Source organism: Hyla sarda, chromosome 6 (assembly GCF_029499605.1).
Source record: "Hyla sarda isolate aHylSar1 chromosome 6, aHylSar1.hap1, whole genome shotgun sequence".
Lineage (NCBI taxonomy): Eukaryota > Metazoa > Chordata > Amphibia > Anura > Hylidae > Hyla > Hyla sarda.
The window spans coordinates 11,510,772-11,654,950 of NC_079194.1; the positions used below are offsets into that span (position 1 = coordinate 11,510,772).

At 44.5% G+C, this 144,179-nt stretch overlaps 2 protein-coding genes across 5 annotated transcripts in view; one reads left to right on the forward strand and one right to left on the reverse strand.

Annotated features, from left to right (window-relative positions):
• Positions 1 to 25,605: 25,605 nt before the first annotated feature.
• Positions 25,606 to 97,951, reverse strand: LRRC8C (leucine rich repeat containing 8 VRAC subunit C). Of its 4 annotated transcripts, XM_056523198.1 has the most exons (4): positions 81,856 to 81,912; positions 42,784 to 43,143; positions 39,385 to 39,526; positions 25,606 to 28,487 (listed from the first exon to the last, which is right to left on the reverse strand). In XM_056523198.1, the coding sequence occupies exons 3-4, from the start codon at positions 39,520 to 39,522 to the stop codon at positions 26,217 to 26,219; spliced, it is 2,409 nt and encodes an 802-aa protein (XP_056379173.1). In that variant the 5' UTR covers positions 39,523 to 39,526; positions 42,784 to 43,143; positions 81,856 to 81,912; the 3' UTR covers positions 25,606 to 26,216. The 4 variants fall into 4 exon arrangements, with proteins under 4 accessions (XP_056379173.1, XP_056379174.1, XP_056379175.1 ...); XM_056523199.1 differs by lacking the exons at positions 42,784 to 43,143; positions 81,856 to 81,912 and adding an exon at positions 97,861 to 97,951; XM_056523200.1 differs by lacking the exons at positions 42,784 to 43,143; positions 81,856 to 81,912 and adding an exon at positions 97,852 to 97,948.
• Positions 97,952 to 122,978: 25,027 nt separating this feature from the next.
• LOC130275337 (protein PBMUCL2-like) overlaps positions 122,979 to 144,179 on the forward strand; it is a 58,752-nt gene continuing 37,551 nt past the window's right edge. Inside the window, exons 1-2 of the mRNA XM_056523205.1 lie at positions 122,979 to 123,267; positions 123,373 to 123,492. The gene's annotated coding sequence lies outside the window, so the exon portion shown is untranslated. The remainder of the gene's footprint in view (positions 123,268 to 123,372; positions 123,493 to 144,179) is intronic.

Sequence of the window (144,179 nt, forward strand, 5' to 3'; positions counted from 1 at the left end):
TACAGCCCATCCTCTTGTTATATAGGGGGGCTGTGCAAGGAGCCCATAGGTCACTTGGGGGGGGGGGGTCACCTGGTCACTGGAGCCCTCTGGGTAACAATCATGTCGTACCAACAAGCAACAGTACATGAATTAGGCAAACCTATATACATAATGGGGGTAATGCTGCAGGGGAGCCCTGGGGACATGCAGGGACTCTGCCTGACAGGACAGGAGTACAGTATGGGGCCACATCATCCCATACTGGGACATCACATATGTGTATGGAGAAGTGATGTAACATTGAATCTTCACAGTAATAGGATCTGTATTTACATGGGTCACTATGACAACATGAGAGATTGGGGGAAGTGCTTCTGTTTATGCGAGACACCCCTCAATTAACCAATCTGTGAACATTTATGTTCCTATATACAGTGGTCCCTCAACATACGATGGTAATCTGTCCCAAATGGACCATCGTTTGTTGAAACCATCGTATGTTGAGGGATCCGTGCAATGTAAAGTATAGGACAGTGGTCTACAACCTGCGGACCTCCAGATGTTGCAAAACTACAACACCCAGCATGCCCGGACAGCCATCGGCTGTCCGGGCATGCTGGGAGTTGTAGTTTTGCAACATCTGGAGGTCCGCAGGTTGAAGACCACTGGTATTGGAGGTTGTACTCACATGTCCCCGCCGCTCCGGACCATCACCGCTGCCCTGGATGTCGCCTTCCATCGCTGTCGCCGCGTCCCCGGGGTGTCCCCGACGCTCCGGCAAGGCCTCTTCTTCCCCGGCATCCTCGCTCTTCGTCGCCGCCATCACATCGCTACGCACGCCGCTCCTATTGGATGACGGGACGGCGTGCGCAGCGACATGATGACGACAATGGAGAGCGCCAACGATGCAGGGGATCCCGAAGAGGACGCTCCGGAGCCCCGAGGACAGGTAAGTGATCGTCAGCGGACCACACGGGGCACCGTAAACGGCTATCCGGTGTCAGCTGAAGCAGTCTGCGCTGGAGGATAGCCGTTTATGCGATGGACCCGACATACAAAAGCATCGTATGTCGGGGCCATCGTAGGTCGGGGGGTCACTGTATATGCACATTGTCACTTTGTATACTATAAAGTCCCATCCCTTCAAGATCCTGAGTCTCCGGAGTTTGGCGCTGGGATTTGCTATTCCCACTGTATGTATTTCCGGATGATTCCGGGCTGTGAAGTCCAGCGCTGTCTCTTCATCTTTTCTTTATTTATTTCTATATGTATCTATTTCCGTATATCCATTTCTATATATATCTATTTATATGTATCTTTTTCCATATATATCTATTTCTATATATTTATCTCTATATATCTATTTGTGTGTGTATATATATATATATTCTTCTAAATATAATAGAAGATAATTGAGGGGACTCCTGCGGGTGACTGGGCCGACTCCATCTCCAGCGCCGCCAATGAACTTTATCTCACATCCTCCGCCCTTTCGCAGACAGGAAACCTGCGTCTTTGTGCCATCGGCCTTCACATTATCTTCAGGTCTCCTGGGGGGGATCCTAAAGGAAGGGTGGTGAAGTGCTCTGTCTGCCTCCAGACAAAAGAAACGAGGGCGCAGGGTAGCGATATGTTCACTTTAGAATTATTTTATCCTGAATTTAGAAAGTCATCCAGAAGTCACTGATAATAGCGCCACCTAGGGTGTAATTTCTTAGAACTTTACATTGTGTTCCTCCTCTTGGATATGTATCAGTAAGTCGCCGCCTAAGAATTACCTTTCCCCCATCATAGCCTTCCCCGTACAGTAACATCAGGATACCAGCTGTTGCGAAACTACAACTCCCAGCATGCCTAGACGACCTTTGGTTGTCCGGTGATGCTGGGAGTTGCAGTTTTGCAACAGCTGGAACCGGTTGGGAAACACTGGTCTACAGGGAAATATAACCAACATTTTAAGAAGTGTATCTAGGGCCGGCGCAGGTTCTATGGTCAGACCTGGTGCAAGGATGTTTGCCAACCATTGACCCCGCCCATTGGCTCCGCCCTTTGACACCCCCTCCTCATGTAATCTCCTTACTACTGGGGTTACACACTGTAACAAACCCCCTCCTCATGTAATCTCCTTACTACTGGGGTGACACACTGTAACAAACCTCCTCCTCATGTAATCTCCTTACTACTGGGTTGACACACTGTAACAAACCCCCTTCTCATGTAATCCCCTTACTACTGGGGTGACACACTGTAACAAACCTCCTCCTCATGTATTCATCGTACTACTGGGGTGACACACTGTAACAAACCTCCTCCTCATGTAATCTCCTTACTACTGGGGTGACACACTGTAACAAATCTCCTCCTCATGTAATCATCGTACTACTGGGGTGACACACTGTAACAAACCTCCTCCTCATGTAATATCCTTACTACTGGGTCGACACACTGTAACAAACCTCCTCATGTAATATCCTTACTACTGGGTTGACACACTGTAACAAACCCCCTCCTCATGTAATCCCCTTACTACTGGGGTGACACACTGGAACAAACCTCCTCATCATGTAATCTCCTTACTACTGGGGTGACACACTGTAACAAATCTCCTCCTCATGTAATCATCGTACTACTGGGGTGACACACTGTAACAAACCTCCTCCTCATGTAATCTCATTACTACTGTGGTGACACACTGTAACAAACCCCCTCCTCATGTAATCTCCTTACTACTGGGGTGACACACTGTAACAAACCTCCTCCTCATGTAATCTCCTTACTACTGGGGCGACACACTGTAACAAACCTCCTCCTCATGTAATCTCCTTACTACTGGGGTGACACACTGTAAAAAACCTCCTCCTCATGTAATCTCCTTAGTACTGTGGTGACACATTGTAACAAACCTCCTCCTCGTGTAATCTCCTTACTACTGGGGTGACACACTGTAACAAACCTCCTCCTCATGTAATCTCCTTACTACTGGGGTGACACACTGTAACAAACCTCCTCCTCATGTAATCTCCTTACTACTGGGGTGACACACTGTAACAAACCTCCTCCTCATGTAATCCCCTCACTACTGGGGTGACACACTGTAAAAAACCTCCTCCTCATGTAATCTCCTTACTACTGGGGTGACACACTGTAACAAACCTCCTCCTCATGTAATCTCCTTACTACTTGGGTGACACACTGTAACAAACCTCCTCCTCATGTAATAACAAACCTCCTCCTCATGTGATCTCCTTACTATTGGGGTGACACACTGTAACAAACCTCCTCCTCATGTAATCACCTTACTACTGGGGCGACACACTGTAACAAACCTCCTCCTCATGTAATCTCCTTACTACTGGGGTGACACACTGTAACAAACCTCCTCCTCATGTAATCTCCTTACTATTGGGGTGACACACTGTAACAAACCTCCTCCTCATGTAATCACCTTACTACTGGGGCGACACACTGTAACAGACCTCCTCCTCATGTAATCTCCTTACTACTGGGGTGACACACTGTAACAAACCTCCTCCTCATGTAATCTCCTTACTACTTGGGTGACACACTGTAACAAACCTCCTCCTCATGTAATAACAAACCTCCTCCTCATGTAATCTCCTTACTATTGGGGTGACACATTGTAACAAACCTCCTGCTCATGTAATCACCTTACTACTGGGGCGACACACTGGAACAAACCTCCTCCTCATGTAATCTCCTTACTACTGGGGTGACACACTGTAACAAACCTCCTCCTCATGTAATCTCCTTACTATTGGGGTGACACACTGTAACAAACCTCCTCCTCATGTAATCACCTTACTACTGGGGCGACACACTGTAACAGACCTCCTCCTCATGTAATCTCCTTACTACTGGGGTGACACACTGTTACAAACCTCCTCCTCATGTAATCACCTTACTACTGGGGTGACACACTGTAACAAACCTCCTCCTCATGTAATCACCTTACTACTGGGGCGACACACTGTAACAAACCTCTTCCTCATGTAATCATCTTACTACTGGAGTGACACACTGTAACAAACCTCCTCCTCATGTAATCTTACTAATGGGGTGACACACTGTAACAAACCTCCTCCTCAAGTAATCTCCTTACTACTGGGGTGACACACTGTAATAAACCTTAATACTGGGGTGACACACTGTAACAAACCTCCTCCTTAAGTAATCACCTTACTGCTGGGGTGACACACTGTAACAAACCACCTCATTATGTAATCCCCTTACTACTGGGGTGACACACTGTAACAAACCTCCTCCTTATGTAATTTCCTTACTACTGGGGTGACACACTGTAACAAACCCCCTGGGGGGGGGGGGTTATTTGATTCCGCTCAAATTCCATTCTGCAAAGCTGGCTGCGTAACTTTTGCAGTTTTGCAGAATCTAAGCAAAATTTGTGTACAAAACACATAGTTCTGTCGAAATTCCAAGCCCCAAGCAGTGTATTGCTTTTTGATAGGTTCTTTAGTATGGCAAAACAGAGGGGGCAGTCACCTGCTGTCTTACCATCTAGATGCCGTGGTCCCTATTGGCCTTGGCATCTAGGAGGCTAAAGGGGTTATCCACCATATGTTTATTTTAGTATGTACCTGACAGACAGTAATGGACATGTGGGATGACTGGTTCTGCCAGAACCCGTAAGGTTAACTCTTTCTAGCCCTGTTTTTTATTCTGTTGCTGAGACTCTGTGCTCTGGGTGTGGTCCAGCTTGCTGAGCCAATTAGAATCCTCCTGCTAGCAGCACAGGGATATATAAGGAAGTCTTTCTCAGTCATGCCTTGCCTGTGAAAGTTCATGTGACTGAAACTAGCAACCTCTGAATTATTATTGTCTATCTTTTCAGCTTGGCTTTTGACTACTCTTTGGTTCTGGTTATTGTTCTCCGTTCCCTCCTGGTTTTGACTTGGCTCGTTGACTTCAAATTCAGTGTGTTTGTTTAGGTTTTTTCCTGTTAGTTTTGTGTGCCTCCAGCTGTTCCCGACCTTTGTCAGTTTTTGTAGTTTATTGTTTTGGCCTGTGATTGTCCATCACTTATCTAGGAAGGGACCGGCACTGTGGCTGTGGAACTGCTTCTTAGGGCGGGTACGCAAGTAGGCAGGGACAGAGGGAGTGGGCAAGATCAGGGCTGCACTTTATCCCTGCTCGACCTGACATTTTCACAGGCCCAACTACTGCATCTGTTTTGCTGTTAGTCATGGACCCCATGACAGCTCTGGTTGGTCAGATGCAGAACCTAACTCAGTTGGTCCAAGATTTAGCTGAGAAGGTTCAGCAGTAAGAGTCGTCTCAATCTCAGTCTAGAATAAACTAGGACTTGATGGAGAGGCTTGAGCATCAGAAGCAGGTGATTCAGAGATTGTTATCCAGGAGCTAGAATAATCACGCGCTACTGTTCCTACTTCTCCTCTTGCAGATCCTTTGGAACCTCAGGTTCATCTTCCTGAGCGTTCCTCGGGGAACCAGAAAGCATTTAAAACCTTTTGTGAACGTTGTAAGCAATATTTTCGGTTAATATCCCATTCGTCTGGTGCTGAGGCCCAAAGAGTTGGTATTATTATGTCCCTTTTGCATGAGGGTCCCCAGGAGTGGGTATTATCTCTTGATCCTGATGCCCCTGAGTTGTCTTCTGTGGACTTTTTGTTTGCTGACTTAGGTCTTTTGAATGCAGAACCTGACCAAGACCTGTCAAGGAATATTGTGCAGACTTTAGGAAGTGGTGTGTGGCTTCCAAATGGAACACTCCAGCTTTGATTTGCTAATTCAGACTGGGGTTATCTAACATCCCAAAGGACATGCTGGTGACCTACCTCTCTTCTATCACCTTAGACCAAGCTATGACTTTAACGGTACGTTTGGATAGACATCTGCGTGAATGTAGACAAGAATGTTGTTCCTCCTCTGTCTCTCCGTTTTTGCCTGTCTCCTCTTCTGTTTCCAATCATCAACCGGTGTCTCAGGAGGAACCCATGCAACTTGGCTTCATATCTACTCCAGAGAAGCGTAAAAAGTTCAGGTATCTCAACGGCCTGTGTTTCTATTGTGGAGAGGATAACCATTTCATCAGGACCTGTGTCAAGCGTCCGTGTCCAAGTGGTCATCATGGCCACTTGGGCGCACAGGCATTTTCTGATAACCAAAAATGTAAACCTGCTAATTTGTCTCTGGGGGGAATTGATATGCCTGTTACTTCTTCTAATGTTTTATCTGGGAGTTCTAAGAAGCCAGCTAAAAGTGTTCATGAATGTGTGATATTGAGGATGAGGACATGATAGAGGAGATTGATGGTCAGTCTGGGGTTAAGTCTGTCTTTCGACCCTTTAAGACTTGTAAGGGTCCTGTGGCCCCTCATAAAAGGGGGGGTACTGTAATGACTGGCTCTGCCAGAACCTGTAGGGTTAATTGTTTCTAGCTCTGTTGTTTATTCTGTTGCTGGGACTACGCCTCTGTGCTCCTGGGTAGGGTTCAGCTTGCTGATCCAATTAGAATCCTCCTGCTAGCAGCACAGGGCTATATAAGGAAGTCTTTCTCAGTCATGCCTTGCCTGGGAAAGTTCTTGTGACTGAAACCAGCTACCTCTGAATTATTATTGTCTATCTGGTGCTATTACTTTTCGGATTGGCTTTTGACTACTCTTTGGCTCTCTGTTATTGTACTCTGTTCCCTCCTGGCTTTGACTCGGCTCGTTAACTTCAAATTCAGTGTGTGTGTGTGTGTGTGTGGGTTTAGGTTTTTTCCTGTTAGTTTTGTCAGTTTTTGTAGTTTATTGTTTTGACTTGTGACTGCCCATCACTTATCTAGGAAGGGGCCGGCATCGCGGTTGTGAACTCGCTGCTTAGGGCAGGTATGCAAGTAGGCAGGGACAGAGGGAGTGGGCAAGATCAGGGCTGCACTCTATCCCTGCCCGACGTGACAACATGCTTAGGAAGGATCTGCGCTTGTCTTGGGGCTAAATGGCTATGTTGTGAGATTACCATAACACTGTGGCTATCTTTTTGTGAACTGGCTATTTCCTGTTGGAGTTCGTTCCCTTAAACTAAAAGTCCCATGATTCCTTGTTTGTAAGTGTTAGGTCCCTTTCCTGCCTCCCACACATCAGTCACCCCACTCATTCAAACACACCTGTGATCCTTTTAATGCAATAGACCAGTCTTTTCTGACCAGGGTGCCTTCAACTGTTGGAAAAATACAATTAGTTGCAGAATGCTCTCCTTCCCACCCAGAGGTCGCTCATTCCATTGAAGTAGACATGCTCCCTGTCATCACCTGACTAGTGATGTAATGTATCAGCTGTACTGCAACACTTATTGTGTATGCTGTTAAAAATAAAAATTGGGGCATGAATCATATAAAAAGAAACAAAGGTACAGACACTTTATTATGAACTACACTAACATTACAGCCCCTGTAGTGTAGTCAAATAACAACAAAAAAATCCCGAAATACTCTTTAACCCCTTAAGGACCCGGGGTTTTTCCATTTTGTTTTTTCCTCCTTACTTTAAAAAAATCATAATTCTTTCAGTTTTTCACCTAAAAATCTATATGATGGCTTATTTTTTGCGCAACCAATTGTGCTTTGTAATGACATCGGTCAAAAAAAATCATTGTGCAACAAAATTGAAGAAAAAATGCCATTTTGTAATTTTGGGTGCTTCCATTTCTACGCAGTACATTTTTTGGTAAACATGACACCTTATCATTATTCTGTAGGTCCATACGGTTAAATGATCCCCTACTTATATAGGTTTGATTTTGTCGCACTTCTGGAAAAAATCATAACTACATGCAGGAAAATGTATACGTTTAAAATTGTCATCTTCTGACCCCTATAACTTTTTTATTTTTCCACGTATGGGGCGGTCGGAGGGCTCATTTTTTGCACCGTGATCTGAAGTTTTTAGCGGTACAATTTTTGTATTGGTCGGACTTTTTGTTCATTTTTTCATGATACAAAAAGTGACCAGAAATACGCTATTTTGGACTTTGGAATTTTTTTTGCACGTACACCATTGACCGTGTGGTTTAATTAACAATATATTTTTATAATTCAGACATTTCCTCACGTGCTGCACACACTGATCTTTTACATTGATCATTGTTATCCCATAGGATAACATTGATCAATGATTTTGCCGCTTGACTGCTCATGCCTGGATCTCAGGCACGGAGCAGTTATTCGGCGATCGGACACACAGAAGGAAGGTAAGGACATGAAGGCTTTTAAATACAGATACACAGGTATCGTACGTTACATGAACGTATATACAGTGGTGCTTAAAAGTTTGCGAACCCTTTAGGATTTTCTATAAACCTCCAAGCAATTTTCAGACAAATCCTATCATAGATAAAGAGAACCTATCTACTTTTTAGGGCAGCAGCCAAGAAGAAGTGCAGATGAAAATAGAGGCGCTGCAACCCACGTCTAGGTCACTGTGACTGGAGTACTTCCTGCAGACCTTACATACTCCTTGGGCTCATGAAGTTAAAGGGGTACTCCACTGGCCAGCCCAGTTGGCCACGCCCCTTGTGACTTCTTGACCACGCCCCCTCAATGTAAGTCGATGGAAGGGGCATGACGGCCGCCACGCCCCTTCCTATAGACTTGCATTGAGGGGGTGTGGCCGTGATGTCTCAAGGTGCGTGGGCAACCCCTGCAGCATGAAAACAGGCTCATAACATTTAGTTCCAAAAGCTGGCCAGTGGATTTCCCCTTTAGGAGGGAGTTGCAGTGATGGTGGTAGTTGTCCCTCAGGGTTGATGGTGATAAGAGGGTCTTGGGACCCAGTGCAAAATTTGTACCTGGGTTTCCATCTACAATGTGCAATATATTATGCTTGTGTCTTCTTATGTGGCAGTGGATCCTTTGGGGGCCCTTAGGCTTCAGGTCCCAGGTGCAACGACCACCTCTGCACCACCTATAGGTACTCCCTGATCATAATGTTCAATAAGGGCAGAGACACAAGGAATGACTCACAGTTCTCTTTACTGTAGGCTCAGATATCACTGGGATGGATTTGCTTGGAACAAAGTATTCCCAGTTTCCCAGTATGAATTGCTTCTGGTGCAACAATTCCCAGCTGCGGGGTGTTGGTCTTCCACAGTATATATCAGATACAGGAGGCTCCTTGCTTCTCACACTGTATAGCTTAGAGGCTGTTATTCTCCTTCTTCTTGTCTAAAAGTGTAGCAGTAACAGCAAATGGCTGAGGAGCAAACTGGTTTTACTTTGGGCCACTCCAAAGGGTGTTGTCCAAGCAGACATCTGGTTTTTAACCTTCACTCTGGGGGTCTTGACTTCACTGCAGGGTGACCTCTGGGAATCATCGCTGTGTAGGTGGCAGATAGCCCAATGGACTGAGAGAAATCAGTGCAAAGCAGCAAGGAGACACATAGAGGTAAATCCAAGTAAAGGCCAAGGTTATGGACAAGAAGCATTCAGGGATGGTCATAGATGGAACTTGTCATGTCTGGGCAGGGAAGGAGTGGACACTATTCTTGCCCACTCCCCCTATCACTGCCTACTTACGTATCCGCCCTAGGTAGCGGGACCGTAACCATACAATAAGTGAGGGCAGTCCAGTCAAAATAATAAACTATAATGCAGATGGAGGTCTGGACACAGAATGGAATCACTCAGACTAACAGAAAAACAACTAAATATACACACAATAAGTCGCTGTCCACAGTCAGAGTTGATAATAAGAGGTTACAGATAAGCCAATTCGCAAAGCCAGGAGAAGAGTCAGAGAGCAGAGCCAAAGGGTAAAAATGCCAGACCCGCCCTAGGTAGCGGGTCCATAACCACGGTGACGGTCCCTACGTACAATAAGTGAGGGCAGTCCAGTCAAAATAATAAACTATAATGCAGACGGAGGTCGGGACACAGAATGGAATCACTCAGACTAACAGAAAAACAACTAAACATACACACAATAAGTCGTTGTCCATAGTTCGAGTCGATACCAAGAGGTTAAAGATAAGCCAATTGCAAAGCTAGGAGAAGAGTCAGAGAGCGGAGCCAAAGGGTAAAAATGCCAGATATTACAGATACAATATAAATTCTAGCTAGGAGTACACATAGATCTATAGCAGGCAAGAATTGGGAGTAGACTGCCAGCTTATATAGGCCCAGACCAGGTACTCACAACAAGGTCAGCTGACCAGCCCGGACATCTGGGAATAGCCCAAAACAAAACAGAGAGAGCTGTCAGAACCGTTTAACCGTTAAAAAAGAAGCAAAAAAAAAAAAGAAGCAAAAAAAAAGGATCTCCCCCCGGTGCTCGGCGTCCGGAAACTTAAAGAAGTCTATGATCAATCAATCCTTAGTGTGAAGAAGCATGGACTCGGAGACTCAGGTATAACTGATCCATGTTCAATATTCTTAATTGTAAAGGCATCTACAGGAAGATACGTACAGGTATGGAAATAGAGCGGGGAGAGATAGGGGAGGTTATGGATCAATGGTATCTGACAGCCGTTTCGTGCCCATAATGCACTTCTTCGGTCCAATTCCAAAGAAATGCATTATGGGCACGAAATGGCTGTCAGATACCATTGCTCCCTAACCTCCCCTATCTGAGTCACTGAGTCCTTGCTTCTTTACACTGAGGAATGGTCATAGATGGGCCAACTGTTCAGGACAGGCAGCACAGGTACAGGTATAGGCTGGGGACAGATTTGGGCTCTTTAAGAAATAGAGATGGAGTGCATGTGTACCCAGGAGCAGGTAGGGGCACAGAAGTAGACACAACATCAATCAGGTGGCAGAGAGGAGCATGGGCACAGAAGGTAACAAATGCCAGTAGGTAACAGGGATGGTTCTGCTTCCTCACCAGATACTGTACCAGGCCTGACTAAAGATCTACTTGGGTCTTAGCTTGGGGCTATGAGGTCCTTGTGCATCTTATCCTCGCAGACAATATTGTGCTGGCCTGAACTGCACTATTCCTTGCTTCATGTCTCTCTAGAGTAGTGTTTCCTAACCATGGTGCCTCCAGCTGTTGCGAAACTACCACTCCCAGCAAAACTACAGCTGGGAGTTGGAAGTTGTAGTTTTAAAACAGCTGGAGGCACATTGGTTGGGAAACAGTGCTCTAGAGAGTCTGGACTAGGATGAGCTTTACCTCCCTTCTGCTGAAGTGCCTCGTCCTTACACACTTTTTGGTCTTCGGATGATTCATTTTTGGGTTTGACCAGTTTTAGGAGAATGTTTTCAGCACGGATATTTATAGTCCCAGCTGTAAAGTCTGGTGGAGAAACAACACTTTTCAGCAAAGAATGACATTTTTGAGAATTCTGGACTTAAAGTTTCAGGACAACATTTTGGGCACAGCTGTCACAGTATGACTATTCTGCCACTCGAAAGCACAAAAGAAGTTGGTTGGGCAAATGTGGCATTGAAGAACTTGGCTGGCCTAAACACAATCGACGATGAACCAAACATATTTGTAATGCCAAACATTATTGTCCAACATCAGTACTCGATCGCACATATGTATATGGGCTTTAATACAGCGTTCATACAGCACACATATTGTACCACACATACAATATGCAACCATACATAGGAGAGGTGACCACACTGTGCTCTCTACTGAAGTATATGGAAATTATGTAGAGAGACAGCAACACCATTAGAGCAGTGGTTTCCAATCTAGTCCTCAAGGTCCACCAATCAAGGCCAACCAACCAAGGCTCACCAAGGCCCACCAACCAACCAAGGCCCACCAACCAACCAAGGCCCACCAACTAAGGCCCACCAACTAAGGCCAACCAACTAAGGCTCACCAACCAACCAAGGCTTACCAACCAAGGCCCACCAACCAAGGCCCACCAACCAAGGCTCCCCAACCAAGGCTCACCAACCAAGGCTCCCCAACCAAGGCCCACCAACCAAGGCTCAGCAACCAAGGCTCACCAACCAAGGCCCACCAACCAAGGCCCACCAACCAAGGCTCACCAACCAAGGCCCACCAACCAAAGCCCAAAGCTCACCAACCAACGCTCACCAACCAAGGCTCACCAACCAAGGCCCACCAACCAAGGCCCACAAACCAAGGCTCACCAACCAAGGCCCACCAACTTCATTCCATTGGGACAGAACAGGGAAACATTTAAATCCTGGACTGTTGGTGCAGCCTTGAGCCCTGGGTTGGGGGCCTCTGCTTTAGACTTCAAAAGAAAATATAACACCCTTGCATGACCACCTCTTCAGGACGGACAGTATCACCAAACTGCTCTCAGGGAGGGTGAGTTGTAGTGGAGGCCTTTATTTAGGCTAATAATTGTTGTCACGATGCCGGCTGGCAGGAGGTGGATCCTCTGTGCCAGAGAGGGATGGCGAGGACCGTGCTAGTGGACCGGTTCTAAGACACTACTGGTTTTCACCAGAGCCCGCCGCAAAGCGGGATGGTCTTGCTGCGGCGGTAGTGACCAGGTCGTATCCACTAGCAACGGCACCTCTCTGGCTGCTGAAGATAGGCGAGGTACAAGGGAGTAGGCAGAAGCAAAGTCGGACGTAGCAGAAGGTCGGGGGCAGGCGGCAAGGTTCGTAGTCAGGGGAGATAGCAATAGTACTGGTACACAGGGTATAACACACAAAGAACGCTTTCACTGGCACTAAGGCAACAAGATCCGGCAAGGGAGTGCAAGGGAGGAGACTAGATATAAGCAGGGAACAGGTGGGAACCAATTAAGCTAATTGGGCCAGGCACCAATCATTGGTGCACTGGCCCTTTAAGTCTCAGGGAGCTGGCGCGCGCGCGCCCTAGAGAGCGGAGCCGCGCGCGCCAGCACATGACCGCAGGAGACGGGAACGGGTAAGTGACCTGGGATGCGACTCGCAAGCGGGCGCGTCCCGCTGTGCGAATCGCATCCCCAACGGCCATGGCAGAGCAGCGCTCCCGGTCAGCGCTGACCGGGGAGCTGCAGGGAGAAGGACGCCGTGAGCGCTCCGGGGAGGAGCGGGGACCCGGAGCGCTAGGCGTAACAGTACCCCCCCCCTTAGGTCTCCCCTTCTCTTTATCGGGTAACTGCCTCCCCTGGGATGAGGACACCGGGAAAGGATGGAGGGATTCTTCAACGGCAGGCAGAACCGCAGGAGTAGGAATGGGGAGAGCGGGCAGAGGGCGGGACCTGGCACGGGGCAGTGTGACACCAGGACGAGGGCCATGAGGGGACACAGAAGCTTGCCTGGGAGGGGGGGAGGGGCATTTCCTGTGGCAGGCAGAGTCCTTAATGACCTTAGGGGGACCAGATACAGGAGGAACCACAGAGTTACGGCAAGGGTTACTGGGAACCGGTTTTAGACAGTTCTTGGAACAAGAGGACCCCCAACTCTTGATCTCCCCAGTGGACCAATCCAGGGTTGGGGAATGAAGTTGAAGCCAGGGAAGTCCAAGGAGAATTTCCGAGGTGCAATTGGGGAGGACCAAAAGTTCAATCCTCTCGTGGTGAGATCCGATGCTCATAAGAAGGGGCTCCGTGCGGAAACGTATGGTACAGTCCACCCTGGCTCCGTTGACCGCGGAAATGTGGAGTGGCTTGATAAGACGGGTCACCGGAATCCGGAATTTATTCACAAAGGAGTCCCGAATAAAATTCCCAGAAGCTCCAGAGTCCAGGCAGGCCACGGCTGAGAGGGGAGAGCTGGCTGAAGTGGAAATCCGAACAGGTACCGTGAGACGTGGAGAAGCCGACTTGGCATCAAGAGACGCCACACCCACGAGAGCTGAGTGCGAGCGTGCGTTTCCCAGACGTGGAGGACGGATTGGGCAATCCACCAGAAAATGTTCAGTACTGGCACAGTACAAACAAAGATTCTCTTCCTTACGGCGATTCCTCTCTTCCAGGGTCAGGCGAGACCGATCCACTTGCATGGCCTCCTCGGCGGGAGGCCTAGGCGCAGATTGCAGTGGAGACTGTGGGAGAGGTGTCCAGAGATCTAAGTCCTTTTCCTGGCGGAGCTCTTGATGCCTCTCAGAAAAACGCATGTCAATGCGAGTGGCTAGATGAATGAGTTCATGCAGGTTAGCAGGAGTCTCTCGTGCGGCCAGAACATCCTTAATGTTGCTGGATAGGCCTTTTTTAAAGGTCGCGCAGAGAGCCTCATTATTCCAGGATAGTTCAGAAGCAAGAGTACGGAATTGTATGGCGTACTCGCCAACGGAGGAATTACCCTGGACCAGGTTCAGCAGGGCAGTCTCAGCAGAAGAGGCTCGGGCAGGTTCCTCAAAGACACTTCGAATTTCCGAGAAGAAGGAGTGTACAGAGGCAGTGACAGGGTCATCGCGGTCCCAGAGCGGTGTGGCCCATGACAGGGCTTTTCCTGACAGAAGGCTGACTACGAAAGCCACCTTAGACCTTTCAGTAGGAAACTGATCCGACATCATCTCCAGATGCAGAGAACATTGGGAAAGGAAGCCACGGCAAAACTTAGAGTCCCCATTAAATTTGTCCGGCAAAGACAGGCGGAGGCTAGGAGTGGCCACTCGCTGCGGAAGAGGTGCAGGAGCTGGCGGAGGAGATGGTTGCTGCTGCTGTAGCTGAGACTGAATCTGCTGTAACTGCGACTGGAGTTGCTGAGTCATGGTGGTCAAGTACGACAGCTGGTGATCTTGTTGGGCAATCTGTCGGGCTTGCTGGGCGACCAGTGTGGGGAGGTCGGCAATAACAGGCAGAGGAACTTCAGCGGGATCCATGGCCGGATCTACTGTCACGATGCCGGCTGGCAGGAGGTGGATCCTCTGTGCCAGAGAGGGATGGCGAGGACCGTGCTAGTGGACCGGTTCTAAGACACTACTGGTTTTCACCAGAGCCCGCCGCAAAGCGGGATGGTCTTGCTGCGGCGGTAGTGACCAGGTCGTATCCACTAGCAACGGCACCTCTCTGGCTGCTGAAGATAGGCGAGGTACAAGGGAGTAGGCAGAAGCAAAGTCGGACGTAGCAGAAGGTCGGGGGCAGGCGGCAAGGTTCGTAGTCAGGGGAGATAGCAATAGTACTGGTACACAGGGTATAACACACAAAGAACGCTTTCACTGGCACTAAGGCAACAAGATCCGGCAAGGGAGTGCAAGGGAGGAGACTAGATATAAGCAGGGAACAGGTGGGAACCAATTAAGCTAATTGGGCCAGGCACCAATCATTGGTGCACTGGCCCTTTAAGTCTCAGGGAGCTGGCGCGCGCGCGCCCTAGAGAGCGGAGCCGCGCGCGCCAGCACATGACCGCAGGAGACGGGAACGGGTAAGTGACCTGGGATGCGACTCGCAAGCGGGCGCGTCCCGCTGTGCGAATCGCATCCCCAACGGCCATGGCAGAGCAGCGCTCCCGGTCAGCGCTGACCGGGGAGCTGCAGGGAGAAGGACGCCGTGAGCGCTCCGGGGAGGAGCGGGGACCCGGAGCGCTAGGCGTAACAATTGTGTTCTCCCTATAGTACAGACCTGGCACAGTATTCAATGTCATTCCTGGTTGGTTTTGTGATAATAAATGAATTTAACTAAAATATGTACATTTTCTATGTACATGCTTCACAGTGTATATATATATATATATATATATATGTATAGAGTGGGGAAAAAATACTTAGTCAGCCACCAATTGTGCAAGTTCTCCAACTTAAAAAGATGAGGGAAGCCTGTAATTTTCATCATAGGTATACCTCAACTATGAGAGAGGCTCCTCTGTCCTCCACTCGTTACCTATATTAATGGCTCCTGTTTGAACTTGTTATCAGTATAAAAGACACCTGTCCACAACCTCAAACAGTCACACTCCAAACTCCACTATAGCCAAGACCAATGAGCTGTCGAAGGACACCAGAAACAAAATTGTAGACCTGCACCAGGCTGGGAAGACTGAATCTGCAATAGGCAAGCAGCTTGGTGTGAAGAAATCAACTGTGGGAGCGATTATTAGAAAATGGAAGACATACAAGACCACTGATAATATCCCTCGATCTGGGGCTCCACGTAAGATCTCAACCCGTGGTGTCAAAATGATCACAAGAACGGCGAACAAAAATCCCAGAACCACATGGGGGGACCTAGTGAATGACCTGCAGAGAGCTGGGACCAAAGTAACAAAAGCTACCATCAGTAACACACTACGCCACCAGGGACTCAAATCATGCAGTGCCAGACGTGTCCCCTGCTTAAGCCAGTACATGTCTGGGCCCGTCTGAAGTTTTCTAGAGAGCATTTGGATTCTGAGTGAAAACCTCCTTCCATCAGTAAGGGCATTGAAGATGAAACGTGGCTGGATCTTTTAGCATGACAATGATCCCAAACACACCGCCCGGGCAACGAAGGAGTGGCTTCGTAAGATGCATTTCAAGGTCCTGGAGTGGCCTAGCCAGTCTCCAGATCTCAACCGAGGGAGTTGAAAGTCTGTGTTGCCCAGCGACAGCCCCAAAACATCACTGCTCTAGAGGAGATCTGCATGGAGGAATGGGCCAAAATACCAGCTGCAGTGTGTGAAAACCTTGTGAAGACAGAAAACGTTTGAGATGAACTTTTGTTATTGACCAAATACTTATTTTCAATCATAATTTGCAAATAAAGTCTTTACAAATCAGACAATGTGATTTTATGGATTTTTTTCTCATTCCGTCTCTCATAGTTGAGGTTATAACCTATGATGAAAATTACAGCCTCTCATCTTTATACGGGGGAGAACGTGCACAATTGGTGACTAAATACTTTTTTGCCCCAATGTATATATGTGCCACAGTGTATGTTTGTCACAGTGTATATATGGGTGTGTGTCACAGTGTGTATTATAAAATATACGTCACAATGTGTGTATATGTGTGTGTCCCAGAGTGCATATGGATGCATGTTTTTTCTATGTACAAATGCATGTACTATGAAAGTCTATACATGTTCACCCCCCCCCCCCCCCCCCCTTAAAACAAAAACCCTATTGTATTCCTGGCTTCACAGTAACAAGAAGTTCCGATCCCTAATCTGCCTTTCCCTATCCGGCAGCCGATGGCTCCTCCGTCGCCTTCATTCCCTGACTCTGTGATAATTTTACCGCCATCTGCTGCTGTAATTGTGGCCAATGTTCCGATGCTCCGAGGCCTAATGAGAAAAGAGATGAATTTTATTGTTACGAATACTAAAAATAAACCAGTTCTCGTGTCCCAGTACAAAAGAAAAAATATTATTATTAGGTCCATTTAGCCGGTAACAGACCGCGCACTGCCAACAGACCGCGCACTGCCGTCTCACCAATCCTAAGTGTGTAGTTAGGGTTGTTGCCATAGGACGACATAACAAACACATTTACACTATCAGTGCGAAGTCGTGGTCGTCTGTTGCCAGTGCGACTCTCAGGATTACACCGAGGATTAACGGGGATCTCTCTGTGATCATTTCAGCTCATAGAAAGAGGGGTATATGATTTGGTGGCGGCACCAAAATCCAAAAATGTTCTGTCCAAATAAAACTAGCCCCGGGGACCACGAAAAACACTTATATAATCTATATATTCCTTTCAGCACATGCACCTAAGTGTATGAATTAGTTTACATTTCTAATCTGGAATTAAAGGGGCACTCCACTGCCCCAGCGTTCAGAACATTTAGTTCCAAACGCTGGGTGCAGGCTTGGGGGGTTGCCACACATCCCGTCATGTCACGCCACACCCCCTCAATGCAAGTCCATGGGAGGGGGGCGTGGCGGCAGCCACGCCCCCTCCCATAGACTTGCATTGAGGGGGGGTGGCGTGACATCACATGGGGCGTGGCGACCCCCGAAGCCCGCACCCAGCGTTCGGAACTAAATGTTCCTAACAATAGGGTTGTGGAGTGCCCCTTTAAAAATCAATGCTCTATATGGTTTGTTAGATTAATTTACCTGCAGGTTGTACATTCCATTATTTTCAGTAAGGGCTGACTAGGATGCATGACTGCAGTATTATTAAAGGGGTTATCCAACATAAGGTGACTTTAGTAATCAGGTGTCATACAGTAAGGATCTGTGCTTGTGTTAGTGGTAAATGGCCATGTCCTGTGTCCTCCATCATGCTGCTTACTTGTTTTTAAGAACTGGCTACTTCCTGTGGCCTCCCTCAGACTACAATCCCCAGGATCCTTTGTTTCAAGGTAGAAGGTGACTTGTTTCCCTGTCACACATCGATCCCCCCCACCCATTGCAGCACAGCCACGCTCCCTTTGATCACATGACTTGCCCGACATCACCTGACACACAAGCTGTGGATCTGTGTGATGATGACTGCACATATCAGTCATCAGGGGGCTAGATTCACATCAGGGGGCCGGCTTCACACACAACAGATGGCGCAGCCAAGCACCCTTTGAGCACCTGACTTGTGATGTATTGTCTCAGGCCGTACGTCTTCTTGCGTTCCAAGTGTGGCTGTGGCACTCTTGGAAGCCATTTATGGTGCCCCGAGGCACTGAAGTGCACAGTTTGGAAAACTCTTGGCTATGGCATGTGTACGGGCACCTTATGAGTACTGTATTGCATTCAAGGATTAACAAGTGTAACAAGAATCTTACACCTTTTTAGACTTTGTTTTTTCAAATAAAGATTTATTGTATAGTTTGTATATATGTATACACCACAGTTACCTTGTAGCATGTTTAATACTCAGATATGCTGTATGCTTTGATGTACGTTACAGGCACCACTGGTTAAGAATTGTAATAAAAAAAATCAAGTAAATGTAACAAACTTAAAACGGCTTAAAAGGCCCAACTCTGCTTCAAATAAGGCATGTACTATAATACCTATCGGTACAGTATTGGAGACGCTCATAGTGCACATAGGTAACAAAATGAATACAACATGAATGATCCTACACGACTTACCATAATAAATACGGAGTGCGGAAGTTATATTACTTATCCTTCAAGTGTTTTGTTTGTTCTTTTTTTGTGCAGTATTACAAAATGTAACAGGAAATGTAACATTACACCAAAATAGAAAAAACAGATTGCGGATCGGCACTGGTACATCGAACTGCCCTGGCTTGCTGGGTGGGGATTAATAGGATGTGCTGATTTAGGAACTGGGATCTCGGAAGGTGCTCACGCGGAACAAAGCGACTCCAGTGAATATCGAAACATAAAGATAAATAACGGAGCACTCACCCGGTCAAACGTCCCAGGCTGGCAGGCTGTCACCGGCGTGTAGTCATATCTTGGCAGGGAGGCAGTGGATGGTCCGGGGGGAGCTCAGACGCCGGCCACGGACCGTATCACGCCACTTGGCGCACCCGGGTGTGGCCTGACGAAGCGCCGAGTGGCGTGATACGGTCCGTGGCCGGCGTCTGAGCTCCCCCCGGACAATCAACCGCCTCCCTGCCAAGACATGACTACACGTCGGTGACAGCCTGGGACATTTGACCGTGAGAGTTCTCCGTTATTTATCTTTATGTTTTGATATTCACTAGGAAATGTAACATTTTTGCCAATTAAAATAGTAATCCCCATAGATAATGCTTTTCACAATATCATTTCATCTGTATAAAAAAGTAACTTTGCTAATCTGTAACAAAATCCATCATCTATGTGACGTCACGTCTTCATCTCTTCCCCTTATTATCCCCTTGTGTCTTTATAACCTATTCTAACAAGCTGTAATTGTAGGACATTGCAGAACTTACTTTGTAGAGTGACCTTTAGGAATCTCTTCTAATAACAATGTTGGTTTGGTAATCTTTATGGGTAGACTCGACGTCTATAATGTAAAAAAGAAGCAGTGCAAAAGCTTCTTATATTACATTATGATAAGCTTATTTTAGCTAATTATATTACGGATTAGAGCCAGATACGGAAACAAGTTCTTTATTTTCTAGCGTTTATATTTTTGGTACATTATTATGGGGGCAGCCATCTTGCCTGAGCATTTTTTTTTACAGCACCTAGAGAGATGCTTTACGGCAAGCCCCATGGACATTGGCAACAATAGACAGGAGCTGTCCCGTTTACATGAATGGGAAAACTTACTGAGTTCATTCCACAGGGAGGGGGAGGCTGAGTTGTGAGCATTCATTGTCTTCTCTATCTACAGGGAGGAAGAGGCTGAGCTCCTATTGTCTTGTTTATCTACAGGGAGAGGAAGGCTAAGCTCCTATTATCTTCTCTACAAGGAGGGGGAGGCAGAGCACCAATTGTCTTCTTAATCTACAGGGAGGCTGAACTCCTATCATCTTCCCTTTCTAAAGGGGGAGGAGTCTGAGCTCCTATTGTATTCTCTATTTACAGGAAGGGGAAAGCTGAGCTCCTATTGTCTTCTCTATCTACATGGTGTCACCTCTCACTGTAATCCTGTACAGATCACTTCCCAGCAGCCTCCTCCTTATCATCACAGTCACAACAGGAAATCTTGCCTTAGTTTTTGACCTAGTGGCAAGACCGAAAATCGCAAGATTTAAGTATTCTTTTAAAAAATATACTGTAATCCTATCTGTGATGATAAAAAGGAGACTGTTAGGAAGTGATCCCTTCAGAATGGGAAATCTCAGCTCAGTTTTAGGCCTAGTGGTCAGAATGGGAACTGCAAGATTTCAGATTTTTACATATATTATTTTTAAAGGGGTTCTCCGGTGCTTAAACATCTTATCCCCTATCCAAAGAATAGGGGATAAGATGCCTGATCGCGAGAGTCCCGCCGCTGGGGACCCCCGGGATCATGCACGCGGCACCCCGTTTGTAATCAGTCCCCGGAGCGTGTTCGCTCCGGGACTGATTACCGGCGACTACAGGGCAGGCGGCGTGTGACGTCACGCTGCACCCCGCAATGCAAGCCCCGCAATGCACGCCGCCCGCCCTCTAGCCGCCGGTAATCAGTCCCGGAGCAAACACGCTCCGGGGACTGATTACAAACGGGGTGCCGCGTGCATGATCCCGGGGGTCCCCAGCGATCAGGCATATTATCCCCTATCCTTTGGATAGGGGATAAGATGTTTAAGCACCGGAGAACCCCTTTAATAATTTAGATAGTAAAATGAAAAATGCGAAAAAAAAACATCACCAATAATTCTTAAAAAATATATGTTCATTAGTCATTTTTTTATGAAACATTCCATATAAAGGAAAAACCTGATACATTGTGTTATGCCGAATGCAAGGTTGTTAGATTGAGTGTGTAAGGCACTGCCCTTTAAGCTTTGCACGCCCATGTTCTATGAGTGCGCTGAAAAATATCACATAGCGCTCTCGTCTTATTTCAGATGCTGGGGCTGGGAAGAATTAGAAACCCATACTTACCTAGTCCTGGTTTCCTGCAGCTCCCGTTTAGCTCAGTACGTTCCCCCATCTTCTCTCTTCTTACAAATCAAGTGCTGGGTGCAGGACTTGCCAGCTTAGCCAATCACTGTTCTGGGTAGGACACCACTGTGGCCAATGACTAGCCAAACCGGCAGGTCTTGCACCCAGCACTCGTCTTGGAAGCAGTAAGAAGACAAGATTGGCCGGTGCCGAATGGCAGCTGTGGGGGATCAGGGCTGGGTAAGTATGTTTTTTTTTTTTTTTTTATACGTTCTTGCCTGCAGAAAGGCTGTCCGGGCATGCTGAGAGTTGGAGTTGGAGTTTTTGCAACATCTGGAAGGCCAATGTTTGCCACTGGCCTATAGTACAGATGGGTTATTAAATCCCTTTTTAAATAATGCAACATAGCGATAACAATTCTATATATTTACGCCAAACTGTAAAATAAATAGACAGAATTAGAAAAACCAAGTCCCTCTTATTCATCTATTACCTTCGAGACCAGTATAATATAGCAGCATTGGCTTAGCATTTGGCACACAAAAAAAAAAATATATATATATATAAAAATTTGGACCGGCTGCAGGTCCCCCAGAATAAAGCAGAACATGGGGTAACTTGCTGAAAAGAGCCCTCACTATCAGCTGTGGGGGAATCGCTATGTAAATGTTTTTCTTTTTCCTGCAAAACGAAAAACATTAAAGGAGAAATGCGGCGCAAAACTTTTTACTTTCCCTGTGCCCGGGCTGCAAAAACAAAAAAATAAAATAAAATAAAAAAGTTTAACTCACCTTCCTACGTTCCCCTGTTGCGCCGATACCGGCGCAACAGGGGAGCGTAGGAAGGTGAGTTAAAGGGGTACTCCAGTGAAAAACTTTTTTTTTTTTTTTATGAACTGATGTCAGAAAGATAAACAGATTTGTAAATGACTTCTATTAAAAATTCTTTACCCTTCCAGTACATTTTAGCAGCTGTATGCTACAGAGGAAATTCTTTTCTTTTTGAATTTCTTTTTTGTCTTGTCCACAGTGCTCTCTGCTGACACCTCTGTCCGTGTCAGGAACTGTCCAGAGCAGCATAGGTTTGCTATGGAGATTTTCTCCCATTCTGGACAGTTCCTGATACGGGCAGAGGTGTCAGCAGAGAGCACTGCGGACAACACAAAAAAGAATTTCCTCTATAGCATACAGCTGCTAAAAAATACTGGAAGGGTAAAGATTTTTTAATAGAAGTAATTTACAAATCTGTTTAACTTTCTTGCACCAGTTCATTTAAAAAATAAATAAATATATATATATATATATATATATGTTTTCCACTGGAGTACCCCTTTAAAGTTTGTTTTTTTTAAAGTTTTTGCAGCCTGGGCACAGGGAAAGTTAAAAGTTTTGCGCCGCATTTCTCCTTTAACAAAAGTATAGTAAAAATTATTATTTTTTTAAACCTGGATGTAACACGTAACTGGAAGGGCCTGTGCAACATTCAGACATATCCCCCAAAGTGCTCCAAACCTGTTAGAAATATGAAAAAAATATAAAACTCTGCAATATAGTTAGGGCTCATTCACACTAGTGGGCACTAGGACTGCTTGGAGATGTGAAATTCCATAGTGTGAATCTGCCCTTAGTCTTAGGAGGCCACAGTGATTTCTTGATCATAGAGACATAATGTCCCGAATCAGGTTTGGGGCATTTTAGGGAAATTTTGAATGTTAGAAAAAAAAAAAATTCTTTACACTATATTCATTTCTGTTTATTTTTTTTTTAAAGTTTATTCAGTGTTTTCTTTAAAAAAATAAAATAAATAAAATAAAAAGAAAATCATATTATGGTGCTGGAGCAGGGGGAAATATAGAAGAAAAAAAAGCATACTTACCTATCCCTGATACCCGGCTCGTCTGTCTGATCCCCAGATCCTCTTCCTACTTCTGAAACAAGCACCTGTTGCAGGACCTGCTGGCTCAGCCAATTACTGATCAATGGGACATCATTGAGGCCAGTGATTGGCTGAGCTAGCGGATGCTTCTGCTAGAGCTCGTCTCAGAAGCAGGAAGAAGGAGATTGATGGTCCAGACAGAGTGCAACGGGGGCTTTGGAGGACTGGGGATAGGTAAATATGATTTATTTTTGTTTTCTGCCACCCCTTTTTTAGAGAGAATACTGGAAAACCCCTTAAATGGTGACAATATAAGAAATGACGTCAGTTCTGAAATTTCTGATATTATTGTTAATTCCTCCAATAAGGTTAATTACCCCCCAAAGGAATTTTTAGAGCAAAACCAACAGATTTCTCATCTAACCCTACATCAGGTTTTAGGGTTTTTAGAACTCACAAAAAAGAAAAAGTTGGTCTTAAAGGGATATTCCAGGCCAAAACTTTTTTTTATATATCAACTGGCTCTGGAAAGTTAAACAGATTTGTAAATTACTTCTATTAAAAAATCTTAATCCTTCCAATAGTTATTAGCTTCTGAAGTTGAGTTGTTGTTTTCTGTCTAACTGCTCTCTGATGACTCACTTCCCGGGAGCTGTGCGGTTCCTATGGGGATATTCTCCCATCATGCACAGCTCCCGGGACGTGACATCATCATTGAGCAGTTAGACAGAAAACTTTAGAAGCTAATAACTATTGGAAGGATTAAGATTTTAAAAAAAAAGTAGATTACAAATCTGTTTAACTTTCCGGAGCCAGTTGATATATATATATATATATATATATAAAGGTTTTGCCTGGAATACCCCTTTAAAGGGATAGTGTGACAATCACTTTACATGTTGCTCTCTGGTCAGGTAAGAGTTACGGGCCCAGGCCAATCAGCAGCAGAGGAGGGGTATTTCAATCCTCCTCAGCTTTCCAGCTCTGACCTTCAGGTTTTGTATCACTCTTGCTTGTGTCTGTGTTCACACCTGTTTCTGTGTTATACTTTACCTGTATTTTGATCTTCTTGTATTTTTAATTCCTCTATGGTTCGGTCTGTTTCTTAGTCGCTTTGTCCCCAACCAGGAGTCAGTTTAGTTCTTGTGTCTACTATGAATTCGTTTCTAGTCAATCCTGATCTATATAGTGTTCTGACTGCAGTTTACCTGTCCATCCCCTTCATCCCTGGTTAATCTTGCTGTTATATATTTCCTGTTATCCTGTTTCATTTATATTCTTATTTTTAACATTATCTTTCTTTGGTTCTTAAAGGGGTACTCTGCCCAAAGGATAGGGGATAAGATGTCCGATTGTGGGGGTCCCACCGCTGGGGACCCCCAAGATCTCCCTGCTGCACCCGGCATTTTTTTAGAATGTCCGATGCAGCGCCGGAGGCTTGTGACATCATGGCCGCACCCTGCTCGTGACGCCATAGCCACGCCCCTCAATACAAATCTATGGGAGAGGCGTGACGGCCGTGAAGCCCCCTTCCATGGACTTGCATTGAGGGGGCATGCCCATGACGTCACAAGCGGGGAGCGGCCGTGATGTCATGAGTCTCCGCCCCACATTGCCAGTGATCCAGGATGGAGCAAATGTCTGGGGTGCCGCAGCAGAGATCGCGGGGGTACCCAGTGGCAGGACCCCCACGATCAGACATGTTATCCCCTATTCTTTGGGTAGGGGATAAAATGTCTAGGGGTGGAGTACCTCTTTAAGCTGTTGGTATGCTGTATACCGGTCACTATCTTTCCTTGATATCTGTTTTCTACTTAGAATCCTATTTCCCTGTCTTTGTTAGCTTGTTAACCTTTTATATCCTGACTTGTGTTCCTGACCTCGTACAGTTCTGTTTTTTTGTTTTGATGTTTTTTGTTTTTATGTCGCCCCTGCACTGTAATCCAGCAGAGGGACTGGCTCGAAGTTGCAGAGCCGCTACTTAGGGCGCTTACACAATTAAGCAAAGGCCTCAAGGGGTTCTGGGTAAGCTCAGGGCGCACTCTTCTATGCCCAACTCTACGTGACTTTGACAGTAGGATTTTGTAGGGACATTGTATGGGACATGTTTTTAACATTTTTTATTGATTTATTCCTGTTATGGCAATTTTTCCTTTTTTTGACAGTGCTTATGTTTTTTTGGTAGTCTACTTTTTGAACATTTTGCTTTCTCTGGTGTGAACATGCTGACCTTCTGAATTTATCCTTTTAACAATATTTCAACCTCATCTTAGCAATTTATCTTCCGTACTGTCATTATTAATGCAAAACTTTCTTTGCATTCCAAGGCTCTTTATGGCTGAGGGAATCACGTCTCCATCCTCCCTCACAAGCCGAGTCTCTGTTGGGAGTATGAAGTTCAGATTATGAAGAGTCGCACTGCGCCAAAATTGAATGTGCTACAATTACCAGTGAAATGCCCCCCCCCCCCCCCCCAAAAAAAAACAAACTGATGCTATTAATAAATTCAAAAAATTCTACCCAACGAGCCTGCAAAATTAAAAGTGTTACATTAATTTCCAAATAACTTTCATAGTGCATGACATTCTAGAGTTAAAAAAAAGACCAAACTTTTTTTTCTTCAATATTTGATAAAATAAGGCACAAACTAACATTCATGAGACACTTTAGGCATTTAAGTTATACAGATAAACTTGATAAACTAATGTATGACAGCTTGGTCCCTGTAACAAAATAACCCAAAACTGTAACATGGAACTTTTTTGTTTGTTTGTTTTCTAACAAAATATAAATGTTTCTCAGATCTACAGACAGTACCTGAGTATTTGAAAACCCAAAGGGGAAGTCTACAAAGGCCCCACATGAAGTTATATATTGCCCTGCAATAGTTTTATAATGCCATATTGTTTACGGTAAAATTCGATCTGAGTCAACACCATAGTGCCGAAAAACATCAACCAACAACATGTACAATGAAATAATGCCCAGTATAAGTGGGCCGTGGTGAGACAAAAAACAAGAAGGTCCAGTAATAGAGAAACAGTCCTCTGTTTTTGATTTCCCTTCCAGTCCCATCGTAGATTCCGACCATTTTGCCCTATTCGGATTTCAACTGGTCTCTAATATCGGACGGAAGGGTCTCGAATAAAGTGTCTTCTACAACAAGTCCAACTTTCTTCAAGGCCCTGCAGTCTCCAAGTTCTGGTGGCAAAGTTTCAAAATGATTACCCTTAATATCCAGGTAAGATAAAAAAAACAAGTTCCCGATTTTCGGTGAGAGAGTGCTCAAGTTATTCTTCCCGATTTTTAAGGTCTTCAGCTTCTTGCAGAAGTACAGTTCGTCCGGCACGCTTTCCACTTTGTTGCAAGAAATTGAGAAATATTGTAAACTTTGGAGAACTCCGATCTCGGGAGGAATGAAGCGAATGTCATTGTAAGACAAATCCAAGTATCGTAGTTTGTTGCACAAGAAGAGGTGAGAAGGAAGCACCTCGATCTTGTTGTGGCTGAAATAAAGTCGTTCCAGACAGGAAAGTTTTTTTATGTGTTCTGGAATATAGGTGATGCTGTTATACCACAGCTTTAAGATTGTGAGTTTACGCAAATGCTGGAAACTAAGTATTTCTTCAATGGATTTAAGGTTGTTTTCTTTCAGGTCCAGCTCTTGAAGAGCTGCAAGACTGAAAATGGCATGAGGTATGCGCTCTAAGTCACAGTGTATGAGGTCCAGCTCCGTCAAGTTGACCATTTTCTTTAGATTGTTTAGCATTACCAGTTTACTTCCATCGTTGTGGATAGATAACTTCTGGAGATGACCCGAAACATCAACCGCTCCTTGAGGGATTTTGGATAAATTACTCTTGATAAATAGTATCTTAAGACTCTTCAGTTCCCGGAATGACTCAAGGTTTATATTTTTAGATATGTCGTGGCTTAAAGAGCCGATCAAGTAAAGTTCCTCCAAGTTTCTCAAACTATACATCCATGGTGGAAGCTCTCGAACGTCATCGAACTTCACTCTCAGGATCTTTAGATTTTCTTTTAAGAAAGCCAGGGCTGCTGTGTGAATTTTTACCGAGCACTGATACAAGGACAATTCCTGAAGGTTATCGAGCTGAGCAATGGTGGCTGGGATCATGACGTTATTGATTATCTCCAGCTTCAAAGACTGCAGCTCGGTTATCTCGAAGACCGTATCGGGAAGACCGGAGAGCATAAATAATTGTATCTCCAGGCGGTTGTACGCATTTGTCATTAACCTTTGCCTTAGCTTGTCCGCTGTCCATTCATTGTTTAGGTTTAATTGTTTCAGCTTATTTTCACTTACTTCTGACAGGAAAACGGCAAATCTTTTGGAGTACAGCGGGTCGTATTGGTCTATCATATGAAACATAAAGGCAAAGTCATTTTTCACATCTGGGATGTCATCGATGCCGGTTTCTTGACGGACGTATTCAAAAGAATACTCCTTTAGGGATCGGTAGAACAACCAGTAAAGAGTATAAAGGCACACGAGTCCATAGACGCCAACGAAACACAAGTAACAAAAGGACAGCTTGGAAAACAAGTGCGCCATTGTGTGGTTACAGGAAAAGTTTTTGTATCCCGTCATATCTTGTATGTCGACATTACAGTCCACGGTAAACTGTACTTTGGAGACAAGTGCACTATTGTAGCAGATAATAATGAGAAACTTAAGGACTTTCAGTATGGTTTGACGCACGTACATGGCATACAGAAGATCTCCTTCTTCGACATGGAGACGAAATTTTTTTACTTTCTCAAATAAGGCTTTAGCTTGTTCTCCTTCCTTCTTATCCAGGGCTCCTGCTGTCGTTTTATCCACCACAAACTTCTCAGGGATGGATTTAAGAGACTGGGTTTTCACGAGTGGACTCTCCACAGCGGAGGGGGTGGCAATGATTTTGCTCTGAGCATTTTTCCGGTTGTCCTTCTCCTCAGGCTCTTCCCCTGATACCTCAGACAAGGCTCTGGTTGTCCAGGGAGAGTCAAAACACTTCCCCAGTATGGATATAAAATGCTCGATTTTGGAGCTCGATCCAGGAAATTTGAACCAAAAGTTGCTACACACCATGAAAATTAACGTGTGGATAAGAACCAGGTATGGGAAGTACTTGGCGTACCAATGGAGCGCACGCTCATAGCACATCTGGTTAATAAAGCTGTATTGTTGGAGATCCAAGTCCGTCTTTAACCCCCTCATTTCCACAGTCCCAGAAGGAGCTGTAGTTTTGGGAACCGGAAGAGGAATATTTGTGACCACGGCCCCAGATGCGTTGTAGATGGAGGAGTTCGGAGCTGGGTGGTATACTTTCTTCGGCAGGCAGATAATCTTGTCTTGCATGACCTGAGAGAAAAGAATAAGAAATAAGTCAAAATAATCATGTGACAATTATAGTAATCTATTTTGGATTGTTGACCCCAAGAATTAATGTGAGTTCTACTTATGATTTTAAGGCAGGTTATTTTCAGGGTAAAAAAAATAAAATAAAAAAAAAAGTTTATTCAGTCCTATAAAGTTTCTGGCCTGTCCCCATCTGACTCCCGCAGCTCTTTGAAGGGACCGCGGCACTCTGCTTCTATTTTTCTTGCTTTCCAAAACACTTGCTTTTTTTTAGTCTTCAAACTTCATTTCCTGTAATTCATCACTTCCTGCCACTCTTAATTTAGACAGCATTCCTCCTCTGCTTCGACTTGCTGCAAGAAACCCTACCGCTGTAGGATGTGTAAAAAGGTTAACTAACTCGTGGTGATTGCCCATATCATGCTCACTCACCATCACTAGTCCTACAGTGTTATCTGTTTCATTCCAGCACAGCTGTATTGCTGCATCCAAGTGTATCATTACTGTCATGGGTTATGTGATCACCTGTTTGACCCACAGAAAATCTGTGTTTAGCTGACTTCCTATGTACTACAGAATGACATTCATCACCTATTAGATCCCTCCCCTCCCAGCTCTATCTGTATGTTGATGCTGCTATCTCTATGGCATCAGGATATATCGTAGTTATATCCACCCCTCCTCCCCAGTTATATAGTAGTTATCCTCCAGCTCTATATGTATACTGCTGCTTCTACCTGTAAGGGATTAGGATATATAGTCGTTATACACCTCTCCTCCAGTTCTATCTGTATAGCGCTGCTGCTATCTCTATGGGATTACTACATATAGTAGTTAGACACTCCCTCCCAGTCCTATCTGTATACTGCTTCTGCTATCTCTATGGGATCAGGATATATAGTACTTATACACCTCTCCTCATCCAGCTCTTTGTTTATACTGCTGCTCAAGCATTATCCATATACTGCTGCTGCTGCTATCTCTATGAGATCAGCATATATAGTAGTTTCTACACCTCCCCTCCAGCTCTATCTATATACTGCCGCTGCTATCTCTGTGGTATCAATATATATCAGTTATACATATCCCCCTCCAGCTCTATCTGTATACTGCTGCTGCTATCGCTATGGGATTTATATATATAGTAGTTAAGCACCTGTGATATTGGAAAACTATAGCTAAAACAGCCAAAAGGAGTAAAAAAGTATGAAAAATGCAGTAAAACTTAAGTTCAAAGTGCAAACACAGCCTGAAACATGGCAATGTTTCTCTAAAAAATAAATTGAATAGAAACATGCATCAAAACTAAGGCTAATGTGAACTGACCCCAACCCTCTTATGAGTCTCAGCAGTTTAGGATTCTGGTTGCTGGAGTCTAGCCAGATTTCATGAGGTGAATTGGAGTATTAAGACTTCACCTCCCCTCTCTGCAAAGCCAAAGGAATCATGGCAAATGTAGGCAGCATAAAAAAATTATTTTAGTGATGGAATAGCAATCAGTATGGCTGAAAACCCCATTCCCGCCACATCAGCTAAAATTGGTAAGCACAAGGCATACACAAGAACCTCTCCATTAGCCTATGTTGCACTATAAGTAAGAAAAGTGCTTATTTAAAGGAGACCTGCAGCCTAATACAACTTATAAAAGCAGGATAGCGAATAAGTGTCTGATCGCGGGGGCTCCGAATCTCCAGTCTCCTGCATGGGGACTCGGCTCTGCTACGGCTCTCTCATGCAGGAGGCGTGTCAGCTGCAGCATGACGCCATGGCCAACACGCCCCCTCCATATATCTCTATGGGAGAGGCGGAAATGCAGCTTTCGTGCCTCCTCCATAGAAAGAGGTTGACGACACACGCATTAGCCGCGCAGAGCCGCGGCAATGCCAGGTCCCTGTATGGGAGATCGCGTGGGGGTGGCCGCGGATAGGGGATAAGTGTCTAAGACTACAGTACTCCTTCAAAAGGGTACTCCATTGCCACAGCGTTCGGAACATTTGGTTCCGAAAGCTGGGTGCGGGGGTTGTGAAGTCACGGCCACGCCCCTCAATGCAAGTCTATGGGAGGGGGCGTGGCGACTGCCACGCTCCCTCCCATAGACTTGCATTGAGGGGTGTGCGGTGTCACATCACAACCCCCGTAGCCCGCACCAAGCGCTTGGTACCAAAAAATACCAATGCTGGGGCAATGGACTACCCCTTTAAAGGGGTACTCCAGTGGAAATATTTTTTTTTTTTAAATCAACTGATGCCAGAAAGTTCAACAGATTTGTAAATTACGTCTATTAAAAAATCTTAATCCTTCCAGTACTTATCAGCTGCTGTATACTACAGAGGAAATTCTTTTCTTTTGGGATTTCTTTTCTGTCACGACCACAGTGCTCTCTGCTGACACCTCTGTCCATGTCAGGAACTGGGCAGAGCAGGAGAAAATCTACATGGAAAGCATATGCTGCTCTGGACAGTTCCTAAAAGGGACAGAGGTGTCAGCAGAGAGCACTGTGGTCAGACAGAAAGAAATTCCAAAAGAAAATAATTTCCTTTGTAGTATACAGCCACTAATAAGTACTGGAAGGATTAAGAATTTTTTATAGAAGTGATTTACAAATCTGTTTAACTTTCTGGCACCAGTTGATTTAAAAAAAAAGAAAAAGTTTTCCATCGGAGTACCCCTTTAAGGCTATGTACACACAGTGTAAAAATACAGGGTGGAAAGGGCCTAAAATCTGCACAAAAAAATTTGCAATGAAATTTGCATGTATTGCAGATAGGGAATGCTGTGCAGCCCGGAATCTACAGACTTTGAGGGAATAGGGTTGTTATACAGTAGGGATCAAAAGTTTGGGCACCCCAGGTAAAAATTTGTATTAATGTGCATAAAGAAGCCAAGGAAAGATGGAAAAATCTCCAAAAGGCATCAAATTACAGATTAGACATTCTTATAATATGTCACCAAAAGTTAGATTTTATTTCCATCATTTACACTTTCAAAATAACAGAAAACAAAAAATGGCGCCTAAAAAAGTTTGGGCACCCTGCAGAGTTAATATCTTGTACTGCCCCCTTTGGCAAGTATCACAGCTTGTAAACACTTTTTGTAGCAGCCAAGAGTCTTTCAATTCTTGTTTGAGGTATCTTTGCCCGTTCTTCCTTACAAAAGTCTTCCAGTTCTTTGAGATTTCTGGGCTGTCTGTCACGCACTGCTCTTTTAAGGTCTATCCATAGATTTTCAATTATGTTGAGGTCAGGAGATTGTGAAGGCCATGGCAAAACCTTCAGTTTACGCCTTTTGATGTAATCCCCGGTGGATTTCGAGGTGTGTTTAGGATCATTATCCATTTGTAGAAGCCATCCTCTCTTTAACTTCAGCTTTTTCACAGATGGCATCAAGTTAGCATCCAAAATTTGCTGAAATTTTATTGAATCCATTTTTCCTTCTACTCGTGAGATGTTCCCTGTGCCACTGGCTGCAATACAACCCCAAAGCATGATTGATCCACCCCCCATGCTTAACAGTTGAACAGAGGTTCTTTTAATTAAATTCTGTTCCCCTTCTTCTCCAAACGTGCCTTTGCTCATTCCGGCCAAAAAGTTCAATTTTAACCTCATCGATCCACAGAACTTGTTTCCAAAATGCATCAGGCTTGTCTATATGTTCATTTGCAAAGTTCAAACGCTGATTTTTGTGGTGAGGACATAGAAGAGGTTTTCTTCTGATGACTCTTCCATGAAGACCATATTTGTACAAGTATCTCTTTATAGTGGAATAGTGTACCACAACTCCAGTGTCTGCCAGATCTTTCTGGAGGGATTGTGCAGTCAAACGTTGGTTTTGAATTGTTTTTCTCACAATCCTGCGAGCTGTTCTGTCTGATATTTTTCTTGGTCTTACAGATCTTGCTTTAACTTCCACTGTTCCTGATGACTGCCATTTCTTAATTACATTCCGAACAGAGGATATTGACATCTGAAAACGTTCTGCTATCTTCTTATATCCTTCTCCAGCTTTGTGAGCGTCAACTATTTTCAGTTTCAGATTTCTAGACAACTGCTTAGAAGAACCCATGGTGCTGATTGTTGGGGCAAGGTCAGATGAGTCTGGGCATTTAAAACCTTTGAGATTGACATCACCTGGTCTTCCCAGATGATGATGGAGAACAATCCATGACACTGGCAGGTACCCGCTTTGCAAAGGGGGCATTGCATGCTATAAATTCTGCAGGGTGCCCAAACTTTTGCAGACGCCATTTTTTTTGTTTTCTGTTATTTTGAAAGTGTAAATGATGGAAATAAAATGTAACTTTTGGTGACATATTATAAGAATGTCTAATCTGTAATTTGATGTCTTTTGGAGATTTTTCCATCTTTCCTTGGCTTCTTCATGCACATTAATACAAATTTTTACCTGGGGTGCCCAAACTTTTGATCCCCACTGTACTTTTGTATCATTTTTGTATCATACGATCTGTAAATCCGACGAAACATATTGAACATTTGTCTCCAGCGCAAAAGATCACACAAACATCCGGATCCAGATAGGTCACAGATATCATCTCAGAGGAAATGCCTCGTAATACAATTATCTTCCCGATTGTTTGTTCTGGTACAAACAAAACGAATATAAAGGAAACAACCAGGTGAACGATCTCCAAGGCGACCGAGGAAAAGGCCTCGAGGAACAAACAAACTCATTACCATCTCAGATGTGCGGCCGCAATGGAATTTCCTTAAATTACCCGCTCGCCGAACGCAACTTTAATGGAACGATAATTCAATTCAGATGGAAACTGAGGTTTAATTAAAGCGGCGATCGGAGATTTTTACAGATATTTCTTCAAGGAACACGGGGACGATTTTTGTTCTGTTATGTTGCACGATATATCGCAATACGATTTTTGCGAATTGTGATATGTAAATATCCCCCCCCCCCCCCCCCCCCCCCCCCCCCCCCCCCCCGAAAAATTTAGGATTACATACAGCGGCGGCCCAGCACCATATTATGCAGCTGGGCCACCACCGTAATATAAATCTTAAGTCAGTGTTTCCCAACCAGGGTGCCTCCAGCTGTTGCAAAACTACAACTCCCAACATAGCATGCTGGAAGTTGTAGTTTTGCAACTTCCAGGTTGGGTAGGGCGGAGAGATGTGACATGGGGGGGATATGTGACCCGGGAGGGGGGGGGATATGTGACATGGGGGGGATATGTGACATGGGGGGGATGTGTGACATGGGGGGGGGGGAATGTGACACGGGGGGGATATGTGACATGGGGGGGATATGTGACACTGGGGGATATGTGACATTGGGGGATATGTGACACGGGGGGATATGTGACATGTTGGGGGGATATGTGACATGGGGGGGATATGTGACACGGGGGGATATGTGACATGTTGGGGGGGATATGTGACATGGGGGGGATATGTGACACGGGGGGATATGTGACACGGGGGGATATGTGACATGGGGGGATATGTGACATGGGGGGGATATGTGACACGGGGGGATATGTGACATGTTGGGGGGGATATGTGACATGGGGGGGATATGTGACACGGGGGGATATGTGACATGGGGGGGATATGTGACACGGGGGGATATGTGACATGGGGGGATGTGTGACATGGGGGGGATATGTGACACGGGGGGATATGTGACATGTTGGGGGGATATGTGACATGGGGGGATATGTGACATGTTGGGGGGATATGTGACACGGGGGGGATATGTGACATTGGGGGATATGTGACATGTTGGGGGGATATGTGACACGGGGGGGATATGTGACACGGGGGGGATATGTGACATGTTGGGGGGATATGTGACATGTTGGGGGGATATGTGACATGGGGGGGGATATGTGACATGGGGGGGATATGTGACACGGGGGGATATGTGACATGGGGGGATGTGTGACATGGGGGGGATATGTGACACGGGGGGATATGTGACATGTTGGGGGGATATGTGACATGGGGGGATATGTGACATGTTGGGGGGATATGTGACACGGGGGGGATATGTGACATTGGGGGATATGTGACACGGGGGGGATATGTGACACGGGGGGGATATGTGACATGTTGGGGGGATATGTGACATGTTGGGGGGATATGTGACATGGGGGGGATATGTGATATGTTGGGGGATATGTGACATGGGGGGGGGATATGTGATATGTTGGGGGATATGTGATATGTTGGGGGATATGTGACATGGGGGGGTATGTGACACGGGGGATATGTGACATGGGGGTGGGATATGTGATATGTTGGGGGATATGTGACATGGGGGGGTATGTGACACAGGGGGATATGTGACATGTTGGGGGGATATGTGACATGTTGGGGGGGATATGTGACACGGGGGGATATGTGACATGGGGGTTAACTTGTCCACAGTGCTCTCTGCTGACACCTCTGTCCATGTCAGGAACTGTCCAGAGCAGCATATGGGGATTTTCTCCTGCTCTGGACAGTTCCTGATACAGGCATTAGGTGTCAGCAGAGAGCACTGTGGACAAGACAAAAAAAGAAATTAAAAAAGAAAATTATTTCTTCTGTAGCATACAGCTGCTAAAAAGTACTGGAAGGGTAAAGATTTTATAATAGAAGTAATTTACAAATCTGTTTAATTTTCTGGCACCAGTTCCTTTAAAAAAAAAAAAAAAAAAAAATGCTTTCCACCAGAGTACCCCTTTAAGGCTGGGTTCACACTACAGAATTATTCTGTGCACAGTAGTCAGACATGCACCAACTCCATTGACCTCTGCTTTCAAACCAGTCTCCAGCTGTTGCAAAACTATAACTCCCAGCATGCCCGGACAGCCGAAGGCTGTCCGGGCATGTTGGGAGTTGTAGTTCTGCAACAGTATGAGGCACCCTGGTTAGGAAACACTGCTATAGACAGAAATACTGGGGTTACATAAAGAATCATATGCTATGTGGGTGTACAAGCAGTAACAGCCTCCATATGAATAGGCCCCTGTATTGTATACAGGAAGAAATATTTATCTGCACTCCGTGTCCCTATATTGCAGAACAAAGCTCCTATTATAACAACCAAATCTCAGATGAAATCTTCACTGCAACAATTACATCTCTATAGTAGTGTTTTTTTAATTCTATAGTGCAACATAGGCCATTATTAAAGAATAATGTAGAGGTTTTGGTGCATGCTTTGTGCTTACCTATTTTGCTGTTGTGGCAGGCACGGTTTTTTTTTTTTAGCCATGATGATTGCAATTCAATCATTAAAATGATAATGTTGCTTACATTTCACATGAATCCTCTGGCTTTGCAGCGAGAGGTGGTGAAGTCTCATCCCCGCAATTCACCTAAGGAAACCAACCTGATCATCTGCTAGACTCCAGCAACCAGAAGCCTAAACTGCTGAGACTCCTACGTGGGTTGGTGTCAGTTTATACTACAGAGAGAAATATTGAGGGGTTTTAAGAACATTTTAAGTCTTTAGGCTGTGTTCACATTTTGCATTCATAGGTCACATTTTTACCTATGTTTTTGCAGTGATTTTTATTTTAAATCTCTTTAAAAATAACCCAATCGATTAATTCAGTAAATAGCACACGTTTTGAAGGATTTGGGGAAAATTACGGTAAAAAAAAATAAAAACAAAAAAAAATTTGTAAAAATGCAAAGTGTGAGCACAGCCTCAGGGGGGTGTATAACTACTATATATCCTGATCCCATAGTGATAGCAGCAGCAGTATACAGATAGAGCTGGAGGGGAGGTATATAACTACTATATATCCTGATCCTATAGTGATAGCAGCAGCAGTATATAGATAGAGCTGGAGGGGAGGTAAATAACTACTATATATCCTGATCCTATAGTGATAGCAGCAGCAGTATATAGATAGAGCTGGAGGGGAGGTATATAACTACTATATATACTGATTCCATATAGATAGCAGCAGTATACAGATAGAGCTGGAGGGGAGGTGTATAACTACTATTTATCCTGATTCCATAGAGATAGCAGCAATATACAGATAGAGCTGGAGGGGAGGAGTCTGGGAGCAAGCAGGAGAGATCTGATAGATGATGTCATCATGTAGTTCACAAGAAGTCAGCTGACCCAGGACCGACCACTTCCCATAACACACTATAAACTGATTTTTTGTGGGTCAGACCGGTGACCACATGACCCACTTACAGTAATGAAATGCATAGATTCAGCTGTGCTAGAATAAAGCAGGTGGCGTAGTAGGACAAGTGCTGGTGAGTGTTTGTGATATGGGCAAAAAAGCAACAACCCTAGAGTGTTCTTTAAAGGGGAACTCCGATGCTTTTGCACTATGGGAGAGCCAGAGATACATGAGTGTTGGACTAGTGTATCTCCAGCTGTCCCAAAGAGATGCATTAAGGGGCCGTGTTAACCATAGGAGGAGAGCCGGGGCGTCGGGCAGGAGATCCCCTGGGGATTGCTTGGACCCCCGCGATCATACATCTTATCCCCTATCCTTTGTCCAGGGGTGGAGTATCCCTTTAAGTACCGGAGTTCCCCCTTAATCTTCTCCAGAGCTGCCCATAACTTCACTAAGCTGTATTACATTGATATCACTAGTGATGCTGTAAATCGTGACATAAAGCGCTCCGCTGACAGTGTTTCTGTAATTTAATAGCGGCGAACCATAAACAAGTTGTTAAATTTATGGCGCAGTTTGTTATGTTCTCACTCGCTGCAGTCTACGTCCGGAGTTCCATCACTTTTGAAGGTAAGAATGGCGCAGCACGTAATGCTATTATTGCTGTCAAAACAATGGAGCGCCGTATGATGGAACCACAACATAATTCTGCCGTAGATTACACGTTTCTTAAGCTAATTTATATTGATGACATGTTTATAAACCAGAGGATTAACTTGGATATTCCACCTATGCGGGTGTGCAGACTATTCTCCCTATGCGGGTGTGCAGACTATTCTCCCTATGTGGGTGTGCAGACTATTCTCCCTATGCGGGTGTGCAGACTATTCTCCCTATGTGGGTGTGCAGACTATTCTCCCTATGATGGTGTGCAGACTATCCTCCCTATGCGGGTGTGCAGACTATTCTCCCTATGCGGGTGTGCAGACTATTCTCCCTATGCGGGTGTGCAGACTATTCTCCCTATGCGGGTGTGCAGGCTTATCTCCCTATGCGGGTGTGCAGACTATTCTCCCTATGCGGGTGTGCAGACTATTCTCCCTATGTGGGTGTGCAGACTATTCTCCCTATGTGGGTATGCAGACTATTCTCCCTATGCGGGTGTGCAGACTATTCTCCCTATGTGGGTATGCAGACTATTCTCCCTATGCGGGTGTGCAGGCTATTCTCTCTATGTGGGTATGCAGACTATTCTCCCTATGTGGGTGTGCAGACTATTCTTCCTATGTGGGTGTGCAGACTATTCTCCCTATGTGGGTGTGCAGACTATTCTCCCTATGTGGGTGTGCAGACTATTCTCCCTATGCGGGTGTGCAGACTATTCTCCCTATGCGGGTGTGCAGACTATTCTCCCTATGCGGGTGTGCAGACGATTCTCCCTATGTGGGTGTGCAGACTATTCTCCCTATGCGGGTGTGCAGAATATTCTCCCAATGTGGGTGCGCAGACTATTCTCCCTATGCGGGTGTGCAGACTATTCTCCCTATGCGGGTGTGCAGACTATTCTCCCTATGCTGGTGTGCAGACTATTCTCCCTATGTGGGTGTGCAGACTATTCTCCCTATGTGGGTGTGCAGACTCTTCTCCCAATGTGGGTGCGCAGGCTATTCTCCCTATGCAGGTGTGCAGACTATTCTCCCAATGTGGGTGCGCAGGCTATTCTCCCTATGCGGGTGTGCAGACTATTCTCCCTATGCTGGTGTGCAGACTATTCTCCCTATGCAGGTGTGCAGACTATTCTCCCTATGCTGGTGTGCAGACGATTCTCCCTATGTGGGTGTGCAGACTATTCTCCCTATGCGGGTGTGCAGACTATTCTCCCTATGCAGGTGTGCAGACTATTCTCCCTATGCAGGTGTGCAGACTATTCTCCCTATGCTGGTGTGCAGACTATTCTCCCATAGCAGATGTTGGGGTAATGGGGTAAGAGGGATTTGGCTGCGGGGAATCCATATGCCCAATCCACCATCACAACCTCTGAATGTGTTTCGGGCACATGAAGAATGAAAACGTTTTAACAAAGCCCTGGATAAGTGTCTGATCGAGGAGGGGGGGGGGGGATTGGGGTTGGGTCATAGCGGTCAGACCCAAACCCCTTGCAACCCTCAGATTGGCGTCCAGTTCTCTCCCCTGAAGGACCCGGCCCCCACCTTCACAGTATACATTTTTAATAAATGGTTGACCCCTATAACTGGTCTTACATTACCTTGTATTTCATAGAGTAATGGTTGATTTGGTCACATGTAGCCTCCTAGCCAATAGCTGCAGGAGCAAGACCCAAGCCCACATGCACATCCAATATCACTGCTATCTCCAACAGTCCCGTAAAGAATGAATGGAGCGGCCGTACATCCATACTTGTCTGCTGCTTCATGTACACGGGGACCCACACAACTTTAAATGGGGGTCCCAGGGGTCGGACCCCCATTGATAACATACATATAACTTATCCTGTGATTAGATATCAGTTTTAATCTCAGGATAACCCCTTTAAGGGATCTTTTGCTTATGTCTTGGTGTAGACACCACAGGTCACCTTCCCTAATAATGTAAGATCCCAGACGTGGACTAGGTTCTGGTTCCATTAAACTTACACGCTGGTCTCCTGCCACATTATTAATAATAATAATAATATTACTTTTTATTGATTTGGGCCATCATCTTCCATGGATAAGTATAGCAGACAATGTCGTGTCCACACAGTAGGAGCACAGACCCAGAGAACACAATAATTACCTGCAATGTACATCCAAACACCCCGATCATCAGCATGGCCACCGACAGATAATCCGTAAACACGTCCCACCATGGTTTGAGGACGCGGAATGCCGGCTGCTGCTCCGAGAACTGACGGAACTCAGTGACTGGAATCATTGTCCTATAAGACACAAATAATACTGCGATGAGTTATGTGTCATAACAAAGGGCACGAAATACAAAAGGTGCAGCGAATCCTCCACAACATCACAGAACCCGTTATAGAGGATGCGTATAGTCCTCCATGATGGATCATTCACCAGGGACTTATCCTTATGAAACCGTCCCATCGACCTCTATCACCCAACAAGAAATCTCCACAGTTATATTAAGTATTCACCCCCATCATTCCCAATGTCCAGGATTATTGCACATTTATGATATATTCAACCACTAAAATCCACAACCCCCCCCCCCCCCCGCTCTTTACAGGGGTTAAAGGTGAAGAGTCCAGGTAGTAATGGTTTCCTACCTGTTCTCTGTGCTTTCAAGGCCTTTAGACACTGACTGTCATCTTTACACATACTTCATTTCATTGGTTTCTTATGAAATTTGTACTACTACTACTATAATTGTTTTAGGCTACAAGAATTGTTCTAGGCTACTATCATTTTTCTAGTCTACTTGATACTGTGTCATAGTCCACTATATTTTGTTCTACAATTATAGTAGCCTAGAACAATTATAGTGGACTAGAACAATTATAGTAGACTAGAACAATTATAGTGGACTGGAACAATTATAGTGGACTAGAACAATTATAGTAGACTAGAACAATTATAGTGGACTGGAACAATTACAGTAGACTAGAACAATTATAGTTGACTAGAACAATTACAGTAGACTAGAACAATTATAGTGGACTAGAACAATTATAGTAGACTAGAACAATTATAGTGGACTAGAACAATTATAGTGGACTAGAACAATTATAGTAGACTAGAACAATTATAGTAGGCTAGAACAATTATAGTGGACTGGAACAATTATAGTGGACTAGAACAATTATAGTAGACTAGAACAATTATAGTGGACTAGAACAATTATAGTGGACTGGAACAATTATAGTGGACTAGAACAATTATAGTAGACTAGAACAATTATAGTAGGCTAGAACAATTATAGTGGACTGGAACAATTATAGTAGACTGGAACAATTATAGTGGACTAGAACAATTATAGTAGGCTAGAACAATTATAGTAGGCTAGAACAATTATAGTGGACTAGAACAAATATAGTAGGCTAGAACAATTATAGTAGACTAGAACAATTATAGTTGACTAGAACAATTATAGTGGACTAGAACAATTATAGTAACCTAGAACAATTATAGTAGGCTAGAACAATTATAGTAGACTAGAACAATTATAGTTGACTAGAACAATTATAGTAACCTAGAACAATTATAGTAACCTAGAACAATTATAGTGGACTAGAACAATTATAGTAGACTAGAACAATTATAGTTGACTAGAACAATTATAGTGGACTAGAACAATTATAGTAGGCTAGAACAATTATAGTGGACTAGTACAATTATAGTAGGCTAGAACAATTATAGTGGACTAGAACAATTATAGTGGACTAGAACAATGATAGTGTACTAGAACAATTATAGAGGACTAGAACAATTATAGTAGGCTAGAACAATTATAGTAACCTAGAACAATTATAGTGGACTAGAACAATTATAGTAGACTAGAACAATTATAGTGGACTGGAACAATTATAGTAGACTAGAACAATTATAGTGGACTAGAACAATTATAGTAGACTAAAACAATTATAGTAGGCTAGAACAATTATAGTAGGCTAGAACAATTATAGTAGCCTAGAACAATTATAGTGGACTAGAACAAATATAGTAGGCTAGAACAATTATAGTAGACTAGAACAATTATAGTTGACTAGAACAATTATAGTGGACTAGAACAATTATAGTAGGCTAGAACAATTATAGTGGACTAGTACAATTATAGTAGGCTAGAACAATTATAGTGGACTAGAACAATTATAGTGGACTAGAACAATTATAGTGTACTAGAACAATTATAGAGGACTAGAACAATTATAGTAGGCTAGAACAATTATAGTAACCTAGAACAATTATAGTGGACTAGAACAATTATAGTAGGCTAGAACAATTATAGTAACCTAGAACAATTATAGTGGACTAGAACAATTATAGTAGACTAGAACAATCATAGTGGACTGGAACAATTATAGTAGACTAGAACAATTATAGTGGACTAGAACAATTATAGTAGACTAGAACAATTATAGTGGACTAGAACAATTATAGTAACCTAGAACAATTATAGTGGACTGGAACAATTATAGTGGACTAGAACAATTATAGTGGACTGGAACAATTATAGTAGACTAGAACAATTATAGTGGACTAGAACAATTATAGTGGACTGGAACAATTATAGTGGACTAGAACAATTATAGTGGACTGGAACAATTATAGTAGACTAGAACAATTATAGTAGGCTAGAACAATTGTAGTGGACTAGAACAATTATAGTAGACTAGAACAATTATAGTGGACTAGAACAATTATAGTAGGCTAGAACAATTGTAGTGGACTAGAACAATTATAGTAGACTAGAACAATTATAGTGGACTAGAACAATTATAGTGGACTAGAACAATTATAGTAGGCTAGAACAATTGTAGTGGACTAGAACAATTATAGTTGACTAGAACAATTATAGTGGACTAGAACAATTATAGTGGACTAGAACAATTATAGTAGGCTAGAACAATTGTAGTGGACTAGTACAATTATAGTAGGCTAGAACAATTATAGTGGACTAGAACAATTATAGTGGACTAGAACAATTATAGTGGACTAGAACAATTATAGTGGACTAGAACAATTATAGTGGACTGGAACAATTATAGTAGGCTAGAACAATTATAGTAGACTAGAACAATTATAGTGGACTAGAACAATTATAGTAGACTAGTATACACTATAATGGTTATACTCTACTTGAGACTTTATTCTAGTCCTCTATAATTGTTCTAGGTTACTATAATTGTTTTAGTCTATTATAAATTGTTCTAGTCCACTATAATTGTTCCAGGTTACTATAATTGTTCTAGGCTACTATAATTGTTTTAGTCTATTATAAATTGTTCTAGTCCACTATAATTGTTCCAGTCCACTATAATTGTTCTAGGTTACTATAATTGTTCTAGGCTACTATAATTGTTTTAGTCTATTATAAATTGTTCTAGTCTACTATAATTGTTCCAGTCCACTATAATTGTTCTAGGCTACTATAATTGTGTGTACATGCATGTACAACGCTCCTGAATATGTTGGTGCTCTATAAACAATAGACAATCAATTAGATATCTTGTACCTTTAAATAACATTCCCATGCACTATATCACAATGTTCCTCTGCTGGTCTGGACATTTTTTCGGGATCCTGCTAAATTTGGTTTGACTGACAGAGATATCTTACAGAGGGAGCGGAGAGTTTCCGGATATTGTTTTGCCAGTAACCGCAAGATACAATGAGCCGGGAGGACAATGCGTTCCATGAGCCGCTGACAGCGATGTATAAATAGATGGTTACATTCCCGTCATGTCGTAACATTGGAATAATAAACCACAGCAATGAGGCCGCCCGGCCATCCACAAGTCATTTCCTCTTATTACCGCCATCTGCGCTATTGTAACAGACGTGTGCACATGCTTTATGTCAGGCGGCTCCGATCCTGAAATACAATGGACGCTACAAACCATTACGTGCGGCCAGTTCAGCTACAACCACTAACAGGTCCATAGATGTTACATAGTTATTATGGTCGGAAAAAAATACATATGTCCATCACGTTCAACCAAGGAAGGGAAGGGATTATATTTCTGCATAAGCATTAATGTTATTTTGTTCTAGGAATGTATCTAATCCTGTTTTAAAGGGGTACTCCGGTGGAAACCTTTTTTTTTATTTTATTTTATTTTTTTTAAATAAACTGGTGCCAGAAAGTTAAACAGATTTGTAAATTACTTCTATAAAAAAAAAAAAAAAATCTTAATCCTTCCAGTACTTATTAGCTGCTGAATACTACAGAGGAAATTCCTTTCTTTTTGGAACACAGAGCTCTCTGCTGACATCATGAGCACAGTGCTCTCTGCTGACATCTCTGTCCATTTTAGGAACTGTCCAGAGTAGGAGAAAATCCCCATAGAAAACATATGCTGCTCTGGACAGTTCCTAAAAAGGACTGAGATGTCAGCAGAGAGCTCTGTGCTTGTGATGTCAGCAGAGAGCTCTGTGTTCCAAAAAGAAAATTATTTCCTCTGTAGTATTCAGCAGCTAATAAGTACTGGAAGGATTAAGATTTTTTAACAGAAGTAAATTACAAATCTGTTTAACTTAATGGCACCAGTTGATTTAAAAAAAAAAAAAAAAAGGTTTTCACAGGAGTACCCCTTTAAAGCTTTCAGCTGTTCCTGCTGTGACCAGTTCCTGAGGTAGACTGCTCCATAAATTCACAGTTCTTATGAGACCAAACTTTTTCTTCTCCAGACAGAGGGAGCACCTCCTTGTCCTTTGAGGGGGTTTTACCTGGAACAATATTTCCGCATATTTTTTGTATGGGCCATTTATATACTTATATACGTTGATCATATCCCTCCTTAAAGGGGTACTCCGCTGCTCAGCATTTGGAATAAACTGTTCCGAACGCTGGAGCCGGGAGCTCGTGACATCATAGTCCCGCCCCCTCATTACATCATGCCTCGCCCCATCAATGCATTACCAGTTATTGCATCCGTTTTTTTTTTTTTCATCCGTTATTGTAAAATAACAGCAGTAAAAATGCAGAATGATGCCTGTAGTGTGAAAGGGGCCTTATAGGGGTTATCCAGGAAAAAACTTTATTATTTTTTTTTTTTTTATATCAACTGGCTCCAGAAAGTTAAACAGATTTGTAAATTACTTCTATTTAAAAATCTTAATCCTTCCAATAATTATCAGCTGCTTAAGTTGAGTTGTTCTTTTCTGTCTGGCAACAGTGCTCTCTGCTGACATCTCTGCTTGTCTCGGGAACTGCACAGAGTAGAAGAGGTTTTGCTATGGGGATTTGCTTCTACTCTGGACAGTTCCCGAGACACGTGTCATCAGAGAGCACTTAGACAGAAAAGAACAACTCAACTTCAGCAGCTCATAAGTACTGAAAGGATTAAGATTTATTAATTGAAGTAATTTACAAATCTGTTTAACTTTCTGGAGCCAGTTGATATATTAAAAACAAGTTTTTTTTCTGGATAATCCCTTTAAGAAGTGACGTGACAAATCGGATATCAATAAGGAAACTACTCATGTCTCATCTCCAGTGTTCCCAAAGTGCCTGAGAGTGCCGCTAAAGCATAGCCCCATATTAGTTTAGCCGCGCGTCTCTGCACCTTCTTGGCGTCATGTACGTCGTGGTGGTTCAGTGCAGCGCTGCCATGCGAGGCCATTGTTCCAAAAAGTCAATGGGGAGATTTATCAACACCCGTCCAGAGGAGAAGTTGCCGCTTTCATTTTGCAGAGGCCTTTCCAAAAATGAAAGAAGCGATCTGATTGGTTGCTATGGGCAACTTTTCCTCTGGACAGGTTTTGATAAATCTCCCCCAATATGTCTGCCGAGTTAGTAAGGCCGGGTTCACACCACGTTTTGGCAATACAGTTCCCGTATCAGCTGACGGATTCCTCAAAACCGGACTAAACTGTATCAAAACGTGTGTACATATTTAAATCCGTATACGGTTTGAAAAATGATGTCCGGTTGCATCAGTTTCTTAAGAAAAAAATGTATAAGTTTTTAATTTTTCACTCCATTTTGAATAAAGTTTCACTTGTTTGATTGAAATTCCAAGAAAAAAACTGTGCAAAGTCACAAACCGTATGATGCAAACCGGATGGAACCGTACGCACATACAGGTCTGTAAGGTTCCCATTGACTCCCATGGTAAGAAAAAAAAACGTATACGTTTTGATACGGTATTTCACCCGGACCAAAAACCGTGGTAGGCTGCGGTTTTGGGTACGGGGGAAAAAACTGACAAAACCGTACAGGATGCAATTCGGACACAATCTGATGCATCTTTTGGCATACGGTTTTCAATACGGTCCCGTACGGTTTTCAATACGGTCCCGTACGGTTTTCAAATTGAAAACGTATACGGGAACTGTATTGCAAAAAACGTGGTGTGAACCCAGCCTAAAACGGTCTTCAAACTGTGGCCTCCATGATGTTCCAAAACTACAACTCCCAGCATGCCCGGACAGCCGTTGGCTGTCCGGGCATGCTGGGAGTTGTAGTTTCTGAACAGCTGGAGGGCTGCAGTTCGGAGACCACTGATCCAGGAGTGAAAAATGTATGGGGGAAAAAAAAATGATTTAAAATCAACTGGTGCCAGAAAGTTAAACAGATTTGTAAATTACTTCTATTAAAATATCTTAATTCTTCCAGTACTTATCAGCTACTGTACGTTCCAGAGGAAGTTGTGTAGTTCTTTCCAGCCTGACCACAATGCTCTCTGCTGACACCTCTGTCCATGTCAGGAACTGTCCAGAGTAGGAGCAAATCCCCATAACAAACCTCTCCTGCTCTGGACAGTTCCTGACACGGACAGAGGTGTCAGCAGAGAGAATTGGGTCAGACTGGAAAGAACTACACAACTTCCTCTATAGCATACAGCAGCTGATAAGTACTGGAAGGGTTATTATTCTTTTTAATAGAAGTAATTTAAAAATCTGTTTAACTTTCTGGCACCAGTTGATTTGAAAAAAAAAATATTTCCACTGGAGTACCCCTTTAATGCTAAACCTTAACTCTACACCAACACTAACCGCAACCCTAACCCATTAACCTTGTGTATTTCAGTGAAAAAAAATTTTTCATATCAACTGGCTCCCGAAAGTTAAACAGATTTGTAAATTACTTTTATTAAAAAAATCTTAATCCTTCCAGTACTTATCAGCTGCTGAAGTTGAGTTGTTTTTTTTTCTGTCTGACTACAGTGCTCTCTGCTGACACCTCTGTCTGTTTCAGGAACTGTCCAGAGTAGGAGAAAATCCCCATAGCAAACATATACTGCTCTGAACAGTTCCTGAGACAGACAGAAGTGTCAGCAGAGAGCACTGTGGTCAGACAGAAAATAATTCAACTTCAGCAGCTGATAAGTAATGGAAGGATTAAGATTTTTTTAATAGAAGTAATTTACAAATCTGTTTAACTTTCTGGAACCAGTTGATATGAAGAAAAAATACTTTTTTCATGGAATACCCCTTTAAGTGTAATGCACTAACCCCAACCCTAACCCTTAACAAACTAACCTTAATTCTAAACCTAACCCACTAACCCTAATCTTAACCAGTAACCCTAATCCTAACTAGTAACCCTAACCCACTAACCAGTAACCCTAACCCACTAACCAGTAACCCTAACCCACCAACCCTAATCCTAACCAGTAACCGTAACCCACTAACCCTAATCCTAACCAGTAACCCTAACCCACCAACCCTAATCCTAACCAGTAACCCTAATCCACTAACCCTAATCCTAACCAGTAAGACTAACCCACCAATCCTAATCCTAACCAGTAACCCTAACTCACTAACCCTAATCCTAACCAGTAACCCTAATTTACTAACCCTAATCCTAACCAGTAACCCTAACCCACCAACCCTAATCCTAACCAGTAACCCTAACCCACCAACCCTAATCCTAACCAGTAACCCTAACCCACTTACCCTAATCCTAACCAGTAACCCTAACTCACAAACCAGTAACCCTAACCCACTAACCCTAACCAGTAACCCTAACCCACTTACCCTAATCCTAACCATTAACCCTAACCCACTAACCCTAATCCTAACCAGTAACCCTAACCCACTAACCCTAATCTTAACCAGTAACCCTAATCTTAACCAGTAACCCTAACCCACTAACCCTAATCCTAACCAGTAACCCTAACCCACTAACCCTAATCCTAACCAGTAACCGTAACCCACTAACCCTACTCTTAACCAGTAACCCTAACTCACTAACCCTAATCCTAACCAGTAACCCTAACCCACTAACCCTAATCCTAACCAGTAACCCTAATCCACTAACCCTAACCCACTAACCCTAAACCTAACCAGTAACCCTAACCCACTAACCAGTAACCCTAACCCACTAACCCTAATCCTAACCAGTAACCCTAATCCACCAACCCTAATCCTAACCAGTAACCCTAACCCACTAATCCTAACCAGTAACCCTAACCCACTAACCAGTAACCCTAACCCACTAACCCTAATCCTAACTAGTAACCCTAACCCACCAACCCTAATCCTAACTAGTAACCCTAACCCACCAACCCTAACCCTAATCAGTAACCCTAACCCACTAACCCTAATCCTAACCAGTAACACTAACCCTAATCCTAAGCAGTAACCCTAACCCACTAACCCTAATCCTAACCAGTAACCCTAACCCACTAACCCTAATCCTAACCAGTAACCCTAATCCACCAACCCTAATCCTAACCAGTAACCCAAACCCTCTAACCAGTAACCCTAACCCACTAACTCTAATCCTAACCAGTAACACTAACCCTAATCAGTAACACTAACCCTTAACCCTTTAACTCCAACTCACTAACTCTAAACCTAACCCTTAACCCAAACCCCCAGCCCTATGACTATGACCTAAACACAGGCAGTGACAACCTCCTGTCCCAGCTATAACAGTAGGAAAAGCATAAACTGCGGCTCCATCTGCAGAGATAGTGTGCAAAAAATATATATATACCAAGAGCCTGAGCGTGAGTACAGAGGAAACACCCACATAACCCATGCGGGCCGCCCCTCACCCTGCATTATTATTATTATGTCTCCTAATGTATTTCTTACCCCTATTGACTTCAAAAGTGTAAAAATAAAAGACCAGACACAACTAACACATCAAAAAGAGAAAAAACGTCATCAATACTGCGTCCTAAATTCCTGGAGCACATGAGGGCTCACACTGTGCTGGAAACACGTTATACACACACAAGCGTAGGCTCTGTTCACACTTACAAAATATTTTGTATTCATAATAGAAGCCATGATACCCGATGGATGCATATTTCAACTAATTTGAACAGTGACAATAAAAGATCCCAAAGACCCCATTGTGCCGCAGACTGGGCTATGCTTCTTGTCAACAATACCGGCCCGGCCGATGGACAACACAATGAGGAAACGCGGCAGAATTTCCGCACGTATTTCCGCTTTGAAATCCACATGGAAATTCTGCATGTGTGTTGAGCCTATTGAGTTCAATGGGATTCTGCAGTCTCATTCACGCTGCAGAATTTCTGCTGCAGACGTTCCGCAGCTAAAATTCCCCATACCGCATTCCACAAAAATACAAGTCATGTCTTATATTTTTTACGGAATTGAGCTGCGGAAGTTCATTGAAGACAATGGGAATTTCTTTTCTCCGCTAAATGCGCATTTCATGTGAATTTTGTGTGGAATTTGGCGAATTCTGCACAAAATGTTTACTTTTTCAGTGAATCAAGGCCCTTCTTAAACGTGCACTGTGGATTCATGATGCGGCCGTGGAATTCTGCATCTATGCGGAAATTCTACTGTCTGAATATAGACTTAGGGTCCTTTTACATGGCAGATAGTGACCGATACAAACATCGATTTACAGCGAGAAGCCATCCAGTCCGCACGGGCCCATATTCCTCAGGAACAATTTCATCACTTAGTAGAATGTATTGTGTGATGGACAGCTGAGGTTCTAAAGCCCAATATCCCCCCCCCCCCCCAGCATTAGATGGGGGGGCACTGGGGGGATATTCAGTGTATGTACATAACAAGTTACAATTGTATAATAATTAAAACAAATAAAAATAAAAATATATTTACATATACCGGTACATATATATATATATTATAATTTTTTTACATATATATAAATATATATATTACATATATATATATATATATATATATATATATACATGTATGTAAATATAGATAGATAGAGGCATATAGAGGACGGAAAGGAGAACTACATTTCCTGCTATTTACTGTATCCTTCACATAATAATAAAACTACATAATGAGGTTAATTATTATTTAACTCCTAATGTAGTGTTTTCCAAACAGCATGCCTTCAGCTTTTGCAAAACTACAACTCCCAGCATGCCCGGACAGCCTTCGGCTGTCCGGGCATGCTGGGAGTTGTAGTTTTGCAACAGCTGGGGGCACCCTGGTTGAGAAACACTGCATTAGACCGTGTCAAAGGCTGTGCGGGCATGCTGGGAGTTGTAGTTTTGCAACAGCTGGAGGCACCCTGGTTGGGAAACACTGCATTAGACCGTGTCAAAGGCTGTGCAGGCATGCTGGGAGTTGTAGTCTTGCAACAGCTGGAGGCACCCTGGTTGGGAAACACTGCATTAGACCGTGTCAAAGGCTGTGCAGGCATGCTGGGAGTTGTAGTCTTGCAACAGCTATAGGCACACTGGTTAGGAAACACTGCATTAGACCATGTCAAAGGCTGTCCGGGCATGCTGGGAGTTGTAGTTTTGCAACAGCTGGGGGCACCCTGGTTGGGAAAGACTGCATTAGACCGTGTCACAGGCTGTCTGGGCATGCTGGTAGTTGTAGTTTTGCAACAGCTGGAGGCACCCTGGTTGGGAAACACTGCATTAGACATTGTCAAAGGCTGTCTGGGCATGTTAAGAGTTGTAGTTTTGCAACAGCTGGAGGCACCCTGGTTGGGAAACACTGCATTAGACCATGTCAAAGGCTGTCTGGGCATGCTGGGAGTTGTAGTCTTGCAACAGCTGGAGGCACCCTGGTTGGGAAACACTGCATTAGACATTGTCAAAGGCTGTCTGGGCATGTTAAGAGATGTAGTTTTGCAACAGCTGGAGGCACCCTGGTTGGGAAACACTGCATTAGACCATGTCAAAGGCTGTCTGGGCATGCTGGGAGTTGTAGTCTTGCAACAGCTGGGGGCTCGCTGTTTGGAAAACACTGTCCTAACGCAACAAGGAGCAAGAAAACTCTCTACAGATCCTGTGCACCTCCTGTTTCAGCCAGCAGGTGGCGCTGGATTTACTGGAATCATTGTAATAAACAATAAGCCTACACAGTGTAGATTGTAGATGCAGCAGATACGAACACAATATCAGTATATAGCGCAGTTTATTGGGGGGGGGGCATCTTACCTTATATTACGTTATTCTTCCTATATCTACTATGGATAAGTAAAGCTTTTGCCAATTGCCTTTATATTTGTTGGCCAAGCACCTAAACTTATACTGGAAGGGTTAAAATGTTTTACATAGAAGTAATTTACAAATCTGTTTAACTTTCGGGCACCAGTTAATTTAAAAAATCTTTTTTTTTTTCCTCCGGAGAACCCCTTTAACAAATCTGCCACATGCGCACAGAAATATAAGCAGACATTTCTCACTGAGTCTTAAAGGGGTACTCCGGTGAAAAACTTTTTTTATTTTTTATTCAACTGGTGCAAGAAAGTTAAACAGATAAATTACTTCTATTAAAAAATCTTAATCCTTCCAGTACTTATTAGCTGCTGAATAATACAGAAGAAATTATTTTCTTTTTGGAACACAGAGCTCTCTGCTGACATCACGAGCACAGTGCTCTCTTCTGACATCTATGTCCATTTTAAGAACTGTCCAGAGTAGGAGAAAATCCCCATAGAAAACATATGCTGCTCTGGACAGTTCCTAAAATGGACAGAGATGTCAGCAGAGAGCACTGTGCTCATGATGTCAGCAGAAAGCACTGTGGTCATGATGTCAGCAGAGAGCACTGTGGTCATGATGTCAGCAGAGAGCACTGTGTTCCAAAAAAGAAACAAATTTCCTCTGTTGTATTCAGCAGCTAATTAGTACTGGAAGGATTAAGATTTTTTAATAGATGTAATTTACAAATATGTTTAATTTTCTGGCACCAGTTAAAAAAAATAATAATTCCACTGCATACCCCTTTAAGAGTTCAGGGTTCCTGAACGCTGTGTGCGGGCTTCCGTGTTCATGCCCACCCCCTAGTGACGTTACACCCCGTCATGTGACATCACATCCTGCCCCCTCAATGGAATTCTATGGGAGGGGGCGTGACGGCTCTGTACTTGCAGTCACGCCCCTTCCCATAGACATGAATGAAGGGGGCGTGACGGGTTCAGAACGCCTCTGCGCCGACCTGGAGGTCACGATCAGACATCCTTTCCACTATCCTTTGTACTGGGGATAAGATGTTAAGGGTCGGAATACCCCTTTAAGGACAAGAAAAATATTGTAACATGAAGACTACAAAAGCGCAATTTCCTCTTTACACATCCTGATAAGTGGAAATATGAAATCCATACTAAAAGCGTAATAGTAATTCAATTATCCTATAGACGCAGGATATACGAGACCGTCATATATTATTAACCATTTACGTCACCAGAAATAGATGTTTCCTTCATTACAAGAAAATAACAAAAGAAAACAGCAAGAGCACATAAAAGGTGCACACCAATATTATCTCCTCAATACTTCATTGTAATACATCACATAAATAGCCTCACAGTTAAAAACACTTAAAGGGGTACTCCGGTGAAAACCTTTTTTCTTTTAAATCAACTGGTGGCAGAAAGTTAAACATATTTGTAAATTACTTCTATTAAAATATCTTAATCCTTCCTGTACTTATTAGCTGCTTAATACTACAGAGGAAATTATTTTCTTTTTGGAATGCTCTCTGATGACATCACGAACACAGTTCTCTCTGCTGACGTTATTATAATAATAACACTTTATTTATTGTTGTCCTTAGTGGGATTTGAACCCAAGTCCCCAGCACTGCAAGGCAGCAGTGCTATCCACTGAGCCACCATGCTGCCCTTAGCATACATCTGCTATACATCTGCTATACATCTGCTATACATCTACTATGCACGGTTGCTAAAATGGACAGAGATGTCAGCAGAGAGCACTGTGCTCGTGATGTCATCAGTGTTCCAAAAAGAAAGGAATTTCCTCTGTAGCATTCAGCAGCTAAAAAATACTGGAAGGATTAAAAAAATTTTAATAGGAGTAAATTAAAAATATGTTTAACTTTCTGCCACCAGTTGATTTAAAGGAAAAAAGGTTTTCACCGGAGTACCCCTTTAAAACAAGGGGGCCAGATGATTCACAGTCTCCCCAGACTCCTGGGAACTCCCCCCAAGGGACACCCGCCTGATCTCAATAAACCCCTATGCATGATAATACAAAAACAATATAACATAGTAAATAGCAGCTGTATAGAAGTATACCAATTCAGTATAATGCACGGTCAAGAGAGAGGGTAAATATACCCCCTCCCATAGACTTGCATTGAGGGGGCGTGGCTGTGACATCACGAGCGGGGCGCGACCGTGAGCTTTCTGGCGCTGAACCCAACGCTGTAAACGAACACCAGGTGCCGCAGGGAGATATGGGATAAGATGTCTAGGGGCGAAGTACCTCTTTAAATTGTTCCAAACGCTGGAGCCGGCGCCGGGAGCTTGTGACGTCATAGCCCCGCCCCTCAATGCAAGCCTATAGGAGGGGGCATGATGGCTGTCACGCCCCTCCCACAGACTTACATTGAGGGGGCGGGGCTATGACGTCATGATCCCCTGGCGTCGGCTCCAGCATTCAGAACAGTTTGTTCCAAACGCAGAGCAGCGGAGTGCCCCTTTAAGGTCAATTCTACCAAAAAGGGGGAATATAAGACACAGCAAATTTCAGAAGATAAAGCTGCCTGCTTACTTACTGAGTAAATAATCCTTCGCCAGCGGATAAACATTTATATTACTCATAAATAGTAAAGGAAGCCAAAACGACACGGGGACAAGTGACTCAGACGGATTTCCTGCGACGTCCATTTGTCCCGTTTCTCCTCCGGGGGTTCGGAGACTATATTTGAAGTTCTGTCACCGATCCCGACTTGTGTGGTTTAGTAAGTTCTTGTATTGGCCACAAAATGACTTAGAGAATCTTTTCTCAGAACTTTGCATTGTGCAGTTCCTCTTTTGCTCCTCCTGAAAATGCCTGAATAACAATCCATTCAGAAAGTTTTCATACCCTTTCACTTTTTTCACATTTTGTTATGTGGCGCCTCGTGGTTCCCCTTCATGCTGCACTTAACACCCCATAAAAAAAGTGAATTTAGAAATTTTATTAAAAAATGTAAAAATAAAATGTGGCATAATTGTTCAGAACCTTTGTTGTGATACTTAAATTAGCTCTGGCTCCTCCCATTTCTCCTGACCATCTCTGAGAGGTTTCTCCACCTTGATTGGAGTCACTTGTGGTAAATTCTGCTGATTGGACAGGATTTGGGAAGACACCACCCTGTCTATATAAGGTCTCACAGCTGACGATGTATATCAGAGCAAACACCAAGCCATGAGGTAGGAAGAACTGCCTGTACAGCTCAGAGTAAGGATTGTGTGGAGCCATAGATCTGGAAAAGGGGACAAAACATTTCTGCTGAATTGAAGGCTTCAAAAAGCTCAGTGGCCTCCATAATTCTTACATGGAAGAAGAAATGAACAACTAAAACTCTTCCTAGAGCTGACGCTCCAGCAAACTTAGTGATCGGGGGAGAAGGGTAAGAGAGGAGACCAAGAACCCAATCAATAGTCACTGCTGAGCTCCAAAGATCCTGTGTGCAGATGGGAGAAACTTCCAGAAGGTCCAGAACCATCACTGCAGCCTCCACAATCACCTGCCCAATACCATCCCTACAGTGATCATGGTGGGGGCAGCATCATGCTGTGGGGGAAACCAGGCACTGCCCATCACCTGCCCAATACCATCCCTACAGTGATCATGGTGGGGGCAGCATCATGCTGTGGGGGAAACCAGGCACTGCCCATCACCTGCCCAATACCATCCCTACAGTGATCATGGTGGGGGAAGCATCATGTCTGGAGGAAACCAGGTACTGTCCATCACCTGCCCAATACCATCCCTACAGTGATCATGGTGGGGGCAGCATCATGTCTGGAGGAAACCAGGCACTGCCCATCACCTGCCCAATACCATCCCTACAGTGATCATGGTGGGGGCAGCATCATGTCTAGAGGAAACCAGGTACTGCCCATCACCTGCCCAATACCATCCCTACAGTGATCATGGTGGGGGCAGCATCATGTATGGAGGAAACCAGGCACTGCCCATCACCTGCCCAATACCATCCCTACAGTGATCATGGTGGGGGCAGCATCATGTCTGGGGGAAACCAGGCACTTCCCATCCCCTGCCCAATACCATCCCTACAGTGATCATGGTGGGGGCAGCATCATGTATGGAGGAAACCAGGCACTGCCCATCACCTTTCCAATACCATCCCTACAGTGATCATGGTGGGGGCAGCATCATGTCTGGGAGAAACCAGGCACTGGCCATCACCTGCCCAATACCATCCCTACAGTGATCATGGTGGGGGCAGCATCATGTCTGGAGGAAAGCAGGCACTGCCCATCACCTGCCCAATACCATCCCTACAGTGATCATGGTGGGGACAGCATCATGTTTGGGAGAAACCAGGCACTGCCAATCACCTGCCCAATACCATCCCTACAGTGATCATGGTGGGGGCAGCATCATGTTTGGGAGAAACCAGGCACTGCCCATCACCTGCCCAATACCATCCCTACAGTGATCATGGTGGGGGCAGCATCATGTTTGGGAGAAACCAGGCACTGCCCATCACCTGCCCAATACCATCCCTACAGTGATCATGGTGGGGGCAGCATCATGTCTGGGGGAAACCAGGCACTGCCCATCACCTGCCCAATACCATCCCTACAGTGATCATGGTGGGGGCAGCATCATGTCTGGAGGAAACCAGGCACTGCCCATCACCTGCCCAATACCATCCCTACAGTGATCATGGTGGGGGCAGCATCATGTCTGGGGGAAACCAGGAACTGCCCATAACCATCCCTACAGTAATCATGGTGGGGGGCAGCATCATGTCTGGGGGAAACCAGGCACTGCCCATCAGCTGCCCAATACCATCCCTACAGTGATCATGGTGGGGGCAGCATCATGTCTGGAGGAAACCAGGTACTGCCCATCACCTGCCCAATACCATCCCTACAGTGATTATGGTGGGGGCAGCATCATGTCTGGGGAAAACCAGGTACTGCCTATCACCTGCCCAATACCATCTCTACAGTGATCATGGTGGGGGCAGCATCATGTCTGGAGGAAACCAGGCACTGCCCATCACCTGCCCAATACCATCCCTACAGTGATCATGGGGGAGGCAGCATCATGTCTGCAGGAAACCAGGCACTGCCAATCACCTGCCCAATACCATCCCTACAGTGATCATGGTGGGGGTAGCCTCATGTCTGGAGGAAACCAGGCACTGCCCATCACCTGCCCAATACCATCCCTACAGTGATCATGGTGGGGGCAGCATCATGTCTGGAGGAAACCAGGCATTGCCCATCACCCGCCCAATACCATCCCTACAGTGATCATGGTGGGGGCAGCATCATGTCTGGGGGAAACTAGGCACTGCCCATCACCTGCCCAATACCATCCCTACAGTGATCATGGTGGGGGCAGCATCATGTCTGGAGGAGACCAGGCACTGCCCATCACCTGCCCAATACCATCTCTACAGTGATCATGGTGGGGGCAGCATCATGTCTGGGGGAAACCAGGTACTGCCCATCACCTGCCCAATACCATCTCTACAGTGATCATGGTGGGGGCAGCATCATGTCTGGAGGAAACCAGGCACTGCCCATCACCTGCCCAATACCATCCCTATAGTGATCATGGTGGGGGCAGCATCATGTCTGGAGGAAACCAGGCACTGCCCATCACCTGCCCAATACCATCCCTACAGTGATCATGGTGGGGGCAGCATCATGTCTGGGGGAAACCAGGTACTGCCCATCACCTGCCCAATACCATCCCTACAGTGATCATGGTGGGGGCAGCATCATGTGTGGAGGAAACCAGGCACTGCCCATCACCTGCCCAATACCATCCCTACAGTGATCATGGTGGGGGCAGCATCATGTCTGGGGGAAACCAGGTACTGCCCATCACCTGCCCAATACCATCCCTACAGTGATCATGGTGGGGGCAGCTTCATGTGTGGAGGAAACCAGGTACTGCCCATCACCTGCCCAATACCATCCCTACAGTGATCATGGTGGGGGCAGCATCATGTCTGGAGGAAACCAGGCACTGCCCATCACCTGCCCAATACCATCCCTACAGTGATCATGGTGGGGGCAGCATCATGTCTGGAGGAAACCAGGCACTGCCCATCACCTGCACAATACCATCTCTACAGTGATCATGGTGGGGGCAGCATCATGTCTGGAGGAAACCAGGCACTGCCCATCACCTGCCCAATACCATCCCTACAGTGATCATGGTGGGGGCAGCATCATGTGTGGAGGAAACCAGGTACTGCCCATCACCTGCCCAATACCTTCCCTACAGTGATCATGGTGGGGGCAGCATTATGTCTGGGGGAAACCAGGTACTGCCCATCACCTGCCCAATACCATCCCTACAGTGATCATGGTGGGGGCAGCATCATGTGTGGAGGAAACCAGGCACTGCCCATCAGCTGCCCAATACCATCCCTACAGTGATCATGGTGGGGGCAGCATCATGTCTGGGGGAAACCAGGCACTGCCCATCACCTGCCCAATACCATCCCTACAGTGATCATGGTGGGGGCAGCATCATGTGTGGAGGAAACCAGGCACTGCCCATCACCTGCCCAATACCATCCCTACAGTGATCATGGTGGGGGCAGCATCATGTCTGGGGGAAACCAGGTACTGCCCATCACCTGCCCAATACCATCCCTACAGTGATCATGGTGGGGGCAGCATCATGTGTGGAGGAAACCAGGCACTGCCCATCACCTGCCCAATACCATCCCTACAGTGATCATGGTGGGGGCAGCATCATGTCTGGGGGAAACCAGGTACTGCCCATCACCTGCCCAATACCATCCCTACAGTGATCATGGTGGGGGCAGCTTCATGTGTGGAGGAAACCAGGTACTGCCCATCACCTGCCCAATACCATCCCTACAGTGATCATGGTGGGGGCAGCATCATGTCTGGAGGAAACCAGGCACTGCCCATCACCTGCCCAATACCATCCCTACAGTGATCATGGTGGGGGCAGCATCATGTCTGGAGGAGACCAGGCACTGCACATCACCTGCCCCATACCATCCCTACAGTGATCATGGTGGGGGCAGCATCATGTCTGGGGGAAACCAGGCACTGCCCATCACCTGCCCCAATACCATCCCTACAGTGATCATGGTGGGGGCAGCATCATGTCTGGGGGAAACCAGGCACTGCCCATCACCTGCCCAATACCATCCCTACAGTGATCATGGTGGGGGCAGCATCATGTCTGGAGGAAACCAGGCACTGCCCATCACCTGCACAATACCATCTCTACAGTGATCATGGTGGGGGCAGCATCATGTCTGGAGGAAACCAGGCACTGCCCATCACCTGCACAATACCATCTCTACAGTGATCATGGTGGGGGCAGCATCATGTCTGGAGGAAACCAGGCACTGCCCATCACCTGCCCAATACCATCCCTACAGTGATCATGGTGGGGGCAGCATCATGTGTGGAGGAAACCAGGTACTGCCCATCACCTGCCCAATACCTTCCCTACAGTGATCATGGTGGGGGCAGCATTATGTCTGGGGGAAACCAGGTACTGCCCATCACCTGCCCAATACCATCCCTACAGTGATCATGGTGGGGGCAGCATCATGTGTGGAGGAAACCAGGCACTGCCCATCAGCTGCCCAATACCATCCCTACAGTGATCATGGTGGGGGCAGCATCATGTCTGGGGGAAACCAGGCACTGCCCATCACCTGCCCAATACCATCCCTACAGTGATCATGGTGGGGGCAGCATCATGTCTGGGGGAAACCAGGCACTGCCCATCACCTGCCCAATACCATCCCTACAGTGATCATGGTGGGGGCAGCATCATGTGTGGAGGAAACCAGGCACTGCCCATCACCTGCCCAATACCATCCCTACAGTGATCATGGTGGGGGCAGCATCATGTCTGGGGGAAACCAGGTACTGCCCATCACCTGCCCAATACCATCCCTACAGTGATCATGGTGGGGGCAGCATCATGTGTGGAGGAAACCAGGCACTGCCCATCACCTGCCCAATACCATCCCTACAGTGATCATGGTGGGGGCAGCATCATGTCTGGGGGAAACCAGGTACTGCCCATCACCTGCCCAATACCATCCCTACAGTGATCATGGTGGGGGCAGCTTCATGTGTGGAGGAAACCAGGTACTGCCCATCACCTGCCCAATACCATCCCTACAGTGATCATGGTGGGGGCAGCATCATGTCTGGAGGAAACCAGGCACTGCCCATCACCTGCCCAATACCATCCCTACAGTGATCATGGTGGGGGCAGCATCATGTCTGGAGGAGACCAGGCACTGCACATCACCTGCCCCATACCATCCCTACAGTGATCATGGTGGGGGCAGCATCATGTCTGGGGGAAACCAGGCACTGCCCATCACCTGCCCCAATACCATCCCTACAGTGATCATGGTGGGGGCAGCATCATGTCTGGGGGAAACCAGGCACTGCCCATCACCTGCCCAATACCATCCCTACAGTGATCATGGTGGGGGCAGCATCATGTCTGGAGGAAACCAGGCACTGCCCATCACCTGCACAATACCATCTCTACAGTGATCATGGTGGGGGCAGCATCATGTCTGGAGGAAACCAGGCACTGCCCATCACCTGCACAATACCATCTCTACAGTGATCATGGTGGGGGCAGCATCATGTCTGGAGGAAACCAGGCACTGCCCATCACCTGCCCAATACCATCCCTACAGTGATCATGGTGGGGGCAGCATCATGTGTGGAGGAAACCAGGTACTGCCCATCACCTGCCCAATACCTTCCCTACAGTGATCATGGTGGGGGCAGCATTATGTCTGGGGGAAACCAGGTACTGCCCATCACCTGCCCAATACCATCCCTACAGTGATCATGGTGGGGGCAGCATCATGTGTGGAGGAAACCAGGCACTGCCCATCAGCTGCCCAATACCATCCCTACAGTGATCATGGTGGGGGCAGCATCATGTCTGGGGGAAACCAGGCACTGCCCATCACCTGCCCAATACCATCCCTACAGTGATCATGGTGGGGGCAGCATCATGTGTGGAGGAAACCAGGCACTGCCCATCACCTGCCCAATACCATCCCTACAGTGATCATGGTGGGGGGCAGCATCATGTCTGGAGGAAACCAGGCACTGCCCATCACCTGCCCAATACCATCCCTACAGTGATCATGGTGGGGGCAGCATCATGTCTGGAGGACAGGTCAGGGTTGAGGGAAAGCTGAATAGACAAATTACAGTGATATTCTGAACCTCAGGCTGTCTGGGCATGCTGGGAGTTGTAGTTTTGCAACAGCTGGAGGCATACTGGATGGGAAACACTGCTGTACACCAATCAATGCAAATAGTTTCACACTGCAGGGTAACAATTTAGGACAACACATAAGTGTGCGCAGGAGCTGTGTACACAAATCAGTTTGCTTTTTTCCAAGACTGTGTTAAGAGTGAAAAATATCCCATTCCTGTGGAATCGTCCAGGACAGAAGCCTCCAGTGATACATCCCGGGGTTTACGCTGTCAATATTTAGTGTACTGGCTTCTATGTCCCTAAAAGAAAAAAATATTAAGGAAACTTTCAAGTAGCCAAAAAAAGTCTGAATGTGCGAAACCTCCAGAAATCCTTCGAGTTAGAATAAACGACTCATTTAGCCCGGCCAGATTTCCGTTTACCAGGTAAACATGGCCGCCCGCCCGCACACTGCCCCGATTCTTCTGCCGCGGACGTGAATAGACGCTTTCTTCTGCCTCCGACTTATTCCGGGACACTTTGAGAATTCGCTTATATCCGCACGTCAAGCTCTTGTTTACCGAAATGATAAGGTAGGAGATCTATTTCTGGGGCGGCCGCAGACATCACGTCAGGTTTCCTGGGCTTAAGATTTCTAGACTGCGGGATTAAAAATAGTGAAAGAGATCGAGAGGACGTCAGGCGGGTGTCAGGTACGATCAGCAGAAATTCGCACTTATAGGGGGAGATTTATCAACACCCGTCCAGAGGAGAAGTTGCTGAGTTGCCCATAGCAACCAATCAGATCGCTGCTTTCATTCTGCAGAGAGGTCTTCTCAAAAGTGAAAGTAGCGATCTGATTGGTTGCTATGGGCAACTCAGCAACTTTTCCTCTGGACAGGTTTTTAATAAATTTCCCCCGTTGACCCTGATTTACTAAGAGTGTTGTGTAGGTTTCTTTGTGGGTTTTAATTCCCTACAATTTATTTTCCACGGTATTTACTAGGGATCGACCGATTATTGGTATGGCCGATATTATCGGCCGATAATCACGATTTTGGGCATTATCGGTATCGGCAATTACCTTGCCGATAAGCCGATAATGCTCCACCCCCCGCACCGCACCACGTCGCACCCCGACCGCCCCCCGACCCACCGCACCGCATCGCACCCCCCACCGTAGTGCTGGGCGGTATACCGGTATGGATTTTTGCCCATACCGCTATACCGGTCGGCCCCTCCCCCATCCTCCGAGTCAATAAAAAATTTTTTTAAAGGAGTACTCTAGTGCAGAGTATTCCTGCTCCGTTCTGCCCGGGCTGCAAAATAAATGAAAATGAACCCTCACTCACCTCCCTGGGTTCCCGAGGAGCGTCACTACAGCTGATCGGTCCTCCGGTCCATCCCCTTCATACTTCCGGGTGTAACGAAGCGTCACATTGCGCTCAGCCTATCGCCAGCCGAGGCTGAACATCGCGGCGGCCGGCGATAGGCTGAGCGCCATGTGACGCTTCGTTACACCCGTAAGTAAGAAGGAGATGCACCGGAGGACCGAACAGCTGTAGTGGCGCTCCGCGGGAACCCAGGGAGGTGAGTGAGGGTTCATTTTCATTTATTTTGCAGCCCGGGCAGAATGGAGCAGGAATACTCTGCACTAGAGTACTCCTTTAACTTACCCGTAATGGGGGTGGTCCGGGCCATCCATCCTTCCTGTAGTGTCCGGTGGCATTCCGGGTGGAGGGTGAACCGGTCCGGGCTGTCCTTCTCCGGGGGTCCTCTTCTCCACTCGGGGCAGGCTCCGGCCTAGTACGCTGCATAGACGCCGCTACGCCGTGACGTCAGGTGCGTCGCTGCGCAGCGGCGTCTATGCAGCGTTACTAGGCCAAAGCCTGCCCTGAGTGGAGAAGAGGACAACGGAGAAGAAGGACAGCCCGGACCGGTTCACCCTCCACCGGGAATGCCGCCGGACACTACAGGAAGGATGGATGACCCAGACCACCCTCCCCGGACGGTCCCTGCATCAACTGGGAAGGTGAGTCAGGGTTCTGGGATGGACAGGGGTCTGTGTAATATACTATACCTACAGTAGGCCCTCCAGCTGTTGCAAAACTACAACTCCCAGCATGCCCGGACAGCCAACGGCTGTCCGGGCATGCTGGGAGTAGTAGTTTTGCAACAGCTGGAGGCACCCCTAGGCGCAGTGCGGCGCGGCGGGGGGAGCGGTGGCGGTGATAGGTCTCAGGACCCTCGGACAGGCAGGGGGAGAGAAGCAGGAGGCGGCAGCGGCCTATGGCACCGCAAAAGCCACTGCAGTGCATTGATTTAAAGTGCCTGCTTTAAATCAATGATCTGCAGCGGTGTCGCGGGGGGATAAATAGCCGATAACTTATACCGGAATATCGGTATAAGTTATCGGCTATCGGCCCTAACCTCCACTGATTATTGGTATCGGCCCTAAAAAACCAATATCGGTCGATCCCTAGTATTTACTAAGGTTTCCCTACATTTTCCTTTCTTACACCTGTTCTGATCTGTGGGGTTTTCCTCAGCTCAAATCCACCACATTTTCTGTGGAAACCTTAGTAAATATGTTGGCCCTCATGTACCAAAGCAAATCCCGACATGTTTTGTCGGCTTGTGCGCCAGATTCTGCACCAGATTGAAAAAACCCCGACTAACTCTCCATTTTGCTATGAAAACCCGAAAAAGGGGCGTGCCCACCGGGGAAAGGGGGCGTGGTCGCCGAAAAGGGCCGTGTTCCCGACATTTTCACAAAAAAACAACATACAGTGGTCCCTCAACATACGATGGTAATCCGTCCTAAATGAACCATCGTTTGTTGAAACCATCGTATGTTGAGGGATCCGTGCAATGTAATGTATAGGACATTGTACTCGCCTGTCCCCGCCGTCACCGCTGCCCTGGATGTCGCCGTCAGTTGCTGTCACCGCGTCCCCGGGGTGTCCCCGCCGCTCCGGAACGTCTCTGTTGCCTGGGATCGTCGTTCCTCATCGCCGCCATTACGTCACTACGCACGCCGCTCCTATTGGATGACGGGACGGCGTGCGCGGCGACGTGATGACGACGATGGAGAGCGACGGCGATGCAGGGAATCCCGAAGAGGACGCGCCGGAGCCCCGAGGACAGGTAAGTAACCAGCACCGTAAACGGCTATCCGGCGGCAGCTGAAGCAGTCTGCGCTGCCGGATAGCTGTTTATGCGATGGCCCCGACATACAAAAGCATCGTATGTTGATGCTGCCTTCAACATGTGATGGCCTCTGAGAGTGATCGTATGTTGAAATGATCGTATGTCGGGGCCATCGTAGGTCGGGGGGGGTCACTGTATTTACTAAGGTTTCCTGTATTTACTGGTGGATTTAACCCCTTTCCTCCTCGCCTTCTAAAAATCATAACTCTTTTATAATTTCATCCACAGACTAGTATAAGGGCTTGTTTTTTGCGCGACCAGTTGTCCTTTGTAATGACATCACTCATTATATCATAAAATGTATGGCGCAACCAAAAAACACTATTTTTGTGGGGAAATTAAAAAGAAAAACGCAATTTTGCTAATTTTGGAACGTTTCGTTTTCACGCCGTACAATTTACGGTAAAAATGACGTGTGTTCTTTATTCTGAGGGTCAATACGATTAAAATGATACAGATTATTACACACTTTTCTATTATTGTTGTGCTTAAAAAAAATCACAAACTTTTTAACCAAATTAGTACGTTTATAATCCCTTTATTTTGATGACCTATAACTTTTTTATTTTTCCGTATAAGCGGCGGTATGAGGGCTCATTTTTTGCGCCATGATCTGTACTTTTTTTTATACCACATTTGCATATAAAAAACTTTTAATAAATGTTTCATAATTTTTTTTTAATAAAATGTATGAAAAAAGTAGCAATTTTGGCCTTTTTTTTTTTTACGTTCACGCCGTTCACCGTATGGGATCATTAACATTTTATTTTAATAGTTCGGACATTTACGCACGCGGCGATACCAAATATGTCTATTAAATTAATTTTTTACGCTTTTTGGGGGTAAAATAGGAAAAAACGGACGTTTTACTTTTTTATTGGGGGAGGGGATTTTTTACTTTTTTTTTACTTTTACTTTTACATTTTTTTTTACACTTGAATAGTCCCTATAGGGGACTATTCATAGCAATACCATGATTGCTAACACTGATCTGTTCTATGTATAGGACATAGAACAGATCAGTATTATCGGTCATCTCCTGCTCTGGTCTGCTCGATCACAGACCAGAGCAGGAGATGCCGGGAGCCGCACGGAGGAAGGAGAGGGGACCTCCGTGCGGCATTCTGAATGATCGGATCCCCGCAGCAGCGCTGCGGGCGATCCGATCATTCATTGAAATCGCGTACTGCCGCAGATGCCGGGATCTGTATTGATCCCAGCACCTGAGGGGTTAATGGCGGACGCCCGCGAGATCGCGGGCGTCGGCCATTGCCGGCGGGTCCCTGGCTGTGATCAGCAGCCGGGATCAGCCGCGCATGACACGGGCATCGCTCCGATGCCCGCGGTTATGCACAGGACGTAAATGTACGTCCTGGTGCGTTAAGTACCACCTCACCAGGACGTACATTTACGTCCTGCGTCCTTAAGGGGTTAAAGGGGTATTCCAGTCAAAAACTTTTTTTTATATATCAACTGGCTCCAGAAAGTTAAACAGATTTGTAAATTACTTCTATTAAAAAATCTTAATCCTTCCAATAGTTATTAGCTTCTGAAGTTGAGTTGCTTTTTTATGTCTAACTGCTTTCTGATGACTCACATCCCGGGAGCTGTGCAGTTCCTATGGGGATATTCTCCCATCATGCACAGCTCCCGGGATGTGACATCATCATTGAGCAGTTAGACAGAAGCTAATAACTATTGGAAGGATTAAGATTTTTTAATAGAAGTAATTTACAAATCTGTTTAACTTTACGGAGCTAGTTGATATTTATATATATATATATAAATTAAAAAAAAGTTTTTGCCTGGAATACCCCTTTAAGCTGAGGAAAACCTTAGAGATCAGAACAGGTGTAAAAAAAGAAAAGTGTAGGGAAAGTGGAAAATGTAGGGAAACCTTAGTAAATACCGTGGAAAATAAATTGTAGGGAATTAAAACCCACAAAGAAACCTGCACAACACTCTTAGTAATTAAGGGCCGATGTTTTTTAATAAAAATGTCGGGAACACGCCCCTTTCTGTGACCACGCCCCCTTTTCCTGACTGCTACGCCCTCTTTTTTCAGGTTTTCTAAGTAAAATGGAGAGTTAGTCGGGATTTTTCAATTCTGGCGCAAATTCGGGAATCTGGCGCACAACCTGACAAAACATGTAGGGTTTGCAATAGTAAATGAGGGCCATTGTGTCTTGAAATTTTCTTTAAAAAGACAAAATTCAACAGTCTTTAAAAAATTAAAACTTCGCTATTTCCAGGATTCCTGATGAGACTTTGTGGCGTCTTCAAGACATACACCGGCTGGTCTCCCATCATCCCCCACTGCGCAACATAAAACCAGGTTCACACGCAACGAGCCTTCGCCATGGCCTATTAGAATAAATCAGAATTTAGGACAGTGCTTTTTCAACCAGGATGCCTCCAGCTGTTGCAAAACTACAACTCCCAGCATGCCCGGACAGCCTTCGGCTGTCCGGGCATGCTGGGAGTTGTAGTTTTGCAACAGCTGGAGGCACACTGGTTGGGAAACACTGCCATTCAGCATTTTTTTTTATCAACTGGTGCTAGAAAGTTAAACAGATATGTAAATTACTTTTATTTAAAAATCTTAATCCTTCCAGTACTTATCAGCTGCTGTATACTACAGGAAGTTGTGTAGTTCTTTCCAGTCTGACCACAGTGCTCTCTGCTGACACCTCTGTCCAATTAAGGAACTGTCCAGAGCAGGAGAGGATTGCTATGAGGATTTGCTCCTACTCTGGACAGTCTCTGATATGGTGTCAGCAGAGAGCACTGTGGTCAGACTGGAAAGAATTACACAACATCCTGTGAAGCATACAGCAGCTGATAAGTACTGGAAGGATTAAGATTTTTAAATAGAAGTAATTTACAAATCTATATAACGTTCTGGCACCAGTTGATTTTAAAGAAAATGTTTTCCACCAGAGTACCCCTTTAAATAGTAAAATCAATGGGGCCTGGGTTTGCCGAAGGCTCTCCAGGCATGCTGGGAGTTGTAGTTTTGCATTTTTTCTTTTTTTATCAACTGGTGCTAGAAAGTTAAACAGATTTGTAAATTACTTTTATTTAAAAATCTTAATCCTTCCAGTACTTATCAGCTGCTGTATGCTCCACAGGAAGTTGTGCAGTTCTTTCCAGTCTGACCACAGTGCTCTCTGCTGACACCTCTGTCCATTTAAGGAACTGTCCAGAGCAGGAGAGGTTTGCTATGGGGATTTGCTCCTACTCTGGACAGTCCCTGACATGGTGTCTTAAGAGAGCACTGTGGTCAGACTGGAAAGAACTACACAACATTCTGTGAAGCATACAGCAGCTAATAAGTACTGGAAGGATTACGATTTTTAAATAGAAGTAATTTACAAATCTATATAACGTTCTGGCACCAGTTGATTTTAAAGAAAACATTTCCACCAGAGTACCCCTTTAAATAGTAAAAATCAATGGGGCCTGAGTTTGCCAAAGGCTGTCCGGGCATGCTGGGAGATGTAGTATTGCAACAGCTGGAGGCACACCACTGGTGATGACATACCGCACTGTCCCCAGTGTGTATACAGTAATATGTCACATGACATGACGGTTTCCCTTATGTGGCGATATTCTGGGATCTCCTCCCCGCAGGAGGCCTGTGTACTATTCCCCTGCCAGCGCCGGAAGAATCGCCACATTGCGGCCAATAATCTGTCAATGTCGTCCGCTGATTTATAACGTCCCGTGTCTGCGGAGATATTCATAGGGAAAGGCGGAGGAATCCATGACTGTAACGTCCCTGGACAGACAGGGGAGATGGTTCCTCAGATTTTAAAGGGGGTTTCCAAGTGAGGCCGGGTTCACACCACGTTTTTTGCAGTACAGTTCCCGAAAACGTTATCAATTTGAAAACCGTACGGGACCGTATTGAAAACCGTATGCAGTGACTCTCCATTGAAAACCATATGCCAAACAATGCATCAGGTTGTGTCCGTTTTGCATCCTGTAAGGTTTTGTCAGTTTTTTTTCCCGCACCCTGTTTTTGGTCCGGGTGAAAAACCGTATTGAAACGTATACGTTTTTTTTTTTTTTTTTAACATGGGAGTCAATGGGACCCATACAGAACCGTATGTGCGTACAGTTCCATACGGTTTTCACCATACCGTTTTTGACTTTGCCAGTTTTTTTTCTTGGAATTTCAATCAAACAAGTGAAACTTTATTCATAATGGAGTGAAAAGTTAAAAATGGATAAGTTTTTTTCTTAAAAAACGGATGTAACCGGACATCACTTTTCAAACCATATACGAGTTAAAATTTGTACACGCGTTTTGTTGCAGTTTAGTCCGGTTTTGAGGAATCCATTTTTTATCAAAAAGCTTCTTTCATTTTTAACAAGGCCTCTGCAAAATGAAAGAAGCGATCTGATTGGTTGCGATGGGCAACTCAGCAACTTCTCCTCTGGACGGGTGTTGATAAATCTCCCCATTGACTTTTTGGCCTCGCATGGCAGCGCTGCACTGAACCACCACGACGTACATGACGCCAAGAAGGTGCAGAGAGGCGCGACTAAACTAATATGGGGCTGATACGGAAACTGTATTGAAAGGATAGGGGATAAGTCATATATCACGGAGGGTCCGACTGCTGGGGGTCCGACCCCGTGATTTCCTATACGGGGATGCGGCGGTCCGCAGGAAGGGCCGTGCCAACCCCAGCAGGAAGTCGCAGCAGACACACCCCCACCCCTCCATGTATTTCAATGGGATACATGGAGGGGACGGCGTGTCGGCCACTATGTCATGCGGGGGACGGAACGCCCCCTTCCTGCGGACTGCCGCGACACCCTTCAGGAGACCCTTCGGATTGAGGATAAGTTTTATATTCCCCTACAGTATTCCTTTAAAGGGGTACTCCACTAGAAAACATTTTTTTTTTTTTAAATCAGAAAGTTAAACAGATTTGTAAATTACTTTTATTAAAAAATCTTAATCCTTCCAGTACTTTCCAGCTGCAGTTATGATCCACAGGAAGTTATTTTCTTTTTGAATTTCCTTTCTGTCTGACCACAGTGCTCTCTGCTGACACCTCTGTCCATTTTAGGAACTGTCCAGAGTAGACGCAAATCCCCATAACAAACCTCTCCTGCTCTGGACAGTCTCCAAAACGGACAGAGGTGTCAGCAGAGAGCACTGTGGTCAGACAGAAAAGGAAATTCAAAAAGAAAAGAACTTCCTGTGGAGCATACAGCAGCTGATAAGTACTGGAAGGATTAAGATTTTTTTAATAGAAGTCATTTACAAATCTGTTTTATTTTTATTTTTTTTAATCAACTGGTGCCAGAAATGTAATGTTTTCCAGGGGAGCACCCCTTTAATGTTGGTAAGTTCTAGAAGTTGATGTTGGAAGCGGAATAATGGGTGGTTCAATGTTTCTGCGGACGCCGGAATCAGGATTTTGCGTGGCAGAAACACCTGCTGCGGAAATTCTGCCAAGTGTGAAGTGCAGCAGAATCCCACTGAAATCGATGGGACTCTTCAGCAGCGGAATTTCTGAGCGGAATATTCCTGCGGAACTCTGCTCAGAAATTCCGACGAGGGAACAGGATCACCTGCCGAGTGCTGACGTCTTATTGCTGACGTTTTTATCGTTTTTAATGTTACGGCTGATCAGTCTGTATGTGTATATATATATATATATATATATATATATATATATATATATATTTATATATATACAGTGACCCCCCCCCGACCTACGATGGCCCCAACATACGACCATTTCAGCATACGATCACTCTCAGAGGCCATCGCATGTTGAAGGCAGCATCAACATACGATGCTTTTGTATGTCGGGGCCATCGCATAAACGGCTATCCCTCAGCGCAGACTGCTTCAGCTGCCACCGGGTAGCCATTTACGGTGCCCCGTGTGGTCCACTGACGATCACTTACCTGTCCTCGGGGCTTCGGCGCGTCCTCTTCGGGATCCCCTGCATCGTCGGTGCTCTCCATCATCGTCATCACGTCGCTGCGCACGCCGTCCCGTCATCCAATAGGAGCGACGTGCGTAGCGACGTGATGGCGGCGACGGAGAGCGAGGATGCCGGGGAAGAAGAGGCCTTGCCGGAGCGTCGGGGACAACCCGGGGACGCGGCGACAGCGATGGACGGCGACATCCAGGGCAGCGGTGACGAGCGGTGACGGTCCGGAGCGGCGGGGACAGGTGAGTAAAACCTCCAATACCAGTGGTCTTCAATCTGCGGACCTCCAGATGTTGCAAAACTACAACTCCCAGCATGCCCGGACAGCCAACGGCTGTCCGGGCATGCTGGGAGTTGTAGTTTTGCAACATCTGGAGGTCCGTAGGTTGGAGACCACTGTCCTATACTTTACATTGCACGGATCCCGCAACATACGATGGTTTCAACAAACGATGGTCCATTTGGAACGGATTACCATCGTATATTGAGGGACCACTGTATATATATAATATATATACCTTTTGTGTATATATATATATATATATATATATATATATATACACACATACACACAAAAGGTTGTAGTAAATATTTGCTATTATTACAACTACTATGCTGAAAACGATTTAGTGTGACCCCTGCTCCTCGCGTCTTTAGGGTAATAGGATGAAGTCCCCGGCGCGGTCTGTTCTGCTACATGAAGTAACAAGAGACGTGGAGGCCAAGTACACGGCAGCCGTCCACACGTCATCTCATTCATGTCACAATTTGTCTATACACACGAGCTGCCACCGGCCGGGGTCTGGAGCGCTCACGGCCCGGAACATTAACCCCTTCTGGGAAATGACACAACTTTACTTCACCCTGCACAGATGGAAATCTGCAACGCAATAGGGATTTATATGCAGTTTTTAAAGTGACAGAGCCAACGGCTGTCCGGGCATGCTGGAAGTTGTAGTCGTTTTGCAACAGCTGGAGGTACACAGTTTGGAGACCACTGAGACTATCAGTATACGACAGTGATCTTTAACCTGTGCACCTCCAGATGTTGCAAAACTACAACTCCCAGCATGCCCGGACAGCCAACGGCTGTCCGGGCATGCTGGGAGTTGTAGTTTTGCAACATCTGGAGGTCCGCAGGTTGAAGTCCACTGTTATACAGCATGTAGCAGCCCTGAAGGATCATCCTTCACCAAATATGGTTGGTCTGTAGGACCCCATTCACATTTCGCTTTCTGTCCAATGTCCAAAGTTACTTGTGTAGAACAGCAGTACCTTAGGGGAAATGTCCACACTACATGAATACAAGGTACATTATACACCGAGATTTTGTAGCATATTACCGTACCATTAAAGGGGTATTCCAGGAAAAAAATTATATATATATATATATATATATATATATATATATCAACTGGCTCCAGAAAGTTAAACAGATTTGTAAATTACTTCTATTAAAAAAAAAATCTTAATCCTTCCAATAATTATCAGCTGCTGAAGTTGAGTTGTTCTTTTCTGTCTGACAACAGTGCTCTCTGCTGACATCTCTGCTTGTCTCTGGAACTTCACAGAGTAGAAGAGGTTTGCTATGGGGATTTGCTTCTACTCTGGACAGTTCCCGAGACAGGTGTCATCATAGAGCACTTAGACAGAAAATAACAACTCAACTTCAACAGCTCATAAGTACTAAAAGGATTAAGATTTTAGGAACTGTCCAGAGCAGCATATGTTTTCCATGGGGATTTTCTCCTACTCTGGACAGTTCCTAAAATGGACAGAGATGTCAGCAGAGAGCACTGTGGTCATGATGTCAGCAGAGAGCTCTGTGTTCCAAAAAGAAAATAATTTCCTCTGTAGTATTCAGCAGCTAATAAGTACTGGAAGGATTAAGATTTTTTTTTTTTTTTATAAAAAGTAATTTACAAATCTGTTTAACTTTCTGGAGCCAGTTGAGATATATATATATATATATATATATATATATATATATATATATATATATAAAAAAAACAAAGGAGCAACAGCACTCAAAAAGTCCAAACGATATATAGGAATAGGTGCAGGCAACCTGTAAAAGGATCAAGTCCAACGATCCATCCAAATGTAGAAAAAGAGAGATCAGGGCAGCACTCCAATAGTGTGAAAAAAAGTTAAAATTTATTCCATCAAAGCAATGTGCAAAACAGCAGCGACGTTTCGATCCTCTCCAGCTTGAAAAAGATCCTGGAGAGGATCGAAACGTCGCTGCTGTTTTGCACATTGCTTTGATGGAATAAATTTTAACTTTTTTTCACACTATTGGAGTGCTGCCCTGATCTCTCTTTTTCTATATATATATATATATATATATATATATATATATATATATATATATAAGTTTTTTCCTGGATAACCCCTTTAAGCTGGATTAGGTTTTTAGTGCATGCTGGGAGTTGTAGTTATGCAACAGCTGAAGTTCCACAGTTTGGAGACCACTGCTCTCGGGACTCTTTTTGTAGGGCCTCTCTTCGAAGAAACAGCTGTAAAATGTTTTTTGGTAAAACACAAGCTCACAATTTCCAGATGACTGTTTACAATACTGAGGACCTGCTGATGTTGGCCTCGCGACAAGACCGTGCAAGAAAACGGAGATTTCTTCAAAAACCAGACCAGAAGTTTTTATCCCTCAAGACAGAAACCATCAGCATCAAAGGGAAGTGACTAGTGAAGGAACACGTGGAAGGAATTAGGATTCTGCTCCCAATCTGCTCCCATGGTGCTTCAGACCCTTCTCAGCAGAAACTCCGGGTCAGTGCAGGTAAAAGGGGGCTCGGAGCGACGGCCGCTCAGGACCTTATAGTGACGCCCACCCAAGAGGGGAGAGGAGCTGTGCAGGGCAAGGTTTGTGGGCCGCGGCCTAAATCTGAAATATCCAAATATCTGAACCAAGAAAATGGCACCAAGGGTCATGACTCATTTTGGAAATCAACACTGCACTTTTTTAAAAGTACATTTTAATGCACATTTAAATGGGGTTATCCAGGGGGGAAAAAACTTTATATATATATATATATATATATATATATATATATATATATCTCAACTGGCTCCAGAAAGTTAAACAGATTTGTAATTTACTTCTATAAAAAAAAATCTTAATCCTTTCAGTACTTATGAGCTGCTGAAGTTGAGTTGTTCTTTTCTGTCTGAGTGCTCTCTGATGACACCTGTCTCGGGAACCGCCCAGTTTAGAAGCAAATCCCCAGAGCAAACCTCTTCTACTCTGTGCAGTTCCCGAGACAAGCAGAGATGTCAGCAGAGAGCACTGTTGCCAGACAGAAAACAACAACTCAACTTCAGCAGCTGATAATTATTGAAAGGATTAAGATTTTTTTAATAGAAGTAATTTACAAATCTGTTTAACTTTCTGGAGCCAGTTGATATATAAACATTTTTTTTTTCCAGGAATACCCCTTTAAGTGCAGTTTTTGGTACATTTTGATGCCCCTTGGGGGAGATTTATCAAAACCTGTGCAGAGGTTGATAGTAGTGCAGTTGCCCATGGCAACCAATCAGATTGCTTCTTTCATTTTTAAAGGGGTACTCCAGCCCTAAGACATCTTACCCCCTGTCCAAAGGATAGGGGATAAGATGTCTGATCGCTGGGGACCCCCACAACCTAGCATGCAGCACCCACCTGTGAGCACTGCAGGAAGCGCTGGAAGCTCCAAGTCTTATGCCTCCCAATCACGGGGATGGAGTATCGTGATGTCACGACTCCGCCCCGTGTGACGTCACACCCCGCCCCCTCAATGCAAGTCTAGGGGAGGGGGGCGTGACGGCCGTCACGCCCCCCTCCCATAGACTTGCATTGAGGGGGTGGGGCATGACGACACACAGGGCGGAGTCGTGACATCACGAGACGCCGTCTCCCGTAGTTAGACATCTTATCCCCTATGCTTTGGATAGGGGATAAGATGTCTTAGGGCCGGAGTACCCCTTTAAAGAAACCTTCCAAAAATGAAAGGAGCAATCTGATTGGTTGCCATGGGCAACTGCACCACTCTTCCTCTACACAAGTTTTGATAAATCTCCCCCCTTGTGATGCAGTCTTATGCACTTTTTGGGGTGGGATTTATCAAAACCAGTGCGAAGAAAAAGTTGTCCAGTTGCCCATAGCAACCAATCAGATTTCTTCTTTCATTTTGCAGAGGCCCTGTTAAAAATGAAAGAAGCGATGTGATTGGTTGCTATGGACAACTGGACAACTTTTTCTTTGCACAGCTTTTGATAAATCTCCCTTTAGGGTGCGTTCCCACTTGGCGTATACGCAGCGTATTTCACGCTGCGCCAAATTTTATGGCAGCAGCGGGAAATACGCTGCGCATTCCTTTCTGGCGGCAGCCCTATTTGTGCAGTGAGTTTTGGAGGCGGAGCCGCGCACCGGCACACAGCCCCGCCTCCAAAACTCACTATACACATAAGGCTGCCGCCGGAAAGCCCTGTGTGTATAGTGAGCAAGGAATACGCGTAAAATACTTTAATGCAGTTTTTGATGTACCGTACTTATTTGGTGCTACAAATATAAAGAAAGGACTTTTTTGGGGGGAGATTTATCAAAACCTGTGCAGGGAAAAGTGGTGCAGTTGCCCATAGCAACCAATCAGATCGCTTCTTTCATTTTTAAAGAGGCCTGAAAAATTTAAAAGAAGCGAGCTGATTGGTTGCTATGGGCAACTGCACCAATCTTGCTCTACACAAGTTTTGATAAATCTCCCCCTATACGTCTTCTTCTTGCCCGATCCACTTGACCTGGGATTTTTATTTTTTATGTATTTAATTTATTATTTACTTTTATATATATATATATATATATATATATATATATATATATATATATATTATTTATAATGTAATATATTTATATATTTAAATATATATTATCTATTTATTTATATTGACCAAGACATTTCATGCATTTTTTTTTTTACAAGAGGTTTTTTGGGCTTGCATTTATTACATTTTTTATATATATATTTTTTAAATATTTTTAACAACGGGTAAAAAACGGGCAGCACACAACTGAGAAAAACATCGCCGGATGAACAATGGCTACAGGTTGAGGTGGTCACTGAAGTCCTACGCGCTGCAGCCACATGACAGACAAATGCAGGACTTGTAAAAGAAATAAAATTCCTTGCTTCAAAAAAAAAACAATTAAAAAAAATAAAAAATTTTAAATAAATAAATAAATGCCTAAAAAAAAATACATATATCTTGAATATATATATTCAGATAAATGATGCCGTACAGTGCTGAGATAGAGTCAGGTAAACAGTGCTAAACTGTGCCCCAAAAGAAGGCCATATAATCCAATATGGCAATGTTTCCCAACCAGAGTCCCTCCAGCTGTTGCAAAACTAAACTCCCAGCATGCCCGGACAGCCTTCGGCTGTCCGGGCATGCTGGGAGTTGTAGTTTTGCAACAGCTGGAGGCACACTGGTTGGGAAACACTGACATACAGCATTTTTATTTATTTATTTATTTATTTTTAAATCAACTGGTGCTAGAAAGTTAAACAGATTTGTAAATTACTTTTATTTAAAAATCTTAATCCTTCCAGTACCTATCAGCTGCTGTATACTACAGAGGAAGTTGTGTAGTTCTTTCCAGTCTGACCACAGTGCTCTCTGCTGACACCTCTGTCCATATCAGGAACTGTCCAGAGCAGGAGAGGTTTGCTATGGGGATTTGCTCCTGCTCTGGACAGTTCCTGACATGGACAGAGGTGTCAGCAGAGAGCACTGTGGTCAGACTGGAAAAAAACTACACAACTTCCTGTGGAGCAAACAGCAGCTGATAAGTACTGGAAGGATTAAAGGGGTATTCCAGAAAGTCAACTGGCTCCAGAAAGTTAAACAGATTTGTAAATTACTTCTATTAAAAAAAAAATCTTAATCCTTTCAGTACTTATGAGCTTCTGAAGTTAAGGTTGTTCTTTTCTGATGACACGTGTCTCGGGAACCGCCCAGTTTAGAAGCAAATCCCCATAGCAAACCTCTTCTAAACTGGGCGGTTCCCGAGACGTTTGTCATCAGAGAGCACTTAGACAGAAAAGAACAACCTTAACGTCAGAAGCTCATAAGTACTGAAAGGATTAAGATTTTTTAATAGAAGTAATGAAAAAATCTGTATAACTTTCTGGCACCAGCTGATTTAAAAATAATAGTTTTCTACCAGAATACCCCTTTAAATAGTAAAATCAATAGGGCCTGGGTTTGCCCGCTGCTGACGTCTGCCCCGTTCCGATGCCAATGCAAAGATCAATTACATTCACCACATAAATCTTGCACTTCCTTGTCTCGTACTCGTAATTTGCAGATTCGTTTACAGTCTACACGAGGGAAGTTTTTTTGGCAGGAGACTCCAAGTATCGGAAATCCATAGAGCATAATGCATATACGCTGCAGATGTAACACATGAGACTGCAGTAAAGTAATAGCCGCTCCCTGGGGGGGTATATACAGTATATATATCCGCTCTTCAGGAGATTACTGCGGACACCATGATATATAAGTAAACTGGACGCATTGTTTACCCCAACGAAAACTTCTGAAGGAAGCGACACAAAGGATCTTATGTTCCTCATTAGGAGACGACGCTTCATCCGGGTCCTAGATCCAAATTAAACGTCTGTCTCAGGCATAAACCGGTCATGGCCGCCTCGTCCCCGGGGGAACACAGAATCTTAGGGCAAGCGGCCATCTTATTCAGAAATTCGACTACTGAATGAGAAGAAAGAGATGTCCAGCGCAAAATGATGCAGAACGGAGCAATTTTATTCTAAAATGTCACCTCGGTACAAGGACATGGTGGACAATTGTGACGCATTTCGGCCCTACAACTGGGCCTTAGTCATACTATGACTAAAGCCCAGTTGTGGGGCCGAAACGCGTCACAATTGTCCACCATGTCCTTGTACCGAGGTGACATTTTGCAATAAAATTGCTCCGTTCTGCATCATTTTGCGCTGGACATCTCTTTCTTCTACTGTCTACAAGCATTAGGCACAGCCGACGCCAGTCCGAGCGCTCCGGGCTCCCAGGGAGAGAGCTGAGAATCTGCGTTTGCTTACTACATTACTGAATGAGTAGTATATGAAATGTAGGGAACCTAAAAATGATTGCAGATCTCAGGAGGCTTCACGCTGGCCTAGTCTAGTCACGCTGGCCTAGTCTAGTCACGCTGGCCTAGTCTAGTCACACTGGCATAGTCAAATCACACTGGCATAGTCTAGTCACGCTGGCCTAGTCTAGTCACGCTGGCAAGGTCTAGTCACGCTGGCCTAGTCTAGTCACACTGGCCTAGTCTAGTCACGCTGGCCTAGTCTAGTCACGCTGGCCTAGTCTAGTCACGCTGGCCTAGTCTAGTCACACTGGCATAGTCTAGTCACGCTGGCCTAGTCTAGTCACACTGGCCTAGTCTAGTCACGCTGGCCTAGTCTAGTCACACTGGCCTAGTCTAGTCACGCTGGCCTAGTCTAGTCACACTGGCCTAGTCTAGTCACACTGGCCTAGTCTAGTCACGCTGGCCTAGTCTAGTCACGCTGGCCTAGTCTAGTCACGCTGGCATAGTCTAGTCACGCTGGCATAGTCTAGTCATGCTAGCCTAGTCTAGTCACGCTGGGCTAGTCTAGTCACACTGGCATAGTCTAGTCACGCTGGCCTAGTCTAGTCATGCTGGCCTAGTCTAGTCACGCTGGCCTAGTCTAGTCACGGTCTAGTCACGCTTGCCTAGTCTAGTCACACTGGCCTAGTCTAGTCACACTGGCCTAGTCTAGTCACACTGGCCTAGTCTAGTCACGCTGGCCTAGTCTAGTCACGCTGGTCTAGTCTAGTAACGCTGGCCAAGTCTAGTCACGCTGGCCTAGTATAGTCATGCTGGCCTAGTCTAGTAACGCTGGCCTAGTCACTGGTCTGTAAGAGGGGGCACCATGGCGATTATGACCTCGGGAGTTTAATCGCTGGTTTTTCAGGGCCACTGCCCCATGCTGACTGGTTGAAGACTGTTTGTCATGTTCACTTTAGGGTCTCTTGGGGAACACCATGACCATAAAGGATGCTGTGACACTGGGTGGAGTAAGGTAAGTCCATAAAGGACTTGTCTTTTCATCATCCCAGGGCAGAAGTGTAGGATGCACGGAGTGCAAAAAGGAATTGAGCATGCCCTGGAAACAAGTTAAGAGTCCGACTAAAGGGTTAGACCTCGATGGTGGTCAATGGACAGTTCCAGCGCCATACTGAGGTGGGAGAGATCGATGAACCAAGTAGCTCTTGCACCACCCAAGTGGATGCTGGAACCAGTCAGGGTCAGGAAACTGGGAAGCATACCAAGGACTTTACAAACTAATGTGAGAGTCCACGGGGAGTGGCCATCTTGATCCCGAGCCCTAGTTAGGCTTGAGTCAATGAATGAACATGACTAAGAGCGTTGCACTACAATAGAAACATGTTGGGAGAAGTAAGGACTGAGTCTATACTTTTCAATATACCAAAATAAAAAGAACACAAGTTTACTTTAAATCAGAGCTGGATTATTTTCTTCTTGAGTTAATCCATCCCTGAACCTTAAAGATGGAAGTTTGTTCAGACAAAGGAGCCGGAGCATAGTAGAGGCCACAATTTGGTTTTGAGGGTCAGGCCATGTATTGCTCTCTCTGCAAGAATCGGTTACATCCAGAACTGTAGACTGTGACCTAGAACTGAGCTAATGAATGGACACTAGACGGAATCCGGTCGGACTCTATCAAAGTCAATGAGATCTGCTAAAACTCTTTGGTGTCTGTTGTGCAATGGACCATCGGGCACAGTTCTTGCTGTCATAAATGGAGTCTCTGATGCAGATGTGAACCTTGCCTAAGCCAAACCCGCTGATCTTGGTAGTAAAGGAAGACAGTAGTGTAGGATTCACTACAAATGAAGTAGAAAGGAAATGAGCATAACCTGGCATGCAAGTAAAGAGTCCGGATGAAGGGTTCGGACTAGGTGGTGGCCAATGGACAATGCCAGTGCTATAGTGGGGTGGGAGTGATGGATGAACCAAGTAGCTCATGCCCCACCCAAGTGGATACTGGAGCCAGTCAGGGACTAGAAACTGGGTAACATACAGAGAGATCTCAGTAAGGACTTTACAAACTAATGAAGAGAGTCCACAGGGAGTGACCATCGTGATCATGAGCACTGGTTAGGCTTGAGTCAATCCATCCCTAAACCTCAATGAGCGAAGTTCTCTCTGACCTAAGAATACTGTATTTGTTCTGACGCCATGAACATGGTAGGACCCACGATTTTGTCTAGAGCAGTGGTTCTCAACCTGGGGTACAAGTACCCCCAAGGGTACTTAGCAGTTCTCCAGGGGGTACTAGAAAAACAATCAGTAATGGCAGCCACAGCCACTGGTTACTGGTCTGGACCACTTTGTAAGAAATGGTAGGATGACAACACTGCACCGAAGAGCGGAGCAGAAGGACAGCAAAGGGGAAGCGCGGGCACTGGGCGGCTGTGGGCAGTAACTATCATCAGCTTTGTTGCTCCACTGCCCCTGCAGACCGGGGACCTACTACTATGAGCCATAACAATAGGTCCCCAGACCAGAGGAGCAGTGGAGAACCAAAGCAGGACAGTATGGTGGCCTACATCTATATATATGGGGAGCAGTTTGGGGGCCTACAGCTATATTTGGGGGCATATAGGGGGCCTAACAACTTTATGGTGGCGCAAAGCGGGTACTATTACTGTGTGTGACAATAAACATGGGGAGTTTGTAAATAGGTGGGAGATAGGGAGAGGAACAGGGGGCCGGTTATAGAGGTAAGTAAAGCATACGAATTATACTATAATCATTAAAAAAGGTCTCTAATATGGGGTTACAATTTTTTGGGAATGGGCTGTCAAGGGGTACTCAGGCAAAAAAGGTGGAGAACCACTGGTCTAGAGGGTCAGGCGATGTGTTAATCTGTTAGCTCCAGAACTGTAGATTGTGACCTAGAACTGGACTCCAGACTCAATCCAGAAGGACCCCATTAAAGTTCTGGGGTCTATCAGGACCCTTTGGTGTCTGTTGTGCAATGGACCAATCTTTATTTGTATACATGTTCTGAGACAACATCTCCAAGGAAAGACACAGCCCCCTCCACACGTCCTTCAGGTAATAAGGGACTAATATGAACGGCCGGGAAGCCTCAGATGGTGTCTGCCGCCATGTCTCCCTCACACGTGCTCCTCAGTACTCGTCTCGCAGTTCTCACCCCATTATCACCTCATCACTGACTCCTCTGACTCCAATAAGATCCCGACGGCTCGTTGACGATATCCCCTCCTATCTGGAATGTTTTGTTCACCTCTAACAAGGAGGCAGCAGACATCTGTATCCTGAGGAAGGCCGGGGAACAAACGCTATTGTGTGGCGCACATATATACCTCAACAATGGCCGAACTACTGTAGGTGCATTAGATTAGATGACAGAACCATCAATTTGTTTTCTCTTTTTTTCCTTTTTTTTTTTTTTTGTACAAATCTGGAATTTACTAATATAGGCCAATTTATCTAATTAAATACTATGTTTACATTTTCTGTATACATAAGGCAGTGTTTCCCAACCAGGGTGCCTTCAGCTGTTGCAAGATTTATGTGGTGAATGTAATTGATCATTGCCTTGGCATCAGAACGGGGCAGACATCAGCAGCGGGCAAACCCAGGCCCCATTGATTTTACCATTTATAAGGGGTACTCTGGTGGAAATCAGCTGGTGCCAGAAAGTTATATAAATTTGTAAATTACTTCTATTTAAAAATCTTAATCCTTCCAGTACTTATCAGCTGCTGTATGCTCCACAGGAAGTTGTTTCATTTTCTTTTCCGGTCTGACCACAGTGCTCTCTGCTGACACCTCTGTCCATGTCAGGAACTGTCCAGAACAGGAGCAAATCCCCATAGCAAAGCTCTCCTGCTCTGGACAGTTCCTGACATGGACAGAGGTGGCAGCAGAGAGCACTGTGGTCAGACTGGAAAGAACTACACAACTTCCTGTGGAGCATACAGCAGCTGATAAGTACTGGAAGGATTAAAGGGGTTATCCAGGAAAAAAAAATAATTTATAGATCAACTGGCTCCAGAAAGTTAAACAGATTTGTAAATTACTTCTATTAAAAAATCTTAATCCTTTCAGTACTTATGAGCTGATGAAGTTAAGGTTGTTCTTTTCTGTCTAAGTGCTCTCTGATGACACGTGTCTCGGGAACCGCCCAGTTTAGAAGAGGTTTGCTATGGGGATTTGCTTCTAAACTGGGCGGTTCCCGAGACACGTGTCATCAGAGAGCACTTAGACAGAAAAGAACAACCTTAACTTCATCAGCTCATAAGTACTGAAAGGATTAAGATTTTTTAATAGAAGTCATTTACAAATCTGTTTAACTTTCTGGAGCCAGTTGATATATAAAAAAAAGTTTTTTTTCCTGGAATACCCCTTTAAGATTTTTGAATAAAAGTAATTTACAAATCTGTTTAACTTTCTAGCACCAGAGTTGGAGTTATAGTTTTGCAATATCTTGATTTCCACAGTTTACAGACCACAAAAAATACCGATCAAAATACGGCTGAAATTCTGCTTTTCCGCTTAATTTCCGTGCAGAAAAGCAGAATGGGAGATTTTCAGCAGATTTGCATGAAATTCGAGCAGAATTTCTCAGTTTTTCCGAAAACATAATCCCTTTAACTTCAATGGGCCTCTGAGCAGAATTACACAGAATGATAAAACCTGTCTTAAAATTTTGCCGAATCCGGAATGTCAAAATTCCACAATGGGATTCACACAGCGGAATCCCATTGCGCAAAATTTGCAATTCATTTTGTGGAATTTACAAGCGGAATATTTCAGAATTTAACTTGTTTGGGATTTTTGGGTGGATTTTTTTTTAATTTTTTTTACCTGAAAAAAAGAAAAACCATCACAAATAACTGCCCCGTCTATTTGCGCTCCCAAGGTTGTGCCGTTTTTTTTTCAGTCTGACCACAGTGCTCTCTGCTGACACCTCTGTCCATGTCAGGAACTGTCCAGAGCAGGAGAAAATCCCCATAGCAAACCTCTCCTGCTCTGGACAGTTCCTGACATGGACGGAGGTGGCAGCAGAGAGCACTGTGGTCAGACTGGAAAGAACCACACAACTTCCTCTGTAGTATACAGCAGCTTTTAAGTACTGGAAGGATTAAGATTTGTAAATAGAAGTAATTTACAAATCCGTTTAAATTTCTAGCACCAGTTGATTTAAAAAATAAAAATAAAAATGCTGTAGGGCAGTGTTCCCCAACCAGTGTGCCTCCAGCTGTTGCAAAACTACAACTCCCAGCATGCTCGGACAGCCGAAGGCTGTCCGGGCATGGTGGGAGTTGTAGTTTTGCAACAGCTGGAAGCACCATGGTTGGGAAACACTGGGTAGGCCGAAAAAAAGTTTCTGAAGTAGAAAAAGATATATCAGGAGATCCCTATCCCAATATTTGACAAATCCCAGGCACCAGGTCACCATGGCAACTGAGGATTTTATGGTGGCACCCAGATTTTTGTCAGCCCTTACCAATAGGGGAAGATTTAAAAAAACCTGTGCAGCGTTGACTTGTTGCCCATAGCAACCAATCAGCTTGCTACTTTCATTTTTAAAATGGCCTCTGTTAAAATGAAAGAAGGGATTTGATTGGTTGCTAAGAGCAACCGGTCAACTTTTCCTCCACACAGGTTTTGATAAATCTCCCCCAAAGTGTTTTACTTACCTCCGCCTCCCTTCCTGCGCTGATCCCCGTTCTGCCTGTGGTAGGCGTAGATGTCAGGTGACTGCTGCAGCCAATCAGCAGCCTAGGCAGTAAGACTGCTGATTGGTTGTAGCTGTCACGTGACACCAGAGCACCTAACAAAGATATAGCTGCTGGATGCCAGGGGCAGAATGGGGGGATCAGTGTGGGAATGGAGGAGGAGTAAGTAAAATTGTTTGTTTTCTTATAAATATAAGGGGGGCCTTAATGACTATAATACAGGAAGGAATGAGGGGACACTAATGACCATGACACAGGGGGAGAGGAGGGGACAGTAATAACTGTGACACACGGGGGAGATGAGAGGACAGTAATAACTGACACATGGGGGAGATGAGGGGACATCAATAAATGACACACAAGGGGGAGAGATAGGGGCATAGTAATGATTGACACACACGGGGGAGGAATGGGGGGACATTAATAACTGACACACAGGGGGTAGAGATAAGGGCACAGTAATGACTGACACACACGGGGGAGATGAGGGGACATTAATAAATGACACACAGGGGAGAGATAGGGGCACAGTAATGATTGACACACACGGAGGGAGATGAGGGGACGTTAATAGATGACACACAGGGGGAGAGATAGGGGCATAGTAATGATTGACATACACGGGGGGAATGGGGGGACATTAATTACTGACACACAGGAGATAAGGGCACAGTAATGACTCACACACATAGGGGAAAAGAGGGGACATTAATAACTGACACACACGGGGGAGATAAGGGGACATTAATAACTGACACAAGAGAGAGATAGGGGCACAGTAATGACTGACACACACGGGTGAAGATGAGAGGACATTAATAAATGATACAGGAGGAGAGATAGGGGAACAGTAATGATTGACACACACGGGGGGAGATGAGAGGACATTAATAAATGACACACAGGGGGAGAGATAGGGGCACAGTAATGACTGACACACACGGGTGAAGATGAGAGGACATTAATAAATGATACAGGAGGAGAGATAGGGGAACAGTAATGATTGACACACACGGGGGGAGATGAGAGGACATTAATAAATGACACACAGGGGGAGAGATAGGGTCACAGTAATGACTGACACACATGTGGATGAGGGGACATTAATAATTGTAAAACACAAGTGGGAGATGAGGGAATAGTAATACCTGTTACACAGGGGGGAGATGAGGGGACAGTAATAACTGACACACAGGGGGAGAGATGAGGGAATAGTAATATCTGTTACACAGGGGGAGATGAGGGGACAGTAATAACTGACACACCGGGGGGGAGGGCACAGTAATGACTGATCATGTGATGCTTTGATTGATAACACATTTGTTGAGCCCCATCTTATCCTCTAGACAGAAAATACTATTATTACAAGTAGAAGTAATGTGCGCAGAACCGATGCAAAAACGTCCTACTAGAAATATCTTTCCAAAAAATCCCCAATTAGACCGGTCATATGCGATTAACAGAAGGATTTGCAGACATGCATCAATGAGCGTCTTTGCCCAAATTCTTTTGTTTTTAAGCAAATCAATTTGCGCACATTAAGCCACACCCCCTTCCAGGTACAAAAAATACAAACATGAAGAAGCAAGCGCACATAAAATTGCGCATAGACAACCCTAAATAAGACACAAAGCTTCCCGAGCTGGAAAACCACTCAGGACATCTGAAGACATTTTGGCAGATGGCCATCTAAGTTTAGACACAGGACGGCCGCCATGTTGCTGACGTGATCCCAACAGGTTTTCCCTTCCCCCACAGCATGCATCTAAAATTGGATCGCCGCCTGCCAAACCGTTTTTCACATTATACGGGTGTTTCCTTACTTTTTTTTGGGACACCCTGTATTATTCAGCGAGTAACTTCATACGTTAAAGGGGTACTCCACTGGAAAACGTTTTCTTTTAAATTAACTGTTGCCAGAAAGTTAAACAGATTTGTAAATTGCCGTACTTCTAGTAAAAAAAAATCTTAATCCTTCCAGTACTTATCAGCTGCTGTATACTACAGAGGAAGTTCTTTTCTTTTTGAATTTTCTTTCTGTCTGACCACATCGCTCTCTGCTGACACCTCTGTCCATGTCAGGAACTGTCCAGAGCAGGAGAGGTTTGCTATGGGGATTTGCTTCTTCTCTGGACAGTTCCTAAAATAGACAGAGGTGTCAGCAGAGAGCAAGCAGAAAGGAAATACAAAAAAAAAAAAAGAACTTTCTGTGAAGCATGTAGCAGCTGATAAGTACTGGATGGATTAAGATTTTTTTTTTTTAGAAGTAATTTACAAATCTGTTTGACTTTCTGGCACCAGTTGATTTAAAAGAAAATGTTTTCCAGTGGAGTACCCCTTTAATGATCTGTGACTCCGCCCTCTCCCCCGACTCAGTCATGTATTGTCCGTCATATAATTGAGAGGCTGCGCGCGAGCCGGCCGTTTTAATGTGATGTATATATCGTATTAACAGATGACACAGCAGTGTTTCCCAACAAGAGGACAGCCTGATGATGCAAAACTACAACTCCCAGCATGCCCGGACAGCCAAAGGCTGTCCGGGCATGCTTGGAATTGTAGTTTTGCAACAGCTGGAGCCACACTGGCTGGGAAACACTGCCATACAGCATTTTTTTTTTTCAGATTTGTAAATTACTTTTATTTTAAAAACTTAATCCTTCCAGTACTTATCAGCTGCTGTATACTATAGAGGAAGTTGTTGCATGCTGAAAGTTGTAGTTTTGCAATATCTTGATTTCCACAGTTTACAGACCACAAAAAATTGCGATCAAAATATGGTTGAAACTCTGCTTTTCCGCTCAATTTCCGCACAGAAAAGCAGAATGGGAGATTTTCAGCAAATTCAGTTTTTCCGCTCAATTTCCGCCCAAAAAAAGCAGAATGGGAGATTTTCAGCAGATTTGCGTGAAATTCAAGCAGAATTTCTCAGTTTTTCCGAAAACAGAATCCCTTTAACGTTAATGGGCCTCTGAGCAGAATTACACAGAATGATAAAACCTGTCTTAAAATTTTGCGGAATCCGGAAAGTCAAAATTCCACAATGGGATTCACACAGCAGAATCCCATTGCGCAAAATTTTCAATTCATTTTGTGGAATTTACAAGCGGAATATTTCAGAATTTAACTTGTTTGGGATTTTTGGGTGGATTTTTTATTTCTTTTTTACCTGAAAAAAAAGAAAAATCATCACAAATAACTGCCCCGTCTTTTTGCGCTCCCAAGGTTGTGTCGTTTTTTTTCAGTCTGACCACAGTGCTCTCTGCTGACACCTCTGTCCATGTCAGGAACTGTCCAGAGCAGGAGAAAATCCCCATAGCAAACTTATCCTGCTCTGGACAGTTCCTGACATGGACGGAGGTGGCAGCAGAGAGCACTGTGGTCAGACTGGAAAGAACTACACAACTTCCTCTGTAGCATACAGCAGCTTTTAAGTACTGCAAGGATTAAGATTTGTAAATAAAAGTAATTTACAAATCTGTTTAACTTTATAGCACCAGTTGATTTAAAAAATAAAAATAAAAATGCTGTAGGACAGTGTTTCCCAACCAGTGTGCCTCCAGCTGTTGCAAAACTACAACTCCCAGCATGCCCGTACAGCCTTCGGCTGTCCGGGCATGCTGGGAGTTGTAGTTTTGCAATAGCTGGAAGCACCATGGTTGGGAAACACTGCAGAATCCGGAATGTCAAAATTCCACAATGAAATCCCATTGCGCAAAATTTGCAAAGAATTTACAAGTGGAATATTTCAGAATTCCACTTGTTTGGGATTTTTGGGGGGGTTTTTTTTATTTTTTTTTTTACCTGAAAAAAAGAAAAACCATCACAAATAACTGCCCCTGCAAGATGCAGATATTGTGGCGTTTATTTTTATTTATTTTTTTAGTTTTAGTGGAATTTAGTCAAGGCGGTTAATTTTTTCTTTAGTGTTTTTTTTCTCATGACAAGTCAGGTGATTATTTCATCAAATGACTAAAAGACTCAAAGATTTCTTGAGAAAAATTAGGAGGGGTGGGGGGGAGCGTTTGTTGATGGTGTTTTTTTTTGCCTCCGGTAGAGTTCTATAAGAGACAAACGCCCCAAAAATTGCTACTGAGCCCCAAAAATGCCCAGGGAGAATGAAAAAAACAGGGTTTGGCATTTGTAATTTACTACTTACTTTCAGCTAACACCTGACCACAGTGTTTTTGATGCAAAAAAAAAGGCTGTGCGGCGAATGTGGTGTTTTTTTGTTGGAAGGAGGGGAAGGGGGGTTGCCGGAGGGGAAAAAAAAAAGCCTAATAGTAAGTGGCGTTCACCGCTTTCCAGGATAACCACATGCTGGATCAAAATACAAGGGCATAACAAACAGACTGGGGGAGGGGGGGGTCCTTGGGACTCAGGTTTTGGTGGGAAAATTTTAGACAAAAACAATCATATTGTTCCTGCCTGTTTTTGTGCAGCGTACAGTGACCGATGTAATACGGTTGCACAGTAGCTGTCGGCCCAATAAGGTCTTGTTCACACTCTCCAGGTTCTATGCCTAAATCCATATCAGAACCAGGTTTTGATGGCAAAATTCCAGACAAAAAAATATATACTTTCTCCTGCCTAAATTTGTACAGCGTACAGTGACCGATGTTGCACAGTAGGTATCTGCCCAGTAAGGTCTTGTTCACACTCTCCAGGTTCCCAAGGGGAACTTTGCACAGACTCTATGCCTAAATCCATATCAGAACCAGATTTTGGTGGCAAAATTCAAGACAAAAAAATATATAATATTTTTTTCCTGCCTAAATTTGTACAGCGTACAGTGACCGATGTTGCACAGTAGGTATCTGCCCAGTAAGGTCTTGTTCACACTCTCCAGGTTTCCAGGGGAACTTTGCACAGACTCTATGCCTAAGTCCATATCAGAACCAGGTTTTGGTGGCCAAATTCCAGACAAAAAAAATTTTTTTTTTCCTGCAAAAATGTGGACAGTGTACAGTGACCGATGTTGCACAGTAGGTATCTGCCCAGTAAGGTCTTGTTCACACTCTCCAAGTTCCCATGGGAACTTTGCACAGACTCTATGCCTAAATCCATATCAGAACCAGATTTTGGTGGCAAAATTCAAGACAAAAAAATATGCAATATTTTTTCCTGCCTAAATTTGTACAGCGTACAGTGACCGATGTTGCACAGTAGATATCTGCCCAGTAAGGTCTTGTTCACACTCCCCAGGTTCCCAAGGGGAACTTTGCACAGACTCTATGCCTAAATCCATATCAGAACCAGATTTTGGTGGCAAAATTCAAGACAAAAAAATATATAATATTTTTTTCCTGCCTAAATTTGTACAGCGTACAGTGACCGATGTTGCACAGTAGGTATCTGCCCAGTAAGGTCTTGTTCACACTCTCCAGGTTTCCAGGGGAACTTTGCACAGACTCTATGCCTAAGTCCATATCAGAACCAGGTTTTGGTGGCCAAATTCCAGACAAAAAAAATTTTTTTTTTCCTGCAAAAATGTGGACAGTGTACAGTGACCGATGTTGCACAGTAGGTATCTGCCCAGTAAGGTCTTGTTCACACTCTCCAAGTTCCCATGGGAACTTTGCACAGACTCTATGCCTAAATCCATATCAGAACCAGATTTTGGTGGCAAAATTCAAGACAAAAAAATATGCAATATTTTTTCCTGCCTAAATTTGTACAGCGTACAGTGACCGATGTTGCACAGTAGATATCTGCCCAGTAAGGTCTTGTTCACACTCCCCAGGTTCCCAGGGAAACTTTGCACAGACTCTATGCCTATATCCATATCAGAACCAGGTTTTGGTTGCCAAATTCCAGACAAAAAAAAAAAAAAATTTTTCCTGCCTAAATTTGGACAGTGTACAGTGACCGATGTTGCACAGTAGGTATCTGCCCAATAAGGTCTTGTCGGTCGCACTGTAGGTATCTGCCCAGTAAGGTCTTGTTCACACTTTCCAGGTTCCCGGTGGATTTTTGCACAGACTCTATGTCTAAATCCATACCCGGACCAGGTTTTGGTGTGAAAATTTCAGACAAAAAACAATGATACATTTTCCTGCCTAAATTTGTACAGCGTACAGTGACCGATGTTACAAAGTAGGTATCTGCCCAGTAAGGTCTTGTTCACACTCTCCAGGTTCCCTGTGGATTTTTGCACAGAATCTATGCCTAAATCCATATCAGAACCAGGTTTTGGTTGCCAAATTCCAGACAAAAAAAAAATATTTTTTTTTCCTGCCTAAATTTGTACAGCGTACAGTGACCGATGTTACAAAGTAGGTATCTGCCCAGTAAGGTCTTGTTCACACTCCCCAGGTTCCCTGTGGATCTTTGAACAGACCTCTATGCCTAAATCCGTATCAGGAACAGGTTTTGTGAAAAATTCCATACAAAAAACAATCATGTATTTTTCTGCCTAAATTTGTTTTGTGTACAGTGACCGATGTTACACAGTAACATCGGTCACTGTACACGAAACAAATTTAGTGTCAGGTCTTGTTCACACTCTCCAGATTTTTTGCACATAAATCTATACCAGAATCAAAGACGCTCTAATCTCCATGGATGTGAATGGTGTTTCTATGACCTTGTTCACATGCTACGGAAGATCCCTCCGAGCATGCTTGGAGTTGCGGTTTTGCAACATCATGGAGTCCACAGCTCGGAGATCAATATTGTAGAGTATAGGTGTTGCAAAACTACAACTCCCAGCATGCCCAGACAGCCAACGGCTGTCTGGGCATGCTGGGAGTTGTAGTTTTGCAACAGCTGGAGGTCCACCATTTGGAGACCACTACTTTACATGGTTGGCCGCCCCTGAAGGAAAAGGCAGGTTATGCCAACATACATCCGACTGAGAGCGAGTAGCGGAGCTGAGGATTCCCAGAAATATAAGTAATAAATAAATAAGATAAACAGACAAATAAAATAGATAAATGAATGAATGAATGAATAAATAAATTAATAAAATAAGCATTTGAATAAGTGAAATAAATAAATACATAAATTAAATAAATTCATAAATAAATTAATAAAATAAACATATCAATAAAAAAAATAAAAATATGACAAACAAATAAAGTTAGCAAATAAATAAGATAAACAAAGAAAATACATTTAAAAAAAATCCAAAATATGAATGAGTGATTAAATAAAATAAATACATTAATAATTTGATGAATTAATAAAAATAAAAAACATAAGCAAAATAAATAAGATGAATAAATGAAATAAATACATAAATTAATTAATTTATAAGAAAAATAAATAAGATCAACAAATAAATAAATAAGATAAACAAACAAATAAAGTAGATAAATGAACAAATCAATGAATGAAATAAGCATTTCAATAAATTAAATAAAATAAATACATAAATAAAAAAAATAAACATATCAATAAAAAAAGGAATATAACAAAGTTAACAAATAAATAAGATAAAGAAAGAAATAAAATAAATAAAAAATAGGAATGAATGAATAAGTAAAATAAATATATAATAAATAAAATAAATAATTTTATAAATTAATAAAATAAATTAATAAATAAATAAGCAAAATAAAATGAATAAATAAATAAAATAAATAAATACATAAATAAATACATTAATTAATTAATTAAGAAAAAGAAATAAGATCAACAAATAAATAAAATAAATACTTAAATAAGATAAACAAGTAAAGGAGCGTACCCCCCCCCCTCTATCCCACCCTGGGGGTCATCTCCATCACACATATTGGACTCTGTATACCGCACCCTCACTGCCGCGGATGGCGACATTCCTACTATAACGTATAATCCACCTCAAGGATAAACATCTAAGAGCAGAAGATGAGATTAAACGTCTTCTGGCGCGCGGCACAAAATGATAAAGTAATTTACTTAATACGCGCGACAGCCGGAGGAAGAGCCCACAGCCCCCCCATCTACCGCCAAACAATACACCATCTAATTACATAACACAAGGAGAGATGGGACCTGAGATGTCTCTGCTGGATTGTCTACAGCAGTGGTCTCCAAACTGTGCACCTCCAGCTGTTGCAAAACTACAACTCCCAGTATGCCCGGACAGCCGGTGGCTGTCCGGGCATGCTGGGAGTTGTAGTTTTGCAACAGCTGGAGGTGCACAGTTTGGGGACCATTGGTCTACTAGAAATTGTGTTTGTTGCTCAGTTCAGCTGCAGTCCTATGCAAAACAGATAAGGACAGTATCATCATGGACAAACTCAGCTCTGCTGCACCGCACTGTGTGACATCCAAAAGGCACCAAAACTCTACAACAATAAATGACATCACAACAATCAGAGATGTAAGAACCATTCTAATCATATATTATGGGATGCCGGTCAGTTGTGGTCCATATATTATGGGATGTTGGTCAGTTGTGGTCCATATATTATGGGATGCCGGTCAGTTGTGGTCCATATATTATGGGATGCCGGTCAGTTGTGGTCCATATATTATGGGATGCCGGTCAGTTGTGGTCCATATATTATGGGATGCCGGTCAGTTGTGGTCCATATATTATGGGATGCCGGTCAGTTGTGGTCCATATATTATGGGATGCCGGTCAGTTGTGGTCCATATATTATGGGATGCCGGTCAGTTGTGGTCCATATATTATGGGATATTGGTCAGTTGTGGTCCATATATTATGGGATGTTGTTCAGTTGTGGACCATATATAATGGGATGTTGGTCAGTTGTGGTCCATATATTATGGGATGCCGGTCAGTTGTGGTCCATATATTATGGGATGCCGGTCAGTTGTGGTCCATATATTATGGGATGCCGGTCAGTTGTGGTGCATATAGTCCATATATTATGGGATGCCGGTCAGTTGTGGTCCATATATTATGGGATGTTGGTCAGTTGTGGTCCATATATTATGGGATGCCGGTCAGTTGTGGTCCATATATTATGGGATGCCGGTCAGTTGTGGTCCATATAGTCCATATATTATGGGATGCCGGTCAGTTGTGGTCCATATATTATGGGATGCCGGTCAGTTGTGGTCCATATATTATGGGATGCCGGTCAGTTGTGGTCCATATATTATGGGATGCCGGTCAGTTGTGGTCCATATATTATGGGATGCCGGTCAGTTGTGGTCCATATATTATGGGATGCCGGTCAGTTGTGGTCCATATATTATGGGATATTGGTCAGTTGTGGTCCATATATTATGGGATGTTGGTCAGTTGTGGACCATATATAATGGGATGTTGGTCAGTTGTGGTCCATATATTATGGGATGCCGGTCAGTTGTGGTCCATATATTATGGGATGCCGGTCAGTTGTGGTCCATATATTATGGGATGCCGGTCAGTTGTGGTGCATATAGTCCATATATTATGGGATGCCGGTCAGTTGTGGTCCATATATTATGGGATGTTGGTCAGTTGTGGTCCATATATTATGGGATGCCGGTCAGTTGTGGTCCATATATTATGGGATGCCGGTCAGTTGTGGTCCATATAGTCCATATATTATGGGATGCCGGTCAGTTGTGGTCCATATATTATGGGATATTGGTCAGTTGTGGTCCATATATTATGGGATGCCGGTCAGTTGTGGTCCATATATTATGGGATATTGGTCAGTTGTGGTCCATATATTATGGGATGTTGGTCAGTTGTGGACCATATATAATGGGATGTTGGTCAGTTGTGGTCCATATATTATGGGATGCCAGTCAGTTGTGGTCCATATATTATGGGATGCCGGTCAGTTGTGGTCCATATATTATGGGATGCCGGTCAGTTGTGGTGCATATAGTCCATATATTATGGGATGCCGGTCAGTTGTGGTCCATATATTATGGGATGTTGGTCAGTTGTGGTCCATATATTATGGGATGCCGGTCAGTTGTGGTCCATATATTATGGGATGCCGGTCAGTTGTGGTGCATATAGTCCATATATTATGGGATGCTGGTCAGTTGTGGTCCATATATTATGGGATGTTGGTCAGTTGTGGTCCATATATTATGGGATGCCGGTCAGTTGTGGTCCATATATTATGGGATGCCGGTCAGTTGTGGTGCATATAGTCCATATATTATGGGATGCCGGTCAGTTGTGGTCCATATATTATGGGATGCCGGTCAGTTGTGGTGCATATATTATGGGATGCCGGTCAGTTGTGGTCCATATATTATGGGATGCCGGTCAGTTGTGGTGCATATAGTCCATATATTATGGGATGCTGGTCAGTTGTGGTCCATATATTATGGGATGTTGGTCAGTTGTGGTCCATATATTATGGGATGCCGGTCAGTTGTGGTCCATATATTATGGGATGCCGGTCAGTTGTGGTCCATATATTATGGGATGTTGGTCAGTTGTGGTCCATATATTATGGGATGCCGGTCAGTTGTGGTCCATATATTATGGGATGCCGGTCAGTTGTGGTCCATATATTATGGGATGCCGGTCAGTTGTGGTGCATATAGTCCATATATTATGGGATGCTGGTCAGTTGTGGTCCATATATTATGGGATGTTGGTCAGTTGTGGTCCATATATTATGGGATGTTGGTCAGTTGTGGTCCATATATTATGGGATGCTGGTCAGTTGTGGTCCATATATTATGGGATGCTGGTCAGTTGTGGTCCATATATTATGGGATGTTGGTCAGTTGTGGTCCATATATTATGGGATGCTGGTCAGTTGTGGTCCATATATTATGGGATGCCGGTCAGTTGTGGTCCATATATTATGGGATGCTGGTCAGTTGTGGTCCATATATTATGGGATGTTGGTCAGTTGTGGTCCATATATTATGGGATGCTGGTCAGTTGTGGTCCATATATTATGGGATGTTGGTCAGTTGTGGTCCATATATTATGGGATGTTGGTCAGTTGTGGTCCATATATTATGGGATGCTGGTCAGTTGTGGTCCATATATTATGGGATGTTGGTCAGTTGTGGTCCATATATTATGGGATGCCGGTCAGTTGTGGTCCATATATTATGGGATGCCGGTCAGTTGTGGTCCATATAGTCCATATATTATGGGATGCCAGTCAGTTGTGGTCCATATATTATGGGATATTGGTCAGTTGTGGTCCATATATTATGGGATGCCGGTCAGTTGTGGTCCATATATTATGGGATATTGGTCAGTTGTGGTCCATATATTATGGGATGTTGGTCAGTTGTGGACCATATATAATGGGATGTTGGTCAGTTGTGGTCCATATATTATGGGATGCCGGTCAGTTGTGGTCCATATATTATGGGATGCCGGTCAGTTGTGGTCCATATATTATGGGATGCCGGTCAGTTGTGGTGCATATATTATGGGATGCCGGTCAGTTGTGGTCCATATATTATGGGATGTTGGTCAGTTGTGGTCCATATATTATGGGATGCCGGTCAGTTGTGGTCCATATATTATGGGATGTTGGTCAGTTGTGGTCCATATATTATGGGATGCCGGTCAGTTGTGGTCCATATATTATGGGATATTGGTCAGTTGTGGTCCATATATTATGGGATGCCGGTCAGTTGTGGTCCATATATTATGGGATGCCGGTCAGTTGTGGTCCATATATTATGGGATGCCGGTCAGTTGTGGTCCATATATTATGGGATGTTGGTCAGTTGTGGTCCATATATTATGGGATGCCGGTCAGTTATGGTCCATATATTATGGGATGTTGGTCAGTTGTGGTCCATATATTATGGGATGCCGGTCAGTTGTGGTCCATATATTATGGGATGTTGGTCAGTTGTGGTCCATATATTATGGGATGCCGGTCAGTTGTGGTCCATATATTATGGGATGCCGGTCAGTTGTGGTCCATATATTATGGGATGCCGGTCAGTTGTGGTCCATATTTTATGGACTGTTGGTCAGTTGTGGTCCATATATTATGGGATGCCGGTCAGTTGTGGTCCATATATTATGGGATGCCGGTCAGTTGTGGTGCATATAGTCCATATATTATGGGATGCTGGTCAGTTGTGGTCCATATATTATGGGATGTTGGTCAGTTGTGGTCCATATATTATGGGATGCCGGTCAGTTGTGGTCCATATATTATGGGATGCCGGTCAGTTGTGGTGCATATAGTCCATATATTATGGGATGCCGGTCAGTTGTGGTGCATATAGTCCATATATTATGGGATGCCGGTCAGTTGTGGTCCATATATTATGGGATGCCGGTCAGTTGTGGTGCATATATTATGGGATGCCGGTCAGTTGTGGTCCATATATTATGGGATGCCGGTCAGTTGTGGTCCATATATTATGGGATGCCGGTCAGTTGTGGTGCATATAGTCCATATATTATGGGATGCTGGTCAGTTGTGGTCCATATATTATGGGATGTTGGTCAGTTGTGGTCCATATATTATGGGATGTTGGTCAGTTGTGGTCCATATATTATGGGATGCTGGTCAGTTGTGGTCCATATATTATGGGATGTTGGTCAGTTGTGGTCCATATATTATGGGATGTTGGTCAGTTGTGGTCCATATATTATGGGATGCTGGTCAGTTGTGGTCCATATATTATGGGATGTTGGTCAGTTGTGGTCCATACATTATGGGATGCCGGTCAGTTGTGCTCCATATATTATTGGATGCCGATCAGTTGTGGTCCATATATTATGGGATGTTGGTCAGTTGTGGTCCATACATTATGGGATGCCGGTCAGTTGTGGTCCATATATTATTGGATGCCGATCAGTTGTGGTCCATATATTATGGGATGCCGGTCAGTTGTGGTCCATACATTATGGGATGCCGGTCAGTTATGGTCCATATATTATGGGATGCCGGTCAGTTGTGGTCCATATATTATGGGATGCCGGTCAGTTGTGGTCCATATATTATGGGATGCCGGTCAGTTATGGTCCATATATTATGGGATGCCGGTCAGTTGTGGTCCATATATTATGGGATGCCGGTCAGTTGTGGTCCATATATTATGGGATGCCGGTCAGTTGTGGTCCATATATTATGGGATGTTGGTCAGTTGTGGTCCATATATTATGGGATGCCGGTCAGTTGTGGTCCATATATTATGGGATGCCGGTCAGTTGTGGTCCATATATTATGGGATGCCGGTCAGTTGTGGTCCATATATTATGGGATGCCGGTCAGTTATGGTCCATATATTATGGGATGCCGGTCAGTTGTGGTCCATATATTATGGGATGTTGGTCAGTTGTGGTCCATATATTATGGGATGTTGGTCAGTTGTGGTCCATATATTATGGGATGCCGGTCAGTTGTGGTCCATATATTATGGGATGCCGGTCAGTTGTGGTCCATATATTATGGGATGTTGGTCAGTTGTGGTCCATATATTATGGGATGCCGGTCAGTTGTGGTCCATATATTATGGGATGCCGGTCAGTTGGGGTCCATATATTATGGGATGTTGGTCAGTTGTGGTCCATATATTATGGGATGCCGGTCAGTTATGGTCCATATATTATGGGATGCTGGTCAGTTGTGGTCCATATATTATGGGATGCCGGTCAGTTGTGGTCCATATATTATGGGATGCCGGTCAGTTATGGTCCATATATTATGGGATGCCGGTCAGTTGTGGTCCATATATTATGGGATGCCGGTCAGTTATGGTCCATATATTATGGGATGTTGGTCAGTTGTGGTCCATATATTATGGGATGCCGGTCAGTTGTGGTCCATATATTATGGGATGTTGGTCAGTTGTGGTCCATATATTATGGGATGCCGGTCAGTTGTGGTCCATATATTATGGGATGCCGGTCAGTTGTGGTCCATATATTATGGGATGCCGGTCAGTTGTGGTCCATATATTATGGGATGTTGGTCAGTTGTGGTCCATATATTATGGGATGCCGGTCAGTTGTGGTCCATATATTATGGGATGTTGGTCAGTTGTGGTCCATATATTATGGGATGCCGGTCAGTTGTGGTCCATATATTATGGGATGTTGGTCAGTTGTGGTCCATATATTATGGGATGCCGGTCAGTTATGGTCCATATATTATGGGATGCCGGTCAGTTGTGGTCCATATATTATGGGATGCCGGTCAGTTGTGGTCCATATATTATGGGATGCCGGTCAGTTGTGGTCCATATATTATGGGATGCCGGTCAGTTGTGGTCCATATATTATGGGATGCCGATCAGTTGTGGTCCATATATTATGGGATGCCGGTCAGTTGTGGTCCATATATTATGGAATGTTGGTCAGTTGTGGTCCATATATTATGGGATGCCGGTCAGTTGTGGTCCATATATTATGGGATGCCGGTCAGTTGTGGTCCATATATTATGGGATGCCGGTCATCACATCATTTATCAAATAGATTCATATACAGATTGTCCTCAGGATGTGATCTCCCTGGAGGTCTCTATGGTCATGTGTAAAGTTTCATAGTAACCAATCACATGGTGCCCTTCAACCGGCACCTCCTGCAGTCCCATGTAACAGCCCGCATTCCCTGCAGTCCCATGTAACAGCCGGCATTCCCTGCAGTCCCATGTAACAGCCGGCATTCCCTGCAGTCCCATGTAACAGCCCGCATTCCCTGCAGTCCCATGTAACAGCCCGCATTCCCTGCAGTCCCATGTAACACCCCGCACCCTTGCAGTCCCATGTAACACCTCCCCCAGCACGTTGTACACAGCCCGCACCCCAGTAGTCCCATGTAACACCCCGCACCCCAGTAGTCCCATGTAACACCCCGCACCCCTGTAGTCCCAAGGTAACACCCGCACCCCTGCAGTCCCATGTAACACCCCGCACCCCTGTAGTCCCAAGGTAACACCCGCACCCCTGTAGTCCCATGTAACACCCCGCACCCCTGTAGTCCCATGTAACAGCCCGCACCCCTGCAGTCCCATGTAACACCCCGCACCCCTGTAGTCCCATGTAACAGCCCGCACCCCTGCAGTCCCATGTAACACCCCGCACCCCTGTAGTCCCATGTAAAAGCCCGCACCCCTGTAGTCCCATGTAACACCCCGCACCCCTGTAGTCCCATGTAACACCCCGCACCCCTGTAATCCCATGTAACAGCCCGAACCCCTGCAGTCCCATGTAACACCCCGCACCCCTGTAGTCCCATGTAACAGCCCGCACCCCTGCAGTCCCATGTAACACCCCGCACCCCTGTAGTCCCATGTAAAAGCCCGCACCCCTGTAGTCCCATGTAACACCCTGCACCCCTGTAGTCCCATGTAACACCCCGCACCCCTGTAGTCCCATGTAACAGCCCGCACCCCTGTAGTCCCATGTAACACCCCGCACCCCTGTAGTCCCATGTAACACCCCGCACCCCTGTAGTCCCATGTAACAGCCCGCACCCCTGTAGTCCCATGTAACACCCCGCACCCCTGTAGTCCCATGTAACACCCCGCACCCCTGTAGTCCCATGTAACACCCCGCACCCCTGTAGTCCCATGTAACAGCCCGCACCCCTGCAGTCCCATGTAACAGCCCGGACCCCTGTAGTCCCATGTAACACCCCGCACCCCTGTAGTCCCATGTAACACCCCGCACCCCTGTAGTCCCATGTAACAGCCCAGACCCCTGTAGTCCCATGTAACAGCCCGCACCCCTGTAGTCCCATGTAACAGCCCGCACCCCTGTAATCCCATGTAACAGCCCGGACCCCTGTAGTCCCATGTAACAGCCCGCACCCCTGCAGTCCCATGTAACAGCCCGGACCCCTGTAGTCCCATGTAACAGCCCGCACCCCTGTAATCCCATGTAACAGCCCGGACCCCTGCAGTCCTATGTAACAGCCCGCACCCCTGCAGTCCCATGTAACAGCCCGGACCCCTGTAGTCCCATGTAACAGCCCGGACCCCTGTAGTCCCATGTAACAGCCCGGACCCCTGTAGTCCCATGTAACACCCCGCACCCCTGTAGTCCCATGTAACACCTCCCCCAGCACGTTGTACACAGCCCGCACCCCGGTAAAGTTCCCGGCGATCACTCACCCGGTGGACCCGTCTGGGCTCAGCTCGTCCTCATGCCCGGTGCCCGCGGGAAGACACTGTGCCGCCGCCGCCTCTTCTCTCCTCTGCCCGGGGGACGCGGCTGCCCAGCCCCGCAGTGACGCACAGGAGAGGGGGCGGCGGCCAGGGGGGCCCGGGAGATGGTCCAACCCCCCGGCTCATCTGTACCCGGGGGGTGAGGGGTGTGGGCACCGGGAAGAGTCCGCAACCAGCTGCCACCAGAGAACAATAACACCAGACAGAGGGGGCAACTACAGGGACCGGACCCCAGATCATCACTGACCACTCAACATGTACTTTATAATATATCCATCATATCTATCTATCTATCTCATATCTATCTATCTCATATCTATCTATCTATCTATCTATTTATCTATCTCATATCTATCTCATATCTATCTATCTCACATCTATCTCATATCTATCTATCTCATATCTATCTATCTATCTATCTATCTCATATCTATCTATCTCATATCTATCTATCTCATATCTATCTATCTCACATCTATCTCATATCTATCTATCGATATCATATCTATCTATCTATCTCATATCTATCTCATATCTATCTCACATCTATCTCATATCTATCTATCTCATATCTATCTATCTATCTCATATCTATCTATCTCATATCTATCTATCTATCTCATATCTATCTATCTCACATCTATCTATCTATCTCATATCTATCTATCTATCTCATATCTATCTATCTATCTCATATCTATCTATCTCACATCTATCTCATATCTATCTATCTCATATCTATCTATCTATCCCATATCTATCTCATATCTATCTCATATCTATCTATCTCATATCTATCTATCTCATATCTATCTATCTCATATCTATTTATCTCATATCTATCTTATATCTATCCACAGTGGGGATCAAAAGTTTGGGCACCCCAGGTAACCGTTTGTATTAATTTGCATAAAGAAGCCAAGGAAAGATGGAAAGATCTCCAAAAAGGCATCAAATTACAGATTAGACATTCTTATAATATGTCAACAAAAGTTACATTTTATTTCCATCATTTACACTTTCAAAATAACAGAAAACAAAAAAATGGCGTCTGCAAATGTCTGTGCCCCCTGCAGAGTTAATATCTTGTACTGCCCCCTTTGGCAAGTATCACAGCTTGTAAACGCTTTTTGTAGCAGCCAAGAGTCTTTCAATTCTTGTTTGAGGTATCTTTGCCCATTCTTCCTTACAAAAGTCTTCCAGTTCTTTGAGATTTCTGGGCTGTCTGTCACGCACTGCTCTTTTAAGGTCTATCCATAGATTTTCAATTATGTTGAGGTCAGGAGATTGTGAAGGCCAATGCAAAACCTTCAGTTTACGCCTCTTGATGTAATACCCCCTGGATTTTGAGGTGTGTTTAGGATCATTATCCATTTGTAGAAGCCATCCTCTCTTTAACTTCAGCTTTTTCACAGATGGCATCAAGTTAGCATCCAAAATTTTATTGAATCCATTTTTCCTTCTACTCGTGAGATGTTCCCTGTGCCACCAGCTGCAATACAACCCCAAAGCCTGATTGATCCACCCCCATGCTTAACAGTTGGACAGAGGTTCTTTGCATTAAATTCTGTTCCCCTTCTTCTCCAAACGTACCTTTGCTCATTCCGGCCAAAAAGTTCAATTTTAACCGATCCACAGAACTTGTTTCCAAAATGCATCAGGCTTGTCTAAATGTGTCTAAATGTTCATTTGCAGAGTTCAAATGCTGATTTTTGTGGTGAGGACATAGAAGAGGTTTTCTTCTGATGACTCTTCCATGAAGACCATATTTGTACAAGTATCTCTTTATAGTGGAATAGTGTACCACAACTCCAGTGTCTGCCAGATCTTTCTGGAGGGATTGTGCTGTCAAACGTGGGTTTTGAATTGTTTTTCTCACAATCCTGCGAGCTGTTCTGTCTGATATTTTTCTTGGTCTTTCAGATCTTGCTTTAACTTCCACTGTTCCTGATTCCACTGTTCTTAATTACATTCCGAACAGAGGATATTGACATCTGAAAACATTTTGCTATCTTCTTATAACCTTCTCCAGCTTTGTGAGCGTCAACTATTTTCAGTTTCAGATTTCTAGACAACTGCTTAGAAGAACCCATGGTGCTGATTGTTGGGGCAAGGTCAGATGAGTCTGGGCATTTAAAACCTTTGAGATTGACATCACCTGGTCTTCCCAGATGATGATTGAGAACATTCCATGACACTGGCAGGTCTCAGCAAAGGGGGCAGTGCATGCTATAAATTCTGCAGGGGGCACAAACTTTTGCAGACGCCGTGTTTTTGTTTTCTGTTATTTTGGAAGTGTAAATGATGGAAATAAAATGTAACTTTTGGTGACATATTATAAGAATGTCTAATCTGTAATTTGATGCCTTTTGGAGATTTTTCCATCTTTCCTTGCTTGAAAAAGGCAGCGAGAGGCTTTGGAAACGTCGCACATGTAAGAAGATGGAATAAATACTACACGTTTATTGTGCACAAAATCTTTTGTGTGCTGCTATCTCTTGTCTATTGTATCTATCTATCTCATATCTATCTAATATCTATCTATCTATCTATCTAATATCTATCTATCTAATATCTATCTATCTATCTCATATCTATCTATCTCATATCTATCTATCTATCTCATATCTATCTATCTCCTATCTATCTATCTATCTATCTCATATCTATCTATCTATCTCATATCTATCTATTTCATTTCTATCTATCTATCTATCTATCTCATATCTATCTATTTCATTTCCATCTATCTATCTCATATCTATCTATCTCATTTCTATCTATCTCATATCTATCTATCTATCTCATCTATCTCATATGTTTCTATCTATCTCATATCTATCTATCTATCTATCTATCTCATATCTATCCATCTCATATCTATCTATCTATCTCATATCTATCCATCTCATATCTATCTATCTATCTCATATCTATCTATCTATCTCATATCTATATATCTATCTATCTATCTCATATCTATCTATCTATCTCATATCTATCCATCTCATATCTATCTATCTATCTCATATCTATCTATCTATCTCATATCTATCTATCTATCTATCTCATATCTATCTATCTACCTCATATCTATCTATCTATCTATCTATCTATCTATCTCATATCTATCTATCTCATATCTATCTATCTCATATCTATCCATCTCATATCTATCTATCTATCTCATATCCATCTCATATCTATCTATCTATCTATCTATCTATCTATCTATCTCATATCTATCTATCTCATATCTATCTATCTATCTCATATCTATCTATCTATCTCATATCTATCTATCTATCTCATATCTATCTATCTACCTCATATCTATCTATCTATCTATCTATCTATCTCATATCTATCTATCTCATATCTATCTATCTCATATCTATCCATCTCATATCTATCTATCTATCTCATATCCATCTCATATCTATCTATCTATCTATCTATCTATCTATCTATCTCATATCTATCTATCTATCTATCTCATATCTATCTATCTATCTCATATCTATCTATCTCATATCTATCTATCTCATATCTATCTATCTATCTATCTATCTCATATCTATCTCATATCTATCTCATATCAATCTACAACATTAGGGAGAAGAACAGCTCATCTGTAGAAATATTCAGAGTTTGGTACAGAGCAGTTTCTGGAGCTCAGGTCACCATTTGTACAAAAAGAGGAATCTAACTGCAGCACATAGTCCAGTAAAACAACTTGCATAACAGAGTATAGTAAAAGCAGCTCTCACCCCTCGAGTGCCGCCAGCCGCGTCACGGATTCAGCCTGGACAATGCTGATAAGTAACGTATAAGAAGATGAGGAATATCCAGCGTAGCAGAAGCTCGAATGCATACGCTTATTTCCGATACAGCAACATACAGGAATGAAGACAGCAGTGACGCGTTTCGATAGTCTAAGCGATCTTAGTCATACTGACACAGTAGTCATGATGTTGGAAAGTCTATATATAGGGGAGGTGTGTTTAGCCACCGGTGCGGGGACAATTCTCACACCTGGGAGGAGACACCTGGAAGAACCGACCAATCAGAATGGACAATTTACTGGTAAAACACCTGTATTACTGAAGTGCATGCACTGACTGGTGTCTGGTAGTGCCCCCTACAGTACAGGGAGGTATTACATGTTCTGTACTCTTTACCTGTATTACTGAAGTGTATGCACTGACTGGTGTCTGGTAGCGCCCCCTACAGTACAGGGAGGTATTACATGTTCTGTACTCTGTACCTGTATTACTGAAGTGTATGCACTGACTGGTGTCTGGTAGCGCCCTCTACAGTACAGGGAGGTATTACATGTTCTGTACTCTTTACCTGTATTACTGGAGTGTATGCACTGACTGGTGTCTGGTAGCGCCCCCTACAGTACAGGGTAGTATTACATGTTCTATACTCTTTACCTGTATTACTGAAGAGCATGCAGTGACTGGTGTCTGGTAGCACCCCCTACAGTACAGGGAAGTATTACATGTTCTATATTCTTTACCTGCATTACTGAAGTGTATGCACTGACTGGTGTCTGGTAGCGCCCCCTACAGTACAGGGAGGTATTACATGTTCTATACTCTTTACCTGTATTACTGAAGTGTATGCACTGACTGGTGTCTGGTAGTTCCCCCTACAGTACAGGGGGGTATTACATGTTCTACGGGGAGGTATTACATGTTCTGTACTCTTTACCTGTATTACTGAAGTGTATGCACTGACTGGTGTCTGGTAGCGCCCCCTACAGTATAGGGAGGTATTACATGTTCTGTACTCTGTACCTGTATTACTGAAGTGCATGCACTGACTGGTGTCTGGTAGCTCCCCCTACAGTACAGGGAGGTATTACATGTTCTGTACTCTTTACCTGTATTACTGGAGTGTATGCACTGACTGGTGTCTGGTAGCGCCCCATACAGTACAGGGAAGTATTACATGTTCTATACTCTTTACCTGTATTACTGAAGAGCATGCAGTGACTGGTGTCTGGTAGCGCCCCCTACAGTACAGGGAAGTATTACATGTTCTATACTCTTTACCTGTATTACTGAAGTGTATGTACTGATTGGTGCCTGGTAGCGCCCCCTACAGTACAGGGAAGTATTACATGTTCTATACTCTTTACCTGTATTACTGAAGTGTATGCACTGACTGGTGTCTGGTAGCGCCCCCTACAGTACAGGGAGGTATTACATGTTCTATACTCTTTACCTGTATTACTGAAGTGTATACACTGACTGGTGTCTGGTAGTTCCCCCTACAGTACAGGGGGGTATTACATGTTCTACAGGGAGGTATTACATGTTCTGTACTCTTTACCTGTATTACTGAAGTGTATGCACTGACTGGTGTCTGGTAGCGCCCCCTACAGTACAGGGAGGTATTACATGTTCTGTACTCTTTACCTGTATTACTGAAGTGTATGCAGTGACTGGTGTCTGGTAGTGCCCCCTACAGTACAGGGAGGTATTACATGTTCTGTACTCTTTACCTGTATTACTGAAGTGTATGCACTGACTGGTGTCTGGTAGCGCCCCCTACAGTACAGGGAGGTATTACATGTTCTGTACTCTTTACCTGTATTACTGAAGTATATGCACTGACTGGTGTCTGGTAGCGCCTCCTACAGTACAGGGAGGTATTACATGTTCTGTACTCTTTACCTGTACCAGGGTTAGCTGCTCCTTTGGACACCAGGTGAGGGCGGCTCCATGTTACTTTTTTAGGACACTGTGTTCTGTACAGGACCCTGAAGAAGCTCCTGTCCTCTACATAGACCAGTGTTTCCCAAGCAGGGTGCCCCCAGCTCTTGCAAAACTACAATTCCCAGCATGCCCGGACAGCCTTTCCCAGCAGATCTTTATTACTTTTATATATAAGGATTTGTTTTATCTATATAAGTCATCTAGTTATTTTTCTTTAATTCTCACTTTTTCCTATTTTTGGATGACATTTTGGGGCTTTAGAACCAATTACCAGGTTTCCATAGAGTTCTGGTTTCAACATACAATTGTTGTCCCGGAACCAATTAATATTGTAACTTGAGGGACCACTGTACAATATAGTGTCAGACCATCTGAAACAAGAAACGCAGGTAAAATTAAACTCTGAGGGATAAAAGACCTGATGAAATATTAATGTATAAAAACAGGAATGGGAAATGCTGCAAACTCTGGAGCAATTCAATAATGCGATATCACATCCTGCCTTTTATTCTGACCCATCGGACTTTCCAGACGCACGATCCAGAATACTTCTCTATCAAGACGTTTTAGTCTGTGGTTGCCCCCTCTAAGGCTGCATTCACATCTCGTTTTTGCAATACGGGTCCCGTATCCCGTTTCTGTACAAAAAAACTTATGTCTCCAAACCGGACCGAAACGTATGCAACTGTATATGCCTCCTCACGTTTTTAAACCGTATACGGTTTGAAAACGGATGTTCGTTTGCATACGTTTTAATACGTTTTCCTTGAAAAAAAAAACGGATAGAGTTTTATGTTTTATCAAAAATTTTTACAATTTTTTTAAAAGGCTCTCAGCGCACTTTTTGATCAAAAAATGTCCCCCATCCGCCACGTGGAGGCGGCCATTTTTGGATGGTCCCTAACATACATTATGTGCATATAGCCTCTTGACTGGGTTACGTGCTAGATAAACCATCAATTTGAACATTTAGGGTGCGTTCCCACAGGGCGTATACGCAGCGTATTTGACGCTGTCCAAAATTTACGGCAGCAGCGGGAAATACGCTACGTATTCCTTGCTCACTATACACACAGGGCTTTCCGCCGGCAACCCTATGTGTGCAGTGAGTTTTGGAGGCGGAGCCGCGCGTCACAGTCACACCGGTACATGGCCCCGCCTCCAAAACTCACTGCACACATAGGGCTGCCGCCGGAAAGCCCTGTGTGTATAGTGAGCAAGGAATACGCAGCGTATTTCCCGCTGCTGACGTAAATTTTGCGCAACGTCAAATACGCTGCGTATACGCCCGCACCCTTAAACTCCCTCCTGGGAAAAGGGGGAGGGGTGCATGGCTGGAGAGGGTGCCATTCCCTCAAAGTATCATACAACAAAAGACACCAATAGCCAGCACAACTACATGATATACGAGTGCATGCTGCTGTGGCAAATGCAAACTATACAAACAAAAAATTGCAGCGGCACATTTTAGCAACATTTTTCAAAATATTTCAAATTGATGGTTGATCCAGCACGTCACCCAGTCAAGAGGCCGAGGTGAGAGTTGTGAGTATTAGACTCATAATGTATGTTAGAGACCATCCGAAAATGGCCGCCTCCACGTGGCGGATGGGGGAAATTTTTTGATCAAAAAGTGCACGGAGAGCCTTTTAAAATTTTTTTGATAAAATGTGCCGCTGCAATTTTTTGTTTGTATGGTTTGCATTTGCCACAGCAGCATGCACTCGTATATCATGTAGTTGTGCTGGCTATTTGTGTTTTTTTTTTACAGTTTTATGTTTGTCAACATTTTAAATAAAGTTTATTATTATTATTTTTTTTATTGAATTTCCCCAAAAAATTTCAAAAAAAAAATGAAAAACAGTATTGTGCAAACCGGATGTAACCGTACGCACATACGGTTCAATACGGTTACCATAGAACTCAATTTTAAAATACCCGTATACAGGTTGGATACGGTTTTTGACCGGGACATACGGTTTGGTGTACCGTTAAAAACCGTATAAACCCGTAAATGATGCAAAACGTACACAACCTGATGCTGCGGTTGACATACGGTTTACAATGAATTGCTATATATATATATATATATATATATATATATATATATATATATATATACGGTTTGCAATACGGTTCCATACGTTTTTTTTTCAATGAAACCGGATACTGCAACCGTATTGCAAAAACAAGATGTGAATGCAGCGTAATTGGGGCTACCACTCTCTCAATGCCCTGAAGGATCAAACTATTATGGTTGCCATTATGTTTTGTCGCACAGTGTTGGCTGATCATAGAGACACGTCGAGAGTTAAAGGGGAACTCCCGTGGAAAACTTTTCTTTATCTCTTTCTAACTTTTTTTTTTTCTCTTTCTCAGGGTTTTTCCATTTTTGCACTTTCGTTCTTTCCTCCTTACCTTTTAAAAATCATAACCCTTTCAATTTTCCACCTAAAAATCCATATTATGGCTTATTTTTTGCGTCGCCAATTCTACTTTGCAGTGACATTAGTCATTTTACCCAAAAATGCACGGCGACACGGAAAAAAAAAATCATTGTGCGACAAAATCGAAAAAAAAACTCCATTTTGTAAATTTTGGGGGCTTCCGTTTCTACGCAGTGCATATTTCGATAAAATTGACACCTGATCTTTATTCTGTAGGTCCATACGGTTAAAATGATCCCCTACTTATATAGGTTTGATTTTGTCGGACTTCTGGAAAAAATCATAACTACATGCAGGAAAATTTATACGTTTAAAAATGTCATCTTCTGACCCCTATAACTTTTTTATTTTTCCACGTACGGGGCGGTATGAGGACTCATTTTTTGCGCCGTGATCTGAAGTTTTTATCGGTATGATTTTTGTTTTGATCGGACTTTTTGATCACTTTTTATTCATTTTTTAATGGTATAAAAAGTGACCAAAATACGCTTTTTTTGACTTTGGAATTTTTTGCGCGTACGCCATTGACTGTACGGTTTAATTAATGATATATTTTTATAGTTCGGACATTTACGCACACGGCGATACCACATATGTTTATTTATTTTTTTTTTTTTACACTGTTTTATTTTTTTTATGGGAAAAGGGGGGTGATTCAAACTTTTATTTGGGAAGGGGTTAAATGACCTTTATTAACACTTTCTTTTACATTTTTTTTTGCAGTGTTATAGCCCCCATAGGGACCTATAACACTGCACACACTGATCACTGTTATCCCATAGGGACCTATAACACTGCACACACTGATCTCTCCCATAGGGACCTATAACACTGCACACTGATCTCATACTGATCATTGTTATCCCATAGGGACCTATAACACTGCACACACTGATCATTGTTATCCCATAGGGACCTATAACACTGCACACACTGATCATTGTTATCCCATAGGGACCTATAACACTGCACACACTGATCTCTCATCCTGATCACAGGCGTGTATTAACACGCCTGTGATCAGTGTTATCGGCGCTTGACTGCTCCTGCCTAGATCTCAGACACGGAGCAGTCATTCGTCAATCGGACACCGAGGAGGCAGGTAAGGGCCCTCCCGGTGTCCTGCCAGCTGTTCGGGACGCAGCAATTTCACCGCGGCGGTCCCGAACAGCCCGACTGAGCAGCCGGGTCACTTTCACTTTCACTTTAGAAGCGGCGGTCGATGTGTGGTATTAGCCGCGGGTCCCGGCCGTTGATGAGCGCCGGGACCGACGCGATATGATGCGGGATCGCGGCGCGATCCCGCTTCATATGGCGGGAGCCGGCGCAGGACGTAAATATACGTCCTGCGTCGTTAAGGGGTTAAAGGGGTATTGCAGGCAAAAACTTTTTTTTATATATATATCAACTGGCTCCGGAAAGTTAAACAGATTTGTAAATTACTTCTATTAAAAAATCTTAATCCTTCCAATAGTTATTAGCTTCTGAAGTTTTCTGTCTAACTGCTCAATAATGATGTCACGTCCCGGGAGCTGTGCATGATGGGAGAATATCCCTTGCATGATGGGAAAATATCCCCATAGGAGCTGGACAGCTCCTGGGATGTGAGTCATCAGAAAGCAGTTAGACAGAAAGCAGCAACTCATCTTCAGAAGCTTATAACTATTGGAAGGATTAAGATTTTTTAATAGAAGTAATTTACAAATCTGTTTAACTTTCCGGAACCAGTTGATATATAAAAAAAAAGTTTTTGCCTGGAATACCCCTTTAAACAGATTTGTAAATGACTTCTATAAAAAAAAAATCTTAATCCTTCCAGTACTTTTTAGGGGCTGTATACTACAGAGGAAATGCTTTACTTTTTAGATTTCTCTGACATCACGAGCACAGTGCTCTCTGCTGACCTCTGCTGTCCATTTTAGGAACTGTCCGGAGCAGCACACAACTGAGAAAAACATCGCCGGATGTACAACGGCTACAGGTTGAGGTGGTCACTGAAGTCCTACGCGCTGCAGCCACATGACAGACAAATGCAGGACTTAGAAATAAAATTCCTTGCTTCAAAAAAATAAATGAATACATAAAATATACATATATCTTGAATATATATATCCAGATAAATGATGCCGTACAGTGCTGAGATAGAGTCAGGTAAACAGTGCTAAACTGTGCCCCAAAAGAAGGCCATATAATCCAATACGGCAGTGTTTCCCAACCAGAGTGCCTCCAGCTGTTGCAAAACTACAACTCCCAGCATGCCCGGACAGCCTTCGGCTGTCCGGGCATGCTGGGAGTTGTAGTTTTGCAACAGCTGGAGGCACACTGGTTGGGAAACACTGCCATACAGCATTTTATTTTTATTTTTTATTTTTAAATCAACTGGTGCTAGAACGTTAAACAGATTTGTAAATTACTTCTATTTACAAAATCTTAATCCTTCCAGTACTTATCAGCTGCTGTATACTACAGAGGAAGTTGTGTAGTTCTTTCCAGTCTGACCACAGTGCTCTCTGCTGCCACCTCCGTCCATGTCAGGAACTGTCCAGAGCAGCGTAGGTTTGCTATGGGGATTTTTCTGCTGCTCTGGACAGTTCCTAAAATGGACAGAGGTGTCAGCAGAGAGCACTGTGGTCATGACATCAGAGAAATCTAAAAAGTAAAGATTAGTACAGTTCCTCTGTAGTATTCAGCAGCTAATAAGTACTGGAAGGATTAAGATTTTTTAATAGAAGTCATTTACAAATCTGTTTAATTTTATGGCAATAAAAATAAAAATAAAAGTTTTCCACCGGAGTACCCCTTTAACCCCTTAAGGACGCAGGACGTAAATGTACGTCCTGGTGAGGTGGTACTTAACGCACCAGGACGTACATTTACGTCCTGTGCATAACCGCGGGCATCGGAGCGATGCCCGTGTCATGCGCGGCTGATCCCGGGTGCTGATCGCAGCCAGGGACCCGCCGGCCACGGCCGACGCCCGCGATCTCGTAAATGTCCGAACTATTAAAATAAAATGTTAATGATCCCGTACGGTGAATGGCGTGAACAAAAGTCCAAAATTCCTACTTTTTTTAATACATTTTATTAAAAAAAAAATTATAAAAAATGTATTAAAAGTTTTTTATATGCAAATGTGGTATCAAAAAAAAGTACAGATCATGGCGCAAAAAATTAGCCCCCATACCGCCGCTTATACGGAAAAATAAAAAAGTTAGAGGTCATCAAAATAAAGGGATTATAAACGTACTAATTTGGTTAAAAAGTTTGTGATTTTTTTTAAGCGCAACAATAATATAAAAGTATGTAATCATGGGTATCATTTTAATCGTATTGACCCTCAGAATAAAGAACACATGTCATTTTTACCATAAATTGTACGGCGTGAAAACGAAACCTTCCAAAATTAGCAAAATTGCGTTTTTCGTTTTAATTTCCCCACAAAAATAGTATTTTTTGGTTGCGCCATACATTTTATGATATAATGAGTGATGTCATTACAAAGGACAACTGGTCGCGCAAAAAACAAGCCCTCATACTAGTCTGTGGATGAAAATATAAAAGAGTTATGATTTTTAGAAGGCGAGGAGGAAAAAACGAAAACGTAAAAATTAAATTGTCTGAGTCCTTAAGGCCAAAATGGGCTGAGTCCTTAAGGGGTTAAAATGCTTGACATCAGAAAGATGCTAATTTTTAGGGGACAAGTCGTGCATCCTAGATATTGAACAATACACTCTAGACATGTTACTAGATATATTATAAAAGGTGTGTTGCAGTTTATGTATTGTTTTGTTGTATGCGCCTCGTTTCTTGTAGAGGAATACAATTGTTTAGACGTATGTATAATACGGCAACATCGGTCACAAAGAGACTAGGGGAAACCATCTGGCCTATAGTGGGCGCTCTTCTGGGTGCACACCTATATCCACCAGACAAAACGGACTGGGAATTAGGATCGCTGCCGATAATCGGCATATATTTGTCTATGATTTTTGTAATTAACCCCTTAAAGGGGTACTTGGGTGAAAAACTTTTTTTTTTTTTTTTTTTTTTAATCAACTGGTGCCAGAAAGTTAAACATATTTGTAAATTACTTCTATTAAAACATCTTAATCCTTCCTGTACTTATTAGCTACTGAATACTACAGTGGAAATTATTTTCCGTTTGAAACACAGAGCTCTCTGCTGACATCATGACCACAGTGCTCTCTGCTGACACCTCTGTCCATTTTAGGAACTGTCCAGAGTAAAAGGAAATCCCCATAGCAAACATATGCTGTTCTGGACAGTTCCTAAAATGGACAGAGATGTCAGCAGAGAGCACTGTGCTCGTGATGTCAGCAGAGAGCACTGTGGTCATGATGACAGCAGAGAGCTCTGCTCTACATGCAGGAAAATTAATACGTTTAAAATTGTCATTTTCTGACCCCAATAAGTTTTTATTTTTCCGCGTATGGGGCGGTATGAGGGCTCATTTTTTGCGCCGTGATCTGAAGTTTAAATACAATTTTTTTTATTGGACTTTTTGATCGCTTGTTATAAATTTTTTAATGGTATAAAAAGTGACCAAAAATACGCTATTTTGGACTTTGGAATTTTTTTGCGCGTACGCCATTGACCGTGCAGTTTAATTAACAATATATTTTTATAGTTTGGACATTTCCGCACGCGGCAATACCACATATGTTTATTTTTATTTACACTGGGTTTTTATTTTATTAGGGAAAGGGTTAAATTACCTTTATACATTTTTTTTTCACTTTTTTTTTTGCAGTGTTATAGCTCCCATAGGGACCTATAACATTGCTCACACTGATCATTGTTATCCCATAGGGACCTATAACATTGCTCACACTGATCATTGTTATCCCATAGGGACCTATAACATTGCTCACACTGATCATTGTTATCCCATAGGGACCTATAACACTGCACACACTGATCATTATTATCCCATAGGGACCTATAACACTGCACACACTGATCATTATTATCCCATAGGGACCTATAACACTGCACACACTGATCTTTTACGCTGATCACTGGCATTCATTAACATGCCATTGATCAGTGTTATCGGCGCTTGACTGCTCTTGCCTGGATCTCAGGCACGAAGCAGTCATTTGCCGATCGGACACCGAGGAGGCAGGTAGGGTCCCTCCCGGTGTCCTGTAAGCTGTTCGGGACCCCGCGATTTCATCGCGGCATCCCGAACAGCTTACAGGACACCGGGAGGGACCCTACCTGCCCCCTCGGTGTCCGATCGGCGAATGAGTTGCCGAGTTACATTCACTTTCAATTCAGACGATTCAGTCAACTTTGATCACCGCGTCTGAAGGGTTAATACAGGGCATCACCGCGATCGGTGATGTCCTGTATTAGCCGTGGGTCCCGGCCGTTGATGGCCACCGGGACCGACCCGATATGATGCAGGGTCACCGCGTGACCCCCCGTTATACCGCGGGAGCCGGCGCAGGATGTAAATATTCGTCCTGCGTCGTTAAGGGGTTAATTTATAGTCCGTGCTGCACTGGGTGACAAAGGTGACCGGTTGTTGGGTAGTATCTTGTTGTGCAATGTATACCTTTTTCTTCTGTAATAGATCAGATCTATTCTTAGATCTTGCCGCATATTTGGCATGATCTATGCGCCATTTTTCTTTCAAGTAAACGTGTTCCTACCACATTTGCTTCCTCCTCAAAGTCAACATCAAGTGAACAATTCCGTCTTGCCCGTACCATCTCCCCAACGGGCACATTTTTGGCCACATGGGGGGATGGCACGAACGGGCATGTAGGATGGTATTGGCCACAATAGGTTTACGAAAAGAGCGTGTGATGATTTTGCCTGTAGAGGGGCACCCAGAAAACCTCAGTTCCAGAGGGGGGACCTCTCCATTGCTTAAAGCTACAGTAAAACGTACATTTACCTCATTCTCATTGAGGTACTGGGAAAAGGCCTCGATGGCCGCTATATCGGACCCCCAAATAAACAGGAGGTCATCGATGTAGCGGCCATACCATTGGATGTGAGGTGCAAAAGGATTATGGGGAGAAAAGAGTGTCCCCCACTCCCATCAACACATATAGATGTTGGCGAGAGAGGGGGAGAACTTCCGCTGGTCAAAGGTCGTAGAAGGTCCGCTGGTCTGCAGGAAGAAAACGCCGTCAAACATAAAAAAAATTGTGTGTAAGTAAAAATTCCATCACCTCGACGATAAATTCCCGCAGACCACCGGAGTACCCAAATAGGTATGCAGAAACCAAGACAAGGCAGTCACCGCCTGATCATGAGGTATCACAGAATATAAAGACGTAACATTGGCGGTGACCCAAACCCAACCTGCTTCCCACCTAACCGGATCAAAAATTGAAAAAAGATGAATCAACCCACTTTCATTCTTTCTTCCTTACCTTTAAAAAATCATAACTCTTTAAATTTTGCACCTAAAAATCCGTATGATGGCTTATTTTTTGCGCCACCAATTCTACTTTGTAATGACGTCAGTCATTTTGCCCAAAAATCTACGGTGAAACGGAAAAAAAAATCATTGTGCGACAAAATTGAAAAAAAAAATGCTGCTTTGTAACTTTTGGGGGCTTCTGTTTCTACACAGTACATTTGTCGGTAAAAATGACACCTTATCTTTATTCTGTAGGTCCATACGATTAAAATGATCCCCTAATTATACAGGTTTGATTTTGTCGGACTTCTGGAAAAAATCATAACTACATGCAGGAAAATTAATACGTTTAAAATTGTCATCTTCTGACCCCTATAACTTTTTTATTTTTCCGTGTATGGGGCGGTATGAGGGCTCATTTTTTGCGCCGTGATCTGAAGTTTTTAACGGTACCCTTTTTGTATTGATCGGACTTTTTGATCGCTTTTTATTCATTTTTTTCATGATAGAAAAAGTGACCAAAAATACTCTATTTTGGACTTTGGAATTGTTTTGCGCGTACGCCATTGACCGGGCGGTTTAAATAACAATATATTTTTATAATTTGGACATTTCCGCACCCGGCGATACCACATATGTTTGTTTTTATTTTTATTTGCACAGTTTTGTTTTTTTTTTAATGGGAAAAGGGGGGGGGGGTGATTCTTACTTTTATTAGGGGAGGGGTTAAATGATCTTTATTCACTTTTTTTTTTTCACTTTTTTTTTTTGCAATGTTATAGCTCCCATAGGAGACTATAACACTGCACACACTGATCTTTGTTATCCCATAGGACACTATAGCACTGCACACACTTATCATTGTTATCCCATAGGGGGCTATAACACTGCACACACTGATCTTTGTTATCCCATAGGACACTATAGCACTGCACACACTTATCATTGTTATCCCATAGGGGGCTATAACACTGCACACACTGATCTTTGTTATCCCATAGGGGGCAATAACACTGCACACACTGATCTTTTACATTGATCATTGTTATCCCATAGGGGGCTATAACACTGCACACACTGATCTTTGTTATCCCATAGGGGGCTATAACACTGCACACACTGATCATTGTTATCCCATAGGGAGCTATAACACTGCACATACAGTTTTTTACATTGATCAATGGTTTCTCATAGGAAACCATTGATCAATGATTCTGCCGCTTGACTGCTCATGCCTGGATCTCAGGCACTGAGCAGTCATTCAGCGATCGGACACCAGGAGGCAGGTAAGGGAACCCTCCTGCTGTCCTATGGCTGTTCGGGATGCCATGATTTCGCCACAGCGATCCCGAACAACCCCGTGTTAACTGGCATTAGTTTACTTTCACTTTAGACGCGGCGTTCAACTTTGAACGCCGCGTCTAAAGGGTTAATAGCCTGTGGCACCGTGATCAGTGCCGCACGCTATTAGCCACGGTTCCCGGCCGTTGTTAGAGGCCAGGCCCGACCTGCTATGACGCCCCGCGTTATAAAAAGGGAGTGGGCGAAGGGCGTACAGGTATGCCCTCTGTCCTCAACAGGTTAAATAGAAGTAATTTACAAATCTGTTTAACTTTCTGGCACCAGTTCATTTAAAAAAAAAAAGTTTTCCACTGGAGTACTCCTTTAAGGTGAATTTTTACATTAAACTCTTTTAAACCCAATGGACTTAACGTGGAGTTTAAAACATCCACGAGGATTTTGAATTGGTCGTTTCTAAGTGCTATGTCCCTGGGATTTTGTCTGTATCCGCGTCAGTGTAATTTTGCACATTCTGATTTAATTTATGCTGATTATTAATTTGTGTTCTTTTGTGCTTTTATACAGATATACAATTGGCCGGAAGAAGCGCTAGTCTTAGTGCGAAACGGAGCTTGTTGCCGCTTGTACCCCCCGCTCCTTCCCTCTCCCCTATGTATCTATGTGAGTATTTTATGCAATAAAGCAAGAAGACGGAATTGGTGAGTGGCCGGTTTTTCTTATCTTCTTTTGAGAAATATTTTGGTGTATAGGATGGAGATTATTCTCTTTAAAGGGGTACTCCGCAAACTGTTCAAAACGCTGAAGCCGGCGCCGGGAGCTTGTGACGTCATATCCCCGTCCCCCCCATGATGTCACGTCCTGCCCCCTCAATGCAAGTCTATGGATACACCTTGTTGCTTATGTGGTCTTATTAGAGCATACCGGCATGTGTCACCATATTTCCCTGAGTGAAAATGGCGGTGGTTAGCCCTGGTACACAGTGCGCAGGCGCGGGGTTGCCTGACGCCGTGTGCATTAGGTCATCGCGTGCGCACGTTGTTTCGCGCGACACGTGATGGGATTGTATGAGGTGATTGGCCTTTGGGTTCTGCGCCTCTTGATGACACAGTCACGGGTCACGATGACGATGAGGTAATAGTTTTCTCATGCCGGGAATATGACGGCGTTCAGTGTTTACATCCGCTGAGTGTTTGGCGGTCTCCACCTCCACGTGTTCATATTTAACTAATTATGTCCTGTATCGGCAGTGTTTGTTTGTAATATATACTATGAGAACCTTTATCACTATGGACAATTCCTATGTAAGCACTTTATATATGATTATTGATCATGGATGACACAATATGGATATTTTATACGCTGTTTTATTAATTATGTAATTATGCCCTTTAGGTGTCAGATGATTGATGCCTCTATTTATATGTGTGTGAATTTTTGGAATGTGCACTGCTTGATAATGACCGGGTGAGCCGGGTCGAAACGTCACCACTTGCTGTGAAAATACTTTTTTTCTATGGAATAAATCACTTTAAAGTTTTTTTTACTGCACTATGTGACTATGTGCTGCAGTGAGATTCCTCTTTTTTTAATCTATCTATCTATCGCATATCTATTTCATATCTATCTATTTCATATCTATCTATCTATCTATCTCATATCTATCTATCTATCGCAACTCTATCTATCTATCTAAAGCAAATAAAAACGGCACAACCAATATCCAGAGTAAAGAAGAAATTCGGGGTGCCCGCATATCTGGAACCTGGGTCCGCCGGTTCCTTGATCCAGACCAAAGCAAATATGATGCAGCACTCCACAAGTAGCAAAGAAGGTGATTTTTATTCCATCATGTGCATAGACAACGTTTCACCAGTCTCACACTGGCTTTTTCAAGTGTGAAAAAGCCAGTGTGAGACTGGTGAAATGTTGTTTATGCACATGATGGAATAAAAATCACCTTCTTTGCTACTTGTGGAGTGCTGCATCGTATTTGTTTTTATCTATCTATCTATCTATCTCATATCTATCTCATATCTATCTATCTATCTCTCTCATATCTATCTATCTCATATCTATCTATCTACACTGCTCAAAAAAATAAAGATCACACATCCTAGATCTGAATGAATGACCTAATCGTATGAAATCCTTTCCTCTTTACATAGTTGAATGCGCTGACAACAAAATCACATAAAAATTACCAATGGAAATCAAATGTATGAACCCCTGGAGGTCTGGATATGGGGTCACACTCAAAATCACAGTGGAAAACCCCACTACAGGCTGATCCAACTTTATGTAATGTCCTTAATACAAGTCCCAATGAGGCTCAGTACAAGGCCTGGTCATGCTCCTGATGAGGTGGAGGATGGTCTCCTGAGGGATGTCCTCCCAGACCTGGACTAAAGCATCCGCCAACTCCTGGGCAGTCTGTGGTGGATGGAGCGAGACGTCCCAGATGTGCTCAATCGGATTCAGGGGAACGGGCGGGCCAGTCCATAGCATCAATGCCTTCCTCTTGTAGGAACTGCTGACACACTCCAGCCACATGAGGTCTAGCATTGTCTTGTATTAGGAGGAACCCAGGGCCAACCGCACCAGCATATGGTCTCACAAGGGGTCTGAGGGTCTCATCTCGGTACCTAATGGCAGTCAGGCTACCTCTGGCAAGCACATGGTGGGCTGTGCGGCCCCCCAAAGAAATGCCACCCACACCATTATTGACCCACCTCCAAACCAGTCATGCTGGAGGATGTTGCAGGCAGCAGAATGTTCTCCACGGCGTCTCCAGACTCTGTCATGTCCCAGAGGTGGATAGCCTGTAGATCAGTGCTTACCAATCAGTGTGCCACCAGCTGTTGCAAATCTATAAATCCCAGCATGTCCGGACAGCCAACGCATGCTGGGAGTTGTAGTTCTGCATCAGCTGGAGGCACACTGCTTGGGAAAAATTGCTATATATATTCCAAAAATGTATGTTAACATTTTATAAAAACAAACAGACTGTTAGGGGTATACAAACTTACATATGTGAAGTATAAATATAGTAGGAGAAAAAGTCCTTTGTAATATGAGAAGAATAATATCTGGAGACCTTGAGACTTCAGAGGGCAGGGACACAGCATTAAAGAGGTACTCCGCTGCCCGAGCGTTCGGAACATTCTGTTCCGAACACTTGGAGCGGGCAGCGGGGGGGTCGTGACATCACAGCCACGCCTCTCATGATGTCACACCACACCCCCTCAATGCAAGTCTATGAGAGGGGGTGTGGCAGCCACCACACCCCCTTCCATAGACTTGCATTGAGGAGGTGTGGTGTGGCATCACGAGGGGGCGTGGCTGTGATGTCACAACCGCAGCCGCCCGCACCCAGCATTCTAAACGAACACTGGGTGCTGCACAGAGATCTCCGGGGCCCCAGCGGCGGGACCCCCGTGATCAGACATCTTGTCCGCTATCCTTTAGATAGGGGACTAGATGTCTAGGGGCGGAGTACCCCTTTAAAAAGGTGGTTTTGTAAATATCTTGCGTCATAATCAACAATCCAGACACCAGGCCGGACGGGGACAATCCCAGAATGTATGTTATAGGGGGTCTTCATCTGTCCTGAATCTACAACATGTCAAGGAAGATTGCAGGTTAGAGGGTATGTACCTGTCAGGAATGTGAGAATCTGCACTAAACTCTAGAAAGTGTTAAATATTCTCCCAGTGCTACATTTATAGCTTAAACTGCTTAGTGCTGCTCTCTAATGTCCTCCATGCTGCCCCAATCAGAATAAGCACAAAAAAATAATTCTGAAGTGCTTCTTTAATGGCTCTACCACCATCACACTGTGCCTCTAGGCAGCGCCCTTTAAAGAGGTACTCCGGTGGAAACAAAATGTTTTCAAATCAACTGGTGCCAGAAAGTTATACAGATTTATAAATTACTTCTACATAAAAATCTTAATCCTTCCAGTACTTATCAGCTGCTGTACACTCCAGAGGTAGTTGTGTAGTTATATCCTGTCCGACCACAGTGCTCTCTGCTGCCACCGCTGTCTGTGTCAGGAACTGTCCAGAGCGGGAGAGGTTTGCTATGGGGATTTGCTCTGACTCCTTTAGATAGGGGACAAGATGTCTAGGAGCAGGGTACCTCTTTAAAAAAGATGTTTAAAATTGGTTTTGGAAATATCTTGCGTCATAATCAACAACCAGACCCCAGGCAGGATGGGGACAATCCCAGAATGTATGTTATAGGGGGTCTTCATCTGTCCTGCATCTACAACATGTCAAGGAAGATTGCAGGTTAGAGGGTATGTACCTGTCAGGAATGTGAGAATCTGCACTAAACTCTAGAAAGTGTTAAATATTCTCCCAGCTACATTTATAACTTAAACTCTTTAGTGCTGCTCTATAATGTCCTCCATGCTGCTGCAATGGGAATAAGCAAAAAAAAAAAAAACATTTCTGAAGTGCTTCTTTAATGGCTCTACCACCATCACACTGTTCCTCTAGGCAGCGCCCTTTAAAGGGGTACTCCGGTGGAAACAAAATGTTTTCAAATCAACTGGTGCCAGAAAGTTATACAGATTTCTAAATTACTTCTATATAAAATCTTAATCCTTCCAGTACTTATCAGCTGCTGTACGCTCCAGAGGAAGTTGTGTAGTTATATCCTGTCTGACCACAGTGCTCTCTGCTGACACCTCTGTCTGTGTCAGGAACTGTCCAGAGCAGGAGGGGTTTGCTATGGGGATTTGCTCCGACTCTGGACAGTTCCTGACGTGGACAGAGGTGTCAGCAGAGAGCACTGTGGTCAGACTAGAAAGAACTACACAACTTCCTGAGAAGCATTCAGCAGCTGATAAGTACTGGAAGGATTGAGATTTTTAAACAGAAGAAATTTCATTTTACAAATCTGTATAACTTTCTGGCACCAGTTGGTTTGAGAAAAAAAATGTTTCCCTCCAGAGTTCCCCTTTAATCTGGAGGGGGGGGGGGGGTAGAGGTATACAGAGGAGACCCAAAGGTTCTTCAAACACTGGTATTATAAGGCTCTGCCCTGCGCTTTTCTTTATACAGAGTCCATCATGTGAACATGGTCTGAATGATGCCCAGCAGGTGGGGCCCCTGTTATAGCTGCTGTAGCGCTGGGGGCCCCAAAGCTTCAGATTACGCCTCTGCTGCACACATTTCCATCTTGCTCTTTGTTTATGGCCCAATAATTCTTTTTTTAGCAGGGTCCGGGATATGTTTGTCAGAGTAATATACCCGTCTGTAGCTATTTTTGTCTATAGTACGACGCCTCCCTATAAGATGTATACGGAAGACATATATATCCGCCTCTGATCTGTAGGACACAGTGGAGCCCTGCACTCTCCGTAATGCTGCGAGTGGAGTCGTATTAATTCTTCATGACATGAGGCGTCTGCATATAAAGTGTTCACATCAGAATCAATCTGCGGGAGAACAAAATGTCCACATTATTCAGATTTTATGGAGGAGCCCCCCCCCCCCCGAAGACATGTTTATTAAGAATCCCCGAGACTCCGAGATCTCTGCCGTGTATTAAAGATGGCGGCTCAGGAGCGCAGGGCAATCTGCAGGAATCAAATCCAATTGTGACTTCAGATAAATTGAATATATTTTCCAGGAGTCTCATGGGCTGAGATGAAACTCAATTTATGAAAAGGCCTGAACAACGTCCTCAAATGTCTGGAAGGGAGAATACGTGAAGAGATAGATACAGGGCAACTAAAGGCATCACAAATCATAAATGTTGGTGAAACCTGATGATATTGTTGGGACCGGCCGATCGGAGGCCTCCTGAGTCTTCCCTGACTGTGGCAGATGTCGGAGAAGGGAATGGATCTGGGTGTTGGATTCCAACATATTAGAACCTTTTGTTCTCAGGGGAGATAAGCCGATGCCAGAAGGGTCTGGGGGGAGGGGGGTTAAGAAAGTCTGAGGAGGAGGGGGACAGAGGAGTCTGGGGGAGGATTGGAACAGAGGAGTTTGAAGGGAGATAGAAAAGTTTGTACGGTAACAGAGGTGCCTGGAGGAGACAGGTGTCTGGAGGAGTACAGAGGAGTCTGGAGGAGGATAGAGGGTCAAGAGAACGGCAGAGGAGTCTGGAGGGGCAGAGGAATCCTGAGGAGGATGACAGTGAAATGTGGAGCAGGACAGAGATGTCTGGAGTAGACACAGAAATCTGGAGGGAACAGAGAAGCCTGGAGGAGGACAGAGGAGTCTGGAGGAGAGGACAGAGGAGTCTGGAGAGGGCAACAACCCAGCAGCAGGACCGCTACCTCCGCCTTGTGCAAGCAGGAGCAGGAGGAGCACTGCCAGAGCCCTGCAAAATGACCTCCAGCAGGCCCCAAATGTGCATGTGTCCACTCAAATGATCAGAACCAGACTCCATGAGGGTGGTATGAGGGCCCGACGTCTACAGGTGGGGGTTGTGCTTACAGCCGTGCAGGACGTTTGGCATTTGCCAGAGAACACCATGTGCTCTTCACAGATGAAAGAAGGTTGACACTGAGCACATGTGACAGACGTGGCAGAGTCTAGAAACGCAGTGGAGAATGTTCTGCTGCCTGCAACATCCTCCAGCATGACCGGTTTGGCGGTGGGTCAGTAATGGTGTGGGGTGGCATTTCTTTGGGGGGCCGCACAGCCCTCCATGTGCTTGCCAGAGATAGCCTGACTGCCATTAGGTACCGAGATGTGATCCTCAGACCCCTTGTGAGACCATATGCTGGTGCGGTTGGTCCTGGGTTCCTCCTAATACAAGACAATGCTAGACCTCATGTGGCTGGAGTGTGTCAGCAGTTCCTACAAGAGGAAGGCATTGATGCTATGGACTGGCCGCCCGTTCCCCTGAATCCGATTTAGCACATCTGGGACGTCTCGCTCCATCCACCACAGACTGTCCAGGAGTTGGCGGATGCTTTAGTCCAGGTCTGGGAGGACATCCCTCCGGAGACCATCCTCCACCTCATCAGGAGCATGCCCAGGCGTTGTAGGGAGGTCATACAGGCACGTGGAGGCCACACACACTACTGAGCCTCATTGGGACTTGTATTAAGGACATGACATAAAGTTGGATCAGCCTGTAGTGGGGTTTTCCTCTGTGATTTTGAGGGTGACTCCATATCCAGACCTCCATGGGTTGATACATTTGATTTCCATTGATAATTTTTGTGGGATTTTGTTGTCGGCGCATTCAACTATGTAAAGAGGAAAGGATTTCATACGATTAGTTCATTCAGATCTAGGATGTGTTATCTTAGTGTTCCCTTTATTTTTTTGAGCAGTGTATTTTGTATTTATTACATCACTTCTTGTGATGTCACGCATGTATGATTAATTATGCATATTAGCATGACCGGTATTTTTTGCAAGAAAGGTGGCAACCTGTTGGATGAAAGGAGTTTGGAGGAGGACAGAGGAGTCTGGAGGGGACAGAGGAGTCTGGAGGGGACAGAGGAGTCTGGAGAAGGAGGACAGAGGAGTCTGGAGGAGAATAGAGGAGTCTGGAGTAGGACAAAGGAGTCTGGAGAAGGGGACAGAGGGGTCCGGAGGAGAATAAAGGAGTCTGGAGTAGGACAGAGGAGTCTGGAGGAGGAGGACAGAAGAGTCTGGAGGATAATAGAGGAGTCTGGAGTAGGACAGAGGAGTCTGGAGGAGGGAACAGAGGGATCTGGTGGAGAATAGAGGAGTCTGGAGGAGGACAGAGGAGTCTGGAGGAGGAGGACAGAAGAGTCTGGAGGATAATAGAGGAGTCTGGAGTAGGACAGAGGAGTCTGGAGGAGGGAACAGAGGGATCTGGTGGAGAATAGAGGAGTCTGGAGGAGGACAGAGGAGTCTGGAGGAGGAGGACAGAAGAGTCTGGAGGATAATAGAGGAGTCTGGAGTAGGACAGAGGAGTCTGGAGGAGGGAACAGAGGGATCTGGAGGAGAATAGAGGAGTCTGGAGGAGGACAGAGGGGTCTGGAGGAGGAGGACAGAAGAGTCTGGAGGATAATAGAGGAGTCTGGAGTAGGGCAGAGGAGTCTGGAGGAGGGAACAGAGGGATCTGGAGGAGAATAGAGGAGTCTGGGGGAGGACAGAGGGGTCTGGAGGAGGAGGACAGAAGAGTCTGGAGTAAGACCGAGTAGTCTGGAGGAGGAGGACAGAGGGGTCTGAAGGAGGAGGACAGAGGAGTTTGGAGGAGGATGCCTGCGACATCTAGGGGGCCACACTTTGAAGACCACTGTTATAGACAGATGTTATGGAGATTGAAGTGTGACCTCAGTAGTCTGTGTCCAAGTATTAGATTCACGTCTCACAGAATAAAATGTTCTCATATATAGGGGCCTCACCCGGCTCGGTTTAGTTTCTTCTGTATAATTCGACTCATGCAGAGAATTTCCTGAGAAGTCCCTTCTTCTTCCTAAATTCTTCTGAATTCCTCTCAAAGGGAGGGGGCGTGGCCTCACTGTGCAGGTCTCCGCCCCCTCCCTCAGTATACTGTCTGCTCACATCTCCCCTAGCATTAGCAAAACTACAACTCCCAGCTTGTCCTCACTGACAGTAGCGGGACACAAGATGACAGTGGGAGGATTTTTCCTGCACTCACAGCTGTCAATCAAGGAAGTGTGTCCATGACATAGGTGATGACTCATGGACACAGCAGGACTAGTATGTGTCCAACCAGGCAGGGGGGGGGCAGTTGTTTGACTGGATTTTTCAGTATGAAATACTGAAAATGTTCTAATAAAAGCAATTGCAAAACCTATTGGTTATACATATCAAAAGTTTTTGTATCTGACAGTGCCCATTTAAGGTTTGTTTCTACATATAATGATCAATGGAGTAACATTCAAGACATTCTTGAATGGAACTGGAATATATTGTTAGCTGATGAACGAGTACGGAGGATTATCCCAGAGAAACCTGCATTAGTATCACGTAGGGCCCAAATCTGAGAGACCTGTTAACCAGGAGCCATTTCCAAAGACCCACCAGACACATTGGAATCGGCAGGAGCCACTGTGGATCATATCTGTGTGGGAATTGTATGTTGTGCCAATTTATGACTCCAACACAAAGCTTCACCAACCCAAGAGAGGGGAGAGAGTTTAGGTTAAAGAAATATTTCAACTGCAAAACTACTCAAGTGGTTTATGCGATTATTTTCCCATGCAGAAAGCTGTAAGTGGGACAAACAGGAAAACAACTACACAATAGGATACAAAAACATTTATCGACAATTGCACTAGCAAGAAGCGATAGGGGCCAAGAGAAGACATTGACTATAGTCGCTGGGCATTTCTTGCAATACCATCAGGGACACTTAAGTGGAATACAAGTGATTGGTTTGGAAAGAATTGCCAACAACATTAGGAGAGGAGCAGTTACCAACAAACTCCTACAGGTCGAATCTAAATGGACATTTAAATTAGGGACAGTGTCACCTGCCGGATTGAATGAAGACGTCTTATTGACCGGATTCCTGGGTGAGTAAATGAACTGATTGATACACACATGAACGAGGTGATGTAGGAGTAGACTGGGGAGTGTATATTCCTATGATATGTTGTTTTATTTGACTCTCTTTTTAGGTCATGTGACTGACTATAAGTGGCATTCAGGTCTACACAGTGGAGTGTTTGTCAAGTGCCTCATAACCATATGCACTCTTGTGGTGCATCACTTGGAGGAGCCGCAGCACTCACACAGAGGTAAGTGTCACACAACAGCTGGTGGTGGTCACGGTTGTGTGTGGGGATGAGTAGGGGTGGGGGTGGTAGTACAGGTGATATGGATGATTGAGTAAGTTCCAGGGGGGGGTGATTTGTGAGTGTGGGGATTGTGTGTGCTGACAGTAGGGAGATTTTTCCTGCGCTCACAGCTGTCAATCAAGGAAGTGTGTCCATGACATAGGTGATGACGCATGGACACAGCAGGACTAGTATGTGTCCAAGCAGGCAGGGGGGCACCAAGTGGTGGCACATACACAGCAGCACTCCAGTTAGCACACATTCTTCATTATAGCCACTGACACAGTAGCACTTCAGCCGGCACATACTCTTCATCATAGTCACTGACACAGTAGCACTTCAGCCGGCACATACTCTTCATCATAGTCACTGACACAGTAGCACTTCAGCCGGCACATACTCTTCATCATAGTCACTGAGAAACACGCACACTTATTTATTTTGTTACACATTTTTTTTCCCCTTTCACATTCACCCACACATCAGCCCTTATTTACTAAGAGTGTTGTGCAGGTTTCTTTGTGGGTTTTAATTCCCTACAATTTATTTTCCACGGTATTTACTAAGGTTTCCCTACATTTTCCCCTTTCCCTACATTTTTCTTTTTCTACACCTGTTCTGATCTGTCGGGTTTTCCTCAGCTCAAATCCACCACATTTTATGTGGAAACCTTAATAAATATGTTGGGTTTTTGTGAAAATATCGGAGACACGCCCCTTTTCAGTGATCACGCCCCCTTTCCCGACGGTCACACCCCTTTTGCGGGTTTTCTTAGCAAAATGGAGAGTTAGTCTGGGTTTTTTCAATTCTGGCGCAAATTCTGGCACAAAATCTGCCGCAGACAGAATCTCTGGCGCTCTACCCAACAAAACATGTGGGGTTTGCAATAGTAAATGAGGGCTATCGTGTGCATGTATAATGGCGCCGCTGGGCATGCATATATACACACACAATGATTATATATACACACTCTGCCCCGTGTGATGTCATGCCCCGCCCTCGCTATGCAAGTCTATGGGAGGGGGCGTGACGGCCGTCACGCCCCCTCCCATAGACTTGCATAGCGGGGGCGGGGCATGACGTCACACGGGGGCAGTGTCGTAACAGTATCTTACGATAAAGACCTCACCCAGAGGGAACATTTGTCAAGAGGGAGAAGGGGATCCACCGATTATGGAAGGGAGACTTGCAGGCTACATGAAGTTGAAGGAAGAGGACACACCTGGTCCTTATTGGCAGAATGGAAGGTCTTGGGTTGACGATCTAGAAAGGGAGAGGCAGTCCTTGATATGGATATATGAGGACCGCAACTATTGGTATCTTGACATATGTGTACAACTGAGAAATAGGGATGATGGATGCGTGATGGTGGATCTACAGATGATTGGAACAGAACCCTGTCATGACTCTGATATACTTGTCTATCCTTTCATGGAACTCTTTTCTACATATCGGAACTGGAGGCTGCATCAAGCCACATGGATGAGAATATGGATATGTGCAATGCGGTGGAACTGTGAATTTATTGGGAGATCTGAACATCTAAATGATGATGCAAAGACATGATGTGTATAACACAAAAGACACATGAAGCGGAGCACTCACCGTCCCTAGTTGTTGCCAGGCAGGAATTCCTAGTCCGAGGACCGTACAGCAAAGAATGGTATCCAGCGCTGCTCCCATTTAAAAGAGTCAACTTTATTTCATATACAACAAGGTACAAAACGGTAGGGTAGACAAAGGTGACGCGTTTTGGCTCGTCACAGAGCCTTAGTCAGGTATGACTAAGGCTCTGTGACAAGCCGAAACGTGTTACCTTCGTCTTCCCTACCGTTTTGTACCTTTGTGTATATTAAATAAAGTTGACTCTTTTAAACGGGAGCAGCGCTGGACACCTTTCTTTGCTGTACTTACCTACATTGGTGCAATCTCTCTCTCTTTTGCTCTTCTCCCATCACTCTTGCTGAGGAACAGTGGAGACCAGAGATCTCAGTGCCAGTGTCCAGCACCTGGAAGGCCTCAAATCTACAGTCATTCCAGTAAGTCAAGTCTATGTCTGCTGTCACTATTATCTACAGTCTTGTCAAGTGTGGTGTCCCGGTACCTTATTGCATACCGTACCTAGAGTAGAGGTCCCCAAAGTCAGAGTAACTACGTTCAGATAGGGTTCCTCAGGTGGGACAGCCCCTAGTCGCCTCTCCTCAAGTCTAATTCTCTAATGATAATATATGTATATATTTAACACTTATATATATTTTATGATAATGTATAGTACTTACCTTGTTCAGCGTTACAGGACCTTTGGTCATGTGACCATGCTAATAGCCTCTATGGTATGTTGGAGGACCTTTGGAGGTCCTTGGGTCACGTGTTACCCACAAATCTCTGTAATGGTGATTGACATCAGTATGGACCAATAAGCATTAGTCCAGCCCCTGCCCATATAAGGGAGCTGTGTCCAATTATCGCTCTCTTGGGTTGCTGCTCTCGTGGATGCCGGACTAACAGGACAGTTCTGCGCAACTTTCAAAGACACGCTAGGCCTGAAAACCTACCGGCCTCAGCTGAACCAAAACCGTGAGTTCAAATATAAATCCCCGCTAATGACTACTGAACCGCAACTAACCCCAAATCCAGTGGAACAGTGCACAATCCTAAAAGACACTAAATGCTAAAGTCCCAACCTTTGTCAATCTCCAAGGAAAGCTGTTGTTATGCTTAGAGACTTTTCTGTTATTGAAGCTTGCAGAAATTCTTCAGTAAAAGTTTAACTTGTTTCCAAAAACTCTCCGGTTGTGGACAATCTATTATTTTATACCTCCCTATCGTTCTTGGGAAGGGTGGCGATAGGACAAGGGTTACTGAGGAGCCCTCAACCTGGCGTCACGAATAGCAAGGGTTAACAAACACCCTTTAATTACAGCACGGCTACGCTCCCCATACCCTACATGCCCCAGGCTATCACACAAGCCTAAAGTCAATTCTATTACAAGTCTAATTGGTCCCAGCAAGCTGTGAGGTCCTTCTGTGTTCCTGGTCACCTCTCTGGGATTCTGGCCGAGCTGTAGAGACTATAAAAACTGTCTGACCTCATAAAAAGCCTCCGTTAAACCATAACCTGGTTGTGGACTCTCAATTCACTGCCTAGCCATTGGAATAGCAGAGATACCGTTTGGGTGGTTCCGGTACCCAAAAAACACTCTGGCGTCACCAACATTAGGGGGTTTATACCATCTTGCCCCATCCACCTACACCGCTACACCCCGTGGTCCCGCCATCACCGTGGGTCACCACATATCTATAGCATTTTCTATAGCACTGGTTAGAAGGTATTACAGCGTGTCATCAGAACGGGGTCACTTTCCAGGGGAAGGGGGGTTCATGGTCCCTCTCCAGGGTTGTGTCATACTCCTAGTGAGTAGTTTTTAAGTGATTTTATATGTCTTATCTGTATGATAGATGCAATTATGTGTATTTTTGGGATTAAACTTGTGCAATAAATTATTCCCTTTGTATTCATGAAGTATTGTGGTGTGCACTTTTTTCAGTGTAATTAGCTTAGTCTCTTTCACTGTTAGTAGGTCCCCATTTCATCATTTTTGCGGTAGAGCCCCCCTTTTCTTGTATTAATTGACTTGATCTCTCATGTGTTGACTGCTGAGAGTCTTTTATGGGTTACCCCTGAGGATGCTGCATTATTGCGGCAGAAACGAGTTGGGAACCTCTTAATTGTGATATATTTTAAAATTTTCTGTGTGGCATAAGAATTGTGTATTTACTGTTGATGTAAACAAACATCAATATTTCTGAATTCTGCACTGAATGGTATATCAGTGCGGTGGCATTAAGTCCTTTGATTGTGGGCGACTCTATATGTGAAGTATGTTGTTGATGTAAAATTGGAACAATATACAACACTTGGTATTCAGTATAGAGCGTCTGTATTTGATCCGGCGGACTTTACATCTGGTCCATTCTTAGGAACAGACACTAGGAATCCGGCGTTACCCAGAGTTTGCACATAGGACCTCTTGGTTTATTTTAAACTCAAATAAAGGTTAAGTCTTAACTTCTCCCCGTTCTAATCTTCATCGGTGATTAGGCAGAATTTCTTGAGTTTAATTTTTGGGAGTTTACACAAATTTATTACTTTGGTCTTTCTGCTGGACCCGTTATAAGAAGCAGTTTCTTCACACCAAAAAAAACACAAAGTGGGAATGGGGTTAAGTTACTGCTATGTGAACGGGAGAGAGGGCCTGGTCTGTGATCCTGTTTGCTTCCTCCAGAGGATTCATTTTATGCCTGTAAAATCAAAGCTTCCTTCTCATCTCTGACCACCTGTAATGTTCCAGACAGTTGTCCCACGTGTTGCTACTACTGTACACACACACAGTGCTGCCTTCTGAAAGTATTCTTTCCCTTTGTGTCACTAGCAACAACAGCTGTTGAGTGTTTAGTGTAACCCTTTCCTTGCTGTGCTGCTGCTGTTACTTACATTTTTGCTCAAATAGCACCTTCCAAACCCAGTGTATCAGTAACCTCTTCTCCCTTCCACGTGCCATTTATAGTCCTGCACTGTGTTAATTATCCTCCTGTACAGTGCCAGCCTATTTAGTGCCAGTTCATGTTCAGTGTCAGCTCTTCACCAGCACTATGTCATGGCAAAACAAAGAAGAATAAGCGCTATATTGTAATTGGCCAGAGAAGTAGAGGAAAGGAAGTCCTGATGTGAGTACTGCTGGCAGACAGCACAGCTCTGGTCCAGCTCCATGAAATAAAGAGAATGAGAAAGATAGTTGTGCACCCCGGAGGGGGCTTGATAACAGCAGTGGGAGCACTAAAACCACATTGTCACCACTCCAAGGGTTAAAGGAGTACTCCACTGCCCCAGCATCCGAAACGTTTAATTCAGAATGCTGGGTGCGGGGTTCGTGCCGTCACACCCCCTCAATGCAAGTCTATGGGAGGGAGCGTGACGTCCGTCACGCCCCCTCCCATAGACTTGCATTGAGGGGGCGTGGTGTGACGGCACGACCCCTGCAGCCCGTACCCAGCATTCGGAACTAAATGTTCCGGACACTGCCCCTTTAATCTAACTAAACCAGGTACGCTTGATTGAATGCTGGTCCACAAGGTATCATATTGCCAGCAAATACTGTGTAGATTTGGACAATTAAGGGACTACTCCACTCACAGACATCTTATCTCCTATCCTTTGGATAGAGGATAAGATGTCTGTGGGCGGAGTACCCCTTTAAATAATAACAACAAATAAGATCCAACCACAGCAGGTTGCCGATAGAATCAATGCAGTACTGTAATTCAAATACAAATCTATAATACGAATTTGCTTACGATGCATTATAGTGTCCTCATGGGGGCATTATAGCGTCCTCACGGGGGCATTATAGCATCCTCATGGGGGCATTATAGCGTCCTCACAAGGACATTATAGCATCCTCACAGTGGTATTATAGCGTCCTCACAGTGGTATTATAGCGTCTTCACCGGGGCATTATAGCCTCCTCACCAGGGCATTATAACGTCCTCACCGGGGCATTATAGCATCCTCATGGGGGCATTATAGCCTCCTCACCGGGGCATTATAACGTCCTCACGGGGGCACAACTATCGCTTCTGCTAAACGCACTATAGGCTCAGGCTACATGTAATATATTCACATCAAGCCCCGGGCAGGGGTTAGAATAACCATCACTTCCCTTCCGCCACTCCATTTATTTAGCGATAAATCAGCAGCGAGGACGGAGTCTGCATGTTACTCGCAGGTCACTGCAATGATTCATGGACTGAGGTCATGGATAATACTTCTTATTACTTTTCTTATTACTCATAACAATGATGTCATTTCCTGCAGAGCCGAGGATCCTGTAGATTCTGGTTTGATGTGTAATCTCCTCCGGCATCCTCACATTGTGCTGCAGCTGCGGCGTCTGACAACTTTGACGCATTTATCTACGATTTTATATAGAACAAGAGGGGACAATAGAACCTACTACAATGTCCGAGTCATCACTAAGGCCATGCTAATTTGCATAATTAATTATATATGTGTAACATCATAGGATATACATATGGGGGGGGGATTTTGTCCTATTCTGACCCCTATAACTTTTTAATTTCTCCTTATACGGGCCGGTACGAGGGTCATTTTCTGAGCCCCGATCTGCAATTTTTTGATGGGACAAATGTTTTGATGGGACTTTTTGATCGCTTTCTTATTATTAAATTCGGGAGGTGCAGTTAGTTACTAACTACAACTCCCAGCATGCCCTGATACAGCCTGTGGCTCAGCAGCTGCCCTAAAGGAAAACTACAACTCCCAGCATGTTGGATTATATAGCAGTATATAGTATAGATCAGTGTTTCCCAACCAGGGGTGCCACCAGCTGTTGAAAAACTACAACTCCCAGCATGCCCGGACAGCTGACTTCCTGTGAACTGATGACATCATCACCTATCAGATCCCTCCTGGCAGCTCCCAGACCCATCCCCTCCCAGCTCTATCTGTATACTTCTATCTCTATAGGATCATGATATATAGTAGTTATAGATGTCCCCTCCCAGCTCTATCTGTATAATGCTGCTATCTCTATAGGATTATGATATATAGTAGTTATACTCCTCCCCTCCCAGCTCTATCTGTATACTGCTGCTATCTCTATGGGATCAGGAAATATTGCATCTAGACACCCCCCAGCTCAGTCTACTGATGTTGCTATCTCTATTTAATAAGGATTAATAGTAGTTAAACATCTCCCCTTCCGCTATATCTGTATACTGCTGCTGTTATCTCAATTTAATTAGATATATAGAAGTTATACACCAGCCCTCCAGCTCTATCTGTACACTGCTCCTGCTATCTCTATAGGATCAGGATACATAGTAGTTATACACCTTCTCTTTAGCTCTATCTGTATACTGCTGCTATCTCTATAGGATCAGGATATATAGTAGTTATACACTTCCCCTCTAGCTCTATCTGTATACTGCTGCTATCTCTATGGGATCAGGATAAATAGTAGTTATACACCTCCCCTCCAGCTCTATCTGTACACTGCTGCTGCTTTCTCTATAGGATCCAGATATATAGTAGCTATACACTTTCTCTCTAGCTCTATCTGTATACTGCTGCTATCTCTATAGGATCAGGATGTATTGTAGTTATACACTTCCCCTCTAGCTCTATCTGTATACTGCTGCCATCTCTATAGGATCAGGATGTATTGTAGTTATACACCTCTCTTGTTGAGTGACAGATCCATGACGCCATCATTTTTGTTGTTCTGCTCTTATGATGGACGATAAAACATCAATAAACTAAGTTTTGTTCATTTGTTTGAAGGAGTGCAGTACTGATCTCACCCATTCCATCTATCCCTGCCTACTTGCTTATCAGCTCTAAATAGCGGATTGACAACAAGGGTGACAGTCCATCCTTAAATATGTGATGGAAGTCACTGTCAACAAAATAAACTACAATACAGACACAGGTCAGGATACAGTAAGGGAGCACACAGACTAACAGAAATAATATCTGACACACACACAATGAGTCCATGTCCACTATCCGAGTCAATACCAGGAGTTGTCAAAGGTGCCAAGTTGCAAATACAGAGAAGAGTCAGGAATCCAAGCCAGAAAGTCGTAAATACCGGAAGATCAGGAATACAGATAATAAACGCTAGTTAACTGAGCGAGCTCTTTCACAGGCAAGGCCTGAAAGCAGACTGCAAGTTTAAATAGGCAACACACAGGTGAACTAACAAGGTCAGCTGACCAGCCCAGAGCTAGGCTTAGCCACAGCAACCAGATAAACAAACACTCTCAGGGATGTTTAACCCTTCGGGTTCTTACACATGTGTTCTGACTCTGATGGTGGCAAAGACAAGATGCCTCTGTGTCCACCAATCAGACTCCTTCCTCCTCCTTTTAACACAATTGTCACTGTCAGGTTCAGCACTTTGTGTAATTATATTTCAGATGTATTTTATAGCCGCAGACTGATGCTTCAGAGTTTGTTTTCCTCCTATAGAGGATTTGTTCTCCCAATTGCAGAGAACACGACATCTCCTGACATGATTCTGTGTTCAGTGTTTATGGTTCAGAATCACACCCAGCAGAAATCCTGACAGTGAGCCAGCAACGCCATAGGAAACACAGCGCAGCTGATATCCACCACCTTCCCTTGCATCATTTTATTAAAAAGTGGGACCAGTTCCCAGAAACTGAAGCCGCTTCCTTCTCTCAGAGAGCTCGAAGTTTATTGATTCTTGCAATGCAATAGTGTGTCCATAAAATACAGGTCTATCTATCTATCTCATATCTATCTATCTATCCCATATCTATCTATCTATCCCATATCTATCTATCTCATATCTTTCTACCTCATATCTCATATCTATCTATCTCATATCTATCTATCTATCTATATCTCATATCTATCTGTCTATCTCACATCTATCTATCTATCTATCTATCTATCTATCTATCTATCTCCTATCTATCTATCTCCTATCTATCCCATATATATCTATCTATCTCATATCTATCTGTCTTATACCTTTTTGTAACACATGCAAAAATGAAATAACTGTAAAGAATAACATGATTCCCAATTGTGTTGCCACATACTGCTTGCAACCCAGCTTTTCCAGTCTCCTGAAGTGACCAGTAGTGATAGGCTGCTTGTTCTTCCTGCACTCCAGAGCAGCACAACCAGTGTGCCTCCAGTTGTTACACATCTACAACTCCCAGCATGCCCGGACAGCCATTTGGAATTGCAGTTTTGCCACAGCTGGAGGCACACTGGTTGGGAAACCGATCCACCGTAAACCTATATTATGTAAAAGTCATAAGTAATACATAACCAAGAGAAGGGATCACATGAATGCACAAGGAATGCTGCGCAAGGTGCGGAGGGTTACACAAGGCGGCAGACGTAAGGCCACACAGCAGATTTACACACCTGGTGATGCCACCTTATACAAGGTCAGGGGCACGGCTTTGTTTTTAGCCAGTAGCTGGGTCTATTTTTGGCTTTTTGCATTTTGCTCTGCTCAACCGGATAATTTGATTATTTTTATCTGAACAGATTGTAAGGGTCATTAGTATTGTTAACAATGCAAATAAGTCAGGTTAAAAAAAATAAAAATAAAAATAAAAAATAAAAAAATATATATATATATATATATATATATATATATATATATATATATATATATATAAAAGCTTGGTGGCAAACAGTGCAGCTTTCCCAGTCTCCTGAAGAGCTATAATAGGGCTACTTAACCAGACTTGAATTCTCTTCAGGAGACTGGGAAAGCTGGAAAATTACTGAGCATTGCCCTGTGTACTGTGTGCCACTCAGCTTTCCCAGTCTCCTGAAGAGCTCTAGTATGGCTATTTTACCAGAAAAATATTCAGCAGACTGGAAAAGCTGGGTGGCAGGCAGAACACAGTGCAGAGCTCACAGTACTCCCCAGCTTTACCAGTCTCCTTAAAAGCTTATCTGTCTGATGAATGTAGATATATTCATCTCATTGTACCCCGAGCAACACTAGGGACTCAGTAAAAACAAAAATGTTGGAGCGGTAAGAGTCAAGTGACCTGCTCCCTGTATGTCATATCCAGACTGTTTTTATGGCGAAGGTTACACATCATTTTAAACTTTTTTTTATTTTTTTTATTTAACTAATGGCAGAAACTTAAACAGATTTGTAAGTTATTTCTATTAAAAAATCTTAATCCTTCCAGTACTTATTAGCGGCTGTATACTACAGAGGATGTTTTTTTTTTTTATTTCTGTGATGACCACAGTGCTCATGTCAGGAACTGTCCAGAGCAGCATAAGTTTGCTATGTGAATTTTCTCCTGCTCTGGACAGTTCCTGACATGGACAGAGGTGTCAGGAGAGAGCACTGTGGTCAGACTGGAAAGAAATCCAAAAAGAAAAGAACTTCTTCTGTAGTATACAGCCGCTAACAAGAACTGGAAGGATTAAGATTTTTTAATAGAAGTAATTTACAAATCAATTAAATTTTCTGGCACCAGTTGATTTAAAAAAATAAATAAATAAAGTTTTCCCCCGGAGTACCCCTTTAAAGATGTTTTTTTCCTCCTCACCTAAAAAATCATAACGTTTTCAATTTTAGACCTACAGACCCATAAGAGGGCTCTTTTTTTTTTTGCGCCACCAATTTTACTTTGTAATGACATCAATAATTTAACCACAAAATCTACAGAAAACCCCAAAAAATTATTTATGGGGCAAAATTGAAAAAAAAAACAACAACTCCATTTTGTAACTTTTGGGGGCTTCTGATTCTATGCAGTGCACTTTTTGGTAAAAACACTTTATCTTTATTCTGTAGGTCCATACGATTAAATTAATACTGAACTTATATAGGTTTTATTTAGTTATACTTCTTTAAAAAAAAAAAAATTTTGTACGAAAATTTGCATGTTTAAAAATGTCCTCTTCCGACCCTTATAACCATGTTGCTAGATACATATGGTAGTGGCCGCTCTGTGTATATATGATGGATGCCCTTAAAGGGGTTATCCAGGAAAAAACTTTTTTTATATATATATATATCAACTGGCTCCAGAAAGTTAAACAGATTTGTAAATTACTTCTATTAAAAAATCTTAATCCTTTCAGTACTTATGAGCTTCTATATATAAAAAAAATTTTTTCCTGGATAACCCGTTAAAGGGGTACTCCCGTGGAAAACTTTTTTTTTTTTTAAATCAACTGGTGCCAGAAAGTTAAACAGATTTGTAAATTACTTCTATTAAAAAGTCTTAATCCTTCCAGTACTTATTAGAGACTGTATACTACAGAGGAAATGCTTTTCTTTTTGGATTTCGCTTCTGTCACGACCACAGTGCTCTCTGCTGACCTCTGCTGTCCATTTTAGGGACTGTCCAGAGCAGCATATATGTTTGCTATGGGGATTTTCTCCTGCTCTGGACAGTTCCTAAATAGACAGCAGAGGTCAGCAGAGAGCACTGTGCTCTTGACAGAAGAGAAATCCAAAAAGAAAAGCCTTTCCTCTGTAGTACACAGTCGCTAACAAGTACTGGAAGGATTAAGATTTTTTTTTTATAGAAGTAATTCACAAATCTGTTTAACTTTCTGGCACCATTTGATTTATATATAAAAAAAATATATATATAAAATAAAGTTTTCCACCAGAGTACCCCTTTAAACCTATGGGAAAAATATGAGTGAAGTCTTGCTTGCATTTTAATATAATACAGGTCATTATGTGTATTACACTGTTGATATAAAGTGACGCGCTTGGTATTGGATTATTGTCGCGTAGAAGGAACATTATAGGAACTTTTTTTTTGTTTGTTTATGTAGTGTAGCATTATTTTTGGGCTAAATTGGCTATTATTAGAGAATCATATAGAAGTTATTTTTTATGCCTTAAAGGGATACTCCACTGTCCCAGCGTTTGGAAGATTTTGTTCCCAACACTGGGTGCGGGCTGCGGAGGTAGTGACGTAACAAGCACGCTCTTGGAAAATCACGCCACACCCACTCAATGCAAGACTATGGGAGGGGGCGTGGCGGCTGCCACGCCCCCTCCCATAGACTTGCATTGAGGGGGCATTGAGGGAGCGTGACCCTGAAGTCACAACCTCTGCCCAGTATGGAGCCAAGGCAAGGCTCCATACTGGAGGCAATCCCATCACTGATTAATTCTTTGGCTTTGCAGACAGAGGGGGTGGAGTCTCATCACTGCACCTGGTCATCTGATTAGGCTGCTGATTGGGTTGAGGTCAGTTTACGATTGGTTCAGGGGTTCTTCCCATCACCGGTGCTCCTGTTTTCCCTGTGCCTGACTTATCTTCTGACCTCCTGTGACCTGATCTTCTGCCTGTTTTCTGACATTGCCTTTGCCTAGTGACTTTGTACTGCGTCGCTGTCTAGGTTTGACCCATTGATTATCCAAACTCGGATTCTGTGATTTGTAGTTCTACTGGTTCAAACCATTGCTTATCCTGATGTTGCCTCTGGGCTTCTGATTTTGTACTGTTTTTGCTGTGTGGTGCTGACCTGGTTTGTCTGACTACTCTGATGCCCCTGCACTTAGTCCAGCATAGGGACTTTCCCCAAATGGGGGCTGTCATTTATGATGGATCATCCAGGTAGGTAGGGACAGGCTTTGGGATGATCCAGGCTGCACTGTTTCTTACCCAGGACGTGACAATGAGTTTGCAAGTGAATTGTCCTATCAAGAAGAACTGTAACACTGACCTTGCTGAGTACGTTAAAAGTGTTTTCCTGCCGCTCCTCCTGTCCCAGCACAATAAGAAGGCTGGAATACCCCTTTAAAGGGGGTACTCCGGTGGGAAACATTTTTATTTTATTTTTTAAATCAACTAGTGCCCGAAAGTTAAACAGATTTGTAAATTACTTCTATTTAAAATCTTAATCCTTCCAGTACTTACCAGCTGCTGTATACTCCACAGGAAGTTATTTTCTTTTTGAATCTCTTTCCAGTCTGACCACAGTGCTCTCTACTTACACCTCTGTCCATGTCAGGAACTGTCCAGAGCAGGAACAAATCCCCATAGGAAACCTCTCCTGCTCTGGACAGTTCCTGACATGGACAGAGGTGTCAGCAGAGAGCACTGTGGTCAGACAGAAAAGAAATTCAAAAAGAAAAGAACTTCATGTGGAGCATACAGCAGCTGATAAGTACTGGAAGGATTAAGATTTCTAAGTAGAAATAATTTACAAATCTGTTTAACTTTCTGGCACCAGTTGATAAAAAAAAATATATAAAAAAAAAAAACAAAAAAAAAACATTTCTACCGGAGTACCACTTTAAGGGATAGAAGCCCTGCCAGTCGTGTGAATACCGTTCTGTTTGCATCAGGGAAGGATACCGGCCATCATTGTCATCTGAAGTTGCGATAAAATCTTTGAGTTGGTCATGTGATCTCCATGTGCCGCTCTTCTACCTCACTCACTGTCAGGGGCCTAGTCTGTCAATGGGCTTTCGCCGCTTCCTCTGTCCAAATGACCTGTAACCCCCGCTAGCCGCTCTGGGCAGTGCGCCCCCTACATGTCATCCGATATGTCCATCCACCCTTTCTCTTCCATAGACACAAGTCCTGCAGCAGAAGCGGAACTTAAAGGGGTACTCCACTTCCCCAGCATTCGGAACATTTAGTTCCGAACGCTGGGTAAGGGCTGCAGGTGTCGTGACATCACCGCCATGCCACTCGCGACATCACGCCACGCCCCCTCAATGCAAGTCTATGGGAGGGGGTGTGGCATGACGATGAGCGAGGCAGAGATGTCACGACAAAATGTTCCGAACGCTAGGGAAGTGGAGTACACCTTTAAGGCTCCCGGGCCCCAGTGAAAAATGTGATCCAGTTCCACCACCTGCCAGGTGTCATTTATAAGACAGGAGTTTACTTATGTGTACGGCGTCCGTTTTAGGTCATCGTCGGCCGTAACTCCGTCCCCCATCAGGCGAAACAGCGTCCCGCCTCCTCCCTCAGACCAATCTTCCATCAGTCATCAGCCACAACTCCCTCCTCCGAAACTCCCTCGACCAAAACGCCATCATCCCTCAGACGCAACTTCCTGCCGCATAGCAGAGCCGACGCTGCACAGCATGACAGCAGAACCCATATAGCAGAGCCGACGATGCACAGTATGACAGCAGAACCCGTATAGCAGAGCCGCCGCTGCACAGCATGACAGCAGAACCCATATAGCAGAGCAGACGCTGCACAGCATGACAGCAGAACCCGTATAGCAGAGCCGACGCTGCACAGCATGACAGCAGAACCCATATAGCAGAGCCGCCGCTGCACAGCATGACAGCAGAACCCGTATAGCAGAGCCGCCGCTGCACAGCATGACAGCAGAACCCGTATAGCAGAGCCGCCGCTGCACAGCATGACAGCAGAACCCATATAGCAGAGCAGACGCTGCACAGCATGACAGCAGAACCCGTATAGCAGAGCCGACGCTGCACAGCATGACAGCAGAACCCATATAGCAGAGCAGACGCTGCACAGCATGACAGCAGAACCCGTATAGCAGAGCCGCCGCTGCACAGCATGACAGCAGAACCCGTATAGCAGAGCCGCCGCTGCACAGCATGACAGCAGAACCCGTATAGCAGAGCCGCCGCTGCACAGCATGACAGCAGAACCCGTATAGCAGAGCCGCCGCTGCACAGCATGACAGCAGAACCCGTATAGCAGAGCCGACACTGCACAGCACGACAGCAGAACCCGTATAGCAGAGCCGCCGCTGCACAGCACGACAGCAGAACCCGTATAGCAGAGCCGACGCTGCACAGCATGACAGCAGAACCCGTATAGCAGAGCAGACGCTGCACAGCATGACAGCAGAACCCATATAGCAGAGCAGACGCTGCACAGCATGACAGCAGAACCCGTATAGCAGAGCCGACGCTGCACAGCATGACAGCAGAACCCGTATAGCAGAGCCGACGCTGCACAGCATGACAGCAGAACCCATATAGCAGAGCCGCCGCTGCACAGCATGACAGCAGAACCCGTATAGCAGAGCCGCCGCTGCACAGCATGACAGCAGAACCCGTATAGCAGAGCCGCCGCTGCACAGCATGACAGCAGAACCCATATAGCAGAGCAGACGCTGCACAGCATGACAGCAGAACCCGTATAGCAGAGCCGACGCTGCACAGCATGACAGCAGAACCCATATAGCAGAGCCGCCGCTGCACAGCATGACAGCAGAACCCGTATAGCAGAGCCGCCGCTGCACAGCATGACAGCAGAACCCGTATAGCAGAGCCGCCGCTGCACAGCATGACAGCAGAACCCATATAGCAGAGCAGACGCTGCACAGCATGACAGCAGAACCCGTATAGCAGAGCCGACGCTGCACAGCATGACAGCAGAACCCATATAGCAGAGCAGACGCTGCACAGCATGACAGCAGAACCCGTATAGCAGAGCCGCCGCTGCACAGCATGACAGCAGAACCCGTATAGCAGAGCCGCCGCTGCACAGCATGACAGCAGAACCCGTATAGCAGAGCCGCCGCTGCACAGCATGACAGCAGAACCCGTATAGCAGAGCCGCCGCTGCACAGCATGACAGCAGAACCCGTATAGCAGAGCCGACACTGCACAGCACGACAGCAGAACCCGTATAGCAGAGCCGCCGCTGCACAGCACGACAGCAGAACCCGTATAGCAGAGCCGACGCTGCACAGCATGACAGCAGAACCCGTATAGCAGAGCAGACGCTGCACAGCATGACAGCAGAACCCGTATAGCAGAGCCGACGCTGCACAGCATGACAGCAGAACCCGTATAGCAGAGCCGACGCTGCACAGCATGACAGCAGAACCCGTATAGCAGAACCGACGCTGCACAGCATGACAGCAGAACCCGTATAGCAGAGCCGACGCTGCACAGCATGACAGCAGAACCCGTATAGCAGAGCCGACACTGCACAGCACGACAGCAGAACCCGTATAGCAGAGCCGCCGCTGCACAGCATGACAGCAGAACCCGTATAGCAGAGCCGACGCTGCACAGCATGACAGCAGAACCCATATAGCAGAGCAGACGCTGCACAGCATGACAGCAGAACCCGTATAGCAGAGCCGCCGCTGCACAGCATGACAGCAGAACCCGTATAGCAGAGCCGACGCTGCACAGCATGACAGCAGAACCCGTATAGCAGAGCAGACGCTGCACAGCATGACAGCAGAACCCGTATAGCAGAGCCGCCGCTGCACAGCATGACAGCAGAACCCGTATAGCAGAGCCGCCGCTGCACAGCATGACAGCAGAACCCGTATAGCAGAGCCGCCGCTGCACAGCATGACAGCAGAACCCGTATAGCAGAGCCGCCGCTGCACAGCATGACAGCAGAACCCGTATAGCAGAGCCGACACTGCACAGCACGACAGCAGAACCCGTATAGCAGAGCCGCCGCTGCACAGCATGACAGCAGAACCCGTATAGCAGAGCCGACGCTGCACAGCATGACAGCAGAACCCGTATAGCAGAGCAGACGCTGCACAGCATGACAGCAGAACCCGTATAGCAGAGCCGACGCTGCACAGCATGACAGCAGAACCCGTATAGCAGAGCCGACGCTGCACAGCATGACAGCAGAACCCGTATAGCAGAGCCGACGCTGCACAGCATGACAGCAGAACCCGTATAGCAGAGCCGACGCTGCACAGCATGACAGCAGAACCCGTATAGCAGAGCCGACACTGCACAGCACGACAGCAGAACCCGTATAGCAGAGCCGCCGCTGCACAGCACGACAGCAGAACCCATATAGCAGAGCCGACGCTGCACAGCATGACAGCAGAACCCGTATAGCAGAGCCGACGCTGCACAGCATGACAGCAGAACCCGTAGAGCAGAGCAGACGCTGCACAGCATGACAGCAGAACCCGTATAGCAGAGCAGACGCTGCACAGCATGACAGCAGAACCCGTATAGCAGAGCCGACGCTGCACAGCATGACAGCAGAACCCGTATAGCAGAGCCGACGCTGCACAGCATGACAGCAGAACCCGTATAGCAGAGCCGACGCTGCACAGCATGACAGCAAAGCCCGTATAGCAGAGCCGCCGCTGCACAGCATGACAGCAGAACCCGTATAGCAGAGCCAACGCTGCACAGCATGACAGCAGAACCCGTATAGCAGAGCCGACGCTGCACAGCATGACAGCAGAACCCGTATAGTAGAGCCGACGCTGCACATCATGACAGCAGAACCCGTATAGCAGAGCCGACGCTGCACAGCATGACAGCAGAACCCGTATAGCAGAGCCGACGCTGCACAGCATGACAGCAGAACCCGTATAGCAGAGCCGATGCTGCACAGCATGACAGCAGAGCCCGTATAGCAGAGCCGACGCTGCACAGCATGACAGCAGAACCCGTATAGCAGAGCCCGACGCTGCACAGCATGACAGCAGAACCCGTATAGCAGAGAGCCGACGCTGACTCAGCTCTGCTACACGGTAAGAAGGTTTTTCGTCTGAGGGATGACGGAGTTTCGGATGAGGGAGTTTCGGATGACAGAGGAGGGAGTTGCGGCTGATGCCTGACGGAGATTGATCAGAGGGAGGAGGCGGGACGCTGTTTTGCCTGACGCAGGACAGAGTTACAGCTGACGACTGACGATGTCCTGAAATGGACGCCGTATATGTGGCCTAAGCCTAAATACTGTAACACATAAATTCTTCTGACAACTTTAGCAGACGGCGAAGACTCTCGATGACTCCCTATGTCAGTGGTCTTCAACCTGCGGACCTCCAGATGTTGCAAAACTACAACTCCCAGCATGCCCGGACAGCCGATGGCTGTCCAGGCATGCTGGGAGTTGTAGTTTTGCAACATCTGGAGGTCCGCAAGTTGAAGACCACTGCCCTACGTGATGATCAGAATCTGACATGGTCATAAAGGAAGTCCTTTTGGTAATGACACTATATTTGGAGACTACTGATAAGGTTATTCCCTAATATGTTTCATGTGGAGTCAGATTGAAGAAATATAATACAATTTAACCCCTGGGAGGAGTCCTGAGCCTCACAGAGTCACCGACCCCATCCATGATAGCACAGAACATGAGAAATTATCCACTATATGAGAACAAACAATGGCGTCCTCTGTGCGGGCTGCGGACAATCCTCGCTCCGTGACAAGGACGTGACGCACAAGCTGTGATTGTAGATGGTTCCCAAACAAATGCGCAGTGTCCCAGCCTTATATTACATAACATGGTGCAAGTCGTTTTCCAGCATTCATTATACACACACTGGCCACTTTATTAGGTACACCCCCCCCCCCCCCCTAGTACCAAGTCGGACCCCTTTATACTTTCTGCAAGGAGAAGGACACATCCCTCAGAGATTTTGCTCCATATAGACATGATGACATCACACAGCTCCTCCATATGGACATGATGACATCACACAGTTCCTCCATATAGACATGATGACATCACACAGTTCCTCCATATAGACATGATGACATCACACAGCTCCTCCATATGGACATGATGACATCACACAGCTCCTCCATATAGACATGATGACATCACACAGTTCCTCCATATAGACATGATGACATCACACAGTTCCTCCATATAGACATGATGACATCACACAGTTCCCCCATATGGACATGATGACATCACACAGTTCCTCCATATGGACATGATGACATCACACAGTTCCTCCATATAGACATGATGACATCACACAGTTCCTCCATATGGACATGATGACATCACACAGTTCCTCCATATAGACATGATGACATCACACAGTTCCTCCATATAGACATGATGACATCACACAGTTCCTCTATAGGACATGATGACATCACACAGTTCCTCCATATGGACATGATGACATCACACAGTTCCTCCATATAGACATGATGACATCACACAATTCCTCCATATGGACATGATGACATCACACAGTTCCTTCATATAGACGTGATGACATCACACAGTTCCTCCATATGGACATGATGACATCACACAGTTCCTCCATATGGACATGATGACATCACACAGTCCTCCATATAGACATGATGACATCACACAGTTCTTCCATATGGACATGATGACATCACACAGTTCCTCCATATAGACATGATGACATCACACAGTTCCTCCATATAGACATGATGACATCACACAGTTCCTCCATATAGACATGATGACATCACACAATTCCTCCATATGGACATGATGACATCACACAGTTCCTTCATATAGACGTGATGACATCACACAGTTCCTCCATATGGACATGATGACATCACACAGTTCCTCCATATAGACATGATGACATCACACAGTTCCTCCATATAGACATGATGACATCACACAGTTCCTCCATATAGACATGATGACATCACACAGTTCCTCCATATGGACATGATGACATCACTCAGTTGCTGTAGATTAATCGGCTGCACATCCATGATGAGACTCTCTGGTTCCACCACATCCCACCTGTGATCTATAGGATGAGATCTGGTGACTGTGGAGGCCAAAGTTAATGCATCTCCTCCATGCTGATCGGAGATGTAAGGGATTGTACCAACTTTCCAACCTCAGTAAAGCCAGTTATCTGTAACCTTGCGGCATAGTAATTGTTTGCCCCGTGCCTGGCACAGGAGAAGCTGGTCTACCTTGGGTGATGTATAGGTCAACCACACCCTGGCATCACAAAAAGGTTAATTCACACATTACCCTCATCCGACACCACACAGTGACCTCATTGTCCTGTATGAGATGATGTCATGTGACCTCATTGTCCTGTATGAGATTATGTCATGTGACCTCATTGTGCTGTATGAGATGATGTCATGTGACCTCATTGTGCTGTATGAGATGATGTCATGTGACCTCATTGTCCTATATGAGATGATGTCATGTGACCTCATTGTGCTGTATGAGATGATGTCATGTGACCTCATTGTCCTGTATGAGATGATGTCATGTGACATCACACAGCTCCTCCATATAGACATGATGACATCACACAGTTCCTCCATATAGACATGATGACATCACACAGTTCCTCCATATGGACATGATGACATCACACAGTTCCTCCATATAGACATGATGACATCACACAGTTCCCCCATATGGACATGATGACATCACACAGTTCCTCCATATGGACATGATGACATCACACAGTTCCTCCATATAGACATGATGACATCACACAGTTCCTCCATATAGACATGATGACATCACACAGTTCCTCTATAGGACATGATGACATCACACAGTTCCTCCATATGGACATGATGACATCACACAGTTCCTCCATATAGACATGATGACATCACACAGTTCCTCTATAGGACATGATGACATCACACAGTTCCTCCATATAGACATGATGACATCACACAGTTCCTCCATATGGACATGATGACATCACACAGTTCCTCCATATAGACATGATGACATCACACAATTCCTCCATATGGACATGATGACATCACACAGTTCCTTCATATAGACGTGATGACATCACACAGTTCCTCCATATGGACATGATGACATCACACAGTTCCTCCATATGGACATGATGACATCACACAGTTCCTCCATATGGACATGATGACATCACACAGTCCTCCATATAGACATGATGACATCACACAGTTCTTCCATATGGACATGATGACATCACACAGTTCCTCCATATAGACATGATGACATCACACAGTTCCTCCATATAGACATGATGACATCACACAGTTCCTCCATATAGACATGATGACATCACACAATTCCTCCATATGGACATGATGACATCACACAGTTCCTTCATATAGACGTGATGACATCACACAGTTCCTCCATATGGACATGATGACATCACACAGTTCCTCCATATAGACATGATGACATCACACAGTTCCTTCATATGGACATGATGACATCACACAGTTGCTGTAGATTAATCGGCTGCACATCCATGATGAGACTCTCTGGTTCCACCACATCCCACCTGTGATCTATAGGATGAGATCTGGTGACTGTGGAGGCCAAAGTTAATGCATCTCCTCCATGCTGATCGGAGATGT

Coding starts and splice junctions, on each gene's coding strand:
- LRRC8C (XM_056523199.1), bottom strand. CDS start 39,522: ATGATTCCAGTCACTGAGTTCCGTCAGTTCTCGGAGCAGCAGCCGGCA. Junction 28,488..39,384: donor TGTTTGGATGTACATTGCAG/GTAATTATTGTG, acceptor CTTTTCTCTCAG/GTCATGCAAGACAAGATTAT.